Source organism: Amia ocellicauda, chromosome 18 (genome assembly GCF_036373705.1).
Source record: "Amia ocellicauda isolate fAmiCal2 chromosome 18, fAmiCal2.hap1, whole genome shotgun sequence".
In the NCBI taxonomy this organism is placed as follows: Eukaryota; Metazoa; Chordata; class Actinopteri; order Amiiformes; family Amiidae; genus Amia; species Amia ocellicauda.
Genome location: NC_089867.1, coordinates 21,713,632 through 21,853,718, shown reverse-complemented (window position 1 = coordinate 21,853,718; position 140,087 = coordinate 21,713,632). Strand labels below are relative to the sequence as shown.

General features: G+C 45.3%; 12 protein-coding genes across 16 annotated transcripts; 11 read left to right on the top strand and 1 right to left on the bottom strand.

Annotated features, from left to right (window-relative positions):
* The first annotated feature begins 3,550 nt into the window (after positions 1-3,550).
* LOC136713964 (transcription factor HES-5-like) lies at positions 3,551-5,215 on the top strand. The gene is made up of 2 exons (XM_066691217.1): positions 3,551-3,650; positions 3,765-5,215. The coding sequence occupies exons 1-2, from the start codon at positions 3,588-3,590 to the stop codon at positions 4,194-4,196; spliced, it is 495 nt and encodes a 164-aa protein (XP_066547314.1). The 5' UTR covers positions 3,551-3,587; the 3' UTR covers positions 4,197-5,215.
* Positions 5,216-9,267: 4,052 nt separating this feature from the next.
* Positions 9,268-10,931, top strand: LOC136713512 (transcription factor HES-5-like). The gene is made up of 2 exons (XM_066690620.1): positions 9,268-9,367; positions 9,482-10,931. Exons 1-2 carry the CDS (start codon positions 9,305-9,307, stop codon positions 9,911-9,913), a joined length of 495 nt encoding a protein of 164 aa, XP_066546717.1. The 5' UTR covers positions 9,268-9,304; the 3' UTR covers positions 9,914-10,931.
* Positions 10,932-15,118: 4,187 nt separating this feature from the next.
* Positions 15,119-16,783, top strand: LOC136713962 (transcription factor HES-5-like). The gene is made up of 2 exons (XM_066691214.1): positions 15,119-15,218; positions 15,333-16,783. Exons 1-2 carry the CDS (start codon positions 15,156-15,158, stop codon positions 15,762-15,764), a joined length of 495 nt encoding a protein of 164 aa, XP_066547311.1. The 5' UTR covers positions 15,119-15,155; the 3' UTR covers positions 15,765-16,783.
* A 4,075-nt stretch (positions 16,784-20,858) lies between these two features.
* On the top strand, positions 20,859-22,512 carry LOC136713957 (transcription factor HES-5-like). The gene is made up of 2 exons (XM_066691211.1): positions 20,859-20,958; positions 21,073-22,512. The coding sequence occupies exons 1-2, from the start codon at positions 20,896-20,898 to the stop codon at positions 21,502-21,504; spliced, it is 495 nt and encodes a 164-aa protein (XP_066547308.1). The 5' UTR covers positions 20,859-20,895; the 3' UTR covers positions 21,505-22,512.
* Positions 22,513-26,561: 4,049 nt separating this feature from the next.
* On the top strand, positions 26,562-28,226 carry LOC136713511 (transcription factor HES-5-like). The gene is made up of 2 exons (XM_066690619.1): positions 26,562-26,661; positions 26,776-28,226. Exons 1-2 carry the CDS (start codon positions 26,599-26,601, stop codon positions 27,205-27,207), a joined length of 495 nt encoding a protein of 164 aa, XP_066546716.1. The 5' UTR covers positions 26,562-26,598; the 3' UTR covers positions 27,208-28,226.
* A 4,025-nt stretch (positions 28,227-32,251) lies between these two features.
* Positions 32,252-33,809, top strand: LOC136713520 (transcription factor HES-5-like). Its single transcript, XM_066690630.1, has 2 exons — positions 32,252-32,351; positions 32,466-33,809. Exons 1-2 carry the CDS (start codon positions 32,289-32,291, stop codon positions 32,895-32,897), a joined length of 495 nt encoding a protein of 164 aa, XP_066546727.1. The 5' UTR covers positions 32,252-32,288; the 3' UTR covers positions 32,898-33,809.
* Positions 33,810-37,394: 3,585 nt separating this feature from the next.
* On the top strand, positions 37,395-50,035 carry pank4 (pantothenate kinase 4 (inactive)). Of its 2 annotated transcripts, none has more exons than XM_066690690.1 (19): positions 37,395-37,527; positions 38,861-38,943; positions 39,429-39,637; positions 41,114-41,297; positions 41,468-41,560; positions 42,012-42,165; positions 42,295-42,476; positions 42,654-42,735; positions 43,140-43,240; positions 44,686-44,841; positions 45,104-45,216; positions 45,597-45,684; positions 45,823-45,974; positions 46,155-46,210; positions 46,329-46,378; positions 46,768-46,872; positions 47,163-47,263; positions 47,533-47,601; positions 47,691-50,035. In XM_066690690.1, the coding sequence occupies exons 1-19, from the start codon at positions 37,410-37,412 to the stop codon at positions 47,923-47,925; spliced, it is 2,331 nt and encodes a 776-aa protein (XP_066546787.1). In that variant the 5' UTR covers positions 37,395-37,409; the 3' UTR covers positions 47,926-50,035. The 2 variants fall into 2 exon arrangements, with proteins under 2 accessions (XP_066546787.1, XP_066546788.1); XM_066690691.1 differs by having other exon boundaries at positions 37,423-37,510.
* A 10,037-nt stretch (positions 50,036-60,072) lies between these two features.
* On the top strand, positions 60,073-77,617 carry draxina (dorsal inhibitory axon guidance protein a). 2 transcript variants are annotated; one of them, XM_066691371.1, is made up of 7 exons: positions 60,073-60,168; positions 71,163-71,685; positions 71,847-72,058; positions 73,887-74,013; positions 74,272-74,367; positions 76,396-76,485; positions 76,779-77,617. In XM_066691371.1, exons 2-7 carry the CDS (start codon positions 71,181-71,183, stop codon positions 76,889-76,891), a joined length of 1,143 nt encoding a protein of 380 aa, XP_066547468.1. In that variant the 5' UTR covers positions 60,073-60,168; positions 71,163-71,180; the 3' UTR covers positions 76,892-77,617. The 2 variants fall into 2 exon arrangements, with proteins under 2 accessions (XP_066547468.1, XP_066547467.1); XM_066691370.1 differs by having other exon boundaries at positions 71,160-71,685.
* A 5,080-nt stretch (positions 77,618-82,697) lies between these two features.
* On the top strand, positions 82,698-99,101 carry agtrap (angiotensin II receptor-associated protein). 3 transcript variants are annotated; one of them, XM_066691368.1, is made up of 5 exons: positions 82,698-82,827; positions 83,988-84,022; positions 85,479-85,590; positions 85,722-85,935; positions 93,480-99,101. In XM_066691368.1, the coding sequence occupies exons 1-5, from the start codon at positions 82,801-82,803 to the stop codon at positions 93,602-93,604; spliced, it is 513 nt and encodes a 170-aa protein (XP_066547465.1). In that variant the 5' UTR covers positions 82,698-82,800; the 3' UTR covers positions 93,605-99,101. The 3 variants fall into 3 exon arrangements, with proteins under 3 accessions (XP_066547465.1, XP_066547464.1, XP_066547466.1); XM_066691367.1 differs by having other exon boundaries at positions 93,477-99,101; XM_066691369.1 differs by lacking the exon at positions 93,480-99,101 and adding an exon at positions 91,108-91,779 and having other exon boundaries at positions 82,699-82,827.
* A 12,193-nt stretch (positions 99,102-111,294) lies between these two features.
* On the top strand, positions 111,295-115,521 carry icmt (isoprenylcysteine carboxyl methyltransferase). Its single transcript, XM_066691499.1, has 5 exons — positions 111,295-111,531; positions 112,674-112,762; positions 113,025-113,194; positions 113,287-113,504; positions 113,606-115,521. The coding sequence occupies exons 1-5, from the start codon at positions 111,313-111,315 to the stop codon at positions 113,786-113,788; spliced, it is 879 nt and encodes a 292-aa protein (XP_066547596.1). The 5' UTR covers positions 111,295-111,312; the 3' UTR covers positions 113,789-115,521.
* On the bottom strand, positions 115,428-134,353 carry rnf207a (ring finger protein 207a). The gene is made up of 18 exons (XM_066691498.1): positions 134,280-134,353; positions 133,091-133,281; positions 126,553-126,685; positions 126,036-126,180; positions 125,733-125,814; positions 125,329-125,404; positions 124,858-124,983; positions 123,957-124,003; positions 122,962-123,034; positions 122,361-122,429; positions 122,148-122,216; positions 121,121-121,245; positions 117,894-118,071; positions 117,366-117,551; positions 117,193-117,244; positions 116,980-117,097; positions 116,766-116,858; positions 115,428-116,639 (listed from the first exon to the last, which is right to left on the bottom strand). The coding sequence occupies exons 2-18, from the start codon at positions 133,279-133,281 to the stop codon at positions 116,471-116,473; spliced, it is 1,932 nt and encodes a 643-aa protein (XP_066547595.1). The 5' UTR covers positions 134,280-134,353; the 3' UTR covers positions 115,428-116,470.
* Positions 134,354-135,359: 1,006 nt separating this feature from the next.
* rpl22 (ribosomal protein L22) lies at positions 135,360-138,699 on the top strand. The gene is made up of 4 exons (XM_066691497.1): positions 135,360-135,466; positions 136,314-136,418; positions 136,606-136,730; positions 138,503-138,699. The coding sequence occupies exons 1-4, from the start codon at positions 135,455-135,457 to the stop codon at positions 138,645-138,647; spliced, it is 387 nt and encodes a 128-aa protein (XP_066547594.1). The 5' UTR covers positions 135,360-135,454; the 3' UTR covers positions 138,648-138,699.
* Positions 138,700-140,087: the final 1,388 nt, after the last annotated feature.

Here is a 140,087-nt window from a genome sequence, read left to right as displayed (position 1 = left end):
ATGACAAAACATGAATATTTAAATTGTCTGATATTGTCTAATTGACTTCCTACGTTAAATACAAAATCATCATCATTATAAGAAATCATTACAATCAGTCAACTTCAAGATGCAGCTTCACACTGTATAAAAAAACAGATGAACAATAATAATAATAATAATGATAATAATAATAATTATAGCTTGTGTATCTCACTATATATGTCTGTGTGGATGTATATAGGAGCTCTGTGTTGGTATTAGATTATTAATCAAAGTAATCTGTGTATGAAAGGTATGCATGCTTGTTCATTTGGTACCTTGTTTTTACAGCCCACCCTGGTCTCAGTGTACTGTTTTAACATGGTAATGAAGATTATTTTGTTAATTGAGTGCATTAGTCAATGCTGCTGCTCTTGTGCTGGTTTCTACATCCTTGTTTACTAAACTATAAGCTGAAGAGGTGTAATCCTGGACAGTCAGCTGGACACTAAATCAGGCTGAGCTGATACAAGTTTCAGAAGTTTGCCTGAAATTGCACAGTGACACGCACTGTGGCTGCCCTACCCCACAATGGCAGATCAAACACCGTCGCTAACGCGATGTGTAATAAGACACACTTCTATTGTCTCCCTATTGGACGTGCTGAATGGGCAGAGTGTGGGAAACAGAGGAAAACTCACTCACAGGGCCGGAGGGGACAATCCCTAGTGAGTCGACCCACAGAGCTGCACACCAGGAATGGGGGGAGGGGGAGGTGGGGTCTGTTTTGTTGCCATATTAAACACGGCACATGTTGCATGTTGACGAGGTTCTGCTGTGTGTCTCATATCGCTGATGAAATATCAGGCCCAGGTGCATTGTGTGATTCTCAGAGTAAAGCTTTGAGCAGCTGGGCTGTGGCTGGGAAAGGCTGTTGAGAACACTGGTGGAGTGAAAGGCGCTATATAATGGAGGAGGGAGATTCTGTCTGCAGTGTTCATTCCTTGGGATCTGAAACAGAACTGTTGGGTGATATGCTCATTTTGGGGCACTGTTGTGGTAGTGACACCCTCTTGATGTGCACTTCATCAGCTCTGAGGAGTCACATCAAAAGGCAAAATCACAACTTAACTTGTGACAGGAAACACAACAAGGATAGGGAGAGTTAAGAATGTCATAATACAGTGTTTGGGGAGTTAAACAGTCCAGTGTTGAAGTATAGTGCATTCTTCTAGATGTTTTGAAGTTCCTACAACCTTTCATTGCTCCCCTCAGTACTTGAGGAATCCCAAATGAAAGTCAGAGTCCAACAGCAGCATATCCTGACAGAGCTTATAATCATTCATAAGACGCAACTCAGAGCATAGCACTGTATCTCTGCTCAATATGTCTGATGTCCTTGCAGAGCCTTTAAATATAATGATTACATTACATTGTCTTGAATTGCTTATGATTTACTCTCTACATGCTCTCTACATGTGTGTGTTCATCTGGCCCTTGATTAAAGCATATTTAACAAACAAGTTTTATCCTCTAGAGGCCTGTCAGGGGCTGATGGTTTGAAAGCAAATTAGCATTTAATCGGCACACTTCTATTGTCGCTCTCTCAATGGGCAGAGTGTGGGAAAGCTCTGGAGAGCAGAGTCTCAGTTCCAGGGCCATTACGACTCCTCAACCCCACCAGCATCTGGAGGGCTTTATCTGGGGCTGGACACGGTGGGGGGGCTGCTCTCTGACACTGGGCACCTGGGAGCCCCTCTCTGTGGCTCAGTCATGGCAAAGGCACGGGGAGCAGGAAGGTGTGGAGAAGCTGAGCACTGAGCAGGAGGACGGCTGAGGGGACGTGTTCGATACACCATTCAGAGCAGAAATGCCTGCAGTGTCATCAGGCTGTTTTACTATTGCTGTGTGTTTGAGGACAACAGTCGCACAATAAGACACACAATACCTGTGTGTCACTCTGTCAGACTCTCCTCCTCCTCTGCCAATCACAGCGCAGTGTGCTGAGGTCACCTGATCACCTGCCCGACAGGTATAATCTGGGTTTCCCTGTCCATTAGCCCCGCCTCCCCCAGTCAGCTGCTGCGGTCCTGATGTCATGACTGACTGTGGTGCTGTGAGGCCCTGTTGATGCGCACAGGTACAGATGTATTGATAAGATGTCAGCCATTGATCGGCCTTCCCTCCAGATGGCGTGTGACGTCATGCGCTGCCCGTCCCACAATACAGAGCCAATTGGCGTCACTAATGCCCCATTCAGCGCGCCTGGCTGCTTTTGTTGTGTGTGGAGCCCAGCACACAGGACGCAGTGTGGGAAAGACCGGGCAGCTCTACTCACAGAGCCCAGCAGCCGCAGGACTGAGACACATCTGGGACATCTGGACACACTGCTCTGTGGATTGACACATATCTGCTGACTATCCCCCTGACAGTGATAACTGATTAGACCCTGTCAGCCACAATCTGGGATACTGAGGAGCAATCTGGGAATTTTAATTAATAATTTTCAATTTGAAGACTAATTTATAAATTCATCTTAATGATTAACCTCAACCTTTTAATTCAATCTTTTCAGTTCATAAATTACCAAGCAATCGCTTTGAACTGTCCATTCGTAATCTCAGGAGACTTGGTGTACTTCAGTCACAGAGCCCAGTTGACTGTATAAAAATGCTAGTTAGTTTAAAAAGGAGTGGCTTAATATACATGTGAAGCAACATTAAATTGTGTATTTGCTCTCAAAGATATATAATGTAAGAATGAACAGCACTGATCCACTTAGATGATTTTATAATTATTATAATTATAATAATAATAAAAATTATTATTATTATTATTATTATTATTATTATTATTATTATTATTATTGATGTTGTTCTCTCTCTCCCATTTAATACGAAGTGCTGAATGTTCTATTTTCTTTACTGTCACCAGGAAACCCTTGAAATCAACATGCGGATGATATGGAAGGCATTATTAAAAAGACGTCTGCTCAATGAATAAATAATGATCATAATAAAAGTACATGGGTGCGATTAGGGCTTATTCAGGGTAATTATAATCATACCCCAGCGAGCCGCGCACATACAGTTCAACACCTGCAGCTGGGGCTGAGGTCAAACAGATCTCATCGGCTTACTATCTCACAGACATCGAACAATCCTGGAAGCATCAGTGTTCACTGCAAACAGCATGCAGAGCCGAGTGTGGGCTTCGGTGCTTTAAAGCCTTCATGGTGCAGGACGTGTGCACTTACACACGTGTGCTCTCTAAACACGAATCACTGATCCCAACATCAGGCGGCAGATCTGCTCTCTGCACGGGGGTCACCACTTTCCCAGATTCACACAGTGCTCCGTGAGGCACTCGCCATCGCCCCACCCCTCCACCTGTTCCCCAGAGACATGGCCATTGTCCCCGGGCAATAAGCACTTCATTGAGCATGTGGCAATTCCAGCTTCCCCATTGTCCCCCCGAGCTCGCCCATTGGCTACGGACTGTGAGAAACTGCAACGAGCCCGAGACCCACACATTGGGATGCAGATTGGGGACTATAAATAGCAGAGCCGAGAGCAGCAGCAGTCACACTCACTCTACACAGAGAGCACTACAGCCCAGCTCCAGCCATGGCACCGACACTCGCTGCAGCAATGGGATACTCAAAGGAGCACGCCACCCTGAGCCACAAAGTAAGTTGAGAACCTGACCTGTGGAGAAATGCCCTGATTTCATCTGTCAGTGATTTCATCCAGGTTGCCTCCCAGAGCCTGATGACTAACCCACGTCTTGTCTTGTCTCTCCAGCTGAGAAAGCCGATGGTTGAGCGAATGCGCAGAGATCGCATCAACAGCAGCATCGAGCAGCTCAAGTCTCTCCTGGCCGGCGACTTCCTGAGCCAGCAGCCCGACTCCAAGCTGGAGAAAGCCGACATCCTGGAAATGACGGTGTGCTACCTGAGACAGCAGTGCCAGCAGCAGCTCGCTAGCGCCTCCTCCGGGCCTGCGGCTGCAGGCGAGGGCTACTCCAGGTGTGCCCAAGAAATCGTGCGCTTCCTGTCCCGGGATCAAGTGAAGACCGAGTCCCGGCGAAGACTGCTGAGCCATTTCCGGAGCGGGCAGCAGTCCTCTGATAAGGCCAGCTGTCCGAGCGCCCTGCCCCAGCTGAGCTCCCCAGCCCGCCACAGCACCATCAAACAGGAGAGTCCGGCTAAAGGCGCCCTCTGGCGGCCCTGGTAGAGCCCTGCGGACGGGCACTGGACTCAGACCCCAGAATTGGACCGGCCTGTCTAAGACGGGCATGGACAGTAATTCTCAGCGTGTAGGAAGTGTCTTCCTTCCTCTTCTGCCTGTGTGGAAGGTTTTAAAGAGCTCTGTCTTTGACAGAAAGAACATGCACGATTCAACACACCTGTGCTCAACAGTATGACTGCTGTTCTCCTTGTTATACAAGACGTGTGTATGTGTGGAAGAGATTATTTCTGTTTCCACTTGTGCCTCTGAAGTAATCAGGGCAGCTTCTAACAATGTGTGTCTTCTGTGAAGGCAGGATATTTCTAATCATATTTCACACCAGTGTGTGGACGTGTTGCTATGAATTTTTCATAGCTCAAAGGTTATTTCTGATTGCAGAAAAGTACAAATGTGATGTTTTCATTTCACATTAGTCCATTGATGTGTTTTTTCATGTTTTAAAGAAATTAATTTCTATCTAAGACACTTGCCTTCTGAGAAGGTATGATTGTATCTTGTTCCACAAGACGTGTGTGCTTCCCTATGCTTTGAATAAAGCAGTGTGCGATGCTCAAGTTTGAGCATTAGGCTACTATAATGAATGATTCATTATTAATATGTTTCAGTAATGGGCCTATATTAGCATTGCTTTGTTACATAAGAAATATGTATTTATTCAATTGAAATATAATTATTTCTGACTTGGAGAAAGGTTAGCGTGTTTATTATTCAAGTATATGTGTGTCTTCTATGAAGGCTGTTTCTCAATGTGTTCACACTGTCCACGGTGTGTCTGTGTGATGGAATATTGTGTCTTGGAGATGTCTTCAGGTTTTGCTAGTGATGTTGTTTTCAGTGTGTGGCTCATGTGTTTGTAGACCCAGACTCTCACCTTGGCTCTTATTGTAGCTGTTCATGAACATACAGTGCTCATGAAACCGTACTGATTCTGTGAATCATATTCAATTGTTGTGCATTTCACTTCAAGAAGAAGAACATGAATAATAAAAATGAAATCAACGTCACATGTCCTTGTTTTCTCTTCTTTAAATCCAATACATGCAATCGTAATAATAATGAGGAATCACATACACACGTGAATTTATTACAGTACAGGAAATTGAAAGGCAATGTTTAAAATGCAAAATTGATTAATTTACTTTATTTCTATATCAGACCCACATTGATCCACATTACATATTACACTACATTGCATATTACATATATAATGTGTGATTTAATCGAGGCTCTCTGACTATCAATAAAGTGTGACGTATATTTAGATAAATCGTTTATTTTCATAACACTAAATACGTATTTCACCCTATTAATATCATCATAATTAGTAAAACTAGAAAGTAATGAATATATTGATCTTGCTTTCTTCATTTGCTTTTTGGTTGCTGCTTTGTTGGCGCTGTCTAAGGTACTGAATAGAGAAAGTAATCAGTTTAGGTTTCTTGCGAGTATGACATCACGCACTAACACAGTTAATTGTCCTCGATGAGAAGAGCGACCAGTATCATCTTCTTGAATACATGTTCTGCATCGTCATTACCCCTTTTAAATATACTTAACTGTGATGTACTAGAACAGAATACCAGACAGTAGTTGAGAAGTTTAAGACTCATAGAAGGACTCCTTCCTTACGCCATAGAGAATCCACTGAGAAAACTATGACAAAACATGAATATTTAAATTGTCTGATATTGTCTAATTGACTTCCTACGTTAAATACAAAATCATCATCATTATAAGAAATCATTACAATCAGTCAACTTCAAGATGCAGCTTCACACTGTATAAAAAAACAGATGAACAATAATAATAATAATAATGATAATAATAATAATTATAGCTTGTGTATCTCACTATATATGTCTGTGTGGATGTATATAGGAGCTCTGTGTTGGTATTAGATTATTAATCGAAGTAATCTGTGTATGAAATTTATGCATGCTTGTTCATTTTGTACCTTGTTTTTACAGCCCACCCTGGTCTCAGTGTACTGTTTTAACATGGTAATGAAGATTATTTTGTTAATTGAGTGCATTAGTCAATGCTGCTGCTCTTGTGCTGGTTTCTACATCCTTGTTTACTAAACTATAAGCTGAAGAGGTGTAATCCTGGACAGTCAGCTGGACACTAAATCAGGCTGAGCTGATACAAGTTTCAGAAGTTTGCCTGAAATTGCACAGTGACACGCACTGTGGCTGCCCTACCCCACAATGGCAGATCAAACACCGTCGCTAACGCGATGTGTAATAAGACACACTTCTATTGTCTCCCTATTGGACGTGCTGAATGGGCAGAGTGTGGGAAACAGAGGAAAACTCACTCACAGGGCCGGAGGGGACAATCCCTAGTGAGTCGACCCACAGAGCTGCACACCAGGAATGGGGGGAGGGGGAGGTGGGGTCTGTTTTGTTGCCATATTAAACACGGCACATGTTGCATGTTGACGAGGTTCTGCTGTGTGTCTCATATCGCTGATGAAATATCAGGCCCAGGTGCATTGTGTGATTCTCAGAGTAAAGCTTTGAGCAGCTGGGCTGTGGCTGGGAAAGGCTGTTGAGAACACTGGTGGAGTGAAAGGCGCTATATAATGGAGGAGGGAAATAACTCTATTATTTTGGTGGATGCAAAAGATTACTTTAAAAGTGCTGAGTAGTTTTGATTAGTCATGTAATAAAAATAATAATAATAATAATAATAATAATAATAATAATAATAAGAAGAAGAAGAAGAAGAAGAAGAAGAAGAAGAAGATGAATAATAATAAGAAGAATAATGGCTCTCAGTGAATAAGACTGGTACATAAGAGTTTTCCATTATATTGTCTTGAATTGCTTATGATTTACTCTGGGTCTCAGACGCTGATATCACATGCTTTACTGACGATTTCCCATGAGCGCTGATGTCTTCTAACACACTTCCACTGGACGCCATGCTCTATACATGTGTGTTTATCTGGCCCTTGATGAAAGCACTTTAACTAACAAGTTTTATCCTCTAGAGGATTTTCAGGGGCTGATGGTTTGAATCCAAATTAGCATTTAATCGGCACACTTCTATTGTCGCTCTCTCAATGGGCAGAGTGTGGGAAAGCTCTGGAGAGCAGAGTCTCAGTTCCAGGGCCATTACGACTCCTCAACCCCACCAGCATCTGGAGGCCTTTATCTGGGGCTGGACACGGTGGGGGGGCTGCTCTCTGACACTGGGCACCTGGGAGCCCCTCTCTGTGGCTCAGTCATGGCAAAGGCACGGGGAGCAGGAAGGTGTGGAGAAGCTGAGCACTGAGCAGGAGGACGGCTGAGGGGACGTGTTCGATACACCATTCAGAGCAGAAGTGCCTGCAGTGTCATCAGGCTGTTTTACTATTGCTGTGTGTTTAAGGACAACAGTCGCACAATAAGACACACAATACCTGTGTGTCACTCTGTCAGGCTCTCCTCATCCTCTGCCAATCACAGCGCAGTGTGCTGAGGTCACCTGATCACCTGTCCGACAGGTATAATCTGGGTTTCCCTGTCCATTAGCCCCGCCTCCCCCAGTCAGCTGCTGCGGTCCTGATGTCATGACTGACTGTGGTGCTGTGAGGCCCTGTTGATGCGCACAGGTACAGATGTATTGATAAGATGTCAGCCATTGATCGGCCTTCCCTCCAGATGGCGTGTGACGTCATGCGCTGCCCGTCCCACAATACAGAGCCAATTGGCGTCACTAATGCCCCATTCAGCGCGCCTGGCTGCTTTTGTTGTGTGTGGAGCCCAGCACACAGGACGCAGTGTGGGAAAGACCGGGCAGCTCTATTCACAGAGCCCAGCAGCCGCAGGACTGAGACACATCTGGGACATCTGGACACACTGCTCTGTGGATTGACACATATCTGCTGACTATCCCCCTGACAGTGATAACTGATTAGACCCTGTCAGCCACAATCTGGGATACGGAGGTGCAATCTGGGAATTTTAATTAATAATTTTCAATTTGAAGACTAATTTATAAATTCATCTTAATGATTAACCTCAACCTTTTAATTCAATCTTTTCAGTTCATGAATTACCAAGCAATCGCTTTGAACTGTCCATTTGTAATCTCAGGAGACTTGGTGTACTTTAGTCACAGAGTCCAGTTGACTGTATAAAAATGCTAGTTAGTTTAAAAAGGAGTGGCTTAATATACATGTGAAGCAACATTAAATTGTGTATTTTTTCTTAAAGATATATAATGTAAGAATTAACAGCACTGATCCACTTAGATGTTTTTATAATTATTATAATAATAATAATAATAATAATAATAATAATAATTATTATTATTATTATTATTATTATTATTATTATTATTATTATTGATGTTGTTCTCTCTCTCCCATTTAATACGAAGTGCTGAATGTTCTATTTTCTTTACTGTCACCAGGAAACCCTTGAAATCAACATGCGGATGATATGGAAGGCATTATTAAAAAGACGTCTGCTCAATGAATAAATAATGATCATAATAAAAGTACATGGGTGCGATTAGGGCTTATTCAGGGTAAATATAATCATACCCCAGCGAGCCGCGAACATACAGTTCAACACCTGCAGCTGGGGCTGAGGTCAAACAGATCTCATCGGCTTAATATCTCACAGACATCGAACAATCCTGGAAGCATCAGTGTTCACTGCAAACAGCATGCAGAGCCGAGTGTGGGCTTCGGTGCTTTAAAGCCTTCATGGTGCAGGACGTGTGCACTTACACACGTGTGCTCTCTAAACACGAATCACTGATCCCAACATCAGGCGGCAGATCTGCTCTCTGCACGGGGGTCACCACTTTCCCAGATTCACACAGTGCTCCGTGAGGCACTCGCCATCGCCCCACCCCTCCACCTGTTCCCCAGAGACATGGCCATTGTCCCCGGGCAATAAGCACTTCATTGAGCATGTGGCAATTCCAGCTTCCCCATTGTCCCCCCGAGCTCGCCCATTGGCTACGGACTGTGAGAAACTGCAACGAGCCCGAGACCCACACATTGGGATGCAGATTGGGGACTATAAATAGCAGAGCCGAGAGCAGCAGCAGTCACACTCACTCTACACAGAGAGCACTACAGCCCAGCTCCAGCCATGGCACCGACACTCGCTGCAGCAATGGGATACTCAAAGGAGCACGCCACCCTGAGCCACAAAGTAAGTTGAGAACCTGACCTGTGGAGAAATGCCCTGATTTCATCTGTCAGTGATTTCATCCAGGTTGCCTCCCAGAGCCTGATGACTAACCCACGTCTTGTCTTGTCTCTCCAGCTGAGAAAGCCGATGGTTGAGCGAATGCGCAGAGATCGCATCAACAGCAGCATCGAGCAGCTCAAGTCTCTCCTGGCCGGCGACTTCCTGAGCCAGCAGCCCGACTCCAAGCTGGAGAAAGCCGACATCCTGGAAATGACGGTGTGCTACCTGAGACAGCAGTGCCAGCAGCAGCTCGCTAGCGCCTCCTCCGGGCCTGCGGCTGCAGGCGAGGGCTACTCCAGGTGTGCCCAAGAAATCGTGCGCTTCCTGTCCCGGGATCAAGTGAAGACCGAGTCCCGGCGAAGACTGCTGAGCCATTTCCGGAGTGGGCAGCAGTCCTCTGATAAGGCCAGCTGTCCGAGCGCCCTGCCCCAGCTGAGCTCCCCAGCCCGCCACAGCACCATCAAACAGGAGAGTCCGGCTAAAGGTGCCCTCTGGCGGCCCTGGTAGAGCCCTGCGGACGGGCACTGGACTCAGACCCCAGAATTGGACCGGCCTGTCTAAGACGGGCATGGACAGTAATTCTCAGCGTGTAGGAAGTGTCTTCCTTCCTCTTCTGCCTGTGTGGAAGGTTTTAAAGAGCTCTGTCTTTGACAGAAAGAACATGCACGATTCAACACACCTGTGCTCAACAGTATGACTGCTGTTCTCCTTGTTATACAAGACGTGTGTATGTGTGGAAGAGATTATTTCTGTTTCCACTTGTGCCTCTGAAGTAATCAGGGCAGCTTCTGACAATGTGTGTCTTCTGTGAAGGCAGGATATTTCTAATCATATTTCACACCAGTGTGTGGACGTGTTGCTATGAATTTTTCATAGCTCAAAGGTTATTTCTGATTGCAGAAAAGTACAAATGTGATGTTTTCATTTCACATTAGTCCATTGATGTGTTTTTTCATGTTTTAAAGAAATTAATTTCTATCTTAGACACTTGCCTTCTGAGAAGGTATGATTGTATCTTGTTCCACAAGACGTGTGTGCTTCCCTATGCTTTGAATAAAGCAGTGTGCGATGCTCAAGTTTGAGCATTAGGCTACTATAATGAATGATTCATTATTAATATGTTTCAGTAATGGGCCTATATTAGCATTGCTTTGTTACATAAGAATATGTATTTATTCAATTGAAATATAATTATTTCTGACTTGGAGAAAGGTTAGCGTGTTTATTATTCAAGTATATGTGTGTCTTCTATGAAGGCTGTTTCTCAATGTGTTCACACTGTCCACGGTGTGTCTGTGTGATGGAATATTGTGTCTTGGAGATGTCTTCAGGTTTTGCTAGTGATGTTGTTTTCAGTGTGTGGCTCATGTGTTTGTAGACCCAGACTCTCACCTTGGCTCTTATTGTAGCTGTTCATGAACATACAGTGCTCATGAAACCGTACTGATTCTGTGAATCATATTCAATTGTTGTGCATTTCACTTCAAGAAGAAGAACATGAAGAATAAAAATGAAATCAACTTCACATGTCCTTGTTTTCTCTTCTTTAAATCCAATACATGCAATCGTAATAATAATGAGGAATCACATACACACGTGAATTTATTACAGTACAGGAAATTGAAAGGCAATGTTTAAAATGCAAAATTGATTAATTTACTTTATTTCTATATCAGACCCACATTGATACACATTACATATTACACTACATTGCATATTACATATATAATGTGTGATTTAATCGAGGCTCTCTGACTATCAATAAAGTGTGACGTATATTTAGATAAATCGTTTATTTTCATAACACTAAATACGTATTTCACCCTATTAATATCATCATAATTAGTAAAACTAGAAAGTAATAATTGATCGTGCTTTCTTCATTTGCTTTTTGGATGCTGCTTTGTTGGCGCTGTCTAAGGTACTGAATAGAGAAAGTAATCAGTTTAGGTTTCTTGCGAGTATGACATCACGCACTAACACAGTTAATTGTCCTCGATGAGAAGAGCGACCAGTATCATCTTCTTGAATACATGTTCTGCATCGTCATTACCCCTTTTAAATATACTTAACTGTGATGTACTAGAACAGAATACCAGACAGTAGTTGAGAAGTTTAAGACTCATAGAAGGACTCCTTCCTTACGCCATAGAGAATCCACTGAGAAAACTATGACAAAACATGAATATTTAAATTGTCTGATATTGTCTAATTGACTTCCTACGTTAAATACAAAATCATCATCATTATAAGAAATCATTACAATCAGTCAACTTCAAGATGCAGCTTCACACTGTATAAAAAAACAGATGAACAATAATAATAATAATAATGATAATAATAATAATTATAGCTTGTGTATCTCACTATATATGTCTGTGTGGATGTATATAGGAGCTCTGTGTTGGTATTAGATTATTAATCAAAGTAATCTGTGTATGAAAGGTATGCATGGTTGTTCATTTTGTACCTTGTTTTTACAGCCCACCCTGGTCTCAGTGTACTGTTTTAACATGGTAATGAAGATTATTTTGTTAATTGAGTGCATTAGTCAATGCTGCTGCTCTTGTGCTGGTTTCTACATCCTTGTTTACTAAACTATAAGCTGAAGAGGTGTAATCCAGGACAGTCAGCTGGACACTAAATCAGGCTGAGCTGATACAAGTTTCAGAAGTTTGCCTGAAATTGCACAGTGACACGCACTGTGGCTGCCCTACCCCACAATGGCAGATCAAACACCGTCGCTAACGCGATGTGTAATAAGACACACTTCTATTGTCTCCCTATTGGACGTGCTGAATGGGCAGAGTGTGGGAAACAGAGGAAAACTCACTCACAGGGCCGGAGGGGACAATCCCTAGTGAGTCGACCCACAGAGCTGCACACCAGGAATGGGGGGAGGGGGAGGTGGGGTCTGTTTTGTTGCCATATTAAACACGGCACATGTTGCATGTTGACGAGGTTCTGCTGTGTGTCTCATATCGCTGATGAAATATCAGGCCCAGGTGCATTGTGTGATTCTCAGAGTAAAGCTTTGAGCAGCTGGGCTGTGGCTGGGAAAGGCTGTTGAGAACACTGGTGGAGTGAAAGGCGCTATATAATGGAGGAGGGAGATTCTGTCTGCAGTGTTCATTCCTTGGGATCTGAAACAGAACTGTTGGGTGATATGCTCATTTTGGGGCACTGTTGTGGTAGTGACACCCTCTTGATGTGCACTTCATCAGCTCTGAGGAGTCACATCAAAAGGCAAAATCACAACTTAACTTGTGACAGGAAACACAACAAGGATAGGGAGAGTTAAGAATGTCATAATACAGTGTTTGGGGAGTTAAACAGTCCAGTGTTGAAGTATAGTGCATTCTTCTAGATGTTTTGAAGTTCCTACAACCTTTCATTGCTCCCCTCAGTACTTGAGGAATCCCAAATGAAAGTCAGAGTCCAACAGCAGCATATCCTGACAGAGCTTATAATCATTCATAAGACGCAACTCAGAGCATAGCACTGTATCTCTGCTCAATATGTCTGATGTCCTTGCAGAGCCTTTAAATATAATGATTACATTACATTGTCTTGAATTGCTTATGATTTACTCTCTACATGCTCTCTACATGTGTGTGTTTATCTGGCCCTTGATTAAAGCATATTTAACAAACAAGTTTTATCCTCTAGAGGCCTGTCAGGGGCTGATGGTTTGAAAGCAAATTAGCATTTAATCGGCACACTTCTATTGTCGCTCTCTCAATGGGCAGAGTGTGGGAAAGCTCTGGAGAGCAGAGTCTCAGTTCCAGGGCCATTACGACTCCTCAACCCCACCAGCATCTGGAGGCCTTTATCTGGGGCTGGACACGGTGGGGGGGCTGCTCTCTGACACTGGGCACCTGGGAGCCCCTCTCTGTGGCTCAGTCATGGCAAAGGCACAGGGAGCAGGAAGGTGTGGAGAAGCTGAGCACTGAGCAGGAGGACGGCTGAGGGGACGTGTTCGATACACCATTCAGAGCAGAAATGCCTGCAGTGTCATCAGGCTGTTTTACTATTGCTGTGTGTTTGAGGACAACAGTCGCACAATAAGACACACAATACCTGTGTGTCACTCTGTCAGACTCTCCTCCTCCTCTGCCAATCACAGCGCAGTGTGCTGAGGTCACCTGATCACCTGCCCGACAGGTATAATCTGGGTTTCCCTGTCCATTAGCCCCGCCTCCCCCAGTCAGCTGCTGCGGTCCTGATGTCATGACTGACTGTGGTGCTGTGAGGCCCTGTTGATGCGCACAGGTACAGATGTATTGATAAGATGTCAGCCATTGATCGGCCTTCCCTCCAGATGGCGTGTGACGTCATGCGCTGCCCGTCCCACAATACAGAGCCAATTGGCGTCACTAATGCCCCATTCAGCGCGCCTGGCTGCTTTTGTTGTGTGTGGAGCCCAGCACACAGGACGCAGTGTGGGAAAGACCGGGCAGCTCTACTCACAGAGCCCAGCAGCCGCAGGACTGAGACACATCTGGGACATCTGGACACACTGCTCTGTGGATTGACACATATCTGCTGACTATCCCCCTGACAGTGATAACTGATTAGACCCTGTCAGCCACAATCTGGGATACTGAGGTGCAATCTGGGAATTTTAATTAATAATTTTCAATTTGAAGACTAATTTATAAATTCATCTTAATGATTAACCTCAACCTTTTAATTCAATCTTTTCAGTTCATAAATTACCAAGCAATCGCTTTGAACTGTCCATTCGTAATCTCAGGAGACTTGGTGTACTTTAGTCACAGAGCCCAGTTGACTGTATAAAAATGCTAGTTAGTTTAAAAAGGAGTGGCTTAATATACATGTGAAGCAACATTAAATTGTGTATTTGCTCTCAAAGATATATAATGTAAGAATGAACAGCACTGATCCACTTAGATGATTTTATAATTATTATAATTATAATAATAATAAAAATTATTATTATTATTATTATTATTATTATTATTATTATTGATGTTGTTCTCTCTCTCCCATTTAATACGAAGTGCTGAATGTTCTATTTTCTTTACTGTCACCAGGAAACCCTTGAAATCAATATGCGGATGATATGGAAGGCATTATTAAAAAGACGTCTGCTCAATGAATAAATAATGATCATAATAAAAGTACATGGGTGCGATTAGGGCTTATTCAGGGTAATTATAATCATACCCCAGCGAGCCGCGCACATACAGTTCAACACCTGCAGCTGGGGCTGAGGTCAAACAGATCTCATCGGCTTACTATCTCACAGACATCGAACAATCCTGGAAGCATCAGTGTTCACTGCAAACAGCATGCAGAGCCGAGTGTGGGCTTCGGTGCTTTAAAGCCTTCATGGTGCAGGACGTGTGCACTTACACACGTGTGCTCTCTAAACACGAATCACTGATCCCAACATCAGGCGGCAGATCTGCTCTCTGCACGGGGGTCACCACTTTCCCAGATTCACACAGTGCTCCGTGAGGCACTCGCCATCGCCCCACCCCTCCACCTGTTCCCCAGAGACATGGCCATTGTCCCCGGGCAATAAGCACTTCATTGAGCATGTGGCAATTCCAGCTTCCCCATTGTCCCCCCGAGCTCGCCCATTGGCTACGGACTGTGAGAAACTGCAACGAGCCCGAGACCCACACATTGGGATGCAGATTGGGGACTATAAATAGCAGAGCCGAGAGCAGCAGCAGTCACACTCACTCTACACAGAGAGCACTACAGCCCAGCTCCAGCCATGGCACCGACACTCGCTGCAGCAATGGGATACTCAAAGGAGCACGCCACCCTGAGCCACAAAGTAAGTTGAGAACCTGACCTGTGGAGAAATGCCCTGATTTCATCTGTCAGTGATTTCATCCAGGTTGCCTCCCAGAGCCTGATGACTAACCCACGTCTTGTCTTGTCTCTCCAGCTGAGAAAGCCGATGGTTGAGCGAATGCGCAGAGATCGCATCAACAGCAGCATCGAGCAGCTCAAGTCTCTCCTGGCCGGCGACTTCCTGAGCCAGCAGCCCGACTCCAAGCTGGAGAAAGCCGACATCCTGGAAATGACGGTGTGCTACCTGAGACAGCAGTGCCAGCAGCAGCTCGCTAGCGCCTCCTCCGGGCCTGCGGCTGCAGGCGAGGGCTACTCCAGGTGTGCCCAAGAAATCGTGCGCTTCCTGTCCCGGGATCAAGTGAAGACCGAGTCCCGGCGAAGACTGCTGAGCCATTTCCGGAGCGGGCAGCAGTCCTCTGATAAGGCCAGCTGTCCGAGCGCCCTGCCCCAGCTGAGCTCCCCAGCCCGCCACAGCACCATCAAACAGGAGAGTCCGGCTAAAGGCGCCCTCTGGCGGCCCTGGTAGAGCCCTGCGGACGGGCACTGGACTCAGACCCCAGAATTGGACCGGCCTGTCTAAGACGGGCATGGACAGTAATTCTCAGCGTGTAGGAAGTGTCTTCCTTCCTCTTCTGCCTGTGTGGAAGGTTTTAAAGAGCTCTGTCTTTGACAGAAAGAACATGCACGATTCAACACACCTGTGCTCAACAGTATGACTGCTGTTCTCCTTGTTATACAAGACGTGTGTATGTGTGGAAGAGATTATTTCTGTTTCCACTTGTGCCTCTGAAGTAATCAGGGCAGCTTCTAACAATGTGTGTCTTCTGTGAAGGCAGGATATTTCTAATCATATTTCACACCAGTGTGTGGACGTGTTGCTATGAATTTTTCATAGCTCAAAGGTTATTTCTGATTGCAGAAAAGTACAAATGTGATGTTTTCATTTCACATTAGTCCATTGATGTGTTTTTTCATGTTTTAAAGAAATTAATTTCTATCTAAGACACTTGCCTTCTGAGAAGGTATGATTGTATCTTGTTCCACAAGACGTGTGTGCTTCCCTATGCTTTGAATAAAGCAGTGTGCGATGCTCAAGTTTGAGCATTAGGCTACTATAATGAATGATTCATTATTAATATGTTTCAGTAATGGGCCTATATTAGCATTGCTTTGTTACATAAGAAATATGTATTTATTCAATTGAAATATAATTATTTCTGACTTGGAGAAAGGTTAGCGTGTTTATTATTCAAGTATATGTGTGTCTTCTATGAAGGCTGTTTCTCAATGTGTTCACACTGTCCACGGTGTGTCTGTGTGATGGAATATTGTGTCTTGGAGATGTCTTCAGGTTTTGCTAGTGATGTTGTTTTCAGTGTGTGGCTCATGTGTTTGTAGACCCAGACTCTCACCTTGGCTCTTATTGTAGCTGTTCATGAACATACAGTGCTCATGAAACCGTACTGATTCTGTGAATCATATTCAATTGTTGTGCATTTCACTTCAAGAAGAAGAACATGAATAATAAAAATGAAATCAACGTCACATGTCCTTGTTTTCTCTTCTTTAAATCCAATACATGCAATCGTAATAATAATGAGGAATCACATACACACGTGAATTTATTACAGTACAGGAAATTGAAAGGCAATGTTTAAAATGCAAAATTGATTAATTTACTTTATTTCTATATCAGACCCACATTGATCCACATTACATATTACACTACATTGCATATTACATATATAATGTGTGATTTAATCGAGGCTCTCTGACTATCAATAAAGTGTGACGTATATTTAGATAAATCGTTTATTTTCATAACACTAAATACGTATTTCACCCTATTAATATCATCATAATTAGTAAAACTAGAAAGTAATGAATATATTGATCTTGCTTTCTTCATTTGCTTTTTGGTTGCTGCTTTGTTGGCGCTGTCTAAGGTACTGAATAGAGAAAGTAATCAGTTTAGGTTTCTTGCGAGTATGACATCACGCACTAACACAGTTAATTGTCCTCGATGAGAAGAGCGACCAGTATCATCTTCTTGAATACATGTTCTGCATCGTCATTACCCCTTTTAAATATACTTAACTGTGATGTACTAGAACAGAATACCAGACAGTAGTTGAGAAGTTTAAGACTCATAGAAGGACTCCTTCCTTACGCCATAGAGAATCCACTGAGAAAACTATGACAAAACATGAATATTTAAATTGTCTGATATTGTCTAATTGACTTCCTACGTTAAATACAAAATCATCATCATTATAAGAAATCATTACAATCAGTCAACTTCAAGATGCAGCTTCACACTGTATAAAAAAACAGATGAACAATAATAATAATAATAATGATAATAATAATAATTATAGCTTGTGTATCTCACTATATATGTCTGTGTGGATGTATATAGGAGCTCTGTGTTGGTATTAGATTATTAATCGAAGTAATCTGTGTATGAAATTTATGCATGCTTGTTCATTTTGTACCTTGTTTTTACAGCCCACCCTGGTCTCAGTGTACTGTTTTAACATGGTAATGAAGATTATTTTGTTAATTGAGTGCATTAGTCAATGCTGCTGCTCTTGTGCTGGTTTCTACATCCTTGTTTACTAAACTATAAGCTGAAGAGGTGTAATCCTGGACAGTCAGCTGGACACTAAATCAGGCTGAGCTGATACAAGTTTCAGAAGTTTGCCTGAAATTGCACAGTGACACGCACTGTGGCTGCCCTACCCCACAATGGCAGATCAAACACCGTCGCTAACGCGATGTGTAATAAGACACACTTCTATTGTCTCCCTATTGGACGTGCTGAATGGGCAGAGTGTGGGAAACAGAGGAAAACTCACTCACAGGGCCGGAGGGGACAATCCCTAGTGAGTCGACCCACAGAGCTGCACACCAGGAATGGGGGGAGGGGGAGGTGGGGTCTGTTTTGTTGCCATATTAAACACGGCACATGTTGCATGTTGACGAGGTTCTGCTGTGTGTCTCATATCGCTGATGAAATATCAGGCCCAGGTGCATTGTGTGATTCTCAGAGTAAAGCTTTGAGCAGCTGGGCTGTGGCTGGGAAAGGCTGTTGAGAACACTGGTGGAGTGAAAGGCGCTATATAATGGAGGAGGGAAATAACTCTATTATTTTGGTGGATGCAAAAGATTACTTTAAAAGTGCTGAGTAGTTTTGATTAGTCATGTAATAAAAATAATAATAATAAGAAGAAGAAGAAGAAGAAGAAGAAGAAGAAGAAGAAGAAGAAGAAGAAGAAGAAGATGAATAATAATAAGAAGAATAATGGCTCTCATTGAATAAGACTGGTACATAAGAGTTTTCCATTATATTGTCTTAAATTGCTTATGATTTACTCTGGGTCTCAGACGCTGATATCACATGCTTTACTGACGATTTCCCATGAGCGCTGATGTCTTCTAACACACTTCCACTGGACGCCATGCTCTCTACATGTGTGTGTTCATCTGGCCCTTGATGAAAGCACTTTAACTAACAAGTTTTATCCTCTAGAGGATTTTCAGGGGCTGATGGTTTGAATCCAAATTAGCATTTAATCGGCACACTTCTATTGTCGCTCTCTCAATGGGCAGAGTGTGGGAAAGCTCTGGAGAGCAGAGTCTCAGTTCCAGGGCCATTACGACTCCTCAACCCCACCAGCATCTGGAGGCCTTTATCTGGGGCTGGACACGGTGGGGGGGCTGCTCTCTGACACTGGGCACCTGGGAGCCCCTCTCTGTGGCTCAGTCATGGCAAAGGCACAGGGAGCAGGAAGGTGTGGAGAAGCTGAGCACTGAGCAGGAGGACGGCTGAGGGGACGTGTTCGATACACCATTCAGAGCAGAAGTGCCTGCAGTGTCATCAGGCTGTTTTACTATTGCTGTGTGTTTGAGGACAACAGTCGCACAATAAGACACACAATACCTGTGTGTCACTCTGTCAGGCTCTCCTCATCCTCTGCCAATCACAGCGCAGTGTGCTGAGGTCACCTGATCACCTGGCCGACAGGTATAATCTGGGTTTCCCTGTCCATTAGCCCCGCCTCCCCCAGTCAGCTGCTGCGGTCCTGATGTCATGACTGACTGTGGTGCTGTGAGGCCCTGTTGATGCGCACAGGTACAGATGTATTGATAAGATGTCAGCCATTGATCGGCCTTCCCTCCAGATGGCGTGTGACGTCATGCGCTGCCCGTCCCACAATACAGAGCCAATTGGCGTCACTAATGCCCCATTCAGCGCGCCTGGCTGCTTTTGTTGTGTGTGGAGCCCAGCACACAGGACGCAGTGTGGGAAAGACCGGGCAGCTCTACTCACAGAGCTCAGCAGCCGCAGGACTGAGACACATCTGGGACATCTGGACACACTGCTCTGTGGATTGACACATATCTGCTGACTATCCCCCTGACAGTGATAACTGATTAGACCCTGTCAGCCACAATCTGGGATACTGAGGTGCAATCTGGGAATTTTTATTAATAATTTTCAATTTGAAGACTAATTTATAAATTCATCTTAATGATTAACCTCAACCTTTTAATTCAATCTTTTCAGTTCATGAATTACCAAGCAATCGCTTTGAACTGTCCATTCGTAATCTCAGGAGACTTGGTGTACTTTAGTCACAGAGCCCAGTTGACTGTATAAAAATGCTAGTTAGTTTAAAAAGGAGTGGCTTAATATACATGTGAAGCAACATTAAATTGTGTATTTGCTCACAAAGATATATAATGTAAGAATTAACAGCACTGATCCACTTAGATGTTTTTATAATTATAATAATAATAATAATAATAATAATAATAATAATAATAATAATAATAATAATAATAATAATAATAATTATTATTATTATTATTATTATTATTATTATTATTATTATTGATGTTGTTCTCTCTCTCCCATTTAATACGAAGTGCTGAATGTTCTATTTTCTTTACTGTCACCAGGAAACCCTTGAAATCAATATGCGGATGATATGGAAGGCATTATTAAAAAGACGTCTGCTCAATGAATAAATAATGATCATAATAAAAGTACATGGGTGCGATTAGGGCTTATTCAGGGTAATTATAATCATACCCCAGCGAGCCGCGCACATACAGTTCAACACCTGCAGCTGGGGCTGAGGTCAAACAGATCTCATCGGCTTACTATCTCACAGACATCGAACAATCCTGGAAGCATCAGTGTTCACTGCAAACAGCATGCAGAGCCGAGTGTGGGCTTCGGTGCTTTAAAGCCTTCATGGTGCAGGACGTGTGCACTTACACACGTGTGCTCTCTAAACACGAATCACTGATCCCAACATCAGGCGGCAGATCTGCTCTCTGCACGGGGGTCACCACTTTCCCAGATTCACACAGTGCTCCGTGAGGCACTCGCCATCGCCCCACCCCTCCACCTGTTCCCCAGAGACATGGCCATTGTCCCCGGGCAATAAGCACTTCATTGAGCATGTGGCAATTCCAGCTTCCCCATTGTCCCCCCGAGCTCGCCCATTGGCTACGGACTGTGAGAAACTGCAACGAGCCCGAGACCCACACATTGGGATGCAGATTGGGGACTATAAATAGCAGAGCCGAGAGCAGCAGCAGTCACACTCACTCTACACAGAGAGCACTACAGCCCAGCTCCAGCCATGGCACCGACACTCGCTGCAGCAATGGGATACTCAAAGGAGCACGCCACCCTGAGCCACAAAGTAAGTTGAGAACCTGACCTGTGGAGAAATGCCCTGATTTCATCTGTCAGTGATTTCATCCAGGTTGCCTCCCAGAGCCTGATGACTAACCCACGTCTTGTCTTGTCTCTCCAGCTGAGAAAGCCGATGGTTGAGCGAATGCGCAGAGATCGCATCAACAGCAGCATCGAGCAGCTCAAGTCTCTCCTGGCCGGCGACTTCCTGAGCCAGCAGCCCGACTCCAAGCTGGAGAAAGCCGACATCCTGGAAATGACGGTGTGCTACCTGAGACAGCAGTGCCAGCAGCAGCTCGCTAGCGCCTCCTCCGGGCCTGCGGCTGCAGGCGAGGGCTACTCCAGGTGTGCCCAAGAAATCGTGCGCTTCCTGTCCCGGGACCAAGTGAAGACCGAGTCCCGGCGAAGACTGCTGAGCCATTTCCGGAGCGGGCAGCAGTCCTCTGATAAGGCCAGCTGTCCGAGCGCCCTGCCCCAGCTGAGCTCCCCAGCCCGCCACAGCACCATCAAACAGGAGAGTCCGGCTAAAGGCGCCCTCTGGCGGCCCTGGTAGAGCCCTGCGGACGGGCACTGGACTCAGACCCCAGAATTGGACCGGCCTGTCTAAGACGGGCATGGACAGTAATTCTCAGCGTGTAGGAAGTGTCTTCCTTCCTCTTCTGCCTGTGTGGAAGGTTTTAAAGAGCTCTGTCTTTGACAGAAAGAACATGCACGATTCAACACACCTGTGCTCAACAGTATGACTGCTGTTCTCCTTGTTATACAAGACGTGTGTATGTGTGGAAGAGATTATTTCTGTTTCCACTTGTGCCTCTGAAGTAATCAGGGCAGCTTCTAACAATGTGTGTCTTCTGTGAAGGCAGGATATTTCTAATCATATTTCACACCAGTGTGTGGACGTGTTGCTATGAATTTTTCATAGCTCAAAGGTTATTTCTGATTGCAGAAAAGTACAAATGTGATGTTTTCATTTCACATTAGTCCATTGATGTGTTTTTTCATGTTTTAAAGAAATTAATTTCTATCTTAGACACTTGCCTTCTGAGAAGGTATGATTGTATCTTGTTCCACAAGACGTGTGTGCTTCCCTATGCTTTGAATAAAGCAGTGTGCGATGCTCAAGTTTGAGCATTAGGCTACTATAATGAATGATTCATTATTAATATGTTTCAGTAATGGGCCTATATTAGCATTGCTTTGTTACATAAGAATATGTATTTATTCAATTGAAATATAATTATTTCTGACTTGGAGAAAGGTTAGCGTGTTTATTATTCAAGTATATGTGTGTCTTCTATGAAGGCTGTTTCTCAATGTGTTCACACTGTCCACGGTGTGTCTGTGTGATGGAATATTGTGTCTTGGAGATGTCTTCAGGTTTTGCTAGTGATGTTGTTTTCAGTGTGTGGCTCATGTGTTTGTAGACCCAGACTCTCACCTTGGCTCTTATTGTAGCTGTTCATGAACATACAGTGCTCATGAAACCGTACTGATTCTGTGAATCATATTCAATTGTTGTGCATTTCACTTCAAGAAGAAGAACATGAAGAATAAAAATGAAATCAACTCCACATGTCCTTGTTTTCTCTTCTTTAAATCCAATACATGCAATCGTAATAATAATGAGGAATCACATACACATGTGAATTTATTACAGTACAGGAAATTGAAAGGCAATGTTTAAAATGCAATTAACGGTAAAAATTGATTAATTTACTTTATTTCTATATCAGACCCACATTGATACACATTACATATTACACTACATTGCATATTACATATATAATGTGTGATTTAATCGAGGCTCTCTGACTATCAATAAAGTGTGACGTATATTTAGATAAATCGTTTATTTTCATAACACTAAATACGTATTTCACCCTATTAATATCATCATAATTAGTAAAACTAGAAAGTAATAAATATATTGATCGTGCTTTCTTCATTTGCTTTTTGGTTGCTGCTTTGTTGGCGCTGTCTAAGGTACTGAATAGAGAAAGTAATCAGTTTAGGTTTCTTGCGAGTATGACATCACGCACTAACACAGTTAATTGTCCTCGATGAGAAGAGCGACCAGTATCATCTTCTTGAATACATGTTCTGCATCGTCATTACCCCTTTTAAATATACTTAACTGTGATGTACTAGAACAGAATACCAGACAGTAGTTGAGAAGTTTAAGACTCATAGAAGGACTCCTTCCTTACGCCATAGAGAATCCACTGAGAAAACGATGACAAAACATGAATATTTAAATTGTCTGATATTGTCTAATTGACTTCCTACGTTAAATACAAAATCATCATCATTATAAGAAATCATTACAATCAGTCAACTTCAAGATGCAGCTTCACACTGTATAAAAAAACAGATGAACAATAATAATAATAATAATGATAATAATAATAATTATAGCTTGTGTATCTCACTATATATGTCTGTGTGGATGTATATAGGAGCTCTGTGTTGGTATTAGATTATTAATCAAAGTAATCTGTGTATGAAAGGTATGCATGCTTGTTCATTTGGTACCTTGTTTTTACAGCCCACCCTGGTCTCAGTGTACTGTTTTAACATGGTAATGAAGATTATTTTGTTAATTGAGTGCATTATTCAATGCTGCTGCTCTTGTGCTGGTTTCTACATCCTTGTTTACTAAACTATAAGCTGAAGAGGTGTAATCCAGGACAGTCAGCTGGACACTAAATCAGGCTGAGCTGATACAAGTTTCAGAAGTTTGCCTGAAATTGCACAGTGACACGCACTGTGGCTGCCCTACCCCACAATGGCAGATCAAACACCGTCGCTAACGCGATGTGTAATAAGACACACTTCTATTGTCTCCCTATTGGACGTGCTGAATGGGCAGAGTGTGGGAAACAGAGGAAAACTCACTCACAGGGCCGGAGGGGACAATCCCTAGTGAGTCGACCCACAGAGCTGCACACCAGGAATGGGGGGAGGGGGAGGTGGGGTCTGTTTTGTTGCCATATTAAACACGGCACATGTTGCATGTTGACGAGGTTCTGCTGTGTGTCTCATATCGCTGATGAAATATCAGGCCCAGGTGCATTGTGTGATTCTCAGAGTAAAGCTTTGAGCAGCTGGGCTGTGGCTGGGAAAGGCTGTTGAGAACACTGGTGGAGTGAAAGGCGCTATATAATGGAGGAGGGAAATAATTCTATTATTTTGGTGGATGCAAAAGATTACTTTAAAAGTGCTGAATAGTTTTGATTAGTCATGTAATAATAATAATAATAATAATAATAATAAGAAGAAGAAGAAGAAGAAGAAGAAGAAGAAGAAGAAGAAGAAGAAGAAGATGAATAATAATAAGAGGAATAATGGCTCTCAGTGAATAAGACTGGTACATAAGAGTTTTCCATTATATTGTCTTGAATTGCTTATGATTTACTCTGGGTCTCAGACGCTGATATCACATGCTTTACTGACGATTTCCCATGAGCGCTGATGTCTTCTAACACACTTCCACTGGACGCCATGCTCTCTACATGTGTGTGTTCATCTGGCCCTTGATGAAAGCACTTTAACTAACAAGTTTTATCCTCTAGAGGATTTTCAGGGGCTGATGGTTTGAAACCAAATTAGCATTTAATCGGCACACTTCTATTGTCGCTCTCTCAATGGGCAGAGTGTGGGAAAGCTCTGGAGAGCAGAGTCTCAGTTCCAGGGCCATTAAGACTCCTCAACCCCACCAGCATCTGGAGGCCTTTATCTGGGGCTGGACACGGTGGGGGGGCTGCTCTCTGACACTGGGCACCTGGGAGCCCCTCTCTGTGGCTCAGTCATGGCAAAGGCACGGGGAGCAGGAAGGTGTGGAGAAGCTGAGCACTGAGCAGGAGGACGGCTGAGGGGACGTGTTCGATACACCATTCAGAGCAGAAGTGCCTGCAGTGTCATCAGGCTGTTTTACTATTGCTGTGTGTTTGAGGACAACAGTCGCACAATAAGACACACAATACCTGTGTGTCTCTCTGTCAGGCTCTCCTCCTCCTCTGCCAATCACAGCGCAGTGTGCTGAGGTCACCTGATCACCTGCCCGACAGGTATAATCTGGGTTTCCCTGTCCATTAGCCCCGCCTCCCCCAGTCAGCTGCTGCGGTCCTGATGTCATGACTGACTGTGGTGCTGTGAGGCCCTGTTGATGCGCACAGGTACAGATGTATTGATAAGATGTCAGCCATTGATCGGCCTTCCCTCCAGATGGCGTGTGACGTCATGCGCTGCCCGTCCCACAATACAGAGCCAATTGGCGTCACTAATGCCCCATTCAGCGCGCCTGGCTGCTTTTGTTGTGTGTGGAGCCCAGCACACAGGACGCAGTGTGGGAAAGACCGGGCAGCTCTACTCACAGAGCCCAGCAGCCGCAGGACTGAGACACATCTGGGACATCTGGACACACTGCTCTGTGGATTGACACATATCTGCTGACTATCCCCCTGACAGTGATAACTGATTAGACCCTGTCAGCCACAATCTGGGATACGGAGGTGCAATCTGGGAATTTTAATTAATAATTTTCAATTTGAAGACTAATTTATAAATTCATCTTAATGATTAACCTCAACCTTTTAATTCAATCTTTTCAGTTCATGAATTACCAAGCAATCGCTTTGAACTGTCCATTCGTAATCTCAGGAGACTTGGTGTACTTTAGTCACAGAGCCCAGTTGACTGTATAAAAATGCTAGTTAGTTTAAAAAGGAGTGGCTTAATATAGACATGTTGCTTATATGTGAAGCAACATTAAATTGTGTATTTGCTCTCAAAGATATATAATGTAAGAATGAACAGCACTGATCCACATAGATGATTTTATAATTATTATAATTATAATAATAATAATAATTATTATTATTATTATTATTGATGTTGTTCTCTCTCTCCCATTTAATACGAAGTGCTGAATGTTCTATTTTCTTTACTGTCACCAGGAAACCCTTGAAATCAATATGCGGATGATATGGAAGGCATTATTAAAAAGACGTCTGCTCAATGAATAAATAATGATCATAATAAAAGTACATGGGTGCGATTAGGGCTTATTCAGGGTAATTATAATCATACCCCAGCGAGCCGCGCACATACAGTTCAACACCTGCAGCTGGGGCTGAGGTCAAACAGATCTCATCGGATTAATATCTCACAGACATCGAACAATCCTGGAAGCATCAGTGTTCACTGCAAACAGCATGCAGAGCCGAGTGTGGGCTTCGGTGCTTTAAAGCCTTCATGGTGCAGGACGTGTGCACTTACACACGTGTGCTCTCTAAACACGAATCACTGATCCCAACATCAGGCGGCAGATCTGCTCTCTGCACGGGGGTCACCACTTTCCCAGATTCACACAGTGCTCCGTGAGGCACTCGCCATCGCCCCACCCCTCCACCTGTTCCCCAGAGACATGGCCATTGTCCCCGGGCAATAAGCACTTCATTGAGCATGTGGCAATTCCAGCTTCCCCATTGTCCCCCCGAGCTCGCCCATTGGCTACGGACTGTGAGAAACTGCAACGAGCCCGAGACCCACACATTGGGATGCAGATTGGGGACTATAAATAGCAGAGCCGAGAGCAGCAGCAGTCACACTCACTCTACACAGAGAGCACTACAGCCCAGCTCCAGCCATGGCACCGACACTCGCTGCAGCAATGGGATACTCAAAGGAGCACGCCACCCTGAGCCACAAAGTAAGTTGAGAACCTGACCTGTGGAGAAATGCCCTGATTTCATCTGTCAGTGATTTCATCCAGGTTGCCTCCCAGAGCCTGATGACTAACCCACGTCTTGTCTTGCCTCTCCAGCTGAGAAAGCCGATGGTTGAGCGAATGCGCAGAGATCGCATCAACAGCAGCATCGAGCAGCTCAAGTCTCTCCTGGCCGGCGACTTCCTGAGCCAGCAGCCCGACTCCAAGCTGGAGAAAGCCGACATCCTGGAAATGACGGTGTGCTACCTGAGACAGCGGTGCCAGCAGCAGCTCGCTAGCGCCTCCTCCGGGCCTGCGGCTGCAGGCGAGGGCTACTCCAGGTGTGCCCAAGAAATCGTGCGCTTCCTGTCCCGGGACCAAGTGAAGACCGAGTCCCGGCGAAGACTGCTGAGCCATTTCCGGAGCGGGCAGCAGTCCTCTGATAAGGCCAGCTGTCCGAGCGCCCTGCCCCAGCTGAGCTCCCCAGCCCGCCACAGCACCATCAAACAGGAGAGTCCGGCTAAAGGCGCCCTCTGGCGGCCCTGGTAGAGCCCTGCGGACGGGCACTGGACTCAGACCCCAGAATTGGACCGGCCTGTCTAAGACGGGCATGGACAGTAATTCTCAGCGTGTAGGAAGTGTCTTCCTTCCTCTTCTGCCTGTGTGGAAGGTTTTAAAGAGCTCTGTCTTTGACAGAAAGAACATGCACGATTCAACACACCTGTGCTCAACAGTATGACTGCTGTTCTCCTTGTTATACAAGACGTGTGTATGTGTGGAAGAGATTATTTCTGTTTCCACTTGTGCCTCTGAAGTAATCAGGGCAGCTTCTAACAATGTGTGTCTTCTGTGAAGGCAGGATATTTCTAATCATATTTCACACCAGTGTGTGGACGTGTTGCTATGAATTTTTCATAGCTCAAAGGTTATTTCTGATTGCAGAAAAGTACAAATGTGATGTTTTCATTTCACATTAGTCCATTGATGTGTTTTTTCATGTTTTAAAGAAATTAATTTCTATCTTAGACACTTGCCTTCCGAGAAGGTATGATTGTATCTTGTTCCACAAGACGTGTGTGCTTCCCTATGCTTTGAATAAAGCAGTGTGCGATGCTCAAGTTTGAGCATTAGGCTACTATAATGAATGATTAATAATGAATATGTTTCAGTAATGGGCCTATATTAGCATTGCTTTGTTACATAAGAAATATGTATTTATTCAATTGAAATATAATTATTTCTGACTCGGAGAAAGGTTAGCGTGTTTATTATTCAAGTATATGTGTGTCTTCTATGAAGGCTGTTTCTCAATGTGTTCACACTGTCCACGGTGTGTCTGTGTGATGGAATATTGTGTCTTGGAGATGTCTTCAGGTTTTGCTAGTGATGTTGTTTTCAGTGTGTGGCTCATGTGTTTGTAGACCCAGACTCTCACCTTGGCTCTTATTGTAGCTGTTCATGAACATACAGTGCTCATGAAACCGTACTGATTCTGTGAATCATATTCAATTGTTGTGCATTTCACTTCAAGAAGAAGAACATGAAGAATAAAAATGAAATCAACTTCACATGTCCTTGTTTTCTCTTCTTTAAATCCAATACATGCAATCGTAATAATAATGAGGAATCACATACACATGTGAATTTATTACAGTACAGGAAATTGAAAGGCAATGTTTAAAATGCAATTAACGGTCAAAATTGATTAATTTACTTTATTTCTATATCAGACCCACATTGATACACATTACATATTACACTACATTGCATATTACATATATAATGTGTGATTTAATCGAGGCTCTCTGACTATCAATAAAGTGTGACGTATATTTAGATAAATCGTTTATTTTCATAACACTAAATACGTATTTCACCCTATTAATATCATCATAATTAGTAAAACTAGAAAGTAATAAATATATTGATCGTGCTTTCTTCATTTGCTTTTTGGATGCTGCTTTGTTGGCGCTGTTTAAGGTACTGAATAGAGAAAGTAATCAGTTTAGGTTTCTTGCGAGTATGACATCACGCACTAACACAGTTAATTGTCCTCGATGAGAAGAGCGACCAGTATCATCTTCTTGAATACATGTTCTGCATCGTCATTACCCCTTTTAAATATACTTAACTGTGATGTACTAGAACAGAATACCAGACAGTAGTTGAGAAGTTTAAGACTCATAGAAGGACTCCTTCCTTACGCCATAGAGAATCCACTGAGAAAACGATGACAAAACATGAATATTTAAATTGTCTGATATTGTCTAATTGACTTCCTACGTTAAATACAAAATCATCATCATTATAAGAAATCATTACAATCAGTCAACTTCAAGATGCAGCTTCACACTGTATAAAAAAACAGATGAACAATAATAATAATAATAATGATAATAATAATAATTATAGCTTGTGTATCTCACTATATATGTCTGTGTGGATGTATATAGGAGCTCTGTGTTGGTATTAGATTATTAATCGAAGTAATCTGTGTATGAAAGGTATGCATGCTTGTTCATTTGGTACCTTGTTTTTACAGCCCACCCTGGTCTCAGTGTACTGTTTTAACATGGTAATGAAGATTATTTTGTTAATTGAGTGCATTAGTCAATGCTGCTGCTCTTGTGCTGGTTTCTACATCCTTGTTTACTAAACTATAAGCTGAAGAGGTGTAATCCAGGACAGTCAGCTGGACACTAAATCAGGCTGAGCTGATACAAGTTTCAGAAGTTTGCCTGAAATTGCACAGTGACACGCACTGTGGCTGCCCTACCCCACAATGGCAGATCAAACACCGTCGCTAACGCGATGTGTAATAAGACACACTTCTATTGTCTCCCTATTGGACGTGCTGAATGGGCAGAGTGTGGGAAACAGAGGAAAACTCACTCACAGGGCCGGAGGGGACAATCCCTAGTGAGTCGACCCACAGAGCTGCACACCAGGAATGGGGGGAGGGGGAGGTGGGGTCTGTTTTGTTGCCATATTAAACACGGCACATGTTGCATGTTGACGAGGTTCTGCTGTGTGTCTCATATCGCTGATGAAATATCAGGCCCAGGTGCATTGTGTGATTCTCAGAGTAAAGCGTTGAGCAGCTGGGCTGTGACTGGGAAAGGCTGTTGAGAACACTGGTGGAGTGAAAGGCGCTATATAATGGAGGAGGGAAATAATTCTATTATTTTGGTGGATGCAAAAGATTACTTTAAAAGTGCTGAGTAGTTTTGATTAGTCATGTAATAATAATAATAATAATAATAATAATAATAAGAAGAAGAAGAAGAAGAAGAAGAAGAAGAAGAAGATGAATAATAATAAGAAGAATAATGGCTCTCAGTGAATAAGACTGGTACATAAGAGTTTCCATTATATTGTCTTGAATTGCTTATGATTTACTCTGGGTCTCAGACGCTGATATCACATGCTTTACTGACGATTTCCCATGAGCGCTGATGTCTACTAACACACTTCCGCTGGACGCCATGCTCTCTACATGTGTGTGTTCATCTGGCCCTTGATGAAAGCACTTTAACTAACAAGTTTTATCCTCTAGAGGATTTTCAGGGGCTGATGGTTTGAAACCAAATTAGCATTCAATCGGCACACTTCTATTGTCGCTCTCTCAATGGGCAGAGTGTGGGAAAGCTCTGGAGAGCAGAGTCTCAGTTCCAGGGCCATTACGACTCCTCAACCCCACCAGCATCTGGAGGCCTTTATCTGGGGCTGGACACGGTGGGGGGGCTGCTCTCTGACACTGGGCACCTGGGAGCCCCTCTCTGTGGCTCAGTCATGGCAAAGGCACGGGGAGCAGGAAGGTGTGGAGAAGCTGAGCACTGAGCAGGAGGACGGCTGAGGGGACGTGTTCGATACACCATTCAGAGCAGAAGTGCCTGCAGTGTCATCAGGCTGTTTTACTATTGCTGTGTGTTTGAGGACAACAGTCGCACAATAAGACACACAATACCTGTGTGTCACTCTGTCAGACTCTCCTCCTCCTCTGCCAATCACAGCGCAGTGTGCTGAGGTCACCTGATCACCTGCCCGACAGGTATAATCTGGGTTTCCCTGTCCATTAGCCCCGCCTCCCCCAGTCAGCTGCTGCGGTCCTGATGTCATGACTGACTGTGGTGCTGTGAGGCCCTGTTGATGCGCACAGGTACAGATGTATTGATAAGATGTCAGCCATTGATCGGCCTTCCCTCCAGATGGCGTGTGACGTCATGCGCTGCCCGTCCCACAATACAGAGCCAATTGGCGTCACTAATGCCCCATTCAGCGCGCCTGGCTGCTTTTGTTGTGTGTGGAGCCCAGCACACAGGACGCAGTGTGGGAAAGACCGGGCAGCTCTACTCACAGAGCCCAGCAGCCGCAGGACTGAGACACATCTGGGACATCTGGACACACTGCTCTGTGGATTGACACATATCTGCTGACTATCCCCCTGACAGTGATAACTGATTAGACCCTGTCAGCCACAATCTGGGATACGGAGGTGCAATCTGGGAATTTTAATTAATAATTTTCAATTTGAAGACTAATTTATAAATTCATCTTAATGATTAACCTCAACCTTTTAATTCAATCTTTTCAGTTCATGAATTACCAAGCAATCGCTTTGAACTGTCCATTCGTAATCTCAGGAGACTTGGTGTACTTTAGTCACAGAGCCCAGTTGACTGTATAAAAATGCTAGTTAGTTTAAAAAGGAGTGGCTTAATATAGACATGTTGCTTATATGTGAAGCAACATTAAATTGTGTATTTGCTCTCAAAGATATATAATGTAAGAATGAACAGCACTGATCCACTAAGAACACAAATCATAATAATAATGATAATTATTATTAATATTATTATTATTATTATTATTGATGTTGTTCTCTCTCTCCCATTTAATACGAAGTGCTGAATGTTCTATTTTCTTTACTGTCACCAGGAAACCCTTGAAATCAATATGCGGATGATATGGAAGGCATTATTAAAAAGACGTCTGCTCAATGAATAAATAATGATCATAATAAAAGTACATGGGTGCGATTAGGGCTTATTCAGGGTAATTATAATCATACCCCAGCGAGCCGCGCACATACAGTTCAACACCTGCAGCTGGGGCTGAGGTCAAACAGATCTCATCGGCTTAATATCTCACAGACATCGAACAATCCTGGAAGCATCAGTGTTCACTGCAAACAGCATGCAGAGCCGAGTGTGGGCTTCGGTGCTTTAAAGCCTTCATGGTGCAGGACGTGTGCACTTACACACGTGTGCTCTCTAAACACGAATCACTGATCCCAACATCAGGCGGCAGATCTGCTCTCTGCACGGGGGTCACCACTTTCCCAGATTCACACAGTGCTCCGTGAGGCACTCGCCATCGCCCCACCCCTCCACCTGTTCCCCAGAGACATGGCCATTGTCCCCGGGCAATAAGCACTTCATTGAGCATGTGGCAATTCCAGCGTCCCCATTGTCTCCCCGAGCTCGCCCATTGGCTACGGACTGTGAGAAACTGCAACGAGCCCGAGACCCACACATTGGGATGCAGATTGGGGACTATAAATAGCAGAGCCGAGAGCAGCAGCAGTCACACTCACTCTACACAGAGAGCACTACAGCCCAGCTCCAGCCATGGCACCGACACTCGCTGCAGCAATGGGATACTCAAAGGAGCACGCCACCCTGAGCCACAAAGTAAGTTGAGAACCTGACCTGTGGAGAAATGCCCTGATTTCATCTGTCAGTGATTTCATCCAGGTTGCCTCCCAGAGCCTGATGACTAACCCACGTCTTGTCTTGTCTCTCCAGCTGAGAAAGCCGATGGTTGAGCGAATGCGCAGAGATCGCATCAACAGCAGCATCGAGCAGCTCAAGTCTCTCCTGGCCGGCGACTTCCTGAGCCAGCAGCCCGACTCCAAGCTGGAGAAAGCCGACATCCTGGAAATGACGGTGTGCTACCTGAGACAGCGGTGCCAGCAGCAGCTCGCTAGCGCCTCCTCCGGGCCTGCGGCTGCAGGCGAGGGCTACTCCAGGTGTGCCCAAGAAATCGTGCGCTTCCTGTCCCGGGACCAAGTGAAGACCGAGTCCCGGCGAAGACTGCTGAGCCATTTCCGGAGCGGGCAGCAGTCCTCTGATAAGGCCAGCTGTCCGAGCGCCCTGCCCCAGCTGAGCTCCCCAGCCCGCCACAGCACCATCAAACAGGAGAGTCCGGCTAAAGGCGCCCTCTGGCGGCCCTGGTAGAGCCCTGCGGACGGGCACTGGACTCAGACCCCAGAATTGGACCGGCCTGTCTAAGACGGGCATGGACAGTAATTCTCAGCGTGTAGGAAGTGTCTTCCTTCCTCTTCTGCCTGTGTGGAAGGTTTTAAAGAGCTCTGTCTTTGACAGAAAGAACATGCACGATTCAACACACCTGTGCTCAACAGTATGACTGCTGTTCTCCTTGTTATACAAGACGTGTGTATGTGTGGAAGAGATTATTTCTGTTTCCACTTGTGCCTCTGAAGTAATCAGGGCAGCTTCTAACAATGTGTGTCTTCTGTGAAGGCAGGATATTTCTAATCATATTTCACACCAGTGTGTGGACGTGTTGCTATAAATTTTTAAATGTTTTCAAATCTGTGTTGAAATTTGTTCAGTTAGGAATCATTTCAAGCAGTCCCTGATGTGTGTCTGTTCTGAGGAGACCTGATGTATATCTTGCCGTGCAAGCAATATATATGATGCTGAGAATGTATTTCTCAATTGTGAAATGTTTTGTATGAACAAATGTTTAAAATTAGGTCTTCTGTGAAGGCCAAACTCCAATGGTATCTTGTTACACAAGAGCAGCTTGTCATATAAAGAAACTCTAGTGTTTGTTTTCACTGTGGTGTTTCTAATGCGATGTGATAAGTGTATCTACCTTCTGGTGAGTATTTTTAAAGTATGGCCTTGAAATTCTGTTTAAGGTCTGGTAATGGTTTTGTAAATTTCAATCCAATGCAGAGTAACTGTGTGATATGTAGCCTTTATCAAGGAATTATATCCTGTATTTACTGTTATTGCTTTTTTTCACTGCATTGCTGTCAGTGTTGTTTATTATGTGATCAATCATCATGTTGATGATCTTCCTGAACTGAAAAATAAGAAAATAAATCAATGAAAATATAAGTTCTGATGTGTTTTCCTTTACTCTTGCAGAAATCCACTTTGCACCAATAAAACTGATGTGCCACCACTGTAACATTGTGGTGAATAACTTATATGGTGAATAGTAAAATAATCTACTGTTAGGATAGTCTTTACTGTATGTTAATAGGCAACAATTTGAAAGGATTAAGATTAATACTGTTACAGCAGACCCAGTCTTTGGCTTTGTTAAATTCGGTGTGTATCAGTGATAGTGATAAATTGGCTTCTAAATTGAATTAACCCCGGGGGCAATCACAGGGGGCAAACCCTGGAGGTCACTGGGTCATGAGTTTAGAAAGAGAAAATAAAAACTTTCATAAAAGGTCCTAATGTTGCAACGCACCACATTGCCATCCTACGATAGTTTAATCTTTTATGCTAGCAAAGAGACATTTTTCTTTGTCCTTCACCGTTGTCCTCACAGGAGAATTGCAGCAACTTCTGCCTTTTACAACAAGGAGGCGTAAGAAAACAATTCTTTACTTTTTACTTTTCTTTTTCTCTGTCCCAGAGCTGCTCCCCAGATGGTCTTTGAGCACATTTCACCCGGGCACAATAGGCAGGCGGGCAGCAGCACTAATGTGATATGTAACAAGGCACGCTCCTTTTGTTCCTGTGTTTAGACGCAGTGAATGGAGGAGTGTGTGGGAAACTCCATCAAGCGCACTCTCACAAGGCAGAGGATAATGAGCTGGGGGGGGGTCTGCGCAGCTGTGCTCCTGCCAGATGTTAGCGGAACAACTGCACCTCTGCAACATGTAAAAACATACACACACATATAGATAGTAATACTATTTTATTTGTTTTTTGAACGTCTGGGCGTAATTAAACATAGCTGGGAGATTCTAAATTCCAGTTTAATCCAGCATTTAATCTTAAATTGACCTTCTGAGCTCTGCCTAATTCTCCTTCAGCTCCAGGATGTTAAATTTAATGGTGTGGAACTTAGATTCATCGATTATAATTAAACTTTATGTATCTTTATCATTCTGGCACTGCTACCCCAACTGACTGTAATGTTGTGCCACTGAGCCGTGAAGACTAAACCACCTTCCGTCCTTGGTCCAGATGTGTCTGTCTCCTCCCCTATTCCAGATGTGTCAGTTTCTGTTCTGGCAGCGAGTCAGATAGGAGACCCGAGCCAAGCTACTGTGCCACCGTATCTCTGCACAGCCCTTACTGCCCACAGCTGTGGCCCCCAATAACCGGCCCCTGCCCAAGAGTGGCACGACATCGCTGTGGACAATATACTGATATATCCTGCCATTGGCATGCAGTGTATTAGACTGACCGACCCCAGTCATTGTCTTAACGGCCGCTGGTTACCTCCTCATCTGAGTCTGCCAGCCAGGAAAGCGCTCTCAATTAATGCCATTCTCTTTATTCTGCCAACTGCTACCCAGTCTGTGAGTAGAGCCACCCCGCGTGGTTCCCACACTCTCTGCCACTGTGGGCATTGAAGGGGCAGCACAATGGACATGTGCCGTGGTAAACGGCGGGCGAAGCTCTGTTGTCTGATCGCGCCATTGTGCTGCCGGTCAGTCAGGGCCCCAACAAGGCAGTGCAGACAGCTGCTCACTGCTCAGCGGGCGAGGAAAACTCTCCACTCCTGGGAAAGACCTGCAGGGTGGGACTGCAGCAGAGTGGGAAGGGGTTTTTAGTTTTTTTTCATATTTTTTTGTTTGAGGAAAGGGTCAGATTGTAGACACTAGAGCCAATAAACCTTCAACATATATCAGCTTGGGGCTATTTGAGTGTCACACTCAATTCCTTTCCTTTTCTTTTTCTCAGTGTATAACTCTCCTGGGTTTGCGTCTCTTCAGCCACAGCTGGACGAGTACAGACGTCTGTTCATGTGAACTGTTACTGTAAGTCATGTGTGAAGGGCTCCTGTCAAAGGGAGAACCTGGAAGGAAAAGCAAGAACACATGGCTCGCCTGTAGTCTCTGTGTCCGTCTCAGTCCGATTGTTATTCAGAGGGTGTTTATAATCCCATGCTACATACGGGCAATTGTAATTTTCTATTGTCTGCCCCATAACCCCATAATTGAATACAGGCAGAGGGACGTATTCTGCTGCTCGAAAGCCATAGTTTGTATGACTCTTCTAAACAGGGAGTCTGAGTGGCTCCTCTAGTCTCTGGTTTGGGAAATAAGGCTAACAAATTAAATTAAATTGATGTGAGATACATTTTCTTTGTTTCTCTCTTCATCTTTTTTGCTAAAATTCACCATTGAACTGTATAACATTACATAGCAGAAATATTATACATTGTTCTAATATATATGGATATCTAAATTAATATATACGTCTACACTGATCAGCTATAACATTATGACCACCGACAGGTGAAGTGAATAACACTGATAATCTCGTTATCATGGCACCTGTCAGTGGGTGGGATATATTAGGCAGGAAGTTAACATTTTGTCCTCAAAGTTGATGTGTTAGAAGCAGGAAAAATGGGCAAGCGTAAGGATCTGAGCGACTTTGACAAGGGCCACATTGTGATGGCTAGACGACTGGGTCAGAGCATCTCCAAAACTGCAGCTCTTGTGGGGTGTTGACGGTCTGCAGTGGTCAGTACCTATCAAAAGTGGTCCAAGGAAGGAAAAGCGGTGAACCGGCGACAGGGTCATGGGCGACCAAGACTCATTGATGCACGTGGGGAGCGAAGGCTGGCACGTGTGGTCCAATCCAACAGACAAGCTACTGTAGCTCAAATTGCTGAAAAAGTGAATGCTGGTTCTGATAGAAAGGTGTCAGAACACACAGTGCATCGCAGTTTGTTGCGTATGGAGCTGCGTAGCCGCAGACCAGTCAGGGTGCCCATGCTGACCCCTGTCCACTGCCGAAAGCGCCTACAATGGGCACATGAGCATCAGAACTGGACCACGGAGCAATGGAAGAAGGGGGCCTGGTCTGATGAATCACGAGTTCAAGGTGTTGACTTGGCCTCCAAATTCCCCAGATCTCAATCCAATCGACCATCTGTGGGATGTGCTGCACAAACAAGTCCGATCCATGGAGGCCCCACCTCGCAACTTACAGGACTTAAAGGATCTGCTGCTAATGTCTTGGTGTCAGATACCACAGCACACCTTCAGAGGTCTAGTGGAGTCCATGCCTCGACGGGTCAGGGCTGTTTTGGCGGCAAAAGGGGGACCTACACAATATTAGGCAGCTGGTCATAATGTTATGGCTGATCGGTGTACAGTGAAATCTCAATAAGATGCCAATGGTGGCAGAAGAGTCACACAGTTCTGTAAGTGTAGTTTATTTTTTTCGCACTAGGTGTCACTCTTTTACCGCGATTGGGAGAACTGTGAACTATGACATGTTCTGCTGTAGTTAAAATAAAATTATTGAAAAGTATTATTTTTACCAAAATATGACTGCAATATATATGTGTGTGTGTGCATACAAATGAGTTCCTATTTTAAAGACCAACTTTATTTTTATTTGTGTCGTATAAAATGTAAAACTTTCACCCGAGTGGGACGTGTCCTACGTCGCGTATTTAACGTCATACGTCAGCAGGTCGCCCCCGGCGTACGGTTTCCAAGGCAAATAACCAAGATGGCGGCGTGTAGTCGGATAGGGAGAGGCGGTCACAGCATGGATAAAAGCATTACTCTTCCTGCAGACGAGATTTTTCGGAACCTGGAGAATGCCAAGAGGTTCGCTATAGACATAGGTACCAGCATACCAAATATAGTACTTTTTCTCTTCTGCTTTCCAAAGAATTCCACTTGTAGAGCTACTGAGTTTGGGCCATTCGGGGGAAAGGGGATATAAAGGCGAGTCCATCCCCTTAGCCGCGGACACGGCGAGCTGTAGTCTTTTCAGGCCACGATGACTATGCGGTTCAATGCAGAGACGGTGTGAATTGGACTACGAGACCCACAATGCGCGGCGCGGGTTGGGCGCGCTGTGGATTGTGGGTGCTGTAGTCTTTTCGGTCAGGGTTACGCTTTCGCTTCTATTGGTATTACTGGATCGGCAGACTACAGCCCCCAGTTTCCGCCTCTTCAGACACTGGGTACGGGGATTTTTTGAAAGTACGAAAACAAGATATTGTTTCGCTGTTATTTCTTTATATCGGTGGCTGTAGAATTACAATCCTGTTTCAGAAATTACATTCTAGTGTCCTCATTGCCAGTGATGGACATAATTGACATAATTGTAATTGCACTGCTGGCTTGAGCACAATCACACAACTGCACGCAATTAACACGTACCTGTTGTATAGTAAATCCAGTGTTTACGGGCTGGATTATGGCATTTGCATGTGTTTATCATGTGTTGTTATTCCGCGGACGTGTGCAAATCACTCAGCTGCGTGTCAGCTGTATCACAGTGCATCATTGCATTACCTGCAGACAGACAGTGTGCAATGGGAAATACAAAATGTCTCCATAAGTAACTTGTAAGCCCAGGGATATTCACACCGTGCAGTTAAAGCCGGAGTGATTAGAAGGGTATTTTTGTGATAACTGCAAGAGCCACTCCACGGTGGTGACGTATAGAAACAATTTATAAGAACAAGTTATAGATTTTCATGTTTCCTGAATGTGTTTATATATATATATATATATATATATATATATATATAAACAAATACAGGTCTCAGTTCTGACATTTGCATTCATGCATGGCAGGATATTAAAAAATAAAATAAAAAAATCTGAAATTGCAATAGATTGAAAATTGAGAAATATTTCATAGAACTATATAGCCTCTGACACTGTCTAATCCACCTATTTTGCTCCGTCATACCTTTTAAAGGAGGATATGTTTGTGTTGTGGTTTATGTTCCCAGGTGGGTTTATAATGTGTGGATTGTTAAATAATTTACATAAAGTAGCTCTGGATTGTGGATGCATTGTCAATGGGGGGGGGAAACCATTCTAAACGGTAATTTCATTTTGCTTTCAAACATGTTAACATTACTGGCTGTGTTTTATGTTGTAAAGTGTAGTAATAGCCCATCTGCTTTTACAGTTTTGTTTTTTTGTCTTTCCCAACAGGAGGGTCTTTGACAAAGCTTGCCTATTACTCCACAGTTCAGCATAAAGTAGCCAAAGTCCGGTCGTTTGACCACTCCGTAAAGGTAAGGCGTCATAGATTCATCTCTAGCTATTTGTGTTGAAATGCTATTTTATTACAGACTATTGCAGATTTTAAAATAGTTTTATAGTTTAAAATATAAATATAATAGTTGGATTTCTACTTTGCAGATCTAGAGGACATCCTTACACGCCTTGCGCAATCTTACACCAGCTAAAGTGCATCTAAGCAAAGAGGAAGATTTTTTTTTTCCTGTTCTACACCTATAAATTCTCTGACTATTTACAACTCCGTCCATACACTGGGCTCACGTTTTCTCAGAGGCTGACACTTTTTTTTTAACAGTAGACGCCCATCACACAGTCCCTCAGAGAGCTCACTCTTAAGCCTTTTAATTGCGGCCTGTTATTCCCAGTTTCTGCCCGACTATGAGCACACTTAACTGTCAAGACGGCCCGTCTTTACCTGCTGTTTTTTAAGGTAGGACAACAATTTGGCTCTCATGGCTTCCCTCTCCTCTTCCTCCAGGAGACAGAAGATGACCCCTTGTACGAGATCTCGGTCCAGGAGGAGATCACGGCCCGCCTGCACTTCATCAAGTTTGAGAATGCCTACATCGAGACCTGCCTGGACTTCGTTAAGGACCACCTGGTCAACACTGACACCAAGGTCATTAAGGCCACGGGTGGGGGGGCGTACAAGTTCAAGGACCTGATCGAGAAGAAGCTGAAACTGAAGTGAGTCTTGCAGAGGCGCAGAAGAGGCTGGTTGACTGCGTACCCCTGTCTGCTGTTCACGGTTACTTTCCAAACGTGTTGTTTTGAGTCTATCATTGTGCGGAGCTGCAGTGGATCAGTGTCCATGTACACTGATCAGCCATAACATCATGGCCACTGACAGGTGAAGTGAATAACATTGATAATCTCGTTATCATGGCACCTGTCAGTGGGTGGGATATATTAGACAACAAGTGAACATTTTGTCCTCAAAGTTGATGTGTTAGAAGCAGGAAAAATGGGCAGCGTCAGGAACTGAGCGACTTTGACAAGGGCCACATTGTGATGGCTAGACGACTGGGTCAGAGCATCTCCAAAACTGCAGCTCTTGTGGGCTGTTCCCGGTCTGCAGTGGTCAGTACCTATCAAAAGTGGTCCAAGGAAGGAAAAGCGCTGAACCGGCGACAGGGTCATGGGTGGCCAAGACTCATTGATGCACGTGGGAGCGAAGGCTGGCCCGTGTGGTCCGATCCAACAGACGAGCTACTGTAGCTCAAATTGCTGAAAAAGCGAATGCTGGTTCTGATAGAAAGGTGTCAGAACACACAGTGCATCGCAGTTTGTTGCGTATGGGGCTGCGTAGCCGCAGACCAGTCAGGGTGCCCATGCTGAGCCCTGTCCACTGCCGAAAGCGCCTACAATGGGCACGTGAGCATCAGAACTGGACCACGGAGCAATGGAAGAAGGTGGCCTGGTCTAATGAATCATGAGTTCAAGGTGTTGACTTGGCCTCCAAATTCCCCAGATCTCAGTCCAATCGAGCATCTGTGGGATGTGCTGGACAAACAAGTCCGATCCATGGAGGCCCCACCTCGCAACTCACAGGACTTAAAGGATCTGCTGCTAACGTCTTGGTGCCAGATACCACAGCACACCTTCAGAGGTCTAGTGGAGTCCATGCCTCGACGGGTCAGGGCTGTTTTGGTCGAAAAAGGGGGACCTACACAATATTAGGCAGGTGGTCATAATGTTATGGCTGGTCGATGTATAGTTGCAGCTGAACATGGCTGTTAGGGCTTTGGCTTGAAGCAGGGTGTAAAGGTACAGAGTATGTTTTTGTCATTGCGTTTCTGCTGGCATATTAGTTTGCCAGAATGAAAATCTACTAAATATCCACAGTAAGCGTTATTGAAGCCGCCATGAATTCCACTTGGAAAACAATGTGTGTGATTGGTTTGTCTGTACAAATTGAACTCCCACTGGTAAGTAGTTGGCACAGGCAATACCGCAGGCAGCTGCAATGGACTGAGCCGCAGGTCTGATCGTACCCCCCGGTGGATTTGTTAATTTACTTGTCACTGGTGCGGGTAGGCAGCCGCCGCCGATGTCCCAGATTCCCCTTGGCTTTTTGTGGCGAGCGCCAAAAAGAAATGCGCACGGGTGCCACGTCGGTCACGCTGCGCTGAGCTTCCCTTCTGTGTCCTCATCTCGTGGCAGAGTGGACAAGGAGGACGAGATGTCCTGCCTCATCAAGGGCTGTAACTTCGTGCTGAAGAACATCCCCCACGAGGCGTTCGTGTACGTGAGGCACGCCGACTCCGAGTTCCGCTTCCAGAACACGCACCCGGATATCTTCCCTTACCTGCTCATCAACATCGGCTCTGGGGTGTCCATCGTTAAGGTCAGTCCTCCTCCCCCCTGCCTGCCTTTTGTGTCTACATTACCGGTCTCCATGTACTCTGAAATTAAAGTATAGGACAAATTGGAGATAAAAAAAGAAATCATGGAAACGTTTTTGTTTTGACCGCTAGTGTATATGCAGGAACTAGTTTAATTTCTTTGTATTTGCAGGTTGAATCGGAAGACCAGTTTGAGCGCATCGGAGGCAGCTCTATTGGTGGTGGCACGTTCTGGGGACTGGGAGCTTTACTGACTAAAACCAAGGTCCGTAAAGGTCCACACTACCACCCCTGTAATTCCCAGTGCTGAGGTCCGCAGGGGCCTTCTCTCATGATGCTCAGGATGATAATCATAGGAGTGTGTGAGGAGATTGTGCAACGCTGGCCTTGACGACAGGACTCTGGAACAGGATAGTTTCGCTGATTAAAGTGTTAACTTGGAAATAGTGATTTTTCTACATGCCTAATTGTGCGAAACATTTTCTCAGACTTGTCACATTGCATCTCACACACCCTGTAATAATTGTTTGTTGTTAGACTGAGATGGGGCTCTTGTGCATTTCCACACAGGCGCCATTCCAGTGTGTGTTTGGATCCGTAGGGCACATCAATGCCCTGATCAGATCCCGTGATAAGAGCAGCGGGGCCAATATCCCCTCTCTTGTGTTCAGCTGCCCAGTTTAATGCTCGCTCACTCTTGTCCTTCCCTGCTGCAGAGGTTTGACGAACTGCTGCAGCTGGCCTCCAGGGGGCAGCACGCCAGCGTGGACATGCTGGTGAAGGATATCTATGGTGGGGCATATGGGACGCTGGGCCTGACCGGGGACCTCATCGCCAGTAGTTTTGGGAAATCAGCCACTGCGGATAAAGGCGAGTTTGTTGAGCCCGGACTCGGGACAGTTGTTCCCGTGTTGGGTGCCCGGTCTAGACTAGTGCGGCCGAACCTTTGATATGTGAATGGCGAACACGTCTCTCTCTCTCTCTCTCATGATCTGCCAGAGTTCTCCAAAGAAGACATGGCCAAGAGCCTGCTGCACATGATCAGCAATGACATCGGCCAGCTGGCCTGCCTCTACGCCAAACTGCACAACCTCACAAGGGTCTACTTTGGGGGCTTCTTCATCCGAGGGCACCCCGTGACCATGCACACAATCACCTACAGCATCAACTTCTTCACCAAGGTAAAGGTCTAAGCCTGTAGAACATGACACAGTAACACCACTATGAGATGTGGATAATCACACTACTAATGGTAAAGTTCCTCTGCAGAGATATTGATCACTCCTTTTATGCAGCATTGTTGTGCTTCAGCTGCTGTCAGTGACGTTGTCTCGCTGTCGTGCTTTCATCTTTCCCAGGGGGAGGTCCAGGCCCTGTTTCTCAGACACGAAGGGTACCTGGGAGCCATTGGAGCCTTCTTAAAGGGTGCCGAGGAAGACAGTAAGTCACCGCGCCCGACTGTGTTCTCCTCTTCTTCCACCGTTCAGATCTTCAACGGTCCACGTGTGTTCCTTTAAAAGCCACCGGTGACTTTCACCTCACAGATCATCCCCAGCAACTGCTGATCACACGACACCTACTGTTCACCCTGTTGCGGTCGGTGTTCTGCAATAGAATGAGTGGAATGCGGTGAAGAGAATTTGGGAGGGGCGGCAGCATTCTTTTAACCCCTGACCCTGAGTTCTTTTTAACTCTTTCACTGCATAATTCTCTGAAAGTGTCTCTTAATCTAAATCTAATTGTCTGAGGACTTCACTGACTCGTAAAGCCTCGTGTTTTAATCCAGCTGTACGGACGTTGGTATTCTTCTGTTGCCTAATCGCGTTCCCGTTTGTCTGGCACAGATCCTAACCAGTACAGCTGGGGAGAGAATTACGCTGGGAGCTCTGGCCTGATGAGCGTCTCTCCTGAGCTGAACCCCATGCAGCGCGCCCGCAGCGGGACGGTGAGTGCCCCGCCGCCCAATGAGTTTCTGCGTTGAGATATGAGATGACTTTTCAAAAGCACTAGGATCGCTCTTTTCCGCAGTTCTGCCTTTCATTTTCTAACGCTCAATTTCTCTTTCTGTTTCATCCCAACCCCATCAACATCCTCCTCTTCTGTTTCGTTTTGTTTTCCTTCAGTTCCCCGTAAGTAATCCCTTCACGCTGTTCTCACTGGAGTTCGGTTTATCTTTCTGCTTTCCTTTGAAACGGGCGATTAATTGCAACGCTTAAGCAGACGCTGGGAACTTGTCCCGTCCTTGAAAAGAGCCCGTTATTTACCAGAACTGTGTTGAATTGGCCTGGGATGGTTCCGACCCCTAGCCTGCTGCCCTGCGTGCTTTTCCATCGTGCGGTGCTGTGATGTTCTGCTCAGATAATCCAGTTCAGCTGTATTTATACACTCTGGAGAGATTTTAGTATTCGATACTATAGTAGGTTGCTGATGTCTGTTAGTGTTTTCTTCAGTTTTTATGCTTTAAATGTCCCCATGCAGTGATCAACATCATATTAAAAACACGCCGACATCTGCCCCACGCGTTCAGAGCGGAGGCCATATGCGAGGTTAATACCGGCCTTGCGATCGGGTCGGCCTCAGGAACGCGATCGCAGATGGGGCCAGGTGCTGCTCAGCGGCAGCAGAGGCCAGACTGGAGTCTCTTCCCGCTGCCTGATGCGATTTCTGCGTGGGCGTCCCCCGCGGGAGGCTGTTGGGGGAATCGGGAGGCGGTGATTTGGCATCGACGGCACTGAGCCTCTGCCAGCCGGGCGTTGTCCTCCGCGTGTGAGATCACAGGACTGGGGGAGAGCCGAGTCGCATCCTGCTTAGCTTTTTGCAATTAAATGCCCCAGTAGGACACTAGGTGGACGGCACCGATTGCAGAGCTAGATGTAGTGTGGGTGTTAATACTTGAATGGCAATGAAGCCAGTGCTGAAACAAACCTGCCATATGAACCAAAGCCACGTTTGTTTATGCTGAGAGGAGCGGACATTGAAATCTGACTTATCTGTGAATGTTTATGCTACAGATACCCATACATTAAATCGAACCCTAGAGGGACTATTATTAATCTTCTGTAATTGCCATTCAGGTGTTAATGTTTTGGCTTTGTAATCCAATAAGGTTGTAAGGGTGTGTGTGTGTGTGTGTGTCTTCACCTGTCACTCTGTCACTATTAAATGGTTCAGACTATCAGAATCTTCTTTTGAATGGTTAAATACCAAGAGCAAAGATGGATTTCCGAACTACATCTTGTTGGGGCACCGATTGGTTGAAACCGTCCATGGTAGACGACTGCTTTGCTTCCTAAAACGTACTATTCAACCATTTGAAAAGATGGAGTCTGATGTGCCCGGGTAATAACACGGGCGGTGGCTGACGTCTTCTCCACTGCTCCCCCACCCCAGTTCGACATGCTGGAGATGGACCGCCTGGAGAGGCAGCTGGTCAACCTGCCCCTGCTGCAGGACCCCTCCTCGTACATCCCCGACACCATGGACCTGACGGAGGATGCCGTGGCCCGGGAGTACTGGCTCTTCTGCTTCGAGGAGGCGCTGGAGGGGGTGAGTGTGCCGCTGTTTGTTAAATCGATAAGATTATGAATGCAAAGATCCAATGTGATCCAATAATGCACTGTTAATGATCATGTGATTGTCCAGTAAATCAATTTTGTTTGTCCTGAATTTGGGTTTTAACACACTAAATTGTGATTGCCGAGATCGTGGACTTGCAGTAGGGCCCAGGGCTCGGTTGCTTGGTGCGGATCGTGTTCTGTGCCAGCTGCTGGTCCCCGGCCACCGCGTCTGATGCTTGTGCCCTCTCCAGGTGGTGAAGAGAGCCATCGCCAGCCAGCCAGACCTCCCGCAGACCAGAGAGCGGGCCGAGAAATTCAGCCAGAAGTACAGACACAAGCTGCAGACCCTGCGCCACCAGCCCTTGTAAGACCCGATGCTTGTGTGCTTCACGTTGTTGTTCGGTCTTCAAGAGCATCATTACATCTTTACAAAGACCTTTTAAAGCCCGGCCACTCAATTCACATCAACAGAATGTGTTCAAAACTTATATTCATCGTGAATAGAGCGTGCTGGCGATGAAGACTGAGCCCCATGCTGTGATAAATGATAAATGCATTATAAATTCTATACCTAGAGATCATATTTGAATTTCTAATCCCTGCTCTTTCTATGGGATGCTAAAGATTCTTTCTCTGCAAAATAATAAAGGCATCGCTTGTGCATTTGAACAGATAAGATCCTTTTCCGTCTAAGTTTTATAATAGATGTTATTGGGTCCACATAACTCCTCTCCTCACTCCTAGTGCCTATGGATCCCTCACGGTCAGAAGTCTGCTGGACACGAGAGAACACTGTCTTAACGAGTTCAACTTCCCCGATCCCTATTCTAAGGTTTGACCCGATTTATCGTCTTATTTTAATACCGTCCTGCTTCTCACCCGATTGTATACGAGTTATACGAGGGAAAACAGATATTTACGCCAAGATTTATTGGCTTTTTGCGTTTGTGTCCCCCCCACTCCCCGGCAGATCAAGCAGAGGGAGAATGACATGGCCCTGAAGTATTTTCAAAAGGCGGTGAAGTCTCTGGAGTCGCTGAGCTGGGAGCAGAGGCAGTTCGCCCTGGTGAAGGGTCTGCTGGCGGGGAACGTGTTCGACTGGGGGGCCAAGGCCATCTCAGAGTAAGCATGCCGCCTGACCTGGGCTTCCTTCAACGGCCACTAGCCATGAGGGAAATCGGCTGTTATATTTACTTGGTAGACATCAGTTAACATCCTTGTCAAGAACCGCTGTAGTGACTAAAAATCTAAGTTCTGGAATATCTGTGTACAGGTTTTTAATCCACGGGTTTTATTTTATAGTGTCCTGGAAACCAATGCGGGTTTTGGTTTTGAAGAGGCTAAACGCAAACTGCAGGGTAGGAGAAGACCTTTCTTGATTTAATTTGGAGGAAAGATACAGAATTTGAAATGGTCAAATAAGGTAGAAACGTCGACAATAGTCGGTCTGATCCGATTCTGCTCTTCTCCTCCCAGAGCGCCCCTGGCTTGTGGATTCGTATAACCAGTGGCTCGAGAGGCTAAAGGTAAGAGACAGCCCTTCGTATTATACAAGAGCTGCAGCAGATCTGTCCCAGCAGCAGCCATCTTGAATAGAAACTAATCGTCAATCCATGAATGGGTCAGAAATGACCGGAAACCCCTCAGAGTGAGATTTACTTCCCTCTGAGTGTCAGTCCTGTCTCACAAAGGGCCTTGCTTTTGCAGTCGCCTGATTTTTAGTTTTATTCTCATCCCTAGACTGAACATTGATAAGGGGCAGGTGAAAGATGAGTGCAGGACTAGGTTTTCTTTTGAAGTGACTTTTGTAAACCATGCAGAGTTAACACCTCACATATTTACATCTGATGTTTCTGTTGTCTTTGTGTGTTGAAATCAGTGATTGAATACCATGCATACTGGCTTTTTCTTGCAGGGTCCTCCTCACAAATGTGCCTTATTTTTCGTAGATAATAGTGGGATAGACATCATTCTGGGAGTGTTCCCATTTGTAAGAGAACTTCTCTGCAGGGGTACCGAGGTAAGCAGCTTCTATGAACACTCTTTTGTTCTCCGATCACACCTCCATTGTAAATGTGCCCTTTCTCTCACTTCAGCCCTCGTTTATACCTCTCCATTTGGCAGAAAAGTGGTTTTTGGAGGACAAAGCCGTCGCAGTGAGCTGTTGACAAAGGAATATCGCTTAATAACTTAAGCGACGCTGATTTTCTGAAGACGATTATCCTTAATGAGATTTCTGTTCGGCGACAATCCTCTCTTCACAGGATCGACTGACGGAAAGGTCTATATTTATTTTTTCCTATCTTTCAGGTTGTGTTAGCCAGCAATTCTGGGCCGGCGTTAAATGACGTGACTTACAGTGAGTTACAGATATTAACGGAGAGAATCGCAGCGATGGATACAGTCATACAGTGAGTATGTTTAAGCAGCTCTGAAGCCGAGAGCGGCCGAAGTCCTTGCGTGAACTGGAAACAGTTTTCACGCGGATTAGACGTGATTACACGCGGCAGAAGGAGCTTTTGGCCGCCGCCCCTGGGAGCCCTGTTTGTGCGGTTTTGTTTGTGTGTTTGTTTAGTTCATGCAGACTCTAAATCAGTTGGTAAGCCTCTCGCAATGTAAGCACAGAGAGGCCCGCCAAGCCATTCCTCTGACTGGTTTCTCTCTCATTTTGATTCCACAGGACAGGGATTAAGGAAGAGAGATTGATATTAGTCCAGAGTGGCTCCAGTTCACCGTGTCTAGACTTGAGGTGGGTGCGTCAAGAAACGCTTACCATCCTCGGCGGTTGTGTGTCCAGCGAATGTGGTTTCATTGCGTTTTTCTTCCCCCGCCATGCAGCCGTCTGGACAAAACGCTGGCCACGGTGGTGAGAGAGAGGCACACTGACCTGGTGATCATCGAGGGCATGGGCCGCGCCATCCACACCAACTATTATGCCACCCTGCGCTGCGAGAGCCTCAAGCTGGCCGTCATCAAGAACTCCTGGCTGGCCGAGCGGCTGGGGGGCGTGCTCTTCAGCGTGGTCTTCAAATACGAGGAGCCCCCCAAGTACCAGGAAGAGACGCACCAGTAATGGACACGCACGCGCACACACGCTCACACGCTCTGATTTGTCGAAGGAACGAGGTGGGGGGTTAGGAAGGGCCAGGCAAGTGTGCAAAGGACCTATTCTTTCGATTCCTTTTATTCAGGTTTTTGTTTTTTAATCACGAAGGGGGAAAAGAAATGGTCTTGAGGATCTGATCATTAATAAGGGATTAGTTTAGTTTCGTTTCTCCAACGGGAAGCTAAAAGCAAACCAAAAAAACGATGACAGACAAAATCAACCGTGTGGATGTAGTGCAGAATTCGAGAGTGAGCGAGATTGGAGTCCTGTGCCGGCTTGCTTGGCATATGCTTTCAAAAGGGATCTTATTTTCTGCTCTTTCATCAAATACACCAAATCTGAATCAGTGTTATGGGGTTTAATTTGCTGCTGCTGTTGCTACAATACTGCCATTGACATCCAGTCCCGTCCAAAATCTCGCTTTTCTTTAGCTGCTGCCACGTCACGTTTTCAGGATCCGTCTCAGTCCGGTCCTACGTGCGCGCTCTGTATCGGCAGTTACTCATCCAATGCGATTCCGCTTTCGCCCCGCGGTGTCTCGTTCAGAAATGCGCAGGTCGTCCTTCTATCGTTGGTCCTCCTTCTCTCGGATGATGCTTTCGTTCCTGCGTCTCGTTCCCAAGAGAGGCTTTTGAAATCTGACTGTCCTCTGTAAACATACCGTTTTTACTGGTTAACGTGCCTTCGAGCTTTCAGTAATTGATCTGATGTAAAGTGGTTTCAACATTTTCTTCCAGTGTGTAAAGAAAGATGAGAGAGATTATTCTTCAGTGTATGAGATGCTGAATGTTTTCATATCGGCAGGAATTTTTTTGTTCTCTTTATTGAAGTTGAATTCCTTGTATTAGTGGTTTGGGTTCAGTTTGTCCGCTTTTCCTGTGCCTGCCTGGGAAGTGGGGTTTTATGGAACTGTAGGGATTGTGAGGAGCTTTAAAAGTGACTTAGTGTCCGTAGTGCAGTCTTCGGGGGGGCACCGATTTTGCAGTCCACGTAGGGGTCTTCCCATCAAAGGAGACATTCAAACCAAAGCAGAGAAGAGCTGGTCTGGTTACCTGGTGATCTGTCATGGGTCATGGTCTTCATTGTTTAAATGAATCTAAGCATGCCCCCTCACAAGAGAACGGGATTTGTTCAGTTTTCTTAATGGCTGCTAGGTGCCAGTGTGTCCCTATATACATCTTCTAGTTGTAATACTTCTGGGGGGGGTTCTTTCTTCCACGCTCACAAAGGGAAAGACTCACAAAGCCATGTGTGTGTTCGTTCAATGTCAGTCTGCTCTCTTACTATCTAACAGTAGCACTTGTCTCTCCAGGGATTTTTCTTTTTTTAAGTAACAAAAGCTAATTGGTGCTTCTATCTCCAAATTAAGACTGTTGAGCTCTCGTTTGTCTTTCATCTTCGTTTGCATGCGTGTTTCCAAAGTACGGTCACAGCACTTTAATCTCGGGCTCTGAAAGTCTTGATAAGCTCCACGCTGCGCGCAGGGCAGTGTTGCCTCGATCTCTCTGCCGGGTTCGCTCCGGATTCGGGGGAAGCGTCGGCCGTTCGTCGTCTTTTCAAAGCAGCGTTACAGACTTGAAATCCGAAAGGCCATGTCCGTTCCATGCGCACAGCGATGAAATGTATTTTTTGTATCGCAGCAGTGAAGAACAAAGCTTGCATAGCACCAAGGATGTGTTTTTTCCAAATTTTGTGAGCAAAGCAATAAGATAGCATATATAAATATCGTCCGGTGGTTGGCAGAGGTTGGCAAAAGTTTGGATGGGTTTCTGTAATTTCAAAGACGACGAAATCTGGTGTTAAAATAATTTTCTTCAAACAAAATTAATAAATACTGGAAGTTGTCAAAAGCTTTGTTGCAACCTTTGTGCGCTCACCTAGTGAGATTCTGTATAATCATTATATATATATGTATATATACTGTAAGTGTGTACATATATATACAATTCATTTCATGTATCTTGAGATGTTTATTTTAAGATTTAGTGTTTGTGTAAAAATAAAAAAATCAGCTGTTCTTTGACAATCACATGTATTTAAATGTCAAATATATTTTTAAATGTCTTCACTCCAAAAATGTGGTGTCTTGGTATATTACTGCTCAACCTTTTCACATTTTGAGCGACTGTTTAGACTTGCGAGTCATGCTGGAATAATGTTGACAATCCAGTCCTGTTTGCAAATAGTACTGAACCATAACGCACATCGCCATGTGGCGCCGTATTCTTACTTCTTCAAAAGTTTTTTTTTGTTGAAGAGGAAATTTATATTGGGGCTCGGAGTAGCCCAAGCCCCTGTGGGATTAAGTGAATGATCTGGGCTTTTTGAACCTTTCGATGTTCAAATCGGGTCACGGATGCAGGTTAAAGCAATTTGCTGTTCTTAAGGGAGGAAACCACAGGAGTCAAAGCACACTTGAATACCATGTCACCCTTTGGCACACTTTCCCAGAAGTGCTTAAGGCCGGGGACAAAGACAGGCAGATGTGGAGAATCCGTGAGGAGCTGTGTTAGCTTTTTTTTTTTTTTTTTTCTCAGTGGCACAAAAAGAGAGAAACGCAACACAAACTGGTGGCAATAGCATGACAGAAAATGTGTTATTTTTCATGGCTGCATCTTCTGGCCGTCTCCCTCCTCATCTGGTTTGCTTTGCGGTCGCTTTGCATCTCGGGAGGGAAGCGGGGGGCCGGGGCCGCGGGGCGCTAGAGAACGACGGCACTCCCACTCTGCTTCCCCAGCAGGCAGCGGGTGCCCGGGAAGCAGATCCGCGCACAGGCCCCACGACACCCGCGGTGCCGGCTGCCGCGCCACCATCAAAGCAGCACGCGGCCCAGGGCGGCGGCGGATCGTAATGAGCGCAGCGTGCGCCGAAGCCCCGCGCCGGGGAGGAGCACACCGATAAGAGCACACCGATAAGAGCGCAACGGGGCAGGCGGGGGGTCTGTCTCCAGCCACCTGCACGTTTCTGCTGAATGGCAGCTTTTTCTTTCCAACTTAATTGCTCCATTTCTAACTTTATTTAGCTGGAGGTGCTGTACTGCATCAGCCTCCTTTTTTCTTGTTTTATGAAATGGATCTGGAATATTAAAGCAGTGTCTCATCTTGCTCGAGTGAGGCACTGAAGGGTGAAATGGAAAGAAATCATTCAATGCCGGTTTGTTTCCTCCTTGCTTTGGTTTAGTTTTGGTATGTTTGTTTCTGGTATGTGTCCACCCTCCTTTGTAACAGCAATCCTAAATTAGCTCAGGTGTAAGAAATCACCTTCAGTGTCACAGGCCAAGTTAAGTGGGCTCCAGCTCTGTTAAATTGTAGTGATTGACATGATTTCAGAAGAAATTCAGCCGTTCCTTCTGGTTCCCTCTGTTGGGCCGTGCATTTCAAAGCAAAGACTCACCCATGAGCACCAAGAAGCTTTCAGAAGAACTCTGGGACAAAGTTGTTGAAAGGTGCAGAGCAGGGGATGGGTATAAAAAACATAAAAATACAATAAAATGCACTGTACGTCCCTTGGGCAAGATGATTATAAAGAAGTGGAGGGTGTATGGCATCTCCAAGACCCTGTCTAGATCAGAACATCCCTCCAAACTGGATGACTGAGCAAGGACACTGATCAGAGAGGCGAAAGGCTACTTTACAAGAGCTTTTATGGCCTAGACTGGTCAAAATGTGCATGTGACAATAATATCACAAGCCCTCCACTAATCCGGCCTGTAAGGTAGGGTGGCAAGAAGGAATCCATTTCTCAAGAAAGCCCACCCAAACACTCCGGAGGTTCTGTAGACATGTGGCCAAAATGTGTCGAAACTGAAGTGGAACTTTCTGGCCAAAATGCAAAGCGTTTATGTTTGGCGCAAACCCAACACAGCCCATCACCCAAAGATCACCATCCCTATTGTGAAGCATGGTGGTGCAGCATCGTGTTATAGAGATGTTTCTCATTGGCTGGGACTGGGGCACTTGTCAGAGTAGATGGGGAAAATGAATGGAGCGAAGTACAGAAAAGTCCTTGAGGAAAACCTGCTGCCCTCTGCAAGAAAACTGAAACTGGGACTGAAGTTCACTGTTCAGAATGACAATGACCCGAAGCACACAGCCAAATCTTCACTGGAGTGGCTAAGGAACAAAAAGTAAATCTCCTTGAGTGGCCCCAGTCAGAGCCCCAACCTAAAGCCAATCAAAAAATTGTGGCATGACTTGAAGATTGCTGTCCATCAACGCTCCCCAAGGAACCTGACAGAGCTTGAACAATGTTATAAAGGAGAATACTATTTTATTGGGTGTAGTATTTTACATTTACATAAAAACAATTCAATTTTTTAATACTTATGATTAAAATCTTTAAAAATCAATTCTTAAAATCACTTAAAATTTTTAAAATCTTTGTGATTTTAACGAAAAACAAAACAATTAACTTAAAATAAACGTGCCCAAAACAACAAAACAAATGTGATTGAAACAAAACTGCTCACCAACATAAAAGTCAAATACATTGAAAATAACTGAAAATGCATTGGACAAAATAAAGAAACAATTAAAAAGGTAAAAATAAAAAACAAACAAAAAAGGTCCAATGCATTTAAAATTAAATCCAAGACAGACAATGTATTTGACAAAGGAATATAACAAAACTAAACCAAAAAACCCCTAAACAATTAGTGATTTAAAAACTAAATCTTTAAAAACAATTAAGATTCATTTTTAAAATAGTTTTAAAAACAATCATCCATAAAATATTTAAAAGATCTTGGACTCGGGCTCCAGCAGGGGGAACTGACCGTCCCCGGAGGTGGGTCCCATCATGGGATCCTGAGCTCCCCCAGATCTCTTATGTGCCAGATCTTGTAGGCTTCCTCCTTGCCCCTCTGATGGACCTCCAGATTGACATAGTCCCTTACGAGCACCATGCCCTTCCGCGCGATGACAAGTGTGTCATAAGGAGCTATGCCCCTTCTGTGCATGAACACTTGGGTGGGGAGACACCGACTCACAGCCATCCAGGAGACATCTTTCTGCGTATTCGTGAGGCAAACGTGCGTAGCGTTAGCCCAGATAAACCGGCAGGTTTCGGGAGGGAAATCTTCTATCCGGCTGGTCTCCTGGGTAGATCTCATCTGGCTACAGATGGTCTTATAATCCCAGGAGGCCAGCACGACTTTATGGAGGCCTACTTCGAGCGCAAAGGCTCGGAGTGCCCTGTAGAACGGCGGGGGATCCCACGAGTGCGGCCTGGTGTTATCCATGGCGCAGAGGCCGAATGGTCTCAGGCTGCTGTCAAAATAAAAGCGGTTCATGAAACTCACTTTCTTGCCAGCAGCCTGGATGTTCTTGACCACATAGGCCAGCCCCTGCGCCTTTATCAGCCGCACAACGTCCGGGACCCCCCTGCCTCCATCCAGGGTACCCTTCACCATCTGCACTCTTTTCAGCCTCTCCATTTTGCTCCCCCAGACAAACCGAAATATAATTCAGGTCACTAATTTTGCGATGACCTTGTCTGGGGGGAAGATCATTCCTACGTAGAGGAGTATCGGGAAGAGAATGGCCTTTACGACCAGCACCTTACCAGCCATCGTCAAGGTCCTTGTGCTCCAGCCGTGGATCTTCTTTTGGACCTTCGCTATGGCCTCCTCCCAGCTCCGGGTGCCCGTGTTGGTCCCGTCGATCGTGATCCCCAGAACCTTGACAGACGGCTTCACAGGGAACACGGTCGGCGGGCCCCGGCCGACAGGCCATGCCCTGGAGAGGTAGACCTCGCTCTTGGCCTTGTTGACAGCGGCCCCCGTTGCCCTGCAGAAGCCGTCCAGCAGTTCCTCGACCCTGGCCACGGACGGAGCGTCCGTGCAAACCATGGCCACGTCGTCCATATAGGCCAGGGCCTTCAGTTGCTCTCCGCCGGAACCCGGGAGATGGAAACCTGTCACCCGGACGTCCCGGCGGATCGCCTGCATGAACGGCTCCAAGCAGAGGACGTACAGCAGGGCCGACAGGGGACAACCCTGCCGGACCCCCGACCTGACCGGAAATGGTTCGGTCAGGTGGCGGTTCACAAGGACCCTGCTGCTTAGACCGCTGTAGATGATCTTAACCCACTTCCTCAGGCCAAGAGCGAGACCCATCCTCTCCATGACGAGCTGCAGGTATTCGTGGCCCACTCTGTCGAAGGCTTTCTCCTGGTCCAAGCTGATTAGGACCAGGGGAAGCCCTCTCTCGTTCGAGTAGGCCACGACATCCCTGAGCAGCATGGCGTTGTCGGCCGCCGATCTCCCCCGGGCACCACAGACCTGGTCGCGACCCACGACTTGAGGGAGTGGCCGCTGCAGCCGGAGCGTCAGTGCTTTGGCCAGTATCTTGTAGTCGGTGCACAGGAGGCTGACCGGCCGTCAGTTCCTCAGATCTTTTTGGTCTCCCTTCTTGTGAAGAAGGGAGAGGATACTCTTCTTCATAGAAGGGGCCAATCTGCCCTCTCTGTACATCGACCCCAAGACCTGGGCCAGATCTTCTTTAAGCACCTCCCAAAAGATCTTATAGAACTCAGCAGGGATCCCGTCGGGACCCGGTGTCCTTCCAGAGTTAAGACTCTTTATCACCTGGGAGAGTTCAGTGGTGGTGATCTCTGGATCCTCCTCGTCCCCCTCATTGCAGGACTCCAACAGGGACAGAAAGTGATGGATCAGATTTTGATCCACCACCTTCTGATCGTACAACTCCCTGTAGAAATCCCGCACCACTGTCTCAACAGCCTCTCTGCCCTCCACCTCTTGCCCCGAGGAGTCGATCATGGAGGACATTGCAGGCCGCCTCTCCTTCGTTTTCTTGAAGAAGAAGCGGCTGCATTTCTCATCGTCCTCCATGATGCGGACCCTGGAAAGGACCTTGATCTTCTCTTGCTCCTCCCGATAGAGGGCGGAGAGACTCAGTTTGACCCGGGCCACCTCCTCAGCTAGGTCGAAGCCTCTGAGCTGTAAAAGACTCAGGCGCTGGAGGCGGGCGTTTAGATGGGAATATCTCGCCTGCCTCTCACGAGCTTTCCATTTCCCCAGCTGAATGAAGTAGCCCTTGGTTCTTTTCTTCACCATCTCCCACCACTCTATGGGAGAATCAAAAAGGTCCTTCAGGGTCCTCCACTCCTCGAGGCGTCTGCTAAAGGTCTTAATAACACGAGGGTCATCGAGCAGGGAGGTGTTATAAAGGAGAATGGTGAAATATTGCTAAATCTAGGTGTACAAAGTTGGCAGAGACCGATCCCAACAGACTCGCAGCTGTAATTGTTGCCAAAGGTGCTTCCACCAAGTATTAACCCGGGGGTGGAGACTTATCCAATTATATTTCAGTTTTGTATTTTAATAAAATTTGTAACCTTTAAAACTTTTCCCCTTAACAGTTTGGAGTATGCTGTGTAGGTAAGTGGAAATAAATTCTCATTTAAATGCAAGAAACTCGGTGGGCGTGGTCTTATATATAATCCATATGAGTTCTCTGACGTTGTAAGGAAAACCAACATGCTATGTTTGCCTCACGTGAACTTAACCACAAGTTGACCATTTTACATTAATTATTCGTGAAGAGCAGGTTAGTTTGGATGGTTCTTGTTTTTGACAGGTCATGGTGGACGGCCGGATTCGAGAGCACTAGCTGTTCGTATGGAAGCCGTCCGCAAGGAGACTGGGTGTGTTGTTTTTCTCTCTGGATCATCCTGAGCTTCCTATTAAGAATCATGAGCTTCTCTACTGCAGAAGTGGGATTGAGCCTCAGTATAATTGGATTTTTAATAGGAAAAAGAAGACTATTTCATAAGAGTTGATTGATTGTTAAATTTCCCATTTGCAGTGCGAAACCAAATGCACAAAAGTGCATTATTTAAAAGAAACTTAATGTCTGTGTGTGTGTGTGGAATATATGGTAGAATTGATTACAAACTAGTTCTTAATAGAATTCATGATATAATTTCCTACTTGTAATGTGGAAAATAAAATGTCAGCCCCCACTCCACTCACCCCAGCACCGATCAACACTGGAATGAAACTATTAAAAATGTTAATACTGTATAATTGGACATTTGTCTTATATTTTAGGCACATGGTTGAAATTGACTAAGACCAAGAAGTCTATACGAAAGAGGTTGAGCCATAATGCCCACGGATGGAAAAACCGATAACTCAGATGATAACGTTTCAGAGACGGGATGTACAGCTCGGTCTGCCGGCTTCTCGTATTTCCTTCTTGTCCGCAGTGGTTTTATCGGGGGGATTACAGAGCGTGCTCGGATGGCGCTGCGTGCTGCTCGGGCTTGGCCAGATTGACGCTGGTATCATGTCGAGAGAGACTTCAGCGGATCTGCCACATCAGGTATGCAACCACACTTCCACGGTCAAATTACACGGAGGACATCTTTGTTAAAATATCCTGACTAGCTTTTTTTAATGGTGTTTTTATTTTGGAGAAGAGAGGTTATGGATGCAATCGAAGCCCGGGTTTGTACCGAAGATGCTCCCCAGCCTTGCCCGACTGTTAGTGATGCTCAGTCTCGTTCCAGTCAAGTGAGGGGGCAGTTTGATCGTCTTCCAGGCTCGTGTGCCAGCAGTGATCCACACATAGTAGAACATTTTCTCATACCACATGGATATTTGTGGCTGGGATACAGTAAGCAAGGACATCTTTACATAACCAGAATTTCTTACACGTGATATGAAAAAGTTTGATTGGAAGAGAAGCAGAATTGTGAAGATACGAGTTCACCTGCTGTGAGAGAAACCGGATCTCAAAAACATCATGATGAGGAATCCTCTCTCTTCCCTCATTTAAAGGCTGTTTTTATATTATGATTTACTTCACGTGTTTCTTAACTGACATCTTCACTTATTGCAGCACCAGGTGATTTATTTTTCACAGCACTGATATTTGCTCTTCAAGCTTTCATCATCTTGTATGTTAAAGACGTGTTTTTAAGTGAATCTCTATGTGTAGAAAATCCATAATGGTGTCAGTTCAACCCTTCCCTTCTGACACACCCGTTGGAATCAGAAACAGCCGTCTTGAAAGACAAATCTCAGATTACTTCCCAAATGCTCAGTGTACCAGAAGATGACAGGCCTGCAGTACTCTGTGCACCACTTGGCCCATCTCCTATTGCTTAGCAGGCAACTGCATCAGATCAAAGGGGAAATGAATTAATGAACGGCAGAAAGAAGGTGATACCAAGTTTCTTTTGCGCCAATATGTCGTGCTATATTAATAAGATGGAATTGGGGGGCTCAAGGTGAGTCATTAACATTGAACACTTTGATACAGTTTCACATTCCTTTATTAAACTGGGTGTGCATATATAAAAAAAGAGAGAGAGATTTTAAATTCAGTGAAATATCGAGTGTGAATCACAACATTTGTGGAATTAATAGTATAGAGCAGTGGTTTTCAAACTGGTCCTGGAGTTCCCCAGTCCTGCTGTTTTGTGTTCCAACCGAGCTCTTCATTGTTTAATTGAATCCTTAATTTAACTAATAAAAATATTTAATTTAATTAAGTAATTAAGACCTCAGTTGGAACGAAAACCAGCCGGGCAGGGGGTACTCCAGGACCGGTTTGAAAACCACTGTTATAGAGTAAGCCACCTATTTCAGAGAATAGTATTTGTCTTATTGTTGTCGTATTGTTTTAGATTTAAAAATTGGACAGGCTTAGTTGCATACGTGTATTAGGGCTCTGCCAGTCGAAGAGTAGGAGCTGTTACGGTGTCGGTGGCTGCGTTGCTGTACAGGTTAGTGGGGCAGTTGGCAGGTCTGCTTCTTCATGTAAATGATTCTGGAAATAAGATGAGCCTCCCTGTCTGAAGCCAGAGAGCTGGCAGCGCCTCTGCTGTGTCTTGTTCCTCATTTGTTCCCTTTTCACCATCAAGGCGATGCGCTGGCCAGCGTGCCAAAGCCCCCTGGCTGCGCGGAGACGTACGGACAGGCCAGTGCGCTTCCTCCTTTGTTCCTTCCACACGTCACTGTGCTTGGCTCTGTCTCTGTCTCTCTCTGGCACCCAGCCACTGTCCTTATAAACAGCCTCTTCCCTCCAGTTCGGTAAATTGCCGTCTCGCAGACGAGGTGGAATAAAAACGACGCCTGGAAGGGTTACGTTGCCAGAGAACAATGCTAACAGAGCTCCCTTTCTCTTATTTAAATGTCAACTGCAGGAGACTGCGTGGTTCGCATGGGCCTTCAAGTTCGTCACGTGACCACGGGGGTACGCAATTAGAGCCGTGCCAGTCAAGTCCGGTTCTTTTGCTTGGCGGTGGTGGCAACGAGAAACTGGCTCTAGTCTTTACAGGTACACTGCGGCTTGGCTTTCAGAGATTAAAATATTGCTTACTGGTCGCTGGGGGAGAGAAGCGGTTATTTCCCAATGGTACAGTAGATAAATACCTTTTATGGCTCTTTCTCATGTTCTGCTGCCTAGCAATGCTGGATTGCTTGTTCGTTTTCAATGCCACGGTCGCCGGCACTGCCAGCATCCCTCATGGTTACTCTAAAGACCCGTAATTAAGCAGTATTGCAGATTTCTAATGTTTCCAGTCTCTGCTTCCTCGTGGAACCTCCATAGCAGCGAATCCAGTAAGGTGGCAGCTTTGAAGTAAAGAAAATAAATTGGCACTTTACCCACACTGCATTTGAGCCAAGATGTGAATGAGAGAGGGTTGTGATGCACAAAACAAACAAACACATATAATATTTTGTTGGGTCAGCTCTTGCATCAGAAATCTATTCTTAAACCCGCACAACATTACCAGAACAGACATTTGAGCAACCGATGTTTGGTTAACTACACAAACGAAACCCCTGCATCCAGAACAAGGAAATGCAAAGAGTGAAACACAAAACGACACCTTTTTCTTAGTTGTAAGCAGTATAATCAGCAAATGCGATTAAATCTCGCCGGAGTGCTCCCATCTCCGCATGTGTCTGCGTTATTAACGGTTGATTTATTACCTCGTGCTCACTAGCTGCCCAAACCGGCTCCCCTGGTGATGCCTGGACGGCCCTGGGGTTCTGGACTGCGTTTGTTATTCACACCACCGAAGGAGGGAGGAGACAGCATCACCGACTGGTAGGGTTTCCACAGCAAAGCACTTGCAATACGAGTGTGTGTGAGTAATGTTTCAACTTGGAAGAGCTGTGCAACATTGCGTTCGGCGATATATAGTGATACTGCCAGCGTGAAACAGGTTTAAAATGCTGTTTAAAGCTCGCCGTGTCCTATTACCTGAGCAGGGAAGTAATACATGTCCAGGCATCTTTTTGTTGTCTAATTATATCTTCGTTGCATTTTCGTAGGGCAGAGCATGCTGTGGCTCAGCTGCGTTTATTTTAAAATCTTTTATTTGTGATTGAAAAAAATGGATCTAATTGTTTGTTTTGTTCTTTTTTATACAAATGTCTTCCAGTGATACACACAGAAAAGCAGTTGGGCGTTTTTAACCCCTGCATTAAGATGCTCTCCAGGTCACAGGCGAAGCTAGGTTAATAGTCTCAGTCTGAAACGCAATGGCCTTGGCTGTATATCACAGAATAAGCCCTTATAAATGATACAGGCTTCATTTTCTGGCTAAATAAATCAATAAAATAAATATTTAATTAAAAAAGGCCACACTGTCCGGCTCATAAACGATTGGCGTTTTGTAAAACGGGCACGCCGGTGTCGCCTGTGCCCTGCTATGCTTCTGTCATGCCCTGACTGTGAACCAGCTGAAGAAGCTCACAAAGACTGTCTTTTTTGGTAAGCGGTGTCATTAGCACCTTTTCATGTGGTTTCCATCCATGATAAATGCCCTTCAGCGTCTTGGCATTTCATTATGCGAGGCTAATTACATTACAGATTTTTAGTTTCCAGCCCCGGGTGCAGTTTGCGACGCTGTGCTCTCCCACATGCCGCCTCCCCGAGTCACTGGGACATCCTGCGCATCATTAAGGGGCGCCTTTGTCCCCGAGTGGACCACTGGTGTCTCTTTTGTTCCCTGTCCCGAGCAGTCCCCCCCCCACTCCCCACTCCAGGCGCGCCCCCTGCCCCCCCCACTCCACAGGGACGCGCGTGTCTCTCTCGGGGGCGCGCACAGATATAATAAGCGGGCGCACGCACGCACACATGCACTCCCGCCGTGCGCTCAGCCTAACTCTGGATCTTCTGCACCGGTCCGACCGACACTTACCGCCTGGGATAACGAATCCAGTCACGGGTAAGGAGGATGCGATTGCTTTGATGATGATGATGATGATGATGATTGGTATTATTAAGATTATTTGGTTAAAGTTACTTTTTATGCACGAATGTGTATGTTGTCGTTGTTGTTATAATACATTTTGTATCCCGAACGTTTCTGCCACATTTTTGCAACGCTGCCGCAATGTTCAGTTGTTACCTGCGATTGCACTGTTTACACTACATGGAAACACTCCCGATTTTCCGCCCAAAAAGTGCTTTATTTCCCACTTGGTGTCTCGACTCCAGACTGCTCTTGATTTAAGCACATTATCTTTGCGACACGGGAGCTAATTACTTCATTCAATAATTAGGAGTCACGTCGGATCAGCGTCGCTCAGCCAGCGGTCGGCCGGACAGATGCTCTGCTCGTTGCTGCTGATCAATTGACGGACACGGACTGGAAACATGGACACATTGTAATCGCACCATAATCGCAACGCTGCTAGAAAGCTAACTTGTGAGATAATAAGACTTTGTGTCGGGGCTAGGGGCTGTCCGTTTTGCTGGTCTTGAGCTGCATGGGTTTGGTCTACAGTGATGACCATATATTTGAAAGAAGAGAGAGGACAAATACATTAATTTAAAATAAAACCACAAAACATTTCCAGCATGTAACTTATCAATTTCTAAATACTAATACAGCCGAGAAGCTGAACCTCTATTACTTTTTTATGTCCTCAATTTATTAGGCCTGTTTAGGATTTTAATGTAATGATTAAACTGAATAAAACAATGCACAACGTGCCGTCCATCCATCCATCCATCCGTTTTCAATAACCACAGGACGCAAGGACCGCAGGGCACAAAGTGGACAGCACCCCAATCTGAAGGCTTGCTCTGTTACACATTACTGAGGGACATTAAGGACCACGTTTTATGTTCACTTTAACACACAGGCTGTGTTGGAATATTAGGAGAAATACAGGTACTGTATTGGATTACACAGCCCGAGCAAAAAGCTTCAGGGTCCATATTTGTGATACATTTTGTATATAGAATTGAATTGAGTGGAAATAAGAATGGCATCCTATAATATGTACTGAATCTGTTGGAAACTGTTTTGAACATGCATTGCCAATACAAATAATGGCGTGCTTACTGTGTGATATGTAACCCCATGCTAATGACTAGTGTCCTCATTCATGTAAAGCTCGCAGCCACTTGAATTCGCCAGCGTTTACTTCCTTAATATCGGTTTGAAGGCATGACTCTTTATTCAGCCTCGAAATAGCAAAGCGGTGATTATTTTCTGCATTGTGTTAGAATGTCCATTGGTATTATTATTATTATTATTATATGAGTGATATTAAAAGGAACTTATAAAGCTGCCGATGCAGGACTCAACAGAATACATCATAGGAGTCTTGGACATTAAACATGATATCAAACACAATTAAATATCTCATTAGGGTCATTCATTGAAGGCCATTCGCTTTGGCACAGTGGTTAAAGATCTTGTGCGCATTTTCGTGCCAAATGCAGCGCCATAGAATGCAGCCCATTTGGAAAGAAATCCTATATGACAAATTCTGTACTGGGGACCCTGTCTTTCTTGGAAACCTCCTTCACACTGAGCTCGCTTCGGGCTTTTACTAAGGTCTTTTTGTTTGTTTGTTTGTTTGCTTGCTTCCAGAATGCAACCTAAGTCATTTTATGTGCATCGATACTTTTATTTCCAATAATAAAAATTATGAACAGGAAATCGGTCTAATTGTGTATGTGTTCGATTAACTGGCTTTCATTTGTTGTTTATGCATTATTATTATTATTATTATTATTATTATTATTATTATTATTATTATTATTATTATTAAAGTTCTACATTTTCGACATAATTGAGCTAAATATTGTGCCTTTAGACAAAAAAGAAGCACTACTCGGCCAGGATCTGCTTATCGAATGACTAAATATCAATTTGATATTGTTTCGCCTTTTCAATAAACGGGGACGTCATGTATCTGTGCATAATAATGCCCCGGGGCAGCCAAAGGTACAGGGCCATTGATCAGACAGCCGTCTTATGTATTATATTGCCGCCCGGGTTACACTGTGATCTGCCATGGGAGCACCGCTGGGATGAACTCAATCTCCAGTCAACTCGGACCACAGGCACAATATTATTCCTTTACATACTGATACGAGATCTGTACAGCAGATAGTCGTGTTTAGCAGATTACATCAAATCAGTTTAACTCGGCACCTCATGAACTATTATTATTAATAATAATAATAATAATAATAATATTAAATAAAAGTAATGTTTTAACGCTGTATTGGCAGGTTTTTTTAGAATCTATTAAAATATATACATATACAGTATAGCGTCCACATTTGCCTAACGCAATTTAAATAGTTTAATTGAACTATTTATTTTTTAAAAGTTAAATAGTCAATCTACGTTTCGTATAGGATAGTCGATTTGGTTTGTAGCAGCAATTTCCCCAATATTAACCACCTATTATTCAATTACCGAGTGTGACGAGCTTTCATACTTGCATGAAATAGATCAAGTTCAGCCTTGGCAAGATGATGAAACTTGCAATTAGTTTACAACAGGGAATTACGGTTTTCAAATACTAAGATTGTATCCACTAACTGCTTTCATGGTTATCTTTTCATCATATCGTGTGTCACCTTCAGGCTGAGACCCCCTGCCGCTGTCCCCCCACTGCCTGTTTCACTTTATTCAATATGCAATATAATTCTAATTTAATTTGCCCAGCTCCTTTGCCAAACCCATTGAATGCCAAAAAAGGTCTAATTGGAACAGTAAAATACACATGTGAAGTAAAAGAGAATAATAATTCAAAAACAAGATCAAGGCAGATGTTTCTCTCTTTTGCAAAAGCATTCATCATGTTAATGTTTACTTTATGTTAAAACGAAGAGCTGCCTTTCTGTAATTCTAATTCAACTACTATGTTTGCCTGAGGGGATCTTTTGGGGCAGGGGGAGGAAGGCAGCGATAATGCAATTAAAAGTGAATATAAAATGACTATTATTCATATTCATACCTACATCATTGCTGATGATGTGTTAATTGAATCTAAAATAAATACAGTGTTACACATGTGACCCAGTCCCAGGCCTCTTTACCACAGGGGCACTGATCTGCTAGAGTAGAGTGAGGAATTGCACAGGTTTATAGCTTTCTGATATGCATGTGGTTCAAGTGCAGAGAAAGCTTGCCTATTCACATCAGTACAGCAGTGTTAGGCCATCAAATGTACCTTCATATACATGGCAAAGTGTCTGGCGCTGTTTATCGCAGGGACTTTTTCAATACCATTGCAGTGTATCCCTCTGACGGCAGCATTGTGATGTGAGCGTCCGCACTACAAGAATAAAAACGATCTCTTAGAGTTTCTTTAAAAGGCCGATGTATGTTTAAGCACTGTGGTTCCAAAGCATAGATTAAATCGGGGTTTAAGTCATTGCAGTTAAACGCACTAAGCGATTCAGTTTGTTACGTAACTGTCAGTGGCAGAGGCAGGGTTGTCTGTCTCGCCTCGGTCTCCCACAATCTTCAATCTTGACCACACGCTGATAACAATATGTGTCGTCCCAGGTACCCACAAGGTTGTCCTCTCATCAAACTTTAAAGTTCTCACTAGACTCAGGAAGGGGTTTCGTTCGTGTCAGTTTCCACCTTGGCTGAGATCATCTTATTTATTCTTGTGGATGTCATCTGTGTATTGTAATGAACCGCGTTGTGTTTTCCTGTCCTCGGTGATGTATTTGAAGACAAATGTGCAATATCTTTTTCTCTCACCTGGGGTGCCTTCTGTTTTTTCTCATGGAAAGTATACGAAAGGCTTATGGATTATGACAGACCAGCATCTGCTGAAAACAGATGTTTTCTCAACAGCTTCTAATAAAGGGTGAATCTAATTACCACCATCATTTAATTAAGACCAACCTGATGTTGCCCGTTGTTGCTTTTTTTTGTGGAGGCTTTGTTGTTGAAGATTGTTTGCCTCGCAAGACACTTTCCCTTAAAAAAAAAAAAAAATCTGTGCTCATTCAGACCTAATGGCCATACAATTTACAATCTCTGGAGGGTGATTTTATGTGTTTTTATAGCGTAGGGTTTTGAGGAAAGCAGCTTTGAGGAGAAAGAAGACGAGCGAAAGCAAAAGATAAATATTCTCCCTGGGAGCGGTGTTCTTCACAGTTTCTGAGCCGACTGCAGCAGTACTGTGCTGTGATATAGCGAGCAGTGTGACACGGGCGAGCTTGAAGAACTGAAAAGCTAGCGGAGAAAATTAATCAAATGAGGTTAATTCTTAGCAGACTCGTAGTTGTTGGCAGGCAACCATAATGAGGCCTATTCAGAAGCACGCCTTGTCCTCAGAAGTAGAGCAGTGGAGGTGAGCAAAACAGTCCATCTGAATAGTGCGTGTCGCCATCGGGGAGGCTGAGCAGGGAAAGCGTCGTGGGTATAGCCATGCCATTAAGTTCATTGGACTATCTAGACTAACGCACTAAAGTGTGCTGTGGGAATAGGGGCAGGCATTATCTGTGAAGCTGTCTGCAAGGCTTAACAGTTAACTGGAAAAGCCCTATTAGGGATGTGACTACGTGAAATCTTGAGCCCAGTCTTTCTGTGAGCATCTGTAGCTCTGTCTCTCTTCCAGCAGTGCCGTTTGCAATGTTTGTACTACATTAGCATGAGTGCAATCACCTCATGGTACAGGGATGAGCTGTACTTCCACTCCAGTTGAGATGAGACAGGCCAGTACACTAAAGCCCCAGCAACTATCAAAAGTCCCTCTTTACGATCCCTACCAACTTGCCTAATAAAGCGATCATCTCGGTACTGCGTGTCCCTCAAAGTGGACGGTTTAATTAAAATAACACGGCTCATTAGGGAGGGCTGGAGTCGGCATCCAGTGGCAGCCTGCTGTGTGCAAATTGCAGACACGCTTAAGTGGATGATAAGTATCAGATCTCAGGCAGGCTGTGATGTTGTTGTCAAATGGCAGCGCTTTTAAATTGTACCTGGCATCTGTCATACCTGCTGCAACGAGGGCGAAAATCACGATTTATACATCTCTCAGCGAACACCCTTAGAGGCAGATGGGCTGTCCTTATGGCAGCTTTAGCAGCTAAGCTGTTCTGAGCGACTCCAAGTCTAATGTGTATTAGATATGAATTGCAAATAAACGACTGTACTCAGATGAAGTCCCTCCTGTTGACAATGGGGTAGAGTGTACAGGATATTTACCCAGGCTTTGCCTATGCAAGCTGATTGCCTTTTGACTCATGTTTTCAATCTTCCTTTGATACCTGGAGAAAGGATACAAATGGCCGAGTGAGAGAGAGGGAGAGAGTTTGAGATTTGAACCCGTTTGTCCTGCAGACACTTCCCGGCAGTGTGGAGAGCGAGAGCACCATTGATTACTCATGGCGTCGCCACTGTTTGATATGCACGTCTTAATCTTTGTGTGCCTGCCCTCGGCGTGGGAAGAGCCTCGTTACCCCTGTTTTTTTTCCTGCTGATACAGTTATCAAGTGAATTTCTGGGAGATAAAGGGCTAAGCTTGCTTGTCTGTTTGTTTTGTGTAGTTTGTTGCGCTGTGTCGAACTATTGTCCTCAGCGAGAAGCACAAAGCCGGCCTGGCCAATTTTCCACGCCTGTCCCTCGCTGTGTCTAATCTGCTTGCTGTGGAGAACAACCTCTGCAGCTCTCAGCTCGCCCTCCTGTCTTTGGGGCAGAAGAACCAAGATGGACCTGATCCCTGAGACGTCTTCCTCCGTCCTGCAGGGCGCTGCGCAGAAATCGCATCTCACTGTGGCTGTTCACCCCAGTCTCTCCCTTCTGTCCTCATTTCTTCAGATTGTATTATTTAATCCTTGCTGTAAGGATGTCTTTCTTTCTTTTTAACCACATTATTGAGAAATGGGTGCCCATCGAAGCGTTTAAGCCAGGGAAATCATTGTTTTTTACATTTTGAAACGCTTCGTTTGCATTTGGAAAGGACGGTGAATACAAAGTAAATGTGTGGTCCACAAAACGAATGATAAAACGCTTAGGGAAAATCTTTTATTAAAGCGTTATTTTTGTTGTCATTATCATTATTTTAATTCTCCCTTCTTTGCCTTCTATTTATGTTAGCCAAGAAAATGACATCATGGATAGAATTCTCAATTATGTGTTTGACAGCGTTTTTGTTTTAGCTTATTCTTATTAGAATTTAGTTTATCTTACCCTGAAGTGTTTGATTGCTATGTTGATGCAAAACATCCCAGATTGCTAGATTGCACCTCAGATGTTGTAGGTTCCCTCTACATGGTGGTGTGAATAGGTGATAAAAGCACGTTTGACACATCAGTGGGCTGCACGCTGACCAGCCGAAACACCCCCTTCAAATCGCACTGCCAGCTCGCTCTCAGGAAAGACGCAAGATGTTTATGAGCCGAATAGCTTTTGGAAAACAGTCCTTTTATTCCCTTTTGGGGAAGGGAATACACAAAAGACAGTTGACTTAGGCTAAGGAAACTCAAATCTGTCCAAATATCTCTCTCTCTGAATGACGTTCATCTGACCAGAACCTAATTAAATCCAATTTGGGCTGCTGTATATTTGCTGGGATTGTCTTTGCTGCCTAGGTTTCCTGTTGAATTGTGACGGGGCCGTGGCGGAGGCGGTGCGACGCACAGAGGGAGCGAGGCTCTCGTTTTTTTGTGTGCGTCTCGTTTTGTTTTCTCTTTATGGTTTTTGCTGTGGCTGCTGGGCATGGGCTGCGGGCCTAGAGCCGCCGCACCGGTTGCTATTAGAGATTTCGGGACCAGATGGTTATTGCGAGACGTGTGCTCAGCAGGTGGAGCCCTACAGTCATTAACGCACACAATGCCGTCCGCGCTGCTGGGCCCGCGCAGTCCTGAGTCCCGCCACACAGCCATGGAGCGCGCCGCGGCCCCATTCACACAGCCTCTTTCCCTCCCGCTGAGGCGTCCCCCCCCCCCACAACCCCCAGCCCATCCACTGACCATTCATCTCTGTGCGCCATTCACACTGTAGCGCACAATGCCGATGTTGGCCCGCCATCGCTTTATCCCAGGAGCTTCACATCCTAATCAGTCATGTGAGAAATTCCATTATTTCTCGCCCACCCCCCACCCGTCACCCCCATTCCCTCGCCACATGCGAATCATTCCCACATATGAAATAAAATAAGACAAGAACCCCACACTGGGATTCCAGATTAGCCCAAAGCCCTGGAATGACAGTTTATATTAAAATGAAACTTGTATGGTGTGCTTTTCTGTTTCTTTTTAGACTTGACTTTGAACACAGTTTGTGTCCTCCAACTCATCGCGTCTCTCCTACAGTTAAAGCACTGACAATACCCAACTTTTGGACTTCGTAGACTGTGTGGAATGACATTGCTGGTGAAGGTGAGCTGCCCAGGATGTGATCTTTTGATGGGTTAGTCTCCAAGTCAAATTGAGTTTCGGAAAATATCTCGCTTTGGTCCCTTTATCCTTGACATTGAATAGAGTCTCGAACCATAACCAGAAGAACCATTTAATCCTAAAAGAGATTCATGCCGTTTTGTGTTGCTCTATTCCACACTTGAATGACCAATCCAGGTGCTTTAATTCCTTACTCTTCGGTTATTATTATTTTCCAAATACAGATTGACAAGATGCATCTGTTTCACCGCTGGTAACTGTGAAACCGCTTGTGGACGGACAAAGAGGTGTGTGTATCTTTGAAGTGCTGCTGTGCTGTTTAGTGAACACCGTGAGGAAGAAGCCATGCTCGTAGGCAGTGCCTTTGTACTCTGTCTGTTGAGGGGGGTGCAGCTTATAGAGCTTTCTTCTATATGACAATTTGAGGACACCCCCTGCCTCTCTCTTCCACACGCTGCCTAATGTGAGAAGCTGTGGTCTGGACACCATTCGCTTCGAGCCACCTCCAGATGTTACCTATCCATTCTTCGTGGTCTCTCTCCGGGAACGCCTGTGATCTTCCAAGGGGGAACATCACAAAGATCTCGGCAGGCTAGCTGCTCATCAGTGGGATGCATGTTAACGATGGAGCCCTGGTCATCTTGTTTGTCTTCACAAGCCCGGGCATTTCAGGCTTGACGGAGCAGCAGCAATGCCGAAGTGAATGGGACCTTGAGAGAATGCGATTTGCGTGGCTGGATTTCTGATTGCATTTGTATATTTTCAACTAATCCCTAATAAATGAATCTGTGACAACCTGTATAATTCCCATTACAGGCAGTGTTTGGTTTCTGTTAAAGCGTATTGTGTTGTGAGTGGTTCTCAGGCTTTTTACCTCTTCCGTTTTCAGAGTTCCTCATTTGCCTCAGCTTTGTCATCTGCACCTCCCAGCCTCCTCCTCCAGACCAGATTAACCTCTTCTCTGTCCTTGTGGGTCGACTGACCTTTCACCTCAACTGGCCCAACATTGTGTGTAGCACATGACTGAAATAGGGGGAGCAACTGGGCACTTTCTGGCACAACAACCCCCTGTGCTCCTCAGATTAGGATACAGGAGTCTCATTTACACTTAACTGCTAAATTAGGATGTGGAGTCCAGTCCTTTTCCTACACTACTGAAAACAGAGCATATTTCTCTCTTGCTTTGTTTGCTTAGCTTTGGTTTTCTTTTACTCCCCTGCTTTGACATTTTCTCAGATGTCTGCCAGGTCATGAAAGTCTATTTATTTTCCCTCCTTGATTCCGTCTGCTCTTCCTGGCACTGTATTAACCCAGACCCGCACACAAACTCCGCACACACACACTCTTCCCGAGGCGGAGAGACTGGAGAAGTGAGGAGGCTGTGCTGTTCATTGACCCACATCCTACCGCACGACGCCGACTCGATACAACATCATACGCTCGGCTGCTATCGATTTCCAATACCTGCTGACGTCTCCAGCTGGGAAAATCAGCTTTCTTCTCCTCGGCAGCGGGGATCACACAGGGAGGAAGTCTGACCGCTTCAGAGTGGATTGACATCCGTGTTCCTCCAGCCACCTTCTGCATCGAGTGACAAACTGCCCGGGGTTCGCCTGTGTTGGGTGCCACAATGGCCGATGTTTCACTTGGCCTGATTTTATTGATCCTTGCTCTTTTTGCCCCTTCTGTTTTGAGTCTTAAAAAACATTCATATTGAAAGTGGCTTGGAGCTTTGAATCACAGCACTCTTTGGTCATCCACTTCCTCTCTCCTCTCTCTCTCTCTCTCTCTCTCTCTCACCAAGTTGCCTGAAACAAAATCTTGTGTTTTAATCGTAGACTAGTTTGTGGGAGCAGGGCAGATCTCGTCTGAAACTCTGGTTTATACCCAATCTCCCAAAGAATGATTACTGCTTTAGAGATCTCCTCCCTGGCTGTCATTGGGCGGGAGTTATTGAGTATGTGCTATTCTCATTCATCTGTGTTTATACATAAATCAAATTATATGAAACAATTGAAATGTCTTGTTGATGTGTCCAGACCAAGACTGAAGTGGAAACATCAGTCAGCAGTTTAATTGACTTCATATATTTCCTACTTTCCGAGTATGAAGCACCATACCTTTTTATTGGGTTCCATATTATTTTTCCTCCGCTTTTCTGTACTGGTTCTTCAAATAAAGTACAGTCAGTGATTCACAAGTCATTATACGTCTTGTTGACTTCCCAATTCGCTGGTACTGAATCTGACGATCATGACATATATGCTTAAACAAGAGTGACTGATTAATGTTTTTCCATAGTTCATGTCAGCAAGATTGCATATCAAACCTGAGTGTGTTGTTCTCCTTCCTTGAGACATCAATTCCACGGACAAACACAGTCCCTGGTGTTAAAATAGGACTGAATTCCTACCAGGAGAAAAGCACGATGCGTCGCCTGGGAATTCTGTTCGTAAAAAGAGCAGAATGACAAATTGCTTAATCAAAACACTAGTGTTGCACAGCCAAAAGCCAACACAGCTATCCTATCTGATCTATGCTGCTATAGACATTTGAATGTGGTTATATAAAGTCAGTTAATAAGGTAGTTTTCTCCCTATGTAGTATTTTGTATTATGATGGCTAAATGGGAAAAAAATATTTCAATGCAATTTACAGGCATTGATTGTAAAATGGTGCCTGAAAACTGAAGTGCCTCTTTTTAGGTATATTCTGAATGAAATCATCTAGGCAATAATGCTTGTAATTTTCTCTAATGACTGTCCAAGGACCTCGAGTACAATTATTGCGTGCCATTTTAATCCTTTTTTTGTAGTTGCTGGTGCAGAAACCCTGCTACTAACTTGTCTTGTTATTGGTATGGTCCCTAAGGGAGTGAGAAAGGGATTCTGGGATATCCCGATAACTGGGCAGATTCTGGAGTAATGGGAGATGACAGGCCACTCCTCCCAGTATTACCCGAGCTTCAGTGATCTGGGGCTGGAGTGAGAGTTCGGGTGCTCGGGATGAGAACCTTTCAGCGCAGGTTCTTGTCACAGAGATTGAGCAGAATAGATCCGTCTCTGTCTCTCTCCCACTTTTAGCTCTTTGGCTTCAGTCCCAGCCATCAGATCTTCGGTGGGTTTCTATGGCACAAGGTCGCTGCTCTTTCCTCTCGCACACTGCCTGCGATATATACGTGCTTTCAGACTGATGTGGTGTATCTGCGCCTTTTGAAAACGTATGGAGATGCATGCCTTATTGTAAATATAAATTATAGTGTTCAAATAGAACATACCGGATTTGATTTAGTGCTTCCTACCTTCCTGAAATCTTATTACCCAAGAAATGTTTTTGTTGACTTCACTTTGTGCTCTTGGAGAAGAACAGTATATCCGCCTAACCAATGACATCTGAAGCATCAACATGGAGAGATGATAGGACTAGGCAAAGATCTGTAGACCGTATCTGTCAGAGTCTGCCATGTCAAAAGAGCTTCCCTTAATCCACACATGCACTTTTGGACAGGTAGTCAAATCTTTCTCACACCTCCTTGTTCTTCTCCAGCAGGTGCACGGTGCTAACAGGATGGCGGTTCTCTCCTGGTGTCGGTGTGCCACTCTGCTCCTTGCCACGTTGGTACTCTCGGACAGCGCCGAGCCCGGATCTAGAAACGTGAAAAAAGCCCTGGCCCAGCCCGCTCCCGGGGGCACCAATACCCTCCAGTCCCTGGAGTTGTGGCCCCAGCGGAGCGGACAACATCGCCGGCATGGGGGGCGCAAAGACAAGGCCAGCGCCGGGCTGCTCTCCCGGGGAGCGCCGCAGCTGCAGGGCCGGCCCGAGGACGACGGGATGGGCTTGGAGGGGCTCAGCCCGGTGAGGCTGGAGATGGGCCCCGGGGAGCGGAGAGTGGGCGCCGGGGAGCGCAGAGGGAGCACGGGGGATGCCAGCTTTCTGGGTTTCGGGATCCCCTTCCACGAGCGAGACAACCACCCCCCCGGCAGCGAGGGAAGCCTGAAGGGCAGGAGACACGGCCACCACCTGGAGCACAAGAAACACGGAGGGAGGAAGGACAAAGCCAGGCACGCCAAAGGTGAGACCCACCGAACACCATTCACTCTCTTAGGGTTGCCAGTGCCTCCACCCTGTCCGTGGTCTTGGTTGTATTCGGTTTTGTAATCCCCAATTGTTACTATTTTTACTTTGAAATTCTTCTGAATGTTAAACAGACTCCTCGTCTCTGTCTCTCTAAAGTTCGACTCCCCGAGCCAGAGCTGGGCTCCGTCCTGAAGGAGGGCGAGGTGTTCGAGGAGCAGCCCCCCAGCAAGCCTCCCTCGGAGAGCGCCGCGCCCCCCACCGCCGAGCCCACCCCGACCCCCGGCGTCAGCCCCAGCACCTTCCTGGTCACCACAGTGGCGAGGATCGAGGAGCTCCCGGTACTGCCCCCCGCCTCCACGAAACCACAGGTACCTCTCAACCGCTCGGACTGTCGAACTGCGAGAACCTTTCCCTTTCGGCGTCTGTCTACACATCGCCTGTCTTCCATAGTGCCTGTTTCTCTCGTCGTCTTGCTTGGCACGCCTGCCACACGCCGCCGCCCCAGAGACGCCTGTGGGCCCATCTGTTCGGATATGTAGTAGACATGTACACGTTTGAGGGTAAAGCGCTGACCCTGCTTTGAAACGGCGTGTTTATTTCTTCAGTTACATCTGAGGCATGTGTCTGTGCTCCCTTGCGCATTTACAGCAACAAACCCCTTTGAACTCCTAATTAAACTCCGCCACGGCGCGAGGGAACAGGCGTGCGACTCCCTGCCGCTAATCGACTCCAGCCGGGAGGACTTAATTAAAATCTGCTCTGTGTTTTTTTTTTCCCGTTTTCTTTTAACGTGGGATGGCACTAACATCTGGTCTCCTCGCACTCGCAATTAGATCCCCAACACTTGTGCCGCTCAGCGCCAGTCCCGGGGTTCGTGAGGGTTCGGGAGGGTGCATGTCGAGGCCGCGGTGGTTGCCCTCACCGACTCGGCTAAGAAAGGCAGAGCTGCTCTCCCTCCCGACCACCATCTGTCAGTGTGTTTACCTTGTCGCAGTTATTTACGCTGTCACACCCTTCGCTCTATCTGTCACAACATCTTATTTTCAAATCATAAATGGGCTTTAATCTTGTTTTTCTTCCTGTATTACAAACAAGTAATAAACTGTGTGTGTGTTTGGGGATGGGGGGGGGTTTAAAAACAACCAAGACAATCTTGCTGCTCAGCATGTGATGGGCAGGCTACGATGAGACACTACAGAGCCCTCAGGGTGAAGCGTTCAATACCTAAGTGTAAATGTTGTGAAGCTCTTCATTAACTGAACTTTTTCACCGGCTGTTCCGAGTCTCGAAAGGCTCCAGTAAATCTCCCAGCTGGTTCTTTAATGAGCATTTCCTGCCGCTTCCGTGTCCTCCAAGATAGATTACCATTTTCTATTCACACGTGTGGCCCGGCCTCTTCTCCCTGGGCCTCGGTGGCGCATAATTTTACGGCCAGCTTGACATCGGTGGTGTCGACATGTGTTGGTGACACGGAGAGTGACACGGGTCAGTCACTCCGACCCTCATTAAAATGCCCTGTCGTTTCTCTCGCTCGCCACACACGTCCCCCGGAGACTCCCCGGGCCCCTTTGATATGAATTGTATGCCGCTATTCAAAACCTGGCTGCCGTGGAGAGAACCGGTTCCATCCGGGCGCCGACAGGAGCGTGCACGTGATATACGAGGCCACTGGAAATTACAGGACAATCTGCTCGGTGCCTCCAGAAACCAATCTGCCCCACTGTCTTTGATCAGTTAAAGGTTGTGTTTAAATAGCTGATATCCTATCGCTAAATTGGTGGTGTGACACTTTTGTTTCTTTTTATTATTTGAGTTTGTGTATTATGGTTGTGTTAGGGATGATGACATTCGTTTAACAGATTCCGTTTTACCTCATGCAACAATAAGAATAAAATATTAATACATTTTTCTCCGGCTCACCTTTGTAGTTTTTCAACAGCTGCGTTCATCTTGGGCGCAATCTTTTAATTATGAAGGCTGCCGTTCATCTTAAAGATATCCAAGGAGGAGAGCACTGTGGTCCCCTGTCTCTAAAGTATAATTTCCTCTGGGTTGGTAGACGACAGCCTTTTTGTGTCAGTAGCTCAACTGCAAAGGCAGATGAGGAGAGATGTGGTTCACTCCCTGGCCTTTCTCTAGGGGGATTATGTTTTATTTTCCATTTTATATCACCGTTTCCTTTTTATTTGTTTTTAGAGAATAGGCCACAGCCGGGCGAGGGCGCAGGGTGAGGTGATGCCCACCTTGGACATGGCGCTCTTCGACTGGACAGACTATGAGGACATGAAGCCAGTGGACACCTGGCCATCTTTAAAGAAGAAAGGTAAACCGCAAAGAACAGACATTCGTTCACACGCCGAGAGGTTGTTACACATTAACTCACAGTTTCTCCCCTTTGATTGTCGTTCTTGTCCCTATCGTGTCAGTGGGTGTGATTTTGTCTTTTCGGTTGACCTTAGGGAGCATGTGTGCTTATTCTGCCTACAGTTAAACAATGACAACAACCATGTTCGCACGTAAAGGAACAGGGTTACCCTTTTAAATAATCAATGTGCTCCTCTCCCTCTAAACTGTGGCGCAGAGAAACGGCGCAGCAAGAACCTGAGCAACGTCAATATGACCGTGGAGTCGGAAGCCATGGCCGAGCCCTGCGATCACCACCTGGACTGCCTCCCCGGTGAGTCTGACTCGGGCCTGCTGCCTCAGGCCAGTCCCCTGCTCCTGCACCGGCCAAGTCCAGTCCCAGCACCTCAGCCACTGCACTCACTTCAGCTGGAGTCCAGAGTCACAGGAATTTGCACTTCGGATTGTCCCTAAGATTTTAATTATGATTATTATAATTTTGACATTTATATAGAGCTGTAAAGTGAAGTGGAAGTGTTCAGCTGCTCGCCACCACCGTTACCGCAAACATACCGCACCGTATCAATCACCGGCTTTCACAACAGCAAGCAGAGACGGAAACGCGATGAGAGCGATGGGAGCCCCTGCCGAGTTCGATCATCACTCATTACGAGCATTATTAAGTATCCGGGAGATCCACGCGTCCAGATTTGCATTTTATATCGGTCTCCATGAATGCGTCGTGCGAGCCGGGACGCTTATTTGCCGCTTTTTTTATGTGCATGTGTTTTCCCTCTCCTCTTATCTACAAAGGCCGTGCCGGCGCCGGGGTGTAGATACAGAATGCTTCTTATTAACACCGCAGCAGTGCAGCGTGCGAACTCAGGCTTGTCTGTCCTGAGGCTCGCTTCCTCAGACTGCTATCTCGCGTCTCGGTGGAGCGTTTAAAATATCATCCCCGGCGAGGAATGCAGTGCTCTGATCCAAGACGGGGAGTTTTATTGATGCAATTTAAGTTAAAAGTATCTTAATTCTCCCTTTGGTTTCACAACCATATCTGATCACATTTGTTTTGTGTTTTATTATACAAATATTATTTTTATTATTGTTATTTTTATACCAAGCCTATACCAAGGGCTGACATTTTGCTAGATAGTAGGTAGAGGCAGAAGGATTCTTGTTTAATAGTAATAATAAATTCAATAATGAGAAAAATATATACATTATTTATAGGGTGTTGTATATGACCATTATTTTATGATAATATAAATAAATACATCTGCTCCAGTGGCTATAAACCCTCACTACTGATTTGTTATTTTGTATCAATCTTTAAATATTCAGTATGACATCACAATTTTCCACCTTTGTTTTCAATGGCATTTGGATATATAAATCATCCATCCATCCGTCCATCCATTTTCAAAACCACTAATCCTGGTGAGGGTCGCGGGGACGCCCGAGCCGATCCCAGCAGGCATAGGGCGCAAGGCAAGAATACACCCAGGACAGGATGCCAGTCCATCGCTGAAATATAAATCAATAATTAATAATCAGTATTAATCTTATCCAAAACAAAAAGATGCAAGAAAAGCAAATGCAACCTATTATTAGGTATCAAGTATCATTGTGTGAAGTTTGGTATGTGTACGCTAGCACTGTGGAAGGAGTTAGTAAAGGTCAGAGTGGAATAATTATAATAATAAATCAAAAACATTTCCTTGTGCCAACACCGAGTCCTGCCCCAGATTTCCACTTCTTTGCACTTCAAGAATCATAAAAGTCATATTAAATATCCTGTCCGATGATTTATCTTCATTCCTGTTCGGTCAATAAGGAACTCGATTTATTTCACAGAGCTGCTTGAATTATTTTATTTCTGATTGAGTTATTCAGATGTATCTCCAGGACCTTTCTGAAGCTTTGATACCATAAATTAGGAGTTGCATATCTGGGATAATAATCTTTTATAATCGAGACAAAGACGAAAAGACGACCTTTGTCCGTCGGAAAATCAATTCCACGCGTGACTCTTAACCTGAAAGGACACGTCGGAGTCCTGTCAGACGCCGGCCACAGGGAGAAGTTTAACATTTAGTGGGCCAAGATTAACACTTTCCCCCCTGGACCAACGGTATAGTTCTGCAATTGTGGCTTTCGTGCACTATTTAAGCAGCTGTTTCTGTGAGGAGCTGCCGCATTTGTATTTCACAAGTACAACGCCAGCATATGAAAGCAAGCGACTACATTCAAGCTTGTCATGCCCGTGAAACCTTCCCAGATTGCCAAAGACGTTTAATCCGTCCGTTTATTAACCTGATTTTACTCAGCTGCTGTTGTTGTTTTCGTCATCCCCACTCAGGCTCCTGCTGTGACCTGCGCCAACACGTGTGCAAACCACACAACCGCGGGCTCAACAACAAGTGCTACGACGACTGCATGTGTGAGGAAGGTGAGGAGGAGAAGTGCGTGTGTGCATGTGCGTGTCCGCAAATACCGGACAGTGAGTGTGGAGAGCCTCCTGAGTAGAAAACAACTGTGGCACAGCTGGAATATGGGAGGCAAAAAGACACGTATTATTAAATGGGTTTGATCCTTTTTGTTCTGTCGGACTGAGTTTTTCTTATGTATTTTTTTAACAAATTCCAGAATGGTAGTGTGCATTGATGGCTTTTCGCTTTTCTTATTTCCTTTTTGTTCTTCTCTTTTGCTTCCTTTCTTACATTGTGTGCCCCACACCGCCAGGCCTCCGTTGCTACGCCAAATTTCACCGCAACAGGAGGGTGACCCGGAGACGGGGCCGCTGCGTGGACCCCGAGTCGGCCAACAGCGATCAAGGGTCGTTCATCACCGTCTGAGAGAGCAGGGCAGATCCACACAGACCCCACGCACCCACACAACCGAGTGGAGAGAGGGCGAGGAGAAAAAACGCAAACGACGACGACGACGACAACACAAATCAACCCGGGTTAACAGAACCTTTTTTATATATTTACTTTCAATCCAGTCGAGGATTTTGTTTATTTTCTGATTCAGTGCACCCAGATTTCAGAAATAAATCGGTTGCTGATCACGACAGCTCCCATAGGTGTAACCTGGCTGTAAGTATGACAAAGTTGGAGGCTGCAAAACGAAATCACTTTTCTTAAACGTGTATGCTAATTTTGTTAATTTATTTAAGATGTATGAGGCGTGTCTTAAACTGTATCTTTGTAAAACAGCTGTTTCTGCGTTTGTAGCGGTAAGAAAGGGAGCACAACAAGAATGCGTTTTATTTTACTCCCCCACTTCCTGTATGACTGGTAAATATAAAAGTGCTGTAAATAACTTCACAGAGGGACTCTTTTGTACAGTTATTAACAGGGTGCTAAGCTTGCTGTTGCCTTTGCTGTTTGTTCTATGATCTCCATGGACTTTCATCTGATCCTTCAAGGCAGCTTTCAAAGGTTTTACCACCAGTTGTTGCTACAGAACGTTTTTCTTTTCTGATTGGCCTTTGTGTTTCTTGTGGTATTCTAGTATTTTTTTTTTACCCTCAGTGGAAATTTGTGGTCAACACATACTGAATAAAGTATTACAAGCTCCTTTCCCTTTCATTTTAGGGTTAAAGCATCATGGCCATTTGACTTCTGTTGGAGAGCAAGCAAGACCATGAAAATGATCGATTTTAACTGGCCGACAGGAGCTGTGATGCTCATTGTGTAGATATTGCAAACCTGAGGCAAGAATCCCCTGACTACATTCCCCACAATCCCCTGTAGAATCGCTCTCATACAGTCACAGTAATGACGCATGAATGCAAATCAACTTTAGGGATTTATTAAAGTGATATTAGCAGGATCTTTTACAGAGACACTTTTGGGATTTTGGGGAATTGGACACCAAGGGTTAACCTTACACAGCATTTAAGCAAAAACATAATTACATGGTTGATTCAGCTTTTACGAGTACATCAGCAGTGTGTTACCGATCCATACGCACTATCGATTTGACAAAGTGTTCTGCATCGTTTACTTTCCAAATCAGATCTATAGATCTACTGAACTATTGACCTTTGCCATTTTGTCACGGCCTCAGGTTTTGATTTGCTATCTCAAGTGAATGGCTTGATTAATTTCCCTTACCAGGCAATCAATAACTATGATACAGATGTGATTAAGGTTCTTTCATTTGGGCCCTTTTATGCTTGGGTGAAGGCCGGCTGAGTGTTGAGGGGGGGAAATAATCAGATACTGAAAACCCAGCCTTCAGACTTCTGTTATAGCAGGATCTCTGGGGCTGGGCCACATCCAGAGATTGAGAGCCTGTTTCCAAAGCACTACATCTGCAGTTCTGATATCCTATTGAATTATTCAAGTGTAGGAAAGACTATATTATGAGGCACACCGAACGATTGTCACTTTTTTACACCATATACATGCACTTCTTGTCTGATCACAGTGCAGGTGTTTACTGACAGCTTTACTGATCTCACCGGTCCCATTTTTAATGACCTTGGCGTGTGTTTGTGGCCGACTGAACGTGCAGTATCGACCAGGCATTGGAGTTGTAATTTCAGACAAGCTAAATATATTGACCAAATGATTCTGTGTCGTACTTACTTCTCTGTCTCGGATGTGCAAGGATGCAATCGCTGGCCGAGATATCGATTGTCGTTGGGGCACTAAAAGAAAAAGCATTAACTACTATCCATTCTGTTTGTAGATTTCAGAGGAACAGCGGTGCATACTATACTATTTGATAGGAAAAGAGTAGTGTGCGTCCTGTAGAAAACAGTAGACCTTGAGAACAAAGACTAATGACAACCTAAAGGATAGACCAGAAAGCCAAGGATCTCCATATTCTGTTTGAAAATCATGATACACGTGAAATGACACTGACATCTTTATGTGGTTTAAACACGCTGTAAGACACATTCATATACCCGATATTCAAGTAAGTATTCCAGTCTTTGTATTATCCCTTTCTTCTGAAAGGTTTGTATTGTCCAGACATGCATTTGGAGGCTATCAGGTGCTCACAGAAAGGACCGGTCCAACGCAAGGAAGCCCTGAGACTGATTTATATCTGGCATCGCTGCAAGTCAAATCCTGCTGAATCCCAATGCCAGCCACTGCAGATTTTTACTGACAACCTTTATACGTTTCTTGGCTTGCCGTCACTCCAGTGTGGGGCCAGTTCAGCTCTTTTTACTGTTGTAATATAGCTGCAAGGTGACTACTTGTAATCCAGTTTGAACTTAAAACACGAAGGAAATGGATGAAAAAAGAAAAGCGAATCACTAAGAGTTGTGCGTTCTGTGCTGTTCTAGTCTAGGCGTTGTGATGTGCTGCATGTGTGTATTCCCACAGACTGTCGATAATAAAGAGACGATTACTTTTAGTGCCTGTGAGAGTGAGGTGAATGTATTACTGGCTCTGGTCATTAAAAACACTCTGAAACGCGTTGCTGGGGAGAGAGCGTTCGATTGACGGACGCCGAAGTGCGACATCACGGGAGAAGAGCGAGAAACTGACGGCTGAATGATTCTGGACTGCTGAACGAGAGGGCGTGATTTATGGAGAGTGTTATCCAGGAGGTCTATACAACGAACTGCCATGCTATTCTTTGGACATCAGTCCGCTGGGGTCCCATAAAAAACCCCTGATGAGGGTGTTTGATCAATACGATACTAATAATCAGACAAGCCAGATGGACTAAAGGCCCTCTTGTCATTCGAATTCTTTAGTCAGTTTGTCGTGCAGGGTGTGGATGGAGTGGGAGTTGGAGGCTGGAGACGTGGAGCTGCTTTCCTCGCCACCCCCTCTGCCCCCACGCTGTCACTGAGCCAGGGGTCACAGGAAGGGGTGGTGTGGGGGTGTGACCCTGCCACAAGAAACCAGTGTTTGGAACCAGCTCACCATCTGCTCTGTTTGTATAGCTCAACAATAAGGGTTTATAAACAGCTGGGTGAGAAAGAGCAGCGAATGTGGGAGCAGGACACACACACACACACACACACACACACACACACACACACACACACACACACACAAGCACTCACACCCACTGAGAGCTGTCTAATTTATAGCGCTTCTTGTGATTGTGTTAGGTTACGTTGGCATGGGGCAAACTGATGTTTAAATGTGTAATTCCACAACGCCGCTCACACAATATAGCAGAGAATTCACTTCCTCGTCCAACAGACATTTGAAAGGTCCTTCAAACTGTAATCAGTCCATTCAATCGGTAGTGTATACATGTACAAATTAGGGCCCAGAAATTGTAAAAGATGTGGACTGTAGCTGTGTAAGAGATCACTGATATTCTCAACAGCAAAATCACTTCTCCAATTAAAGGGCACTGCAGAGAAACAGTGAGAGAAAACAATGATTTTAAAGAAAAAACGTGCAAGGACTGGGAAATATTAACAATACTGCATTTGGTAACGTAGGCTTTTTTCCTGATCTGTGTTTCTGTGTATAATATAAATTAAACAAGGCGCATAAACAGCTCAATACTCCAGGGTAATTTCTATCGAATTAACATGTAGTTGCTCTGATGCACATCTTTTGTGACAGGAAGTGGTTAAAATGCTCCACATGGTTTTATTAGGCCAGAGATTGCACCATGTCTCTGATAGAGGGTGCGGAAAGATCCTAACAAGATGAGTAACATCCGACACACACAAGCGCCACACAATCTGAATATCTCTTCTCATTGTCGCTGTGCTCCTGCCCTCGCTGGTTTGGACATTATTTGAGGATCTGCTGAATGCTAATCGTCCTGTTTTGAGTCTTTCACACTTCCCCCTCTAAATACTACGTATTATGTTTGAAGACAAGGGAATTACACTCACTTCTTGTATATTTAATAACCTTATTTTCCAGCTTGTCTAGTGTTTATGCATCCTTGTACCGTGTAAGCCACTTTCAATCCCACTCGTCTTGAGCTCAGCTGGGTTGGCGGGAAGTTGTCTTTGCCCTACTTGACCCGTAGAAGCACGAGCCGATTGCAAGTGAAAGGGCAAAGAGTCATGCTTATCAGGGAGAGAATTAAAAGAGGCCGTGGGGGTGATAAATTGGGGGCATCTGGCCTCGAGCAGAGCAGATGGGGGAGACAAGCAACTTAAACAGTCTACGCTGAAGGGGCACATGAAATTGACTCGAGCGGTGTGTGTCACGTTCCTCTGTCGGTCCGAGAGAGGCAACAAAAACGCTGCCGGAGATCAGCAAACGGCACAGGCATGACAAATCTAATTGGCTGTTGTGTCAGCTCGCTGTTAAAGAGGGGGAATAAACATTGATCTGTTCTCTGGCATTTAGAAGGAGGCAGTGATTTTGGGTGTGAAAGCAAGATGTCCACCTCAATGCAATGTCTGCCGTCTTTGAAAATGAATAAGAAAAAAAAACAAGAGAATAAGATCCAAAGAAAAGTTCTGTTATAGCAGTATAGGAGAAGAAAACAAAAGTAAAAGCAGGAATGTCTGAAGGGAGCAATCACTTTCACATCAGCACAAGACTTTTCAAACTACGAAAGAGAGAGAAAAAAATAAATATAATCTAATGCATGAGCCGGGAAAGTGAAATAAACAACTAACGCGGTAAGTAAAGATTGTGTGTGTGTCTTGGGGAGGGGGGGAAGGGGAGGCTTGTGTGTGTCAGACCCAGCACCGAGCAATTTGTATTCAAGGCCTGGCGGAGCTGTGAAATTAATGGATCGCAGCTATGAGAAAAGGCTTTGTTGGTTGTCGGAAAATGAAACGGCTAAAGATTTCATGTGATTATGGAGAGACTCATAACCCGGGGCTTGAGTGCCGGCACACTGTGCTGTCTGAGGCCGTGTCTCGGGTGAAAACACATCGAAAGGGGGCTGATCGGTGCCCTGCCGGTTTCATGAGGTGGGGGAGGAGAGTGCTGGGTTGGCAGACACCCTTTTTTGGAAGTGATCCAGCACCCACCTGTGTAAAAAACACAATAACACACAATAACATAGCACTTTTACTAAGAAGTTAGAACATAAGAACATAAGAAAGCTTACAACCGAGAGGAGCCCATTCGCCCCATCGTGCTCGTTTGGTGTCCATTAATAGCTAAGTGATCAAGGATCCTATCCAGTCTGTTTTTGAATGTTCCCAAATTGTCTCTTCAGCCACATTGCTGAGGAGTTTGTTCAGATTGTGACGCCTCTCTGTCTGAAGAAGTGTCTCCTGTTTTCTGTCTTGAATGCCTTGAAGCCCAATTTCCATTTGTGTCCCCGGGTGCGTGTGTCCCTGCTGATCTGGAAAAGCTCCTCTGTTTTGATGTGGTTGATGTCTTTCATGATTTTGAAGACTTGGATCAAGTCCCCACGTAGTCTCCTCTGTTCCAGGGTGAAAAGGTTCAGGTCCTCAGTCTCTCAGTAGGACATTCCCTTCAGACCTGGAATAAGTCTGGTAGCCAGTTTTGACATCAGAGGGGAGAGGTAGCTAGATCTTCAAAACCTGGCTTGCACTGTATGTGGGGCAAGGCCAAGGAACATGCTCAACCAGGCATCTGCTTAACTTCTTTTTCTATTCCAATTTAGATTAGTTGTGGTTATTATTTGAAAGTCTGCGGAATCACAGTGAGAAGCGGCGATCAGAAATGGCATGCTTTAACCTGCTGACGATCACGTGTGCAGTCAGCTGGCTGCGGGGGGGGCACTGTCACATGACGCGGGTCTGAGCCGCAGCGCCGAGGAGGTCACAAGAAGGAAAAGTTGTCTTTTTAAGGCGGACAAGAGTGCACAACAACCCGAGCTCCAAGACATGGAAGTCCCAGCCATAAACCTGAAGGTATACACATGCTTTGAAACTAATCTTACGAGTATGTAACGGTGCCACTTTGCACTTTTTTGTGAACACTTTGAAAAGTTGTAAGTGTAGCTGTAGGCTGTTCATTGATGCTGGGCGTCATTAGCGCTGTTCTGTTCCTCAGTAACATTGTGGCGATTGCGTGCTATGTGGCAGTTTTGAATCGCAGTGTAACTACAGGGGTGTTTCACTAACTGCTGGAAACCGAAACTGGATGAGAAATAGATACTGTATGTAATGATTAATTGTAGCCTATAGTGTATGTGGTCTAATGAGTGCTAATGAGTATAATTTGCAATAGAATGCCAAACATTCAATTTAATATGAAAGTTTTCGACGTTTTAGGTTCTTTACATTGTCAAAAATAGATCTGCAACTATTTATTTAATGAAAAACAGTATACACAAATAGCAGTTGTAAGCTGTAGTCCCCCCCCCCCCCCATGTGTGTACATTTACTTGAATCTATCTTGAACAATGGTCAAAATCTGGGCACTTTTCTTCCTCTCATTGTTGCTTAAGCCCATCATGCGGATATTAAATCTGAAGCGTGGAGTTCCTCTCCAGGTACACAAAACGTGTTATAATAATCCACCGCTGCTCAGCCAATCAGAGCGACGCAAGCACACGACGTCACCTGTTATCTGTTCAATCAGACCTGTTGTGTACAGTACTTGTATACTATATATATGAAAACGCACATATAAGATGGTGTAGAGAAGCTGTTTTTCACATTTTTGGCACCCATTTTAATGCCCTGGGTCACATTTTACTGTCCTGTGATGCATTGGATTTTCTACCACATATCAGAGATAACATGTGGATGATGATTACTTTTGTTGTTAATATTTATCATTCATCATCATACATTGTGTTACAATTATATACATTATGAGCTACATATCTGGGCATTATTATTATTTAACAACTGAACAATACTGATGTTTTTGTCACTTCGAATGGACTTGAATCTCTACAAATGCATATTCTCAAGAAGTAAACGTGACCTTTTATGCACCCCGAACTGCCTTATATATTTGGTATGAATTAATAAAGTGACATGGAGGATGAAGCTGTGACATGTGTGTAACGGTTATTGGCACACGGGACAGTAAGTAACCCACCCTCTGCTCCTCCCCACAGGCTATAATACTGGTTCACTGGCTTCTGACCGTATGGTAAGTAGCTGGGATCTTTCGTTTGCTATTTGTTTTCCCCTCTTCTCCAGACACCTGAGGAATTTCTCTGGTTGACTGTTGTTGTCTGAGAGAGAGATCCTGGCCGGACTGGGTGTACTTTAGCAGCAGGGGTGTGACCCAGAGGCACAGGGAATCCCCTGCTCTGATCTCTTCAGCGATGTTTTCATACTCCCCTTCCCTGAAAACAAGCCTTTAAAGAAAAATGAATGCCTAATGAAACAAGTTAAATGAGCTTTTTATTCTGTTAATGTAGCACCCTGAAAGAAACCAGCATAGTCTTAGCACGGTGGTAAATTCTTTATGAATGTGGCTTATATTCTCTTATTAGCCTATACATTTCCATAGTGCTCTATAGGTGATGCAGTCATTGAGTAACATCTTCACAGCTTCTGCTATTACTGTACAAATACAATGACTGGGTCCAGTGAAATGATTTATGAAATATCTGTTGACATACACCATGAACAAACTGAGGCAATGAAAACAAAATCAATCATTAAACTAGCTTAGCAACATGTCTCCATTTTCAGTTTTTTGAAGAGGAAACGGGATTACAATGGTCGTGCTTTGCAAGATGTTTGCACATGCTTACCGGAATGTGTTACAGAAGTACAAGTGTTGTAATTGTTACTACAGATTTAAATATTAACGGTTTTATCACGAGGCTTGCAGCTGTTAATTAAGTTAATATCGTATTATTGTACATGTACAACCCCCCTCCCCCCTAAGAAATTGCTACAAGGTTTGAACTCTTACTTAATAAGAGACAGAAAGTAGAACAGACGGCTTAGAAATGGATAATCTCTATATGTATAAACCCACAATGTAGAAAAATGAAATAGAAATATATTCTGAAGAATCTTTAATTTAAAATGGCACAAGCAATTATGTGGAAGCCGGAGTTTTGGGTATATATTGCATGCACTGAATCAAGGTGTTTCTGCACAATTGTCCGCTGTATGTTTACAGTTTTTAAATTGCATTAAAGGCAATATTAAGGAGTCATTTTCAGAGAAATAATGAAATGATATAAAATGGGGATCTGCATTTCAAGAATGTGGTTTCTATTCCAGCTGGACCTTCAATGAGGTCATTTGAGCAATTAGTAAAAGTAACCAGTTTTTTCAGTTCTCTATGGCCTCCTATAAAACCTGCAGCACCATGGTTTGCTTGTGAGGGTGTCTGTGTACCCCTGACTTTAAAACACAAAAAATATTCAGTAAGCAATGTTTCCTGACCTGTGCTGACTGCCCAGACTTGCCATTAAATGCCATTTGTGGCTGATGGAAACTCACCTGTAGGCTTAATAGTACCAGAGATCTTCCCCAGAATTCGACAAAGCATTGGCACCTGTTTATTAAGCTGAAGTTAACATCAGGGTTGGGTATTGGTCAAATTAATTTGTTGCGAGCTCTGTCTTTGTTCTGGTCTACAGGAGCTGTATGTTTGAGTGGTTTCCCAGTTCCTATACCTGGAGTAATTTTAGTGTCCTGGGGCTGGGTGTGTGGGCTGTTGCTCAGAGGGACTCTATCGACGCTGTGCTGATGGTGAGTCCAAACATCTCTCTTCGCTTGTCCTCTTGTGCTTCAGTAGCTATAATCGTAGTGCTTTTCACCTTGCTCCTCAGAGTTGCTGGTGGTCCTGTGTCTTAAGTCCCCTTTTTCCTTCACTCCCTCAGTTTCTGATCAGCCTGGTCCTGACGATACTGACTGACATCATTCAGATCGCCATTTACTACCCCATTTTTGACGTGAAGTTCACAGGCCAAATCAGAGACACCTTTCACTTCTGTGCCGGCATGTCCATCCTCAGCCTGTTGCTCAAACCCGTGTCCTGCTTCTTCGTCTACCAGATGTACCGTGAGAGGGGTGGCGAATACAACGTCAACTTTGGTAAGCAGTCCGACGAGGTGGGCAGTCTCGGGCTCTGCTCTGTGCGGGGGTGGCGGGCGCGGGTGTAAATTGCATTGAGTTTTACGTTGCGTTCAGCTGACGATTTCTCTAAGGAGAGTGTCGTAGCGAGGCATATCGGGTCGTTTTACACCGCATGGAACTGAATATGGCCTCCAGTGTTAATTCAGGCAGGGCTTACTGTGTTTAACTCTTACAGTGGTGTTGGTAAATGGTCCGTCACAGTTGGGCTGCTCAGCATCTTTTTTAGTGTTTGCACCCTGATGCCCTGCAGGTCTTTTCATCTCCACAGCTCTTGGAAGTTGTTTGAATTGTTGGTGTCCTTCTGGAATGGACAAAGGTTCCAACCACGCATCTGCAAATCAATCGATAGTGAAAGAATGGCACCAACAGCCTAACTCAAGACTTTTGGTACTCTGACATCTCTCATTGCAGTTTTCCCGCAGTCCTTTTAAAACAATTCATACTTTTTGAACCAGGAAAGGTACAAATCTTTCTTTAACGGTGAATTGACGCCATTGGCAGTCATGCTGTGTCACGAGATAATGGCTGCATTCTCCTAATTACGATGCTGATGGAGGTAATTTAGCTCTTTAGTTAAAAGAACAGAGCTCTACTTGACTTGTTACTGATTGCCTGAAGTGGGCAGCCTTGGTAGGAGAAAAACAACAACCAAAGTACTGTTGGTCATATTTAACAGGAGCTTCAATGACGAGCCAAGCACATAACTGGTCACCAGACACAGAGGACTGTCCCCACCCCCAAGTATATCTGAAATAATACATTTTAGACCTTGTATTATTGTTTCTGAAAGAAATAGAAAGCTGTAGGGTTATTGTTGTACTCATATGAGTATTGCTTTACAAAGGCATTCTCAACCTGCACCTTACACCTTCAGCAACACCTCAAACCGAAGTGCTTATGCTACTCCCACAGGGTGTTAAAGTGTGTGTGTGTGTGTGTGTGTGTAAAAACGTGTCAAGGTAGTACCTTCCGATTCAAAAGATATTGTTTAAAATTGCATATTGTTTCAAATGTGAACTGAAGATTATTACAGCATGGATGTACAGTGCCTTGCGAAAGCATTCACCCTCCTTGGCATTTTTCCTATTTTGTTGCCTTACAACCTTGATACAAACCCCCCAAAAATCTATTTTAATTCATTTGATTTACACAACATGCCTACCACTTTGAAGATGCAAAATATTTTTTATTGTGAAACAAACAAGAAATAAGACAAGAAAACCGAAAACTAGAGCATGCAGAACTATTCACCCTCCCCAAAGTCAATACTTTTTTTGCCACCTTTTGCAGCGATTATCAGCTGCAAGTCTCTTGGGGTACGTCTCTATAAGCTTGGCACATCTAGCCAATGGTATTTCTGCCCATTCTTCAAGGCAAAACTGCTCCAGCTCCTTCAAGTTGGATGGGTTCCGCTGGTGTACAGCAATCTTTAAGTCATACCACAGATTCGCAATTGGATTGAGGTCTGGGCTTTGACTAGGCCATTCCAAGACATTTAAATGTTTCCCCTTAAACCACTCGAGGGTTGCTTTAGCAGTATGCTTAGGGTCATTGTCCTGCTGGAAGATGAACCTCCGTCCCAGTCTCAAATCTCTGGGAGACTGAAACAGGTTTCCCTCAAGAATTTCCCTGTATTTAGCGCCATCCATCATTCCTTTAATTCTGACCAGTGTCCCAGTCCTTGCTGATGAAAAACATCCCCACAGCACGATGCTGCCACCACCATGCTTCACTGTGGGGATGGTGTTCTTAGGGTGATGAGAGGCGTTGGGTTTGCGCCAGAAACAGCGTTTTCCTTGATGGCCAAAAAGCTCACTTTTATTCTCATCTGAGCAGAGTACCTTCTTCCATATGTTTGGGGAGTCTTTGGCGAACAGCAAACATGTTTGCTTATTTTTGTCTTTAAGCAATGGCTTTTTTCTGGCCTCTTTTCCATAAAGCCCAGCTCTGTGCAGTGTACAGCGTAGAGTGGTCCTATAGACAGATACTCCAATCTCTGCTGTGGAGCTTTGCAGCTCCTTCAGGGTTATCTTTGGTCTCTTTGTTGCCTCTCTGATTAATGCCCTCCTTGCCTGGTCCGTGAGTTTTGGTGGGCGGCCCTCTCTTGGCAGGTTTTTGTGGTGCCATATTCTTTTTATTTATCAATAATGGATTCAGTGGTGCTCTGTGGGATGTTCAGAGTTTTGGATATTTTTTTTTATAACCCAACCCTGATCTGTACTTCTCCACAACTTTGTCCCTGACCTGTTTGGAGAGTTCCTTGGTCTTCATGGTGCCCATTGCTCAATGGTGTTGCAGACTCTGGGGCCTTTCAGAACAGGTGTATATATACTGAGATCATGTGACAGATCATGTGACACTTAGATTGCACACAGGTGGACTTTATTTAACTAATTGTGACTTCTGAAGGTAACTGGTTGCACCAGATCTTATTTAGGGGCTTCATAGCACAGGGGGTGAATACATATGCACACACCACTTTTCCGTTTTTTATTTTTTCAAATTTTTTAAACACGTTTTTTTTTTCATTTCACTTCACCAATTTGGACTATTTTGTGTATGTCCATTACAGGAAATCCAAATATAAATCCATTTAAATTACAGGTTGTAATGCAACAAAATAGGACAAATTTCAAGGGGGTGAATACGTTCGCAAGGCACTGTAAATGTCTTATGTCAGCTCCACTTCAAAATGTAATTTTCAGTTAGTGTTCTAAACTAGATTTTAAAAAGCCACAACGTTCTCTCCTGGTTGGTTGTTTTTTCCATGGCGTTGGTGGTAGGAGCATTTCATTTACTTATACCTGTAGGCTGTCACATTGCCTCGCATTGCCTACAGGTTTTTTGGTCAATACCAATAATTGGGAAGCAGAATTTCACGATTACCAATATATCTGCCGATATTTACTTTTTTGTTAACATGCAAAACAGAAATTTTCTAGCATGGATTCTTCAAATCTCTCCCTGTCAGAGAGAAATTGTCAAATATGCACTGCAGGCAGGCCTTTTACATTTGTACATTTTACATAATACACTTAACATAGATTTTCATCATAAATAACAACCACAAATCAAACATTGTAAAAAATAGAATAAGGGAGAATAAAGGAAATAGTTTCAATTTTATCCAACATTGTCTGAGAGCTGTGTCTTTTCACTCTCATTGTCGTTACATTGTTCTCTGTGATCTGAGCTTGCTAGTCATTTGGAGACGGTTTTTGTTTGCTGATATCCAGTCAACATCTTCACAGTTTTTTACGGTTTACTCTTTATTCTATTTTATTTTAATTGCTATTGTAAATTTTGCAGCACACTGTGGAGTCGGAAACTAAAGCACTGTACCTATGTTAAAAAATAATGGTAAATTATAATAATGACTGTAAAACCAAAGAAACAGGTATTTATTTATTGTCTGAAGTCTGAGGAAGGTTTTTATGGTAATTTGAAAAAAATATTTAGCCAATAGTTTAAGAAAATATATCGGTGAAATATGTGTCAATAAGTAGTCAAGTACAACTTAAATTGCACTGACAGCTGGATGCCTCGGTGCCCATGGACCGGAAGTCCCGCCTACCTGTGACAAAGGACCGAATGTCCCGCCTACCGGAGACAAGGGACCGGAAGTCCCGCGTTACCCCCCAGGTGCCCCTTGAACCGGAACCTCTCCTTCCCACCCTACCCCTGGGTTACCCTTTGACCATCCCCAGTCAGTCATCTTGGTATGGAGTTAGCCATTTTATGAGGATGACAGCCATCTTAGTAAGGGAACAAGGTCATCTTGACAACAGGTTACCGCTACCTCACCTTGTTGGTGTAGGTGTGTAATGTTTAAGAGACTAAACTTGTTATTTTTTTGTTTATTTGTTTTTAGGTTATATTAGGCTTAGGGTGATAATGTGTTAGCAAAATAAAATAAATTCAATAAACAGAGAATAACAACAAAGTTTTAATTAAAAAAAAAAAGTATTTTAAACTGTGTTTAGTGAAGTGAGTGTTTTTAGGTTATATGTTTTATGATAGTGTTAGTAAAATAGAAAAATAAAGAGAATAACAAAATAAATTAAACCTATACCTAAACTGAGCACATTACCACTGCTTAGTCAGAAATGGTTTTATTTAAAAGTAACTTTTGTCTTTACAGAAAACTAAGTTGAAGACCTAAAATGTCCACATAACAGAAATATTTTCACAGAAATGTTTCCTTATGAGACTAGTGAAGTAAAGGTTTAAAAGTGATAATAATAAAAAGAAAGAAATGTCAATATTGGGCTATTAAAGGGAACTGTATGGAAACAACTCAATAGGGCTATTAAAATAAGTAAACAGCACACAAAGACTGTGCAGCAATAATCAAACTGATCTGTAGTAAAAAGTCATGTCTGTTTACATATTCCTTTTTTATTGTTGTTCTTAGTTTTCTCTCTGGTTTAGTGTCCTGGAAAAGGACAGCACATACTTATCAGACTGGGTGTGTAACGGCAGAGCCCTGAACGATGGCTGCATGCTAGATAAGGCCCTGCAACCAGGCCTGGCCATATCAACCTCATGACAGAGCCAGAGAGCTCTAGTTTATGTAGCAGTCATATGAACCCAGTACTCCGAGTGTTTGTTTTTTACTAAAAATGTTTTTATAGTGCCTCTATGTATTTCACACTAGGGATGCTTCAAGACTATTAACGATTAGAACAAATTTACTAACAAATAGAGGACAATGTGCACATGGGGCGGGACTTCCAGCGGTCAATGCAATTTCAGTGGTACTTGACTACTCCGATACGTATATTTCTGTGAAAGGCAAATATTGGCCGATAATATTGGTGCTCCGATATATCTGTCGTGCCCTAATTTTTATATTGCAGTATGTTTTGGGATCATATAAACTAAACTAGGGAGAGAGTGCTCTTTTGCAGGAAATCAGTAAGTCATATTCTCTGGACTGTTTCTTTCCACCAACAGATGAGTAAAGATAGCTGTGTTGCAATTGTTGAGGACTTCCTTGTTTGTTTTGCATCATTACCATCCCCTCTGCTCTCTTGCTTTGTGTGCGTTTGTGATTCCCTGATTTTGACCTTTCACCCGTTTCTTTTTCTCTCTCTCTTTGGTCCCCGTTTCCTGTAACGTGGCCCTCAGACTTGGAGACCTCAGTGGACAGTCGGTACACAACGGACAGTGGGGACAGTGCCCCCCTTGGTCGCCGATACTGACCCCTGACCCTTCACCCCCACCCTCTGCTGTCCACCTCCCTCTGTTTTAAATCTGGCTTTTCTTCTCCAGCCGGACATCTTCATCTCTAAACTTCCCCCTTCCAGCCCTCCAGGAGCGGAAACGAATGCTTCTCTGTTTTTGTGTCTCTCTTGCTCCTCAACCAAACATGTCTTGAGTTCTGTGTTTCTGTTGCTTATGTATGTTTCAAGTAGCCAATCACTGACCTGACGGCAACTCCCCCACTTAACTTAACTGCCAATCAGAGAATGCATTCATCTTCTTGATTAGGTGTAAAGCCAAGCATCTTCTAATCCATTACATTTGCCAAAAAGTGTTGCTTGCCTTGTCTTTGTTGTGTTGTATGTAATCATGCTTTTGTAGGAGATTCAGGTGCTGCTTGTATTTCTGTTTGTAACCTACAATGTCCAGTCTTTATATCTTTATATCTTTATATGCTTTAATGTTGTATGTTTTTTGTGTGCCGACTACATCGTCTTAATATAGGGATTTTATTTATTTGTTTAACAGATCATATATTTTTCAAAGGATGCTGTTTTGTTAATTTTTAATAAAGATTGTTTCTTTTATAAAATGTAACTTAACGTTGCTTTGTGTGTATATGGCATGGCAATTTATTAATAATTTCTTTACATTTAACACTGGTTGGTTTTAATGAACAAATCTAAACAGTTAGCCTTATACATCGCCATGAGCTGCTGAAGATGTGTAAGTGTTTAGAAAAGTGTTTTTTAACCTGTAAAACGTGTAACGTGTGTAATGTATACACACTTTTATCCAAGCTGCTATGTGATTAGAGAGAGATGAGATATCAGAATCCCTGCACAAAGGCAAGGTGATATTCCCAAAGGGTTACAGTATATATCTCTAAGTTATAAACATGGATGTGAGCAATATTGATAGTCGTATTAGCTGAAGCAATGGAGGCGATGTATAACCCTGCACTTTTAAAATGGCATTGTTTCAAATGTGGGCTTCTATCCTCAAGAAAGCATGGTGTGTGTTGTGCTGAAAAGCTTTCTGTCTGGGGCCGTATCTGTGCTATTTAACTGGCTTGCGTCAGCACGTTGTCACAAACCTACTTCTACCATATAAGGGTAATCCCCTTGGGAGACCATCAGGAGAGAAGCGACCGGGCAAAAGACTCTGTTATCCTCCTCTGCTAAAGCTTGGGTTTGTAGTGATGACTTGCGAGAGAAATCACGACTCTTTCATCAAGAGTCCCCTACTTTCACCGAGCATTAAAACTGCTTAAGAAACAATCACTAAAGAATGCAACACAAGGCATATCAACGTGATTTATGTTGTGCCTGAGGCAATGATATGAATCGCTTTAAAATCGTTTTTTTAAAAAGCTTTTCCTTCAGACTTGTTTTCCTCTCTGTAACTCTGCTGTATGTAAGTATGGCACAGGACACAGCAAACGGAAGGGTCCATTGTGTCTGGACTCTAACGGTTAGCGCTGGCCTTCCTTTTGGCTCTCGACTGTCCTTGCGCTGTTGAAATTTAAAGCTCTTTGCTGCGTCTGATGATTAATTCACACCCCCCACACTGTTACCCTGTCACACACTAATCAAAACAGAATCAGCTTCATGCCTGTTCAGCAGAGCAGTGATTATGAGGGAGATCCCGTTATTAACATAAAAAAACACTTAGGCTAGATTATTTCTACCAAAAGCTGTTAATATATCGACCATAAAATAGCTGCTTAATATACTAAATATATATTTTTTTCTATAAGCTGGATTCTTGCTTATGCACACACACAGTAGCTCTGTCAAATTTCATGTTTATTTGGCACTGAGCAGCTTTTGAAAGAACATCTTCTAAGGAGATTTGAAATGTTGCTTCCTATCCTCCTGTTCTGGAAGAGTGGATTGCCATTTTAAAAAGGAAAAAACCTTTTGACCAGCATCTTCATTGTCGTACGCATGTGAAGTGAAGCGCTCTTGGTAGCGGCTGGGTGGCGTTCAGACAAAGTGGCCAGAAAGTTTGTAAGGACATCCCTGGTCTGGCTGTGAATGGGTAGCTGTGTTAGGGAGTGTTTTGAAGGAGGGGCGATGGTTTATGATTTAAATTAAATTCTTCTCTAAGCTGAAGCTGCACATGTCGAATGTCAAGTGTGGATGTCGGAGACCTCTTAGACTAAGCCAGAACATCTCCGCGGGTAGCGAATCCCACTTCAGAATCCTTATGAGGCATAAAAGTAATAAATAAAGTCACACTTGCCATCTTCTGAGACCTTGTGTGAATACCCCATTGTTCTGTGTTTCCAGCAGGTTTTCCCAGCATGACCCGGAACAGGGACTCCTACCAGTCCATTGACCCACAGGACACTTCTCCTGCAGCGGCGCACCAGTATGCCCCGGCCGAGGAGGGCAAAGCCGGGCCACGCGTCTACTGAAGGGGGAGAGAGAGCGAGACAGGGAGCGGCCAAGGGTTTACACAAGCCAAGGGCTGCCTGTAGGCTGTGGTTTCAACACGATAGGGGGGTGAGGTAGGCCCATGAGGGGGAAAGGAAACAGCCTGGAGGAATTCTACATGGTGTTATACTAAAAGTTCCCTGCACTGCTTTCAAGCTCCACACTTTTAGGTCAGGAAAATGAGTTTTTAAAATACAGATTGCGGTTAATGTGGCTATTGGGTACAAAGCTGTTTAAATATTTCACACATGAGTAAACGTCTCTTCGGATGAGGTCATTGTATATATTAATGTTACGTTTATTTTTAACGATGCTGTCAGAATGTGGTTTAATAATGTGTGAATGTGTTTTATCACCACCGGGGACTTTCCTGCAGGTAGTTTCCCTCCCCACAGACAACATAAAAGAAGCGTCGCCTGTTGCTAAATATTTCTTTTTAGTGTCTGTACTAAGGAATACTTTTGCTTCCAGGTTAATGCCTGCGGTTCTGTTGTATGTGATTAGATATACAGACCTGAAGGGGAAAACCTCAGAAGACAATGTATTGTGCCAGTTTGGCCCTTGGGTATGTGAAGACTATTGCTACTGACGAAGAGCAAATAATGGGGAACGTAGGACACAAAAGCTATTGCTCTTGGGAGCGATTGTTGCCCAGCTTAAGCAATTTCTCTTATCAGTTTGCAAGATGTCAGACCAACAGCTGCCTCAAGGACATGCTAGACAAATGCAAGCTGATATCTTGAACTAAAATGGACTAATTTATAACTGGGCAGGGTGTCACCAATAGAAAGTCAAACTGCAGGGAGGTTACTTAACCTGTTGAAGTATTGTAAGCCACTGTATTCCTTGTGAACCCCACTATTTGCTCTTTAACATCACATACCCATTGAGCTCCACTCCTGTCTGCTGCGTTAGATGTTTCCGTTTTGGTCGGTTCCTATAGCTTTCAACAACATCTCAGTAGATGATTCCTCATTCAGCTCATTGGGCAGAACCCCAATGAAACCCATCTTTGTAAAGTGATTATTGAAATGTAGTTACAGCCACAGAGCTGAAGCACATTTCTACACCCTTTTCAGTGTAAATCTAGAGCAAAGCTGTATAGGGTTTAATTGAAAGCCTTCAACAACTGCTTTGCATTATGGATAAGACATCTTGGCAAGAGGAAATCTTTTATTCTGGCGTTCACCTCAAGTCTGCAGCAGAATGTGTGATGTCTATCTAATCTATCCATCTAATAGACTCCTCACTTAATTTTGTTCATATGCCACGAGCTGAAAGACTAAGTGTTATTGTACTGGTGCCGACCGTGCGTTGTGTCTTAATCATGTAAACCCACGATTTAGCTAAAATTATGCGTTTAAAATTACATGAACTGTAGGCAGAACTTTTTTTTTCTTTCCCTGCCTGTGACGTCTGCACTGTAGTCATGGCATGAATGCAGGTGCACAACACGTTCTCGTTATACTTTGTTGCCTTTGGTCTTTGGGGCTGGAGACAGGCGTGTGATGTGTAATTACAGGCAGTTTACTGGTGTGCCATGTGCTGTGACTCGTGTTTCTTCTTTATTAGGAGGGGTCTGTGGCTGAATTACGGGGTGCCCACGCACAAGAATGGCCCCTAGATCTGCCAGCTGTGCCAGCCTCTTCCCCCGTGCGTCTCGGTGTAAATCCCTTTGGAGACGTAATGAGGTTGTGGGCAGTGCACGTCTGCAAATTGATTTTCTTGTGAAAAAAAAACAATTCACGCTGTAGAGCTTTGTGAATTATGCCAGACTTTTAATTGGTATAATTTTTTAACCTCTCTCAATTGTGCATCTCTTTGTTGTTGTTGTTGTTGTTGTTGTTTTTTTAATTAACCACGTTGCTTAATACCACACCTGAAACTAGTTTGATTTGTTTTGATCTTCAATAGATGATATATTTGGGGAATTTAGTGTCCCCATCGAATCTGATCTATTGCACTTGGGGGATGGTAATATGAAGTAGTCTACTGTACAGCATGGTGCATTGTGGGTCTTGCAAAAACCAAGATAACAGAACTTAAGTCCTGTTAAGCTAAACTGCTTTCTGACTGCTTATTTGATCTCAAATTATAGTATATATTTAAAGGTAACTTGATAATGTATTCGGACAGAATAATAAAGTTTTACCCGAGCATGGAACGAAGCACAGGCCTTCTGCTGTACCTGTCTTGGTGTTTCTGATTAATCTTGACCTAAACCCATTGAATGAATCTTGGTAGCTATATGTTCTATTAAAATACCACCACAACCTCTTAGCTTTGTTTTGTGTTCAGTGTGTATGTACCGTAAAGAAATGTATACCAGATACTTATCCACAATTATAATTCTTTCCTCCTTTATTAAGAAGATACTGTCGAGTTCCAATTAGCCTTCATGTTCTGCAGTTCCTTCTCCTGCTCTTTCATTTCGAGTGCCGTCTTATTCATGGGAGGTTGTATCCCAGTGCCATGACCTTGTTTAATGCATTGCGTTTTAAATGTAGATCTCAGTCTCGGCTGTTTGTTTTTCACGTCGCATTAGTGCAATTACAGGTTTCCATAGGAACTGCGTACAAGGACGGTGTGTCTGGTTTTCCAATATTTGTTGATGAACTAAAACAAAATGGTTGTTTCTATGCCTTATTTATTGATGTACTCGCGTCCACCGTATGGTACGATTGATGTCGATGGGACCAGTGTTTGGTTGGAAAGAAATGTGGGATCTTGGGCTTCAGAGCTGGCCCAGGGCTCTCGAGATGCATGGACAGGTTTTACATTGTGTGTATACAGATTAAATCATCTCAGTCCATGATGTCCTCCAGTACGTCGCTTAGATATGTTATTACTATTGGAGTACTAGCTTTATAATTGTTAGGTTGTAAGTTTGCGGTGATGTCGCTTTACACTAGAGGTCTTTGTTGAAGGAGATCCTAACTAAAGAGGTCTGGAAGGAAGATGTCTTGAGGTCTGAATCAATCCTCTCGTGCTGCCGAGCTTTTGCCATTGACACTTCATGTTGCAGCGTACACTTTGTTCTTTAGATTCTACACTGGATATATTCACTATCCTAGACTCTGAGGATGCTAGCAGCTTGGTAAAGATGGACAGCTCACTCAACTTCATTCCCGAATAAGGTGTTAAAGCTTTACTTAATCAAAGCATTTTGTGTCATTCTAACAGATATGTGATTTCCGTTTTTTAATTATAAACCTAAACGATGTGACCCTTTCAATGTGATTAAAGGTAGGGTGTGACGTTTTAATGTACAACCAAGAGGATTTTATTATTATTATTATTTTTGTCCTGCTGAAAATGAAGTTACACTGGTCATGCACAGTACCGTTGTGTCATAATAGTTACTAGAGTTTATTTGCAAACCTTGGCTCTGTCTGAGCATTTGCGTGATTCATGCTGGTGTCACATTCCACACACTTATGCACTTTGCGTCTCGTCGCGTTGACTGTTCTGCGGACGTGATGTTGTTCCACACCTGGCGAAGGGAGTTGCTCTGAGCTGGTCCAATTGCTCCATCCATCTGCGAGTTTTCATCTCGTCGGCTGAAGGTTTCTCAACTTGCTTGGCCGTGATTAAGGGCCATTTAAATACCTACAGCAGGTCATTTCTCAGCAGCGGCGTTTGCGAGTTAATCATGCGCCACTTATATTCCATCCAGGGGGATAATCTGTTGTTTCAGAGATCCAGTGATAGATTTGTCTGTGGAGAGAGTTGCTGCTAATGTCCTTGCCTCTCCTTACTGCCTGCAAGAACACATCACTGTTAACCCCAGCGAGGTTCACAGCACAGATGTCCCGTGCTTCCCAGCCTGAAAAAAACACAAACGCAGCAGCAGTTTGATTTATCTCCTTCGGTGGGGTACAGACAGCATGTTAACAGATTGTTCTGGTAGCCGCGACAGTTTCCTTCACTCATTCCCAACAAACCCAGCTTGATTTCTAGAGCTGTCTAATGTGTTTTTGCAGCCGGCAGTTTGTGTTCTTTGACGTAGCACTGGGCGGTTTATGTGGATTGTTGTTTATTAAATGCCTTTTTTGTTTCTTAGTTATCGCTTTGCACTTGATGTCATGTTGAAAGCAAGCCTTGTTTTATTATTGCTTTCTATTTATGTGTTGTTTTTCGGCATAACTGCTGTTCGGGTAGTTGGTGATGATGTTGAAAGTATTAAGGGCAGGTGTGAGGGTGTGGTCCTGGCACAATGTCTAAAAGAAATGTTATTTAAATGTTTTAGGGCTTTACCACTTTAGAGATTATAGCACTTGAAAAAAGCGATCAATTTATAGCCAGTGTTTTTTTTATAATTAGTTTGAATCCTGTATGTTGAGAATACGTGCCATACTTGCATTAAACATTGAGTTGGTGCACCCTTTGTAATCTAAAGTACTTTTCACATTAAAAACAAACAAAGGAACAATCTTATTATCTCTGGAGTATTGGAAGTTAATATACAATTTGATGCATTTACTCCATGTTTTTTTGTTTTGCATTTCGGCTTCAGTCACTTTATATGTGAAATTCATCCAATTTCAGTTTGTGTTTGTCAGTGTATCTACTGTGCCAAGGAATGAGCCGGTTGCAAGGGATCCTACTGGCAGAACTCGTGTCAGGTCACTTACGTAATAATTTATAATCGGCAGCTTTTATCCACCGGCCCCTTGCAGAGACTGAGGGGGCTTCAGGCGTGCATCAGTCACTTACGCAGTTTTCCATATCATCTGAAGGTCAAGTGCTTTGCGTGGGTACCAGTCAACAGTAGCAGTCGGGCTTGAGCTCGGATCCCCCTGGTTCCAGGAATGTACGGAGAATGCACAGTCGTTAATCTGCAAACCTAGGTTGAATTGAAGCAAAATATTACATTTCAGATGCACAGTACCTTGCATTTTCATGTATGGCAAAAAAGCAGATCTATACGTTCTCCTTCTCTTCCTTTTTAGGTAATCCAAACATAAAAAGGTTCGATTTGCAGGGGGAAAACAAGTATCTATTTTTCTTAGTAAGTAAGATAACATTTTAAAAGTAAATATACAACCAAACAAAACATAACCTCTGTTCTACAACTAATGTAGTCAGTCTGATTTAGTAATCTCTCTCGGATGTATTATCTGAGAGATTGTATTTTGCAGCAGTGTGGTAGAATACTGTGCATTTCCAGTTGTATCGCTGTAATAAGCACTTTTCCAAACTCAATCCTGTGACAGTGCTACAGGATTTTTTGCTGCTTGAGATCAGTTTAAAAAAATTAAATAATGCCATTTCTAGGTTGGTAAACAAAGTGTTTTGGGCAGGTGGTGTCAAATGTGAAGGCTGTTGCACAAGGTGGATGTCAAAACTGCTCTATGGATTGAATAATACATTAAAGTCACCCCTGCACACACACACATCCCATAATAGACTGTTACAAATTGAGCTTGAATGAAGTGAAAAGAAACATGTAATAAAGTTTATATGTCACCAACAAAAGCTGTATTTCAAAGTGTCTTTTTTAATATTATTGTTTTTGAACAACAATTCATTTTCTACAGGATTCTTTCTCTATTATGACTGCCGGCCTTGTGCACACTTTTGTGCTTGCAATCATTGCTCCTCTTGCTTTCTAACCGTGACTAACCTGTATGGAATACCACTTTATGTATGCAGATACAGATTCCTTCTACTTCTATAGAACTAATGAACGGTAAATGAACCGCTCTGAATTTTAATTGTGAACACGGTGCCGCTGTCTCCGACACGCTTCTTACACCTTGCGCGTCTGTATCGTGCTCTCCGCGTCTCTCCCTCTGAAAAGTGACAGTGTGAGGTCTTAATTAATGAATGCCCTGGCTGCTAATGATTCATGTGCACAGACAGTAACGAGCTTGTGATGCCGAGGTCAGAGACGAGAAGACTGGCAAATTAATGGGTTGTTGATTTATTGCAGCTTCTGCCTCTCATTGATACGAGGGGGGCCTCCTCTCAGACGGTCTCGTTTAACAAGGCAGATGGGTATTCTGGTCTCAGAGCCCTGCGCCGAACTCCTACAGCCTTCAGCCACCCTTGATTACATTTGCAGGTGGGCGACAACGAGGACTACAGGGTGATGAAGCGAATAAAAGATGTTCATAGTGATTTAAGTGTCATTTTCAGTGTCACTTTTCTTGTCTATATAATTTTGATTAGCTGAGTAAAGGGTTTGGGGATTTAATAGAATCAAAATATGAGATGCAGATAAAATAACAACTGGTGAGTTTCTGAAATGGTGATGCCGTATCCTGTGCAAACTTGAACAGATAGTCTTCCCTCTCAGGAGGTCCAGTGTTGATGTCACACTGCCCCCCCCACCCCCACTCTCCACACTGCTGCCAAATTGTTCCAGCCTGTCAGCGTCGGGGCAAACGGCGACTCTGCCAAATAGTGTCTCCTGGCAGAATTTGCCACTCTAGGTGCCAAACCATGCCTCCAGTACCGCTATGCCCTTGTGCAAATTATAACCGAAAGCAATTTGCAATGTACTGTATAGCAATATTGATGTGATCTCGGTGCTTTTAAGGAGCAGAGAACATTATGCTGCTAATGAGTGTAATTAGTCCTGCAGTGGACCAGATCACTGCCTTCATTTGTTTTTCGCTGAACATGAGATTTGGCAGTTCTGGCGTTTGGCATGCCACGCACCAATTACCATCCCCTGCACAAATGTGTGGCGTTTCAAATTAAAATGTGTTGTTTTAGAAGACCAGAGGCCTGCTACTCCTCAATAGCTTATTTACAGCTTTTTGTAATTATTCTTAATAATGCACAGCTATGGAAATGACACCTTCTGCTCGCCAGGCTGCAGAATCGGCTTGCTGACGATACTGTCTACAACTCCCAGAAGATGGGCCACTTCCTGGAAGGCTTCCCAGATGCACCCTGGGAAATCTCCTGCACACAGGACAGGCCCATGCGATAGCAGCGTCTCTTCACTTCACTCCTCACTCTTCATGCTCTTCCTACGCTCGGTTTTTGCACAAGCCAGACTAATCTTCCTCCCTGACCTTTTTTACGACATCATAACTGCAGACTTTGACCAGGACTCTGCTGGGGTTAATAGTCTCCAGGATGTTTAAGTCTCCCCCAGCGTTCCTTATCTGTGGATGGAGCTGCAATTAAGCAGATGAGCTTGAACTGCAAGTGCAAATAAGTATTTAATGGCATTTTAAATATTGCAGTTTTTTTTATATATAATGGTTACAAAAGTACCAGCTCTCCTTTGGAGGAAAAGTGACTTCAAACTATGCTCTGCTGAAATCCTGAACCCCAGCCCTACATTCACTACCCGTTCTGGCAGAAGTGGCCGAATGAGGCACTTCCACCTATTTAAAACTTTGCAACAGATTCAATTAGGCCGGCGTTCGATACCTCCTCGGGGGAGCCTTTTTATATTGTTAAATGTATAATGTTTCATAAATATTTTAGAGCAGAATTGGAAAGCTCTGTGGTGGATTAACCGTAGAAGACAACCAACTGCACAGACACACCCGTCTGCGATGGTCAGCTTTTCCAGTCTGTCCATCTATACGTCTATTCACCTGTACATCGGATCGATTTCATTTAATTTTGGATGATTTATTTCAAATAGGTTTTATTTTTCCATAGAAATGCAACTGTTCTGTTCTAATCAGAGCTGAGTGCAGGAGAAATATAAGACCTGGCCCGCCTCAGCTCCACGTCCCAGGCTTATTTTATTAGCGTGCTTTTTCCTCCCTATAGCTTTCAGCTCAGACATAATTTCAGTAATAATACGCTCCTGGCCCTACATTGTGAATGCTATATTAAGCATTTGCTGCTGTAAAAGGTAATTGTATTGTAATGGAAAATAGAGTTCAATATCCTCGCCGTGAATTATACATCAATGCCGCTCCGAAATTGCCCTGGCTAACCGTGCGGCACCCTATTTTATTTTATTATGATGATGATTTTCTTCCCGCAGCTGCAGGCCAGGATGGAGAGTCCGCAGGCGCAACAGTGAGGCCTGCCATTTCCACAACGTGGCGGAGGGGTACACGGAGAGCGCTCGTATTAGAATGCAATGCCTCATTAATTTTAATGGCCCGGAACTTGTCTTTGCGTTCTGAAAAAATAAAGAGTCTGTCGCTTATTAGAGCGCTGTCACTTGATTGTATAACCCAGTGAAAGCGGCAGAACAGGTTAAAGCCAACGATCGCTTCGTTAAGACTGTAAGCCGCCGGTTTAATCATGGAGAGTGGGGGCAGCGAGTAGAAATCACAATCGCTCGACAGTTACAGGACACATCCACTTTTCAAAGCAACTTCTAAAGTAATTTTTATTAATATCCAGTGGATACTAAATTAATAAAAGTTTGGGGCACCATTGAAACAAAGTGGAATTGCCTCATTTCCCCTCCAGCACCTTCGGGTCCATGATATCGAGCGTTGCCTTTTGCGTGAGTCTCTATATTAGATCCTACATGATGTCCACCCTATCAGAGCCAGGTGTGTATGTGTCCACTCCTGATTGTGCTTGGTGTTTTGTAGTTACTCTGTGTCAAAGCTCCTTGTCTTAACGCAGCAGATTTCCGAGCATTTCTTATAACCAGGATGGAGGTCCAAGTGGTGGTGTGGGGCCAAGCCAAGGTCTGGCAGATGGCCTAGAGATGGAGTCCCATCTTCCAGTGCTTCAGGGAAGATAGTACAGTATAGTTGCGAATCAATTAGTGCAGGCACTAATTGACTCATCTCCAGGAAGACGTTGGGGTGACTGAGTATGGGTGTGTGCAGAGTGGTCCCGTCTCCTGTGCTGGAAAACTCCTTGATGATCTCATTCATCACCGGGAGCCGAGTGGGAACCGTGGCGCTCATTCATCCCAGGAGCTGAAAGATAGTGATTGATAACCAACCGAAGAGGAGGAAAGGGCCGGGCGGTGGCGGTGGCGGCGGTGCGCAGTAAGTAATGAAGATGAATGATTTCAATAAAGGAGAGATCCTGCTCCGGAGCGCAGGGAAAGTGGGTCAGTGGAACCTCGCCGTGTGTGCAGTTGTAACGTTGGCTCCATAGGAAGATGTAGAAGAAGAGCAAAAGCACATGAAGAGGTATGACACTGCCGTGAAGTAGGACTCGAGTCCCTCTGTTGTCATTACTGCCCATCTCGCCTTCCTTCTCAGTCAGAGTCGGTCAGCTTAATGATATGAGCGCCCAAGAATGAATCACTTCACCGCCAGCCAGTGGGACGGCCCTCCAGGACTTGATTTCCAAAGTTGGGAAGCAATATTCTCATGAGAGAGGGCTGGGCATGTGTTTATTATAGCATACTTTAAAGCTTATCTATTCACACAAAATGGCTGCACAAGGCACCAATAAATGACCTTAAAGAAATTGTATTTAACCTGCTGGTCTTATGAGTAAATCTTTTCCCGGCTTGAGAAATTCTGGTCCCGAGACTCAAAACTTAATAAATGCACACAAAGCCATCAGAGGCCTCTAACACGGACTCTAGGAGCTAAACTACTGTACACGTGTCATCTGATATTGACCTCTTGTGATGTCTGGAAAGTGCACATGTTTGGGCGACCCTTGCTGTCTGTTTTACAGGATTCTCTTTTTCATTTTTTGAAAAATTGTTCATTTAAAAGTTGTTGAAATGGCCTCATTTGTTCTTATTTATGTCTGCACTGTGCATAGATTTTTAATCCTCTTTTTTGGATGTAGCTGAAAGAATGATAGTAGCCCACAGGAACAATTAGAGCGTAAAAGACAGAGTTTATGGGGCGCAGTGTGCCGGGGAAGAGCGTCTTTGTGAATGATGAGGATTGGATGTGTTCATTTGTATCACACTCCTAATCAGGTCAGGAGTGGCGTGCTTGACTCTCACGTGGGCTCCTCCGATTCTACTCTGCTGTGTTAGTCTGTCGGTGTGGTTTGCTGTGCTGCTCCACTGGGGTGGATCACAGTTGGCTGCGCTTATTTCTCGTTTTTGGCTGTTATAAATATGCCATGCGCTTTTCCTAAAGAACCTCTTCTGAAGATGTGATTCCTTGCCTTCTGTGCGCTCATTTCGTCCTGACACCTCACAGCACTTGGCTCCGGTCACAGTACGCTGTAGTTGTCGACAAGGGTGTCATAGCAATTGATGTAGCCGTCAGTCATCGCTCACCGTGCCTGTCAGGTGTGCGTGTGTCAGTGACACGCTGATGAATGGACACATTTAGCAAATTGATGAACCTGGAGCTTGTCTGCAGCTCCCAGTTCGCCCACACTGGGTTTGGGTGTTTCCTCAGGTTACTGATCTTCTCTGCTCAATGGCGTGGACGTGTGAGCTGCACTGATCGCAATTCTGGACATTGATTTATTTTTCTGCTCTTGTTAGTGATTATAAAACCAAGACAAGAGCATTACGCGATTATAAAGAGATGCCTTTTCAAACTGTTGCCCTGATCTGTGGAAGCAGCTCTCACTTTGGGCTTGAAGAACTGTAATATCCATCCATAATCTCACACACATTGACAGCCACCCTAAACCTGGGTTCTCAAATGTGCTCTCGGTCGTCTTTTCATTTGAGATATCGTCCTCGACTGGATGCACGTAATGCAAGCATATCACCATTCCATTAAAAAGAAGAAATAAAAAGAGATATGCTTTTGTAAATTGAGCTAAGAGAGTAATGCAAACAATTTAATAATTTTCAGGTGAATGCTCCGATGGATTTGAATTAAGAAAGACCTGTATATATTATTTTCTCTTTTTGTGCAGACAATCCAAAAATGTCCTTTGTTCTCTGTGGTGAAGGAGCTTTCCAAATGTGTCACGCAGGACCCAACAGGCAGCGTTTGGGATTCCCGCTGCTCTTCATTAAAACCCTCTAGTACAGCATTATAAAACTGTCCCGTGGCTAAAGTCTTAATCATCCACTTCCACACCAGCCTTTCAGATTCTCGCAACTCTAATATTTTCCCTTTCATCTCTCTGCCAGCTGGAATGGGATGAAGTTCTCTTATGCTAATGCGAAGCTCTGGTGAGTGAGAGCAGCTCGTTTTTATATCACTGAAACCACCTCAAATTGTCTTTCTTTCTTACTCTCCTCTTTGCTTTCTTCTTTCCCTGGCAGCTAAACAAGAACCTCCAGAACTGAACCTGCGTGTGTGAGGTTAACGTAAAACTGTGTCTCAGATTAATTGCCAGTGCAGGCAGCGCATTAACACCTCGAACTCTCGGCGCTGTGACTCCTTGCAAACTGTTGACGGCTTGACCTTCAGAAGGGCACAGGCTGCTTTTAAACAAGCGTGATTGGAAACCGCGCTGTAATTAAAGCCCAGGGGAACTTTTTATTTGTCCGAGAGCGACGCACACACAAGGGAGGCGGGGGACGGACGTGAGAGAAGGGCGCTTGTCACTGAGAGGACGGGGAGAAATGTTCTTTGACCTCTCAACCTTTCCCCGCCTGCTCTCCTATTCCCTCTAGCCGTTACAAGAAGGGCAGTTTGGAATCTCATTAATTCTGCTGCCAATTACTGACACGCTCGTGTTGGGGCGCTGTAAGGTCAGAGACAGGGCCCATATCCCTCGGTGAGCCTCAACCTTGACATACCTACAATGTCGGGTGGCCTGCGGGTGGCACGCTGACCTGACCCACCCTCACTTCCTGCTTCTGTCTGGCATGGGAGTGAGGGGGCGGCAGAAGAGCAAAATAACCAAAATATAATGATTCACCGTTAACCAGTGCCATGGTTCTGGGGGGGAAGGGGTTAATCGCGGTGTGTTTGAGTTGTAATCAGTTTGGAAAGAAGCGTCAGTCACTTTGTCGCTTCACAGGTGTTCACGCAGTGGGGGGCTGGAGGTGGCAAAGGAAGTGCCTTAAAACTGTCTCAGTTTGTGATCTGTGTTGTGGCGTATCGTGCTGTAATTTTTATCTTGGCTGTAGGGGGGGGGAGAAGAAATTAGATCTGACTGACTCATCGTGTATAATAAACCAGACATCTCTCCGTTTCCGATCCTCTCTCTCGGCTCAGCCTGCTAGTGAAGGCGGCCTTACGGAGATGAATGGACGCTAGTCAACCTAGTTTCCTCCAGATGGGTGGAGACGTGAAATATTACGACGGGGAACTAGTCGACGGGCTGTTGAGTTTCAATAAATTCAAACCTAATTGGTGTTTAATGAGGCCTGAAAGATGTAGGAGATCTGTATTGTAATTTTCATGCTTTCTGACTCACTGCAGGAGGATCCATAGTTTCCCTCTCGTTTCTCTGCCGGGGTGGTTCAGAGCATCTGCTTTTTTCCCTGGATTGGCTTCCCTGACTTAATCCTCGTTCTGCTGAAAAGCGTTTCTTTGCGGGTTGTTATGCAGCTCAAATTGGTACTGGAGGGATCCGAACTGAGTACAGGAGTGTCAGCGTGACAAAGAATGGTCCCTTTTACACTTTACTGTGGAAGCGCGCTGCGAAGAGGTTGTTAGCAAAGCAAGTGGGAATTTACAGCAAAGAGAGAGTTTGCAAGAGGGGAAAAGCAGGCGTCTGTCTTCCAGTGTAATGACAATCTGCTGGCAAACCTTAGGATGTCTGATCGGAAAACTAGTGCTGTGAGGAAAGACGGTGTGTCCTTAGGGCCTGAGGGTGCAGTGGTGTGACAGTCCGGGTGTGTTAAGCTTCTCCCGCTGTCCTCATTAGCAGGGTTTGCCGTGTTACAGCTCCGCTCAGACACGCGCAGGGCAATACCTCCGGAGGCGTGCTGTTCAGAGGGGGAAGGGGTGAGACGGGGAGGAGGGGAAGGGGTGGACTGAGGGGAATCAAGAGGCAGGTGGGCTGGAACCATCTAATGAAACATCTTTTCTCTCAAACATACAGGTATAGAGCCATGACACTGCTTGGCACAACACCAAGCACCGTAGGGAGGTGGCACAAACACATCGGTACCAGGTACATGTAGAATAATGGTCAGGCCACAGGAAATGCTGAAGGGAGGAGGAATACATGGAATACATTCTGCAGGGTGGAGGGGTGCAGCTGAGAATAGAAAAATTGATGAAGGTTCAAAAACAGCAGTCGGAGATTGGGGGGGGGGGCGGGTTGAGGTGTGAGCTGCCATTTTCTTTTCCAAGTCGTGCACTGCAGACTGCAGCGCTGACACTAAGAAATGCACTGGAGGTGGAAAGCAGACAGGGAGGAATACATTCGTTCAGCTGCTGGAGATGGAGAACAAGTGAGAGGATTCGGAGGAGAGGAGAGGAGAGAAGAGAGGGGTGGAGAGGGGTGGAGGGGTGGAGACGAGAGGAGAAGAGAGGGGAAGAGAGGAGAGGGGTGGAGGGGTGGAGAGGAGAGGAGAGGAGAGGGGTGGAGGGGTGGAGAGGAGAAGAGAGGGGTGGAGAGGAGAGGAGAAGAGAGGAGAGGGGTGGAGAGGAGAGGAGAAGAGAGGGGTGGAGAGGAGAGGAGAGGGGTGGAGAGGGGTGGAGAGGAGAAGTGGGGAGGAGAGGAGAAGAGGGGAGAGGGGTGGAGAGGAGAGGAGAGGAGAGGGGTGGAGAGGAGAGGAGAAGAGGGGTGGAGAGGAGAGGAGAAGAGAGGGGTGGAGAGGGGAAGAGAGGGGTGGAGAGGACAGGAGAAGAGAGGAGAGGGGTGGAGAGGAGAGGAGAAGAGAGGGATGGAGAGGAGAGGAGAGGGGTGGAGGGGTGGAGAGGAGAGGAGAGGGGTGGAGGGGTGGAGAGGAGAGGAGAAGAGAGGGGTGGAGGGAGGGGAAGTGTTGCTTAAATAATGTAAAATCTCCATTCACACTTATCGGTGATGATTATTATGATGACGATGATCTTTTCCATACAATGGAGTCTGCATATTAGACGACCATCTACAAAAGACAGCTTTGGTGGGTTGGAAATATCTCTTATCATTATGTTTAATTGACAATCCGATACTTTTCTAATCAAATGATTTTTCTAATAATTGTTCAGTTATATGTAGTTGTGAAGTCAACATTGTTTATAAAGCGCATCAATATTTGTCTTGAGTGATTAAATATCTTTTGCTGGTGCTGTCTCCCTCTAGTGTAAACTAAGTAGACTACAAGGGAATCTTTGAGACGTGTTTCTTTTTCCTATTTTCCCTCTACATTCGTGTAATGAAACATGAAGTATAGACGCTACTCCCAACTCACTTCTCTGCGGATTCATTTAATTGTATTATTCTCAGTTTTTTTTTACAGTTGACCTCTGTACTGTCTAATAAAGCATGGAAAAAATACCTGATTGCGTGCTTTGGGAAACTTCATTCTGGGATAGCGCATCTGGAAACAGCTTCAGTAAAATGTCCTGTTATGCGTCGTTATGAACTGCATGGGCCACAGAGTCTGCGACACTTTTATCTCATGAGTGCAGGGTGCTGTACCGTGGTGTTAAACAAACCAAACTATTTTAGTGTGCTAAAATATGGTTAAATCATGGTAAAGTGTAGTGCACCATTTTAAAGAAAATATGGTAAAATGTAGTTTAGCAAAATAAAATGATTGTAAAGTGCAGTTGGATGTATCGTGGTAAAAAGTGTAATGTGGTGTACTGTGGTGAAAGTGTAGATGGGTGTACTGTGGTAAGAACATGGTAAAATACAGTGGTATAAACACAGTAATATGTATAACTTTGAATTCTGTACATCTGCTTCTGCTTCCAGCACAGTTTGTGTTGACATTTAATTGTAAAAAAAAAAAGTGAATGATCTTAAATGGACTTATTTTATATACAGTGCCTAAAGAAATGCTACAATCCCTTTAACTTTTTATACATTTAAATTAGGATTTCACCCCCACAAACACACTTATCTACACACCACACTCTGCACTATAAAGGGGAAACATATACATTGTGAATATATATATATATATATATATATATATACATATACACTCACCTAAAGGATTATTAGGAACACCATACTAATACTGTGTTTGACCCCCTTTCTCCTTCAGAACTGCCTTAATTCTACGTGGCATTGATTCAACAAGGTGCTGAAAGCATTCTTTAGAAATGTTGGCCCATATTGATAGGATAGCATCTTGCAGTTGATGGAGATTTGTGGGATGCACATCCAGGGCACGAAGCTCCCGTTCCACCACATCCCAAAGATGCTCTATTGGGTTGAGATCTGGTGACGGTGGGGGCCAGTTTAGTACAGTGAACTCATTGTCATGTTCAAGAAACCAATTTGAAATGATTCGACCTTTGTGACATGGTGCATTATCCTGCTGGAAGTAGCCATCAGAGGATGGGTACATGGTGGTCATAAAGGGATGGACATGGTCAGAAACAAATCTCAGGTAGGCCGTGGCATTTAAACGATGCCCAGTTGGCACTAAGGGTCCTAAAGTGTGCCAAGAAAACATCCCCCACACCATTACACCACCACCACCAGCCTGCACAGTGGTAACAAGGCATGATGGATCCATGTTCTCATTCTGTTTACGCCAAATTCTGACTCTACCATCTGAATGTCTCAACAGAAATTGAGACTCATCAGACCAGGCAACATTTTTCCAGTCTTCAACTGTCCAATTTTGGTGAGCTTGTGCAAATTGTAGCCTCTTTTTCCTATTTGTAGTGGAGATGAGTGGTACCCGGTGGGGTCTTCTGCTGTTGTAGCCCATCCGCCTCAAGGTTGTACGTGTTGTGGCTTCACAAATGCTTTGCTGCATACCTCGGTTGTAACGAGTGGTTATTTCAGTCAAAGTTGCTCTTCTATCAGCTTGAATCAGTCGGCCCATTCTCCTCTGACCTCTAGAATCAACAAGGCATTTTCGCCCACAGGACTGCCGCATACTGGATGTTTTTCCCTTTTCACACCATTCTTTGTAAACCCTAGAAATGGTTGTGCGTGAAAATCCCAGTAACTGAGCAGATTGTGAAATACTCAGACCGGCCCGTCTGGCACCAACAACCATGCCACGCTCAAAATTGCTTAAATCACCTTTCTTTCCCATTCAGACATTCAGTTTGGAGTTCAGGAGATTGTCTTGACCAGGACCACACCCCTAAATGCATTGAAGCAACTGCCATGTGATTGGTTGGTTAGATAATTGCATTAATGAGAAATTGAACAGGTGTTCCTAATAATCCTTTAGGTGAGTGTATATATTACAAATACAAAACTGAAATATCATAATTGGATAATTGGTTAATACTTGGTAGAAGCACCTTTGGCAATAATTACAGCTGAGTCTGTGGGGATCAGTCTCTACTAACTTTGTACACCTAGATTTGGTAATATATGATCATTCTTTACAAACCTGTTCAAGCTATCAAGCTCTTTGGGGAGCGTTGATGGACAGGAAGTCATGTCCCCCCCCACAAACTGCACAAATGATGATTATATATCTATGATGAGATCAATTATGAGTTTCAACCCTAGACTATAGTACTTTGTCCTCACTGACTTGAAAGCTGCTTGGGACTTGGGTAAGTGACTTGTTGACATCTCTGCTGTTTCTGATGTATATATACTTATATTTGTATTGACACACAGTATCATGGACACTAACCCATCTGCTTACTAGTGCTAAATACACGATCAGCCATAACATTATGACCAGCTGCCTAATATTGTGTAGGTCCCCCTTTTGCCGCCAAAACAGCCCTGACCCGTCGAGGCATGGACTCCACTAGACCTCTGAAGGTGTGCTGTGGTATCTGACACCAAGACATTAGCAGCAGATCCTTTAAGTCCTGTAAGTTGCGAGGTGGGGCCTCCATGGATCGGACTTGATTGTCCAGCACATCCCACAGATGCTCGATTGGATTGAGATCTGGGGAATTTGGAGGCCAAGTCAACACCTTGAACTCGTGATTCATCAGACCAGGCCACCTTCTTCCATTGCTCCGTGGTCCAGTTCTGATGCTCACGTGCCCATTGTAGGCGCTTTCGGCAGTGGACAGGGGTCAGCATGGGCACCCTGACTGGTCTGCGGCTACGCAGCCCCATACGCAACAAACTGCGATGCACTGTGTGTTCTGACTCCTTTCTATCAGAACCAGCATTAACTTTTTCAGCAATTTGAGCTACAGTAGCTCGTCTGTTGGATCGGGCCACACGGGCCAGCCTTCGCTCCCACGTGCATCATTGAGCCTTGGCCGCCCATGACCCTGTCGCCGGTTCACCGCTTTTCCTTCCTTGGACCACTTTTGATAGGTACTGACCCCTGCAGACCGGGAACACCCCACAAGAGCTGCAGGTTTGGAGATGCTCTGACCCAGTCATCTAGCCATCACAATTTGGCCCTTGTCAAAGTCGCTCAGATCCTTACGCTTGCCCATTTTTCCTGCTTCTAACGCATCAACTGAGGACAAAATGTTCACTTGCTGCCTAATATATCCCACCCACTGACAGGAGCCATGATAACGAGATTATCAGTGTTATTCACTGCACCTGTCAGTGGCCATGATGTTATGGCTGATCGGTGGATGCTGTTTTAACACAGTGTGTGCAGCGTTGTGACCTCTGTTGAGATTGACAGCTGGCCGCTAGATGGCGACACAGAACGGGCTGCGCCGCCGCAGACGCAGGCTGTCAGAACACCGGCCTCGTCCTGGCAGCGCAGTCTGCCGCAGCTCTGCGCAGACCTGCACAATCCCTCCGCTCCCATTGGTGGAGCCGCGCAGACCAATAGCCTGCCCCGGGGCGGTCCGTATAAGCAGCACGAACACTCGCGATGTTTCGCCGCGGCGCCGCTCTCAACATGGCCGGGGAGAAGTTCGTGTTGGAGGGGCGAGTGAGTCTCACAAGCTTCGGGCTGGGGCTCGGCGCGGTGCTGCTGCCCGTGCTGGCGGCGGCCGGCTCGCACATCGACTGGGTGCAGCACTACCTCACCGGCACTCACGGCAAGATCGCCATAACCGTGTGTATAGCGGCGGTGAACGGCGCGCTGCTGCTGCTGCACCGGGGGCCGCTGTATAAGGTGAGGCTGCTCGTGTGTGCTGAGCCGTCCGGACACCTGCGCTCCGGCTGCAGCGATAGATAGTCCACCCTGATCAGCAGCGCAGCACTGTGTGTGTGTGTGTGTGTGTGTGTGTGTGTGTGTGTGTGTGTGTGTGTGTGTGTGTGTGTGTGTGTGTGTGTGTGTGTGTGTGTGTGTGTGTGTGTGTGTGTGTGTGTGTGTCCAGTTTGCTTTTTGGGTCAGGCATCTGCACTGGATCAGATCAGTCCGGCTTTATCCTCCTTGCACTGGACGACCCGGCGCATCGCTGGTCTGTATAGATGTAATCAGTGCACACATTAAACGGGAGCTGTGGGTTTAGTGCAGGTTGCTTTAGAATGCATCAGCACGTCTGGTTTGAATGTGCGTGATCATGAGTATCTCCCTGCACGGTAGTGAGCTGATTGAACTTCTGTGCTGTCTTCCGGGTTTGCACGGTGTTGCACGGTGTTGCACGGTGTTGCACGGTGTTGCACGGTGTTGCACGGTGTTGCACGGTGCTGCACGGTGCTAAGGGATGCAGTCTGACAGTGCAGCACCACTCTGTCTGTCTGGCATCCTTATCATGAGGTTTAGGGTTTGCATATTCCCCTCAGGGCCCCACACCACACACTTTCACCGTCTCGATTTCCATTAGATGACTGTAGAGAGTCTTTATGGGTTCCAGAGGAAGTGCTGCTGCACTGTAAGCTAATGCATTACTTATAATAGCCGGGGCACCATCTGTCTGTGATCCATATGGACATATTTATACCCGAGAGTAGTATACAAGTGTTAAATGCATTCAGTAAAGAGACGCTTGGACGTGAACTTCCCAGATTGAGTGAATGCCAGTAAGAGACCCGTCCACTACCCCTTTCTTCTTTCTTCTTCCTTTTTAAGAAGGGACTTGCAAAACAAAAAGAATAAAACTATATTATAATGTAGTTTGAACAATTATAATCACTCTAGCACAATCGTATTAACAGCCTCAACAACAATAACTTGACCAAAGACATTTTATTAGGAGAAGAAAATGGTTATTGATTGAAAAATATGAATACATGTCTGACTTCCAGTAGCACTGGAAGGTAGAGATTGCAACTATCCAAGCTTGTGAATTGATCACTCTCTCTGTGTCCCAGGTTGCAGTGAGAGCCTGCTTCCTCGGCTTTGCCTTTGGCTGTGGCTTGCTGGTGAGCTTTGGCCAGACGACGTGGAGACACTTCGGCTGGTGAGTTTATTATCCTCTGTTATCCCTCAACTCTGTGCGTCTCCAAACGGCTACAGTATCCGATTTCCTCCCGGCAGCACAATGTCAAGCAAAGGTCAGTTCTATCCCATTAGTCTGACACACGAGTAACCAAATAAAAACGGCCTTGGAAGGTAATAATCTTTACGGCTTATGTATTCACAGTGCTCGATATAGCAATGGCTCCCCAGATCCTGTAATCTCTCTCAGGGTGGTTTTATGGTTGTCCCGCTCCTCCCCACAGGTACATGTGCTCGCTGTCCTTCTTCCACTTCTCCGAGTACCTGGTGACGGCCATCATTAACCCGCGCAGCCTGTCCCTGGACTCCTTCCTGCTGAACCACAGCCTGGAGTACACTGTGGCGGCCGTCTCCTCCTGGGTGGAGTTCACGCTGGAGAAGATGCTGCTCCCAGGTTTGTCCCCCCACTGAGGAAGTGATCTAGGTCCCCCGCCTCTGCACCAGACCCCTCTAAATCTCTCTCTCTCTCTTCACGTCTCCCCTCAGAGCTCAAGCAGCTACGCTGGCTCAGTCTGGCCGGGCTGCTCATGGTCCTGTTTGGGGAGTGCCTGCGCAAGTCCGCCATGCTGACCGCCGGCTCCAACTTCAACCACATCGTCCAGAACGAGAAGGCAAGGACCCACGTCCTGGTCACCAGCGGCGTCTACTCCTGCTTCCGACACCCCTCCTACGTGGGCTGGTTCTACTGGAGCATCGGCACGCAGGTACGGCCCTGTCAGCACGTCGCATGTTGTACTGGAGCGGAGAGACCACGTGTCGGGGGCGATCACCTCCGTTGAAACGCGCTGTCGTTTGTGTGTCGCAGGTGATGCTGTGCAACCCGGTGTGCGTGCTGGGCTACACCCTGGCCTCCTGGCGGTTCTTCCGGGAGCGGATCGAGGAGGAGGAGATCTCGCTCATCCACTTCTTCGGTGAGGAGTACCTGGAATACAAGCGCAAGGTCCCCACCGGCCTGCCCTTCATCCCCGGAATCCGAGTGGAGTCGTAAGCGGAGAGATGGGAAAACGCGCACATATCCTCTACAGACTGGCGCCGCAAGAGGAACGGTGGTCGTCTGGCCAAACCACGGCTCGGCCCCTTTGCCACTCCGAGGGCCGAGGGTGGGGGGGGGCAGCGGCACACTTAGACACCGGGCGCATCCTAGAGCTCCCCACGCCAGGGCCCCACACCACACCAAAGCAGGGGTGGGAGAGCTCCGCCGCGGCCGCGCCACGCCTCTCTCGCCGCCACACACCGAATCCATCGCACCGGCCGCTTTTTATTTGTTTTCATAACCCAGATCCTATCGCTCCCTAAGGACGCGGGATTCAGTAACCGGAGACCCTGTTGATTTCCCCCCCCCGTCTGTCCGTTTGCGTGTCTCTCCTCTTCGCCGTCTTGGTGTCGTCCGATTTTCTCCCGTCGTCCATCTGCGTCGGACGTCCATCTCGACTTGCGTAGTCGTTGGAATTGGAAACGACGAACTCTCGATTGTGATCGGGAAAAACAAACGCTAAGCTACGTTTCATTTGCAGTCTTGTAGCGTTTCTTACCCTGGAGTTCTTGAGCTCTGAACTGTGAGTGTGTATGTATGTGTGTAAGTGTGTGTGTGAGTGAGTGTGAGAGACTGTGTTGGGGGAGGGAGGTTGCCGTTCAGTTCGCTGCTGTGCGTTTGCTCTGTTGTCTCCCCGTGGTTAATCTCGCACTCGGCCGTTTTCTCTCTTCACGCCGCTCTGTTGCATCGAACTATGATTTGCTTTGAATTACACATTGTAAAAAAAATGACAATCAAAAGAGGGGGGGGAACAAAAATGTTATCCACACTTTAATTTGCAAAAGTTTTCTTTTTAAAGAGGTTTCTGTTCAAAAGCTGCTGTAATTTCCGAACGGTAGATGTAGCAATTGGTGACTTTCACAAACCACAAGACCCATCACTGTTTTCCTGTTGGGATACGCCGCTCACAGGGACTGTTAGCCGCTCTCCAGTTTGGCTTGTATGTAGTTTTCGGTTCGTTTTAATGCCTGCACCGGTAGCCCTCTTTTCATTGGCTGGTAGAGAGATTCTTCACGTCCAATCACAGTCTGTCATGCAGTGGACCAAAGGCACCTGATCTTTTTGCACATTCACATATCTGGGACACATTCTTGCTTTATAAATAATAACTAAGTAATTGTCTTCTTTACAAATTAGTTTTAGTCCACAGTAAATGTTTTGCACCATAGTAAAACAGGGGTGGGGCAGTAAGTAAGTGCAGGTGATGTCCAAGTCATGGGATGATTGTTCCCCCCTCTCCCCTCCCTTCCCTCTCTCTCCTCCACCTCTTTGCGAATGCGAGATTGAAGCCGATATAAATTGGCCAGACTCCTGAAGCACGGCTGCTTTCGGACGTTTGCAGACTCGGGTTGATTTGTACTGATGCGGCAATACCCCTTGCATGTGGGGGGGGTTTACTGTTGCTTCAGAAAAGAAACTCCGATCTCCCTCTCTTCTCTCCCCACCTCCCGTCTTCATTCACCGGCTCCTGGTTTTCAAGCACTGACGCCGTTTCTCATCCTACAGAAATGCAATCCATCGTCTCTTCTTAGCCCAGGTGTGATTTGTAAATATTTACTTAATTGGAAGAGTTATATTGTGGTTTTTTTTTTGGTTTTTTTATATATTGTATTTTAATATTTGGAGATTCTTGAGTGAGGAGGTGGGGATGGATGGCAAATAAACTTGCTTGGATTATTAAACTCTCATCTGTGCGTTGAGCGTTTCATAATGTGTGTGGTTTGAACAAATGGTGTCTGTCCCACAGTGCATCGTATCGGAGTCAAACTGAGGTGTGAAGTCAGAATAGGATGCGATTGTGTTTACATTGAGACAGTGACTTCTACTGTCAGTGGAAAAGATGCAGAAGGATTGTGGGCTGGTTACACTTGTTTAAATAATACTTTTTTGTGTGTTTGCTAAAAAAAATATCTGTACAGAATTCATGTAGATGCCCATTTTAAATATTTCTGTGGCTGTTTAGCCCTCCTGAACATACGTGTGCATGTCTTTGCTTTGGTCTATAACATGAATAACGAGTGCCGCATTTTCAGTCATAATGGTTTAATTTCTATGCAAATTTTACAGTTCTATGACACAATAATGGATGGATAAGGTTGCATCTTTAAAATGTACAACTCCTCTAAACACCTTATCTATAAACAACCGGAGGATGAAAACTTGACATTTTAAACACTTCTCTGAACCTCTTTTTTTAGGTAGAACAGAGCAACTTCTCCCCATTCAACATCAGTCTTTGTTCCTCAGTCTGGGAGTTTGTCGCAGCTTTTTCAGTGACGAATACACAGTTTCTGGGGGGCGGGGGGGTGGGAAGGAGCTGATCTCAAAGAAAGTCAACAAACTTCATAAGCAGGATGCAGCGTACAGGTGTATCTTCTCGAGTTGGCAGACTGGCACGACAAGACGTTGCTCCCATTGAGGGTCCGTGAGAGTAATCCCGTAGTGATCGGTGTGGGAGGCATTCGAGTTCAAACCAAGGCCCGCGTCGCTCAGGGCCACTTTGAAAGGAGAGCGGGTTCACCCCATTGGTCAATGTGCCACAAATAGCCGGGTGCCAGTGCAGTCAGTGTCTCTGTGCCACCCGGCGGGGAGGGGGAGCCGTGCGAGTCGAGCGGCTCCCGCACTGCAGCGCCTGGTCTAATGGGGCACATCTTTGCGCCCGGTTGCCTCCACCGCATTCTTCTGCTTGCCCGGCCAGTAGTAATCCTTGCTCTTCAGGGCCGCCGCCTCCTCGGACAGGATGTTGAGCGCTCGGTTGTCCAGGATCATGTCACGGTTGTCCTCGGTGGCACAGGTCAGGTCATTTCTTTCGGAAGCAACGAGAAATCAAAGACAAATCAATTGATTACAGTGATATCGCTGTGGAAGTGGTCTCTCTGGTGCTCCACAATGACTGCCAACTGTCCATCTATAGATTTAAAAAGATCTTTACCTGTGCTGGGCCTCACTGACCATGGTGCTGTCCTCGTAGATCTTCAGCATCGTCTCGGTGCGGTCGTCCTTCAGTTCTTTAGGCTCCTTTAGCCTGAAAGGAGGAAACGATCACATGATCTTCGGTTAAGCAGTAGAAATGGGGGTTACTGTTCCCTGATTTGCTTTGGGATAGGATGTGTGTATGTTGAGGGTGGGACGGGGGCAGAGCTGACCTGGGTTCCAGGCGTTCTTTCACCTTTGCGATGGAGCGCACATAGGGGCCGATCTGCTTGGTGATGGTAGTCAGGTAGGAGTTTTCCTGCTTGAGCTGCAGCAGGTCGTGTAACTGCGCTGGGACGCACAGGGCGACAGGCACCACAACATCAGCACACAGACATGCGTGAGTGTTGGAAACGGATAGTTATTGCGTAGCTTTTTATCTTTACCTTCGTAGATCTCTTGCTCGTTGGCCACCCTTTGAAAAGTCTCCTCCCAAATCTGCAAGACAGGACATGGGCATTTAAGTTTCCATCGCATCGCGGTTTCTGTGTTTCGGCGGGTGTGGTGGGGTGTTGAGAGTAGTCGCACAGACCGGGCGCCCCCCTCTCCCCAGACGCACCTCCTCGAACATGGCCCGCATCATCTCCACGGAGGAGTACTCGGAGGCGATCTGCACGTCCATCTGCAGAGACTTGTCCAGGATCTCACCCATGGTGTCAGTCTTGATGAGGGAGTGGTGCTTGGTCAGGTCTCGGTGCATCTCCTGCACCTGGTCCTTCAGCTTCTGGATCTCTGTCTGAAGGGTCTGGGGGCGATAGAGCACGTCAGTGAATGGGGTCTGCTTAGTTCCCAACTTCCCAGGTGGGCTACCACCACTGCCCCCCCCCCCCACCGAGTCCCAGACCGTACTACTCTTCCCTTAGATCTACATTTGTTTCGTTGTTATGTTGTCTTTTGATGCTTTTCTGTGGCAGTGGTTTACAGCCAAACAAAGCAAAGCACAAGTCTGATAAACAGGAATAAGAAGCACGTCGTGGGAAGCCTGGCCCAGTCCTATCGATTAGCCTGTCAAGAGTATTGATTAACCTGTAGGAGACCTGGTGGGAGGGCGCTCGCTCGCTCATCGCTCGCTCACTCACTCACTCACCCGGTACATATTCTCGTAGTTGCGGCAGTGCTCGGCAAACGGCGTCTCCCCCCCCTCGGCCAGCAGGACCTTGGTGCTGATGTACCGGTGAGAGGTGGGCTTCCGGGCCACCGAGGAGGACAGAGACATGTCGCTGGAGGTGGGGGAGAGGCAGGGGGCGGACAGGGAGGATTGCAGCCTGAGGGAGAGGAGAGGAGAGGATGGGAGGTCAGAGCCAGAGCCAAATCTATTTCATCAGATTTAAGGGAAAAAGTTAGCCTTGTCCTTAAAATGCATCACACTGCATACTAACCATCAGGGAAGCGCAGGAGAAAGTTCAAATACAATGTGGATGTTGTTATTTAGCTAGTGTCTGGGATTGGTGAGCCTTTCAGAAATATTGTTTAACATTTAGTAACGCAAGCCACCACTGAAATCCCTGGGGTGGTTCGTCCGTTATTTATTTTGATGTGTGTGTGTTTCGCAGGGTGTGAATCCCTCTCACCGCTCTGTAAGCAATGGGCTGCATTAGCGAGTGCAGCTGGATTAGGAAGGCTTGTATTGTGCCGTTCCCTGGAGCACCTGTTGTGCAGATTACAGCGCCCGCAGGCCCAGGCTCGCTAAGCCTGTAATCTAAAGATAACAGAGGCTGAGCTGGGAGCCGAGCTCTGGGAATTGCGTCCGGGCGATGGCTGCGTTTGGCCGGTATAGTGTGACACAAACCAGCCCGTGCACATTCCAGCCATGACAAGGTCACTCTTCCAGGAGACCCTGAGAGGGTCTAGCGACTTCACATTTTCTGTCTGATCACAGTCTTGGGAACCATTCTAAGCCAGAGCACCTTTTGCTAAACCAACACGGACAGGTTAATATACATCATACAATTAGTAATTTAACGTGTGTTTTTCTTATCCAATCTAGCATGCAGAAACTAGGAGATGAATATCACAACTATAGCTTTAATCAACTCAGCAGAACCTCACATTAATATCTTGTGTGTAAGCTGCACAACAAGATGGTTAATTATGTGATCTGGGCTATCCTGACTACTGGACAAATGCAAAGCGTCATTTAGACCTACAAGCCTTCCTGTTGCACTAGAACTCCTCTCACTTCTGTCTCCCGAGCTCATGAGACACTTGGTCATGGTCCTGGGCGTGTGTTGGACTATTTATCCTGGACAAAAGGTCAGCGAACAAAAGCAGGTTTTCCAGACCGAGAGGGCTGCGTCTCGCTTTCACAGGAGCGCCTGGCGCAGTGTAGGCAATTCTAGCAGACTTCCCATTGGATTAACGCAGCCGCGATCGGCACACACCCCCCAGAGGGTCACGTTCATGATCACAGCCAGTGGAAAACGGAGGGAAAACATCTGTCCTGTAGACCAGAGTTCAGAAGGTGCACTAAACCACAGCTGAGCAAAGAGGAACAACGGCAATTAAGGGAGGAGGCACAGATCTTTTAGAAGAAGACCAACCATCTTCTGGTAGCTCTTGACAGATCTGGATGGTTGAAAACGTTACACCGACAAGGACCCAACCGACAGACCACCGACCCAGAACACAGATAAACCAGAAGAGAGACATCCTTCTACCTTTCGCTGAGACGCAGGAATGGAAAGGCAGCGTTTCTCTCCCTCTTGAACTGTCACGGGCCGGGGCAGCACCGTGAGACATTCGATCCCTCAAGTACTTGAGCTGAAGACTGTGCCCCTTGCCCAGCCTAACGCGTTTTGTTCTTCGTGCTTCTGCTTGCCATCCTGCCCTTGCTACCAATTTAAGACATTGGCAAAGAGGGTGACACACACTGGCGTGGAAAAGAATGCCCCCCCACCTGCTCATATACACACAGACGTGCTCTCTCTCTCTTCTCTCTGTGCCTGGGTGCTGAATCCTGGAGAGTTCTGTGAAATTCTGATAAAAATAGTCCCGGCCGGCAAGAGAGACGACACCTCCCACTGGTGCTCTGGCCAATAGGAGGGGTGGAGCCGAGGCTGAAAGCGGCATCCGTGATTGATGTGGAAAATTGGTGAGGGACGTGCGTCACTTCTGCCTGAGAGAACGAGGGCGAGGGTCGGGGGGGTGCAGATGGGGGAACAAAGTGCCCGAGTGTCATTCTGTCCCGTGTTTGTGTGTGTTTACGCCACTCACCTCGCGTTCACTCAAACCAGGCTTACATGGGTTTGGAGATTCCCACGGGGACAAGAACAGTAGTACTGGAAGACTTTCCTCCCCAGAGCTGGACTTTTACTGGGGATCGATCTAAAACGGTCTGTTTCTCAAAAAGATTTAAATATGATCCATCTAGAGAGCCCCTTTGCTCTCCCTTTTCCACTCATCCTTAGTCTGGCCTTGAAAGAGGTTCGCACAGAAGGTTACCAAAGCCTCTGAGAATTAATATAGCGTGATTCCAAGAGCCAGGCTGCTTTCAAACTAAATCTACAATTCTCAGAGCCTCTGTGTCGGTTTATCCTCCAGGGATCTGTGCGTTCCTTTGGTTGGTTACACTCCCCCCTCCGACCATCCTCCTCCCTCAACGCTGCCTTGTGCTCGTTTTCTGGCACCCTTGTCACGTGTCATCGTACACGAGGCGGCTTAACAGCTGTAATGATTAACAGCACTGAAAGATGGGATAGCTGCCGCGACGCTGAAGGCACCGGAGCCGCGGTTTCTAAGAAATCGGGCTTCCCATCACTGGGCCAGTTGTTATCGCTGGGGCTCTTGGCTCAACACTTCGCCGAGCGGACAAGCACTTGCTAAAACCGGAGCCCAGACACAACCGACTTGTACTCTAAAGAAGGCTTTTCAGGAATGTAATTAAAGTGCCGGATCTTTTTAAAGACCAAAGATAATACAACAGAAAAAGGAATTCTGGGTAAGAGGCGAAGCTCGGCAAGTCTATGTAATCATGATTTATTTGATCTTCAGCTGATGGGTCAGAGATGGCATTCAGGGTCAGGTGAGTAAACACAACAGATAGGATTGAAGACTGGAGTGAAGTGAAAATGTGTTACAGGTCATGTCAGGGCAGATCAATTTGGTCCCAAAGGAAAAAGGATAACGGCACACAAATATTTCAATCCTAAAGTCTTCGTCACTCTGATCAGCGTGCCGTTATCCTTTCTCGTTTGTTTGTGCTGCTTTTAAGGAACTTCCTGGGCCCTAAACACAGTTTGAGGAGAGCAGCAGTTTGGATTTGTATTCTCTCACTTCCTCCCCCCAGGTGTCAAATCAGGGCAGCTGGAGACTCACAGTCCGGTGCCGTTGGCGATTCCCACGGCCACTCCGCCGCCGGCGACCGACACCGAGCGACGCTGGCTGAGTAAGAGCAGGGGCTCCAGACAGCGGGCGAACTCCGAGCGGTACTCGGTGTTGATCTGAAGGACACAAGAGGGCAGCAGTGAGGGCAGGGGCAGAGCAGCTAACCCTCAAGGTCAAAGTCCAGCAGGGCTAGGGTTAGAGGCCAAGTATGGATTAGATTTCAGGATGGGATTATTGTTTAATTAGTGGACACTAGTAATGATCTTGCATATGTAGTTAGATTAGTTCATGGTAATATTTTGACTAGCTAACATCTGCCTTGAAGTTAAGAGTAGGTTAGGCTAAGAATAGGGATAGTCTTTTGATCATGCCTATTGTTGGGTTGGGATTAGGTTACTATTCCCAGTAGAGACAGCTTTTCCAGTTAGTGCTAGGGTTGTGTTTCTACTGGGGTAATTAAGGGGCATATGGTGGCTAACTTTTTTTTTTTGGTGATGGTTGGAACTAGGGTTCGGGATATTGTTAGGTTAACCCTCGTCCCATTTCAGACCTGACAACCAGAGACCACCCAAAACCAATCCTGTCCACAATCCAACTGGAGACATTACAATTCTCTGTCTGCTGCTCAGCAGTGAAAGCTAGAAATGCGTGTAACTGGACTGAATAAAGACAAACGATAAATCTCAGATGCGTAACTGCAAGTATGGAAAGCAGAAGAAAAGGAGCACCGTCCCTTATGTTAGGTGTTTCTGCTATAAACCAGGGGGGGAGGGGTGGTGGAAGGTTTTTTACACTTTAAATTACTGCGCCCTAGAGACACCAATTAGAGTTTAAATTATACCCACATTACACGGTGAACGAGCTCTGTGTTAGTTATGTGGGAGCGGGCCTGAGCCCACTGGAGATTTCTCTCCTCTCTCTGCTGGGCTGAAAGCAGCTGGACTTCGGCTCGCTGCCACAGGGATGAGTCGAGAAACTGAAATGTTGCTAAGCGTGAGCCTCGCTCTCCTCCTCTCACCTTGCTGCTCTGCGCTGGCCTCAGCCGGTGGGGCAGCTTCACGATCTTCTTCAGACGCTCCATCAGTTGCTGAGAAAGAGAGGGGGACGTGGTAATGGAAACTAGCAGTTCAACTAAGACTCATTTTGGATCGTGCAACAAACAATGCCTTCCATCGCTATTAAAACCCTGAAGCGGGTGTGTTTCCTGACCACAGTAGACCCCCCGACTCACATAGCCCAGGTCCAGGAATTCAAACTTGTTGGCCGAGCTGAGGAAGGCAGAGCAGGTGACCAGGTGAACCTAAGGAGACAGAAGATTCCCTGTGAGAGCGATGTGGATAGGAGCTGCCCACGCGATGCCACCCACAGCAGAGCGGTGAGGAGGGTGGCAGTAGAATCTGTTCACAAGCCAATTATAGAGCAGCAACGTGTGTGAGCTAGTGTCCGTCCTGTGGGGAACAAAACGTCCGCATCACGAGTTGACACTGACGGCGATGACAGGAGAAGGGAGACTGGTGTTTTATTGGTGCAAGGCTGTTATCTCTCTCTCTCTCTCTGTCATGCTTTGGCCTTCGGCAATGTGTCGCCGTGTGATTTACAAGAGACAAGATCTAATGTGCTAGATGCGGACTCTGAGGATTGGAAGTGGGCATCATGCAGCGGGCAACGCGAGACAGGAAATTTGAAGCGGTGTGACCAGAGGAGAGGCGACTGAGACTGAGGGGCGCATTCCTGTAGTGTCGAATTACGAAGTGGAGGCAGGCTGGGTGGCACAGGCAGTGTGAGTCGGCACGCGTGGGAGGGAGGAGAAGGGAAGGGTGGCGCCGGTTTACCTGCAGGGTGGGCAGTAGGGCGGCCAGGTGAGAGAGCTGCTCCTTGAACGCCCGCTCCTTCTCCTCGTGCTGACTGCCAACAGACAAACGCATTTGTGAGCGGACAGCCACCCACTGACTGGGACGGGCCTGGTGTGTGTTCGTGAGTGGTGTGTTTAATAAGCAAGATATCGGGGACTGGGACTCTGTGAGAGCAGGATTGGAGATCACGGATTCAGATTCTGGGCTGTGAGAGAGGGTTTTCTTTTTGCTCTCTGTAAAATACTACATTTGTCAAATCCACACACACACACACACACCCCACTCCACAACTCAGGTGATGTTCTTTGTGCTGTTTTTATTTTCACTCTCTGGCCGAGGCAGGGGCAAAAAGACATTGAGTTACGGCCACGTTGTGATGAAATACACAGGGAATAAAGGCGGCTTTCTTTTTAATTTCTGTGGAGAAGTAAATACTCGAGTGAAATGGGGAAAAAGGGGGAATTGGGTGAAATATATGCACTCTTTCTGGATTTGTGTGATCTCCCCTCCAGGATGAGAAAAGCGATGCCCGTGGGATCCCAACATATTATTTTCCCTGCTCCTATGATGATATCCAGGAAATCGCACGTAACCGGCCTGTTTCCTGGCAGGGGCCGGAGTAAAGCGCTGTAATCTCATTTAGGGATCTCTGTAAAGCGTAACACGATACACTCTCGTGTTTCTGCCTAGCGCCCGGCTCAAGAATAAAGGTTTGCAGTGATGATGCGGTTTTCAAGTGGCGTGGCTCCCAGCTTCGCCGGTGCATTAGTGATGATTCACGACCGCTGGCGGTGGGACGGGGAGTGGGACGGTCACCTGCAGGATGTGCTGAGCTCGGTCTCGGCTCGGTCTTTCCTGCTCGAACCTCATGGTCTGATTTAGGATGCACTTCTATTATCCTGTCAATTGTCAACTGAGTGTGTTCTGTTTTTGTTGTCATTGTTTTGCATAGCTTGGTACATGAATATCTTTACCTTTGAGCCGCCTTCAGAAGGATCTTTTTCCTTTCTGCCAGTTTCTCCTGCAAAGAGGAATGAAAGGAAAGTGAAACATTTGGTGATGTCAATTTCATTCTGTCTTTCTTTCCCTGTGTCTCAGAAACCCGCAGCTCTGTTCGTGGGTATGCGTTGCTGCCACGGATCCGTTTGCACGCTTTGAGAGGCGTCTTGTTCCCTCAGAGGAACCTGTTAAATAAACCCTGTGAAGGCTGCGGCAGCCATGAATTATTCATCTCCCCAAATGCAACTCCTCACTCGGAAGCGGGTTAAAAGTTTAATGACATACACTATTATGCCGAGACTGTGGGACGCGTCCTGTGCTGAAGGGGGAGCTCTGTGATCGGTCGTGGAAAACTACACTTTCAAATAGATCCGTGTGAAAATATTATGCCTTTGAAAGGTAGCTTCGGTTAATGACATACTTTGCACCTTTGCATCCAGGAACACAGACGGTTATTTATAGAGGTAAACGGCAAAGAGGATTTGCTTTGCTTCAACAGACAGCTTAGTCATCCTGCTTAAACACTGCTCCATAAACGAACATCTCATCCGATCCCGGGATATGATCGACAGCCTTATGAGAAACTCCTCTCTGTGGAAAATGATCAAGGCCTCCCTCTTGTGGCTGTTGGCTAGTAAACAATATCTTGTGTAACTGAAAGATCTGCTTTTTAAATAGTGCCGTGGTCTCTGTAGAACGTGTTTTGTGCTGTCTCAGCAACGCGTAGACACTTGGAAGCTAAATGGTATGAATATATTTGCTTTTGTGCTTCTTTAATTCAAACTGGACCACAGCTTGTGGGTTTAGAAGGCTTTAAGTGCATCCCACTGTTCTCATTCCCATCCCTGGGGCAGAGCCCAGTTGACCCTGGCATACCTGCATATTGTTGAAGAGGGTGCTGATGGCGCTCTCCTCCTCATCCACGTTGGCCCTGACCTCCCCGATCATGGCTTTGAGCAGGGTGATGGCCTCGCTTGCCGACGTCTGGAGCTCCTTCACTGCCTGGGGAGAGGGGTCATGACGCACACCCGAGTTATGCGGCTTCCTGTCTGATTTTCAACAAATTCCCCAAATTGCTCATCGTGCCGTTCCCTCATAACTATCTGATCTATTTCTCCAATCATTTTGCTGATCTTCTGTCTGCAATTCACACATCTCCATTTCTATTAAACCAATTCCCCACGTCTCTCTCGGAAAGGAATTCCTGCCACACCTTGGGGCTGATATCTGCCAGAGTAACTGGAAAGACATGCATGTTCCTTGTTTCTAAATGACATTGTGGCACACATACAATAGGGGGTGGGGTATTTAATGGGGAGAGTGTTGTTTTAATAGCACTTGTCTTACCAGGACGGCCTGATCCAGCCTTTCACAGCCCTGCATATACGCCGTCTCAATATCAATGCAGTGTGCTCGGCTCTCCCTGCGCACACAGACACACAGACCGGGATTAACACTGCATGCTTGAACCAGGAGAACTCAAGGCTGTCAGACAGGTGTCATTGAACAGTCGTCATGTGATCTGCCAGGGGCTCAGATGGTGTCCCCGTCCCAGAGCAGTAGTATGTTGTGCTCACGCCCCCCTGCCACGACCCCAGACTGGTTTTCGGTTACACGGCATTGTGTATATAGTCACAGTGCATCTGATGATGAGGATGATGGTATGCTTTGTCAGAATGTGTGAATTTGGACTGTGGTATTTTGCTGATCCAGGTGTGTGTGCGTGCGTGTGTATGGAAAATAGTACTCACACTTGCATGTCTCTGAAACAGTTGATGCACAACATGGACTTCTTCTCTGTGGAGAACATGATATAGGGTTCCTCATGGAGGGCTGCAGACCAACAGAAAGAGACACATGGCACTGTGAGACCTCTTGAAATCTTTGAAATCAGGCAGCACAGAGATATCTTACTGGATTGGTCCTACAAAATGAAACCTATCAAAGCACCATTAGATATACCCAAGAGTAATTATAGGTTTCGTGTCTGAAGCAGATCATTAGTGTGCTGGGGTCGTTGTGTGGGAGTGTGAGGGAAAGAAACGGGAACTCACAGCATTTCTTATGGGCTTCCTTGGTGCGCTTGGCCAGGGAGACGATCTCGTGGCGCGAGAACATTTTGGCCTTGTGTGTGTCCTCCCTGCAGGCGCCACACAGGGGCTGGTTACAAGTGTTGCAATAATACATTGCATCCACATCCTGCCGGGGACAAAGAGCGCCGCTTTAAGCCACACCTCTTTCTGCGCCACGCTACCCGCCTAAAGCAAGCGCACTCCGACGCCGAGGGCCACTGAGGTGACGCTGCTTCTCTGGTGTGTTTTGGACGGGTCTTGGCCTCGCTGGAAGCCACTAGCTCAGTCAGGGAGAGTTCCAAAGGTGGCAACCATCTGAAGAAACAAAACTGAGCTTATACTGACACCTGCCCAGTTTGCCCTAGCTAGAGGACTTCTCTTGCTACTGATCTCTGTTGCTTTGCCCTCGTGCTGAGGTTATGACGCCAATTAGGACAGGAGGGCGCAGTAATTGAGAGTTGGCGTGCGTGGCCAGTGTGTCAGTGCTGTGCCGTGGTACCTGTTTCTTGCACTCCAGGTCACAGTTGGCACACTGCACGGTCTCCTCACAGTCTGCCGAGTTGTCCACCAGGAACTTCAGGAGGCGGTCTTCTGGGGGGAGCCCGTTGAACCCTTTCACGATCGACTGCTGTCTGAAACACACACACGAGATGGACACAAAGAGACACAGGAGCTGCAGTCAGTACAGAGTCCCTTTCAATACCCACTAATATTTAAATGACTTTGGGGCGAGGAGTGATACTGTTCAGTAGATTTCTGGGGCTGGTTGCATAAAACTATATTGGACCAGTCTAAACCATTAGACTAGTCTTAATTTGACGGACTTATCCAGTGGTTCTCAAACCTGTCCTGGAGTACCACCAACCCTGCTGGTTTTTGTTCCAACTGGGTTCTCAATTAGTTAATTGAACCATTGATTGAAGTAATTTGTTTAAATTTGAATCTTTCCGCGGATATTTTTTTAGCATATTCTTTCATCGTTTCTTTTTCAGACCGCATGGGGTTGACTCTGTTAACTTCCCCCAAAGTATATATTTCTCTGCATTATATTTCAATAACTAGCATAGATTTTCAGTTACTGTGAACTAGACGATGTTTAAGAGAAGCGTCTGCCATGTTTTTTTGGTTTATTTTTGTCCTGACATTTCCAGAATGCATTGCGTGATTGACTAAATAAGACCCGTCTAAGGAAAGACTTTTATCCAACAGTTTTAACTGAGTGTCTATCGTTAGTATGATAATTATACTTAGTTTATGTTTATGCAACTGGACCCTGATCAGAACTCAGACGTCAGGTTTGACAGATTCATACAGTCGGGAGAGGAGTTTGTGGGATTCATCCGTTTTTTTCCCCCCCTAACACACACAGTTCTGCATTGTCCCTTTCAAAAGGTCATGATTAATACCACTTTAGTTTATAATTAACCCTGGTTATACAATTGTATTTTGTACTTTTTTAGAACCGGGCCTTACTGAAGCAGTACAGTGCCCGTGTACAAAGGGAATGGTTGTACTTACTGTACAAGTGAACAGTAGAGGGTGCTCTGAGTTCATTGTCCGCGCCTTCTTGGGATTTATTTGCTGTTCTTGTGTCAGAACTATTGAACAATGGGAGGTATTATAAACGAGCCATAAATACTATCTGCACAGTCAAGAGGAAAATGCCATCTTCCCTGAGGTCTGTAATTGAATCATTCACTTGCACACTTACCCAAAAACAGGGATTTGTGCTGGGGTGCAGTGGTAGGTGCCAGGAGCGTTACAGAGAATGTGCATGCAGCTCCAGATCCTGTCTGAACAGGGGACTGCTTTTTACCTGCAATCTGGGCCTTGCGCTGCACTGTATTTCAGATGAGGAAACGATGTATGCAAATTAGCCAACCTGTTCCTTCCCAGGGTTTAGTATGCTTGCCACTCAGCTGGCCTCACTGTAACTAGTCTCCTCGCTCAGCTGTGTGTCTCCCCGCGTGCGCCTGGCGAGCAGCGATGGGTGGCGCCGATGCCGGTACACGAGTTCAAGGCCAGAGTTACAGCCGCGGTTTGTTTGCATGGCTCACATGATACCCAGATTTTGCAGCAGCTGTTCGCCTATTATCAAAACAACACCCCCCACCTCCTCCTGCCTTTTATATCTTGTTTTCATAGCAACTGCAGCTATTGTGTGCCAAAAATAGCAGTGCTCTGAATTCCTAGATTACACAGACCCTGGGGTGGGAGATGACAGAGATGTAAATAGTAACGAACTCTGCTACCCCTCCTGCCCCTGCTAACAATACCACGCACCTCCCCCCCGTCTCCGTGGGTGCCAGATGGGTAAGTGAGGAGCAGCAGCAGCAATAATGAGGTGAACTTTGTTTTGTACTTTGCGGCAAACTTGTTGCAGAACGATTGCGGGGTAGAAACTGAAGAATCGCATCCCTCTCTCGACCAAGACAACACCTTGTGAGACAGGACTCGGCGGCCGCAGGGTTTTATTAGGCCGTGTGCCCAGGCAAGGGGAAGACTGCGTAGCGCACACACTCCACTCACACAGACTTTCTGTGATGCGAGACATTGACACACTGGACGCAATGCAGCAAATTTGTAAGTGGGGTGGAAAAAATACATATGCAAGCCTGGTCCCAGACTGTCAAAAGAGTAGCTTGCTAGTTTTGAAACAACATTGTTACACTTTTACAAGTAGACGCTTAGGCAAAGCAAGGTTTCCAATAATGCTGAAGACATTTTTTACTCTCCCGTGTTTGATTTATCTCTCTAAATCATGCTTTCACATGCCCTTCTGGTCCTGGTGCCCCAGATGCTGACAGACCTTTCCAAGTCCTCACCTCACAACAGCCCAGTTTTTCCCAGTAGCGCACAGCAGGTAAAACGATATATCGAGGGAAGAAAAAAGTGCCGTAGCTGCCCAGCACACACACCATGCTCGGTGAAAGCTCGGGGAGGGGGAGGAAGAGAATAGAAGAGAAGGATCGTGCCTACGTGTACTCGTCTATTTCTCCCAGGAGCATGCTGGACAGGTGTGGCGGCAGTCTCCCTTGGGTCTCTCCTGGTCTGGTCCGTCACCAGGCAGCGATTGACACCACGACGCCCCGCTCACCCTACTAACGGGGCTGCTGGGAAAGCCATCGGCAAAGCAGCCACAGCCACCGCAAGACCCGCGAGTCTGGGCTTCCCGTGACTGTGTGAACATCAGAAAGCAGCCGCAGAAGCGAGACAAATATAGACTTGAGAAGAAGGGAGGTCCGGTGGCACCTAGGGCCGGGGGTCGCCCAGCGGGGATTGTGTTACAGCAGGGCTGGAGGCGGTGGGGGGGGGAAAGGCTGGCTGGGAGTACAGAGGTGGCGTGGGGTTCGAGTTGCAGCCTGTCATCCCCACAAAAGCAACTCCCCTGGCTCCTGAACCAGAAGTGTCCAGGAATAAGAGACAATGGATTACTGTCATGTTAGGTCTGCTGTGCAGGGTGCATCATTTTCCTGTTAAATGCACGGCTGGTTTTCCTGTGACGAGTACCAGGTGATGTTGTAATCCTCCGAGTGAATTAATTCATTACCCTGGGACTTGATTGCAGGGTCCTGAAGTTCACCTGCATTCACCCCCACTGAGTCCATGTGCTGTGTGTCAGAGCCCAGCGGATGGGCCCTAGACCAGACCATCTAACACTCAAACCTTTTGGAGTAGGAGGGGGTTAGAGTATGTGTCACTTCACACCACTGTTCAGGTGTCCCTTCAGCACAGGGAGAGGTATAGACACAGATGAGGCTTGTGTTTCTGGAAAGGACCAATCTCCAGACAGCTTTTTGGGGGAAGAAAAACAGGAGAAGGGAGCCAGATTGCAATACTTAACAAAATGAAAGTCAAGTGATTTAACTAATTTCACAAGTGCTGGAGTGCTGTGCGTTTGAGTCTTCGCAGTAGCCTGGAAAGCTGTAGCACCCTGAAAAAATTTTAGTCTTAGTTTTAAGCACATTCTGTTTAGTACTTAAATTAGCATAATTTGCATATTGTGGGCTTTATTTATTGGAAGTGTAGGAACCACGCCAAGAAAATGTCTGTGATCAGTTTGGGTGGCAGGTCTATACAGTAGCTAAATTCTTGCACTGATTGGGTAACTTTGTATTCATAATTTCAACTTTCACCCAAGATTCTCTCGACTCATAGTCTAGCAGATTCCTTTTTAAAACGTGGTAAGCTTGATCATCTTACTGTATATTACTTTAACATCTCTTTGACCCCGGAGTTTATTCTTGGTTGACAGCTTGTAGACGTACGCAGAACAATAACGTCATTGTGTTCGGGGGGGCGCAGATGAGGCTGACACAAGTCTGGAAGCGAGAGGCGCAGAAAACCAATAAATACTCTTTCGTGTGCCAACAAGCAAGTGTTTCCATAAGTCAGCGCTGGAAGTGTCGGGGCTGAGTTATGCCCGCTAAGGAGCTTGCTTTAGAAAGCTCAGTGCTGCAGAAAGCAGGGGAGATTACAGAGCTCAATGACTTTTCAGAAGTGCAACATTAGGATTACTGGCTTTAGTGCGATTCTGAAGGAGCCACCGAATGTCCGAGAAACAAAAACACCTAGGAAGTCCAATCGATCTTCTGTTAGAATGTGGCTAAGCTTGGAAAACGAGCAGGGGAAAAAAACGCACAGATCTGTGACATAAATTCTGTAAAGCTGGCAAACCGCATTATGAGCGCTTAACTTACAACAGGGTAATACAATCCAAGTCAGTCTTGCTCACATTAGCTTCAGACCGGTCAATCCCATGTAGCTATATTACCTGGAAAGAGTCAACGCTGGAAATGACACACAACTAGGCAGCTTTATTAATCCTTCCCACATTTTATACAACATCAGATCTCGACACACAATTGACTTTTTAGTTGTAATTTGCCTGCCATGTCTCCGGCTCGTTGTGGGAAACTGTTGCATTTTCTGGAACTGAATCCCTGGAGATGTCAGGCCCTGAGCCCCGGACCACAGAAAGGGCAGGATTTAATTACACGGAGCACAGGGCCAGCATGTCCAATGGCAAGCCGCTGGAGGCCTGTGTGTGTTTATTGTCAGAGTGCCTGCAGGCTGGCCTTATCACAGGATGCCCGGAGCACAGAGCATTCCTCCCGCGCTAAAAGAAGGGCACGGTTTCATACTGCAGCTGTTCCCACACCTCAGGTTACTGTGATGACTCTCGTCCTGTTGAATTACCCAGACTTTCCTCTCAGATGGGCACTTTGTGACACACTTTCACGGTGTTGGTACAGACCGTTCTGGGAATGTGGTTATACCTCTTGTCAATTTCTCTTAGTTTTTTTCATTTTAATGTGGGTGATTTGATTTGTATTCTTTTGAATCTGTTTTGTCTGGGAAAGAAACCCATTTCCATCCAGCCACAGGTGTACGAAGTGAGGGCCCCCTTCTGTTCCATACAAAGGTGATTTCGCAGTCCTTTTCCCCGGCAGCTATTGTCTGCTTTATGCCTGCATGAATGCACCGGCGCACACTGGGCCAGATTACTAGTGAGGAGCGGTACGGGGTGTAATAGACCGAGGGTGTCAATGTGAAATTCTGAGCGTGAGGAGAGGACTGGTGACAAGGTGCAACAGCTGTAACTCATTCAAAGAAGGTGGCTTTCCTGAGAAATGAAGTGGTTCTATGGGAATCGGAAACCAGTTTGCCTGGAAACCAGTTTGCCTCCTGTTAGTCGGTGCATCTGCGCTGCCAGTTCTGATCCGGATGAAACACGTGTAAACGCTCAGAGATCGGATCAAATGCACCTCTCGGGGAGATGGTACAGATCCGGATTAAATGCATCGGTAGCATCTGATCCTGGCAGTGTAAACGCTCGACCGGCTCAAGTCCTATCATGCACTGCGACCACGTTTGTTTTAAAGGCAGGCAGCAGACAAACACCCTGCGCATCAGTGGAGCAGATAAGACACCATTTCCTCCATTAAAATTTATAAAATATTGTTAACAGTAAACGGCTTGTTTTTTTTTGTTAGCAAAAAAAGTATAATTTTATTTTAATTTTAAATGTTTTTACTGCTTAAAATAATTCGTAACAAAAAAAAAATCAACTTTTTGATAGAGCCCTGTGTTCTAAAGGACTATTTTAATATATACATATCATTAAGTTTGGACTTCCATGCTAGAGCACATGCAAAGACCCCTGCTAGACGCGACGCCACTGATCTGGATCAAATACGCTAGTAAAATGCATTTGATCCGGATCAGAAATAGCTGTGTAGAAGTGCCTAGTGTATCTTGTTTCTAGATTAATTTGTTCATGTATACAGCACATTGATAAGGCCTGAGATTAATGGCAAACATGAATCTGAGCGAGAGGCTGCATGGCACTCAGCTGTCAAATTATAATTCAAAAGAAACTAGTTAGAAATGTTATATATGTGTTTCAGGGTTCTTAAATTTGAATTGTGTGCTATTCAGATAGTTACCCTTTATAGGCAAACACAATTTCCTTCCACTGCCTGTTTAAATGCTCTATTGATGGGCATGCAGCTCACTCGGAGAGGAGCAGGAGGCGGAGCCGGGCATCGAGGGGGGCTTTGTTAGAGACGACTCCCTGGGGTTTCAGTTTTCTGCAGTTATTATTATAGGTGAAGACCTTTGGGGAAACCCCGGCCACTCATTCACTTTCAGTAGGTCACACGCCGGCTACATCTGTGTCAACAGAGCTGCGACCGTGAGAGTGAGAGCGAGAGCCCGGCCTTCGTTTGTCACGAACACAGGCCACGATGACCTCGCTGCCACAGGGGGCACTTCACTCTCCCCTCAGTCTGATCTGCCGTAGGGGACGCACTAGCTGGTATTTGCAACATTACAGGACTCTAGTTTGCAATCTCATGCATTTTGTCCAGTGAAACTCATGATATAGTAATAACAAAGTAAAGTACTTTACACCTACGAGGATTCATCTGTTAATAGAGTAACTGGCTTTATACGAACCTCCGAACAGATCCTGCTGGAGTGGCATTTTGGCGAGTACAACAGATCAATTTGCTGTCACTGTAACGGGGCCTTACCTGCAGAGGGGGCATGTGAGGCGACTGTCGGTGGCTCGGCCCCTCAGGCAGCTGGCGCAGAAGGTATGGTAGCAGTCCAGCAGGCAGGGGTGCTCGTACTGCTCGTGGCAAAGGTGGCACACCAGCGGGTGGCAGTTGGCACTATCCAGATTGTACAGGTTATCCAAAGGGGTGAATATTCCTCCAGACATCTGCAAAGAGAGAGCGAACACACTTCTTACTCACAGGAAGGGTAGCTTGAGTTAGAACCAATGACCGGAGTGTGTTTCAGGTTCATCCTTTATGGTTCAGGGTGTTTCAGTTGAAAAGAGGACAGCGTGTTTATTGTGTGGGCTATAGCGACCATATTTTCCAGACTTGGGTGTTAACGTGCTATTATGTACATTCCCAGAGCACTGCTGGGTAGCATTACATTTTAAGGTCTCCGTTTCTATACATAGCACACACTGATGTTCATAGTGAAGCTGAGAGACATACATAGACGACAGAGCACAAGCGTTTAATAATAAAAATGGCGTGCCCCGGAAGGCTGCTAAGCTACAGAATCCATTTCTAGCTGAAGTCACAGCCAAGCCTGTTCTTGTAAACTTGACTTTCTCCCCATGTTCCCCCACGGTGTTTATCATTCTCGTTTGGAACAGGAGACACTTTTAATGAAGTCTGGAAGAGTTTTGGCAGATCTGCATGTCAGGGTACATTTAAATATGTATATCTTGCTTTAGGATATACATTGTAATACTTTGTTATTGATATGTGGCAGCCTGGCATCTAGAATCAGGAAGGAACTAATTGCTGCCCTACTTTTTATTACATTTCCATACAAAAAAAAACATATAAAGGATAAGGAATAAATGTGGTTCTTGGAATAATTTTAGTCTTAACATATTGACAGCAGTAGGATACTGATGTTAACAACCATAAATAGCTTTTTCTCCAGACATGCTCCAAACCCAAACCCTACACTAAAGTGCCACTTAAAGCTTTCTGAAATAAAGTAAATCAAACCAACTTGTTACACTTATCAACAGCACTATGTAATCAAAAGTCCTTTTAAACAACTTGTAATCAACCCAGTATCTCCGCTGTGAGGACCACTCAAGATAGCCCACAGTCTGGGTTAGAGATTGCACCTTTTTCATGCGGATATTGCCCAAAAAGACATGAATGGGCAGCCGATCGGGTCCCTTACCTTGCTATGTCCTATCTCCTAGCCCGGGCTGGAATGACAGATATGCGGGAGCTCGCGCAGTGGCTGGGTGGAAGGTTGGCACTGACGTCAAACAGCCACCACTTCCCAGCAGCCCTTGCCACAGCTGAGGAGGGGCTGGCGTCGGTGGTTTAATAAACAGTGCCCGATGACAAAAGGGACACCAGATACTGCTCCTCTGTCAACATGGGACAAAAATAATCCCCACTCTTAATCCTGTCCCCATCCACACTTTCCCTCCGCCATCCTACTATAATAAATGTACTTGTTCTGACCCTTCAGCAAACAGTTTTCTGTGTTCATACTAAAAGAAACATGAATTTGACATACAGCTCCACACAATTACATTCTAGCCAAGACCTCCATCAGTATTAGTGGAGTTGATAAGGAGATACTCTGCAACTTTGATCTGAAAGTCAGATCCAGGGGCAGTGATTAATGGAGACAATTGTGCCTGCTGCTATTACCCTGTGCTTTTAAAGTGAAGGGTTACTTTGTTTCCACACACCTCATTGAGACAGGATTCCCCCAAAACAAGATAATCAAGTCCAAGCATCGCAGCCACCTCACAGATCCCCATCTGATGGACTGTATCTGTCTCAAACTACAACCCAGACAACCCAGGAACAGCTGTCACACTGAGACAAGGTGACTAAATCTATAATTCCATATACATAATTGTAGATGTATATACCATAAAATAAAAAACACGTGTTAATTATTCATTTTTCAGTGGGTAGGCCTTGGGTTGCACTTACATTCAAAAAGTGATGTTGTGCTTAAAAAGGCTGGAGAACACTGGTGTCCAATGATACAGTGACTGTCAATATTGTACACAGATACTAACATTGGTACTAAACAAACACAAATTGCAAATCCAGAACTACTACTGTATCCCAAGTATTATTTCCTCATCCTTATCGATTTCCTCTGATTTTATATTGAATAAATCCTCTTATTAGAAATAGTCTTTATCTGATTGATTAATTAATTATTTAATATGGGAAGACGTCCAGAGAAAGCAATGTGAGCGTATGCCTGCCAACAATCCCAGAGTCACGGATCGGATCGATGAGCTCTGCTTTCGATTAAACCCAGGCCGACATGAAAGCGCATGCGCGTTGGATGCCTCTTCCTTTCTGAGTTCGTGAATCAACATGGCTCCGCTGGTCTGTATATCATGCTTTTTAAATGGGCAAATCGCACTGCTTTCCGTGCGTGAAACTGGTCGGTGAGCGGCTGTGCTGCAGTATAAGAGACGCGGGTTCACTAATCCGAGCAGAAACACGCACAATGAGCCGGGATGTGTGAATTATGAGTGTTTATCGCGGGGCCGGTGTGATCTGGGCCTGCGCAGTCCCAAGCACGTTGTATTGCAGCGGCGCGGCGATCCGGCCAGTTCCATGCGGGGCTTTCCCCTCCAATTAACCCAATTAATCCGGTCCGCAACCCGGTCCTGCTCTAGTGCATGCTTAATGAAAGGGTTTTGATCTTGCATGTGCTCGACTAGTACCATTTATGTGTGAATTAAGTTTGCGAAACTTGGTGGTGGTGGTGGTGGTGGGGGGGAGGGGAGCGTCTTTCTTGTGCACGTCTTTTAATTGCACATGTATTATTGGTAATTGAATCGATTTTATGCGGATTATTTATACAATCAGTTAATTGTTCTTTGCATATTGAAATGGGTGTTTATAAGCGTGGGGAGCAGTAGTTTAGTACGACTGGAGGTGCACGTTTTGTTTTGTACCGATAGTACCGATAAAAGGCCAGATTTCTTTAATAGTTTGTGACCGGTAGGCCGCAGAGCAGCTGTGGTTGTGATGCAATTTTACACATTTTAATCAGATCTCTGAGATTAATTAACACCGCCTGACAAGGTGTCTGATGCGCAGGGATAAAGTGTAAGATGTAAGATCAGTGCCATGTCTTAGTGGCACCTGAACGTGTTTGTGCACTTACTACTGATGTGACCGTCAGACAGCATGGCAGAGGTTAACTGTCTTTTGTTCCTGACAGAAAAAGCAAAGCACCAAGGGTGGCAAGAAGAAGAAGCAGGTGCTGAAGTTCACGCTGGACTGCACCCACCCTGTGGAAGATGGCATCATGGACGCAGCGAACTTTGTAAGCAACCGTTCTCCTAAACAGAACCGCTCTTGCTTTTAGAAAGTAATTCGTAAGCAGATCTGACACAATAAGCAGTTTCAGTGTTGCTGGGTGAATCTCGGGCCGCTTTTCTGGAAGATGGGGGTTCGTGAGTGGTTGGCACAAGGTGAGTGAGAGTGTTGATCTTCTGCCCCGCTGTCTCCAGGAGCAGTTCCTGCAGGAGAGGATCAAGGTGAACGGGAAGGCCGGCAACCTGGGCGGCGGCGTGGTGACCATCGAGAGGAGCAAGAGCAAGATCACGGTGACATCTGAGGTCCCCTTCTCTAAAAGGTCAGGCGTCGGGCGAAGCGGCGGCTCGTTGAGTGCTGTTTTGAGTGAATCATTCGTGGAAAGCTTCAGAACCACAGGTTCTCGGGGGAACTTGACATAACTCGAGGGGAAATGCCACGACGGCACTGTAGCTTCAGGTGCTGTGACCGTGTGGCAGAGAGTCCTTAAACCACACGACCAGTGGCAGCATCTGAATGCACTTGAAAGTCATCCGGACGGTTTTGAGATGAGCATTGACATCTCGGATGTTTGAATGTGTGTGTGTGTGCGTGAGGTCTTGAGAGTGACGTGTTTTACTCTGTTGTGGGGGAGGCCTCTCATTTACTCAACTGATGCACACTGCCTCCGTTCAGTTCTTTCAGTTTAGTCTCCGCTATTTGTAACTGTTTCAGTGCCGCTGACACGGATCACTTCATAGCTACAACTGAGTTTGTACAGGACAGAGATTGAAATACCCCCGTCATATAGCTGTATAACCAGTGCATCGATAAAAGCCAGAAGTCTCATCAACACGGGCATGGAGTGTCATGTTCTTTATTTTCCACCTCCTGGTTCAAAGCCTCCTTTCCGATCTGATTTTCTTCACTTTCCAATGAAGCCGTAACTACTTGTGTGTTTTATTGTCGTGAGGAGGATATGGGCGAATGTTGATTCTTGCTATCGATTTGTTTTCCCCTCCTAATTTAATTGGTATGGTTTCCATGTTCTATGTGTCCTGTTGTGCATTGGGATCATCGTCGAGGAGTCTATTAAAGGCAAATGGTATCAATGTGGCAGTATGCCCTGTTTAACAAGTGTTTACTATAGCACTCTAAACTACGTCAAAGTCTGCAATGAAGTATAGAGCACAAACTGCTGACTTGCTCAGGTGTGTTCAGTAGTTTTTGGCTCTGCTTCGCAGTCCTTTATTAGGCTTAATTATGACGCGTCTCCTCTGATCTTCCCGTATAATCCCGCACTTCCTTTGCCCCTCTCGGCCGTGTTCGGCGTGAAGGAAGTCGGCAGCACTCATAGCTGCGACTCGAGTCTAAGCCCAGGTGCGTTGCCTCTCGCCGCAATAGAAGGCAGCGACTATCGACCCCCTTATTAAAGCAACTTCACCTCTTCCACAGGCTGCACTCTTCTCCACACTGTAAATCCTATTAAAGCACCAAATGTTGCGTCTCCTAGTGCTGCCCTGCTCTGACTCGTGCGATTTGCCGTGATTATCGGACCAGATCGTTAGTGGCTTGTTCAATAGTATAATATTGCGATGCTTGCCTACTGCCTACTGTTGCTGGCTGCAATGTGTTTTTCCTTTAAGAACTTGCACTTGATAAAGGTGTAGCTGAACTGTGCTGCAGTGATGACTGTCTAACCCGGTGGTGCCCAGCCCTGGTCCTGGAGGAGCCCCTACCCTGCTGGTGTTTGTTCCAGCTGAGCTCTCAATTACTTGATTGAACTATTTAATTCAATTAAGGGTGCAATTAAGTAATTGAGAGCTCGGTTGGAACAAAAACCAGCAGGGTAGGGGCTCCTCCAGGATTGAGAACCACTAGACTAGTTTAAGCAGCAGAAACCCGTATAATGAATGAATGAAGTTATAAAATGGTAGGCAATCGTGCAGTTTCATTATTTTATTTAAATGTGTATATACAAGTCCTGAGGCTACATAATGTGACCCTGCAATGACTTCTATATGGTGGCCAAGCCCTGGATGTGGGAAGGCATGGTTTCCTTGCTGTCTTTTGAAAATAAACGAATGTTCTTTTGCTTGCCTGCTTGGTCTTCAGATACCTGAAGTATCTGACCAAGAAGTACCTGAAGAAGAACAACCTGAGGGACTGGTTGCGCGTGGTGGCCAACACCAAGGAGAGCTACGAGCTGCGATACTTCCAGATCAACCAGGACGAGGAGGAGGAAGAGGATGAGGATTAATCTCTTCACCTGTTTTGTATATTAAATAAAATGTCAATATGGACAAAACGCACTTGGCCTGGCCTCTGCTTTTTGGGTGGAGGGGGTTCCAGTGAAAGCCTGTTCCCTGTGACGTGGGTTTGGTGTAAAACTTGATTTCTGTGATTTCATGTCACTTAAAATGATTGATTACTTGCTAGATATCCAGTCAGTTGCACTCATGGCACCTTGCAAGGCTTTAAGGGTTGTTTTTGAGCCAAATGGAAGAAGAAAAGTGTTTTTAAATTAGCCGAAAGATGAACTGTTGTTCTTGGTCATAAATTCAGACATGGTTCATATATTTACATCGAAAGCGGTCGTGCTCCCGAGGCCGGTGTAAAGATCGCAGGGGCTGGAGCCGGCACTGTTTGGCTACCGGAGTGAGCTGATGTGATCGTCCTTTCATGATCCATTTGAAGTGTAGAGCGACCAGAGAATGGGCTTTCTATAGGTTTCGTATTAAAGCTCTTCTGTTCAGTACAATCCCTGCAGATGTTGTTTCACGGCTTCTGCTTACCGTTGCAAGGTTTTCTATTAAAAAAAAAAAAAAAATGAATGCATTTCCTTTTCCCACAGAATCAGAAACTGCAGTATATAATGTAAAATATTTTCCCTCTGTTTACACCTGGTAACTGCTTTTCTTTAAAGGGCTTGGCAACATGCATCCAATCGCTTCGATGTAACCTCTCGCTATGCCAGACTCGTGGAATTGTTTTTCAACTCGGATCCATTTTGTAGCTCCCCATGTCCATCTATCTTATCTGTTCTTTCAATATGTACGGTCCATTGCCATTTTGACTTTTCACTCTTTATCAGTGAAGTGACATTGTTCTCAGATCCCTAAGTTTCATTTCCAGTCTGTTTTGACACCTCTCCCTGCTGCTTTGTGTTGTCTGCAGTTTCTGTAACATTTTTGTGTTTAGTGACCTGGTTTCACAGCTGTTGGTGAGCACCGGTAATATGTATTGATCAAATGGTATTCTCTACAGGTAAATGGGTAGATTTACTTTCTATAGTGTACAATTTCTTCCACATGTACTTCCATTTTCATTCTGATTTTGATTTGTTATATATGTGTGTGGGAAGCTTGTCATGCAGTTAAATAGTCTAATGCTTTAGAGAAACAAACAGTCTGCAAAAGAGCTAAGACTGGGACAGAGCTTCACCTTTCAGCAGGACAATGACCCTGAACACAGCCAAAGCGATGCCAGGGTGGCTTAAAAACAAGAGTGAGTGTCCTGGAGTGGCCGGGTCACAGCCGGGACTTCAATCTGATTGAGAATCTGTGTCAAGAATCTGTGGGGATATTGATCTCCATCCAACGTGACAGAGCTGGAACAATTCTGCCAGAAAGAAAGGGTGAATCTTGCACAATCCAGATGTGCAGTCCTGCTGCAGGCCGCTCACCCCGAAGACAAAGTT

Bases quoted from the DNA above. Each gene is read 5' to 3' on its own strand.
- LOC136713964 (XM_066691217.1), top strand. From the start codon at position 3,588: ATGGCACCGACACTCGCTGCAGCAATGGGATACTCAAAGGAGCACGCC. The intron at 3,651-3,764 runs GTAAGTTGAGAA...TTGTCTCTCCAG, and splicing joins ACGCCACCCTGAGCCACAAA to CTGAGAAAGCCGATGGTTGA.
- LOC136713512 (XM_066690620.1), top strand. From the start codon at position 9,305: ATGGCACCGACACTCGCTGCAGCAATGGGATACTCAAAGGAGCACGCC. The intron at 9,368-9,481 runs GTAAGTTGAGAA...TTGTCTCTCCAG, and splicing joins ACGCCACCCTGAGCCACAAA to CTGAGAAAGCCGATGGTTGA.
- LOC136713962 (XM_066691214.1), top strand. From the start codon at position 15,156: ATGGCACCGACACTCGCTGCAGCAATGGGATACTCAAAGGAGCACGCC. The intron at 15,219-15,332 runs GTAAGTTGAGAA...TTGTCTCTCCAG, and splicing joins ACGCCACCCTGAGCCACAAA to CTGAGAAAGCCGATGGTTGA.
- LOC136713957 (XM_066691211.1), top strand. From the start codon at position 20,896: ATGGCACCGACACTCGCTGCAGCAATGGGATACTCAAAGGAGCACGCC. The intron at 20,959-21,072 runs GTAAGTTGAGAA...TTGTCTCTCCAG, and splicing joins ACGCCACCCTGAGCCACAAA to CTGAGAAAGCCGATGGTTGA.
- LOC136713511 (XM_066690619.1), top strand. From the start codon at position 26,599: ATGGCACCGACACTCGCTGCAGCAATGGGATACTCAAAGGAGCACGCC. The intron at 26,662-26,775 runs GTAAGTTGAGAA...TTGCCTCTCCAG, and splicing joins ACGCCACCCTGAGCCACAAA to CTGAGAAAGCCGATGGTTGA.
- LOC136713520 (XM_066690630.1), top strand. From the start codon at position 32,289: ATGGCACCGACACTCGCTGCAGCAATGGGATACTCAAAGGAGCACGCC. The intron at 32,352-32,465 runs GTAAGTTGAGAA...TTGTCTCTCCAG, and splicing joins ACGCCACCCTGAGCCACAAA to CTGAGAAAGCCGATGGTTGA.
- pank4 (XM_066690690.1), top strand. From the start codon at position 37,410: ATGGCGGCGTGTAGTCGGATAGGGAGAGGCGGTCACAGCATGGATAAA. The intron at 41,298-41,467 runs GTCAGTCCTCCT...TTGTATTTGCAG, and splicing joins CTGGGGTGTCCATCGTTAAG to GTTGAATCGGAAGACCAGTT. The intron at 46,873-47,162 runs GTAAGCAGCTTC...CCTATCTTTCAG, and splicing joins TTCTCTGCAGGGGTACCGAG to GTTGTGTTAGCCAGCAATTC.
- draxina (XM_066691371.1), top strand. From the start codon at position 71,181: ATGGCGGTTCTCTCCTGGTGTCGGTGTGCCACTCTGCTCCTTGCCACG. The intron at 74,014-74,271 runs GTAAACCGCAAA...ACTGTGGCGCAG, and splicing joins GCCATCTTTAAAGAAGAAAG to AGAAACGGCGCAGCAAGAAC. The intron at 74,368-76,395 runs GTGAGTCTGACT...ATCCCCACTCAG, and splicing joins CCACCTGGACTGCCTCCCCG to GCTCCTGCTGTGACCTGCGC.
- agtrap (XM_066691367.1), top strand. From the start codon at position 82,801: ATGGAAGTCCCAGCCATAAACCTGAAG. The intron at 82,828-83,987 runs GTATACACATGC...TCCTCCCCACAG, and splicing joins TCCCAGCCATAAACCTGAAG to GCTATAATACTGGTTCACTG. The intron at 84,023-85,478 runs GTAAGTAGCTGG...TCTGGTCTACAG, and splicing joins CACTGGCTTCTGACCGTATG to GAGCTGTATGTTTGAGTGGT.
- icmt (XM_066691499.1), top strand. From the start codon at position 111,313: ATGGCCGGGGAGAAGTTCGTGTTGGAGGGGCGAGTGAGTCTCACAAGC. The intron at 111,532-112,673 runs GTGAGGCTGCTC...TCTGTGTCCCAG, and splicing joins ACCGGGGGCCGCTGTATAAG to GTTGCAGTGAGAGCCTGCTT. The intron at 113,195-113,286 runs GTTTGTCCCCCC...GTCTCCCCTCAG, and splicing joins GGAGAAGATGCTGCTCCCAG to AGCTCAAGCAGCTACGCTGG.
- rnf207a (XM_066691498.1), bottom strand. From the start codon at position 133,281: ATGTCTGGAGGAATATTCACCCCTTTGGATAACCTGTACAATCTGGAT. The intron at 126,181-126,552 runs GTACCACGGCAC...TGTCCCCGGCAG, and splicing joins ACCTGGAGTGCAAGAAACAG to GATGTGGATGCAATGTATTA. The intron at 122,430-122,961 runs GTAAACCGGCGC...CTGTCTCCTTAG, and splicing joins CCCTACTGCCCACCCTGCAG to GTTCACCTGGTCACCTGCTC.
- rpl22 (XM_066691497.1), top strand. The intron at 136,419-136,605 runs GTAAGCAACCGT...CGCTGTCTCCAG, and splicing joins TCATGGACGCAGCGAACTTT to GAGCAGTTCCTGCAGGAGAG. The intron at 136,731-138,502 runs GTCAGGCGTCGG...CTTGGTCTTCAG, and splicing joins GAGGTCCCCTTCTCTAAAAG to ATACCTGAAGTATCTGACCA.